The 144179-nt window shown below is 34.8% G+C and overlaps 8 protein-coding genes and 2 pseudogenes across 14 annotated transcripts; 6 read left to right on the top strand and 4 right to left on the bottom strand.

The window, feature by feature from the left end:
• Positions 1–28585: 28585 nt before the first annotated feature.
• Positions 28586–37004, bottom strand: LOC145568561 (uncharacterized). Its single transcript, XM_081627983.1, has 4 exons — positions 36691–37004; positions 36459–36580; positions 30837–31025; positions 28586–28950 (listed from the first exon to the last, which is right to left on the bottom strand). Exons 1-4 carry the CDS (start codon positions 36922–36924, stop codon positions 28842–28844), a joined length of 654 nt encoding a protein of 217 aa, XP_081484109.1. The 5' UTR covers positions 36925–37004; the 3' UTR covers positions 28586–28841.
• A 16396-nt stretch (positions 37005–53400) lies between these two features.
• LOC145568560 (single-stranded DNA-binding protein, mitochondrial-like) lies at positions 53401–57006 on the top strand. Its single transcript, XM_081627982.1, has 4 exons — positions 53401–53822; positions 54393–54619; positions 56199–56299; positions 56598–57006. The coding sequence occupies exons 1-4, from the start codon at positions 53508–53510 to the stop codon at positions 56675–56677; spliced, it is 723 nt and encodes a 240-aa protein (XP_081484108.1). The 5' UTR covers positions 53401–53507; the 3' UTR covers positions 56678–57006.
• A 3274-nt stretch (positions 57007–60280) lies between these two features.
• Positions 60281–62210, top strand: LOC145567385 (peptidyl-prolyl cis-trans isomerase CYP26-2, chloroplastic-like). Its single transcript, XM_081626649.1, has 2 exons — positions 60281–61472; positions 61999–62210. Exons 1-2 carry the CDS (start codon positions 60382–60384, stop codon positions 62099–62101), a joined length of 1194 nt encoding a protein of 397 aa, XP_081482775.1. The 5' UTR covers positions 60281–60381; the 3' UTR covers positions 62102–62210.
• Positions 61956–70919, bottom strand: LOC145567384 (uncharacterized). 3 transcript variants are annotated; one of them, XM_081626646.1, is made up of 9 exons: positions 70582–70919; positions 69861–70047; positions 69544–69667; positions 69060–69400; positions 67407–68156; positions 67231–67327; positions 62853–63058; positions 62294–62457; positions 61956–62089 (listed from the first exon to the last, which is right to left on the bottom strand). In XM_081626646.1, the coding sequence occupies exons 1-8, from the start codon at positions 70665–70667 to the stop codon at positions 62380–62382; spliced, it is 1869 nt and encodes a 622-aa protein (XP_081482772.1). In that variant the 5' UTR covers positions 70668–70919; the 3' UTR covers positions 61956–62089; positions 62294–62379. The 3 variants fall into 3 exon arrangements, with proteins under 3 accessions (XP_081482772.1, XP_081482773.1, XP_081482774.1); XM_081626647.1 differs by having other exon boundaries at positions 61967–62092; XM_081626648.1 differs by lacking the exons at positions 61956–62089; positions 62294–62457; positions 67231–67327 and having other exon boundaries at positions 62916–63058; positions 70582–70918.
• A 224-nt stretch (positions 70920–71143) lies between these two features.
• On the top strand, positions 71144–79919 carry LOC145567383 (pentatricopeptide repeat-containing protein At1g71490 pseudogene; annotated as a pseudogene). 4 transcript variants are annotated; one of them, XR_014095588.1, is made up of 5 exons: positions 71144–71648; positions 74968–77392; positions 77495–77559; positions 78925–79194; positions 79364–79919. The product of XR_014095588.1 is annotated as a pentatricopeptide repeat-containing protein At1g71490 pseudogene, transcript variant X3 (transcript). The 4 variants fall into 4 exon arrangements; XR_014095589.1 differs by having other exon boundaries at positions 78922–79194; XR_014095586.1 differs by having other exon boundaries at positions 74968–77559.
• A 1604-nt stretch (positions 79920–81523) lies between these two features.
• Positions 81524–91225, top strand: LOC145568559 (putative inactive dual specificity protein phosphatase-like At4g18593). The gene is made up of 4 exons (XM_081627981.1): positions 81524–81617; positions 87692–87707; positions 90484–90749; positions 90865–91225. The coding sequence occupies exons 3-4, from the start codon at positions 90515–90517 to the stop codon at positions 91017–91019; spliced, it is 390 nt and encodes a 129-aa protein (XP_081484107.1). The 5' UTR covers positions 81524–81617; positions 87692–87707; positions 90484–90514; the 3' UTR covers positions 91020–91225.
• Positions 91226–93873: 2648 nt separating this feature from the next.
• Positions 93874–94855, bottom strand: LOC145566285 (uncharacterized). Its single transcript, XM_081625749.1, has 2 exons — positions 94632–94855; positions 93874–94582 (listed from the first exon to the last, which is right to left on the bottom strand). The coding sequence occupies exons 1-2, from the start codon at positions 94853–94855 to the stop codon at positions 93874–93876; spliced, it is 933 nt and encodes a 310-aa protein (XP_081481875.1).
• Positions 94856–99366: 4511 nt separating this feature from the next.
• Positions 99367–100124, top strand: LOC145566283 (uncharacterized). Its single transcript, XM_081625748.1, has 2 exons — positions 99367–99764; positions 99860–100124. The coding sequence occupies exons 1-2, from the start codon at positions 99367–99369 to the stop codon at positions 100122–100124; spliced, it is 663 nt and encodes a 220-aa protein (XP_081481874.1).
• Positions 100125–102618: 2494 nt separating this feature from the next.
• LOC145568558 (pathogenesis-related protein PR-1-like) lies at positions 102619–103134 on the bottom strand (annotated as a pseudogene).
• Positions 103135–126110: 22976 nt separating this feature from the next.
• Positions 126111–126965, top strand: LOC145566282 (uncharacterized). Its single transcript, XM_081625747.1, has one exon. It carries the CDS (start codon positions 126111–126113, stop codon positions 126963–126965), a length of 855 nt encoding a protein of 284 aa, XP_081481873.1.
• The last annotated feature ends 17214 nt before the right edge of the window (positions 126966–144179 follow it).

The raw sequence follows: 144179 nt of genomic DNA, 5'->3' as shown, positions 1-144179 counted from the left end.
TCTGTTGTTAGTGGAGCTGGCGGTTCTGACAGATATTGGGTCAGCTCATCAGTTGCAACACTCATGCTAGCCCTCCGTCTTTTTCGGGCTATTTCCTCTGCAAAAGATACTATACCACCATCTTCGTTCTCTGAAGCACCATATATATTGTTCACAGATGAAAAATGACTGGTCGAATAATTTCCAAGGAAATGGGTTCTTGCCTCCTCCAAATTGTTTTCTAAGTTAAGTGTTTCTGGGATGAGTTCTACTTTGATCCGAGGATCAAGAATAGCTGTCATGTAAGTAAATATATTGGAAACCTGGTCATTGTAACTGCTGGATTTTAACGACATTTCCTCAGCAGCACTCTTTAGCCAATCTGGATAATGGCAAGAATCTTTGCATGCTGCAATCATTTCAGATATATGATCCATGAAAAACAGTACTAGGCCAATACTGGGAACCTTGTTTGCACATATGTCACCCGTGGTCTTGTAGAAGGGTTCCAAGTATCCATGCATAATGGTAACTGCATTCCTTTCAGCAGCATTTAGAAGCATTCTGCTACCTAATGAGTCTTCATGCTTCCTAATGACGCCATCCATGGACTTGCTGGCCTGCACTACAATGTAAACTTACATAAAATTCTATTTGTCATCTGTCAAAAAGGTACAAATACAAACACAGCGAAAGAAAAAGAATATATATATAAACAGAAGTCAATCACCAACCCTTTCCCCCTCAGCAAGGACAGTAACCACCCCTCCCAAGCGCTTGAAATACCTAAATAATAGATACGTAGTACACAACAACAACAACTACATTTATATAATACTGAACTCAACTCCATCAGAGAGAACTCAATGAACACAAAAGCAGGCCTATTCCTCATAATATCAGCTTTGGGTTTACAAATGTAATTCATTGCAGACAGGAAATTGAACAGTTATGGAGAAATACTTCCAAGTTTCATTCCCCTACATTTCGATAATGACAACTGAAAAGACAAACAACACATGATTGTATCCTAGAACATTTTTTAAAGAATGAAGACTCAAAGTGATACATTCCCGAAATTAAAAAACAAAAAAAAAACAAAAAAGCCACAAAAATTGGGTATCATCCCCAAGAGGAATAAACTCCGTGATGCTTCAAGAAGCCAAAATTATAATGACAAGACACTAAACAATTACACATTCTCCAGGCAATGTAGCAATTTTTGACATCCACACCACAACTTTAAAGATATAAAGAAAGATGGAAGGCAAATGAAAAGTTTCGTCTCTTCCTACTTTGAAAAAAAAAAAAACTTTTACTTTCAAAGTACAAGTTCTGAAGAAACAAGAACTGATCTAATTTGAGAACATCAGCCTCAGCTTGATCAATTAGCACAAGAAACATATAAGAAAAAAAAAGGAAGCCATGCATTTGACTAGACTCTAAACCTTATACCACAAGACTGCTGCTGTTAAACTGTGTTAACACCCCCCTCCCCCCAAATTGGTTAATAAAAAGCTTACTTAATACCTTCTCTGTGCTTTCAACATTGCAACATTGACACTTTTGACACTATTCAATGTTCATACACTCCTTTGTGATTTATATGCAAGGAAAAATAGTCATGTAGGGTCTTGTTAGATTTGTCTCGGTATATAATTTCACAATATCAATATTTTTTACAATTTCTTTTTACTATTATATAGTAAAAAAAATTAAGATTTAAATTTTGCTTTGGGAAGCATAAATCTCCCTATGTTGCAATATTAAAATATAATAGAGGAAGTATGAAGTAAGTTAAATTTAGTTTCAAATATTAGGATCTTTGTGAGCAATTCTTTTACAGCCACTAAAGCCATTAACCATTATGAGGGGATAATTGAACACAACAATCTTAGAGAGATACGGAAGCTGATCTCTGCTATAGACAGCCATTATACCTCCCTCAACCTCAAAATCTATCCATATGATCTTCTAAAGGACATTTCACATTCAACTCTGTCAATTAAATTTAGTATAGGAATTCTGTTCCAAGTATATAAGTTGGAAATTAGACAGATAAAGCATGACAGTGGGGAGACATATGCACTGAAAGGCAAGGTTATAGAAATCACAGTAACCCTATTGTCCAATTTGATAATTTAAAATTTTATACGTAGAGCACTTATGTTGTCTTAGCAGGTGCAAAGGAAAGCAAAATCAAAACTTAATGATTAGTATTGATTACCACATTCAAATAATAGATAATTTACTACCCGAGTTTTCAAATGTACATCACAGATTCACAGTTTAGCTAGGATGATTCATTGGATATCTTTCAGAAGAAAAAAATTATTACTACATAATCCCAATTTATCACCCCCCAGGTTCTCATAAATTCATTCTTGGTGCAGGCCATTCCCCAAACTCCTAAAATGAAGACAAATTACCCAATTACATCAGGCACTCTTTCTGTACTTTGTTTCATATGGCATTTGAATTTGACTGGCACTCATCTCTCTTACGGAGTATTTAGTGCTTACCTTGCGGACAATATCCATCATCTGGTAATGTCCATTCCAACGAATGGAATTGTCAAGGGGGAATCTCCAGATGCCTTCTTGATAAGCTGTGGTTAACTGAATAAAATCCTCCATGATCACAGGGGAAGCATTCATCTCTATAACAAAGTCTCTGACCTTAGAAATTATTTGTTTTGTGGTTCTTAAACCATCTTCTATCACCATATTTAATGTCTGGGCTGCACAGGGGATATAGCAGAAAGGGCCCACCTTTTTCCCATCCATATCTTCTTTTAGTTTGTGGCATGCATGCATTGCACTCTGACTATCATCATGTGTGCAAGCAAGGACTTTGTCGTCAATATTATAATTTTTTAAGACCTTAATTAAAGCATGATAGATCTCAGCACCACTACATGGATATGGTATGCGACAAACATTTAGAAGGAACTTTTGAAAAGTCCAGCTCTCATCGATCCAATAGCACGTAACACTCATGTAATAAATTTGTTCATAAGAAGTCCAGAATTCAATCGCAATTGCAACCTTAGAGGACACCTGTTGCAAAGTTGTCTGTACATCTTCCTGCATGCTCCTGAAAACTTCACATAAAACACCCTGGAGCTTCTCTTTAGACCATAACTGAATGGAAGGGTTAACAAATTTGAAAGAGTTTAGCAGCCAGGGCTCCTCCAAGGTTGAGGGAGGTAGAGAAGACGAAGTTAGCCATTTAATAAGCAGCCAATTCAAGAGATCATGATCAAATTTTGGTGATTTGGCTTCAGATTGATATTTTTTTATTACAGAGGGACTGGACAGTGGAGCAGTACTTGGGATCAGATCGCCAGATTTATCATATCCTGGATGGCGACTACCAAGATGTCTTCCCAAATTACCTTCAGAAAGATAAATTAGACAGGGTGTTATACAATGATCAAAGATCAATGCGCATAATTATCACTATTCATGACAAATCAGCACAAAATGAATAAAGAATATACAAGTATTATTTAAAAGAAATACATCAATGACAAGGTCATCATATCAAGTTGGAAGAGATATCAAATCACTAGAAAAACATTTACATTAGAAATAAGGGAGATAAAGGAAATTACCCTAGCATTTTCTTAATCTTACTTTTCAGCAGTTTGTTTGGATTTGAAGAATGAGGGATATATGAAAGGGAATACCAGAAAGATACTATGTTACTCAATTATGCTTCATATATATAAGTGAATAGGAACATATACTGCATCATAATCACAAGATCTCATACCAATTTAACCCTATTCGGTGTGAATTACTGAATTTGCTATCGGAAGGGAATAAAATGAATCAGTTAATATTTATATACAATTTTGATTCTCTAGACATAAAGAAGGGCAGGAGAGGAAAATTTACCAGTAGCAGTTGCAATGGAGTACATCTGTCCACAAAACTTACACCTACGACTCTTTCCATCAGGAGCAGTCTCAAAATATTTGAGATATACCGATGTCATAGTCTTCTTTCGTGGTTTTGATGATGGACTGTCATTTCCTTTCTCAGAAGGAATCAAGGCCACATTAACTGCATCAATATTTGAAATGATTCCCATATCCATCACAGATTTTGGCTCTATGTCTACATAAACAAACAAGAAAGACAAGTCTCTGATATATCAATATTCATATCACTTATTGAGAGAAGGATTCATTTACATTTACTGCCTTCTCATTTTTCTAAAACAGCATAAAAAAGAGTTAGAATTGAGACCTTAAGGTGAAGCTTTGGCAAACCAGCTACCATATAAGCTATGATCAGAGGAAATATGAAAGGAAGAAGATAAATAGATAATCATTATTGTACCTAGCTTCAGACCAAGGACAATAGGACATGTGCAACATCATTTAATTATGGTCCAGCATTGCAAAATGCAAAGCTTGGCAACATTTTCTATGAGAATGTTATAGTTTTCATCAACAATCATTAGATCTAAGAAAGAACATGCCTTTATATTTGAATTATGTTCCTCACTTTCATTTGTCGGATGCAAACGCTCACAAAATATACAAAGAGGGGAGGGGGGGGGGGGGGGGAGCACTTCAATGCAAAATGCCAAAATCCAGAGAAAAAAACAACCGACTTCAAGGATTTCTGGAAAAAAAAAGCAATAAAAGATGAAAAACTCTTTAAACAAAAATCATTAAGGTTGTTTGAAGCTTCGAAGCTCACTATGAATCCTCTCTGGCTCTTATGATCATTAAAAAGAGCTATGTATTTTTCAATATCACTAAGAAACTGAAGGTGCTGAATTTTTATCTCATCAAATTGTCTAGTGAATATAAGGGAACTCTCTAGAATCCTAGTATCAATAATAAAGATACACCACAACTATACCTAATCCATCTAGGAACGTATAGAGCTTATTCTAACCAACATTCCAAATCCAAAAACAATTTGATAATAAATTAGATAAAATCTAAATCATGCTAAGAATTCACATGTCGAACAGTCTAACAAGCAAATACTAAGCAAATCTTAGCTCATTGCAAATTTGAAAACTTAATGAACCCCATTAATTTCTGAAATTTAATAATTAATACATGTCAATTTTTATTTATTTATTTTTTTTTTTTTTCTTTTGACGGGAAAATCAAGCCATGATACTACTCAAAGCTAGGAGAGTCTAGCAAAACAGCATTACAAGCACAGAGTGGTACTTCTTCTAACCACACTCTCATCTCAACATAATCTCTACTAGCTCTAGCTAAGATATGAGCAGCACAATTGCCCTCTCTACCAACTTGTGAATAAGAAATACTAGAGCAAGAACTAGCCAAATAGAGAGTGTCACTAACAATAACACCAAAAGCTGAACATTCACACTTCCCTTGCTGTAAATATTGGAAGAGCTTGCTGCAATCAGTTTCTAGAACAAAATCACGAAGCCCAGCATCCAAGGCAATGGCCAAGCAGTGTCGAGCAGCTAGAGCTTCTGCTATATCAACATCAAAACACCCTTTCTGAACACAGCAAGTTGCAGCCATGATATCACCAAGGTGGTCACGCATAATTCCACCCAAGCCAATAGAATTGTCACTAAAAAGAGCAGCGTCAGTGTTAACCTTGTAGCAGCCAGCAGCAGGGGGAATCCACTTCTTGTTAATAGTCGGAACTTCGCACATCTCATAGGGAATTTGCTCATTTGCTTTTTCATACTCTCCCACCATACTCATTGCCTTCCTAATCACCTTCTCTACTGTCATAGTCTTTTTTTGAAAAAGATGAGCATTTCTTTTCAACCATATTCCCCATAATAAACACCAAAAGATATCCCACCAGGCATTATCTTTAAAGAGTTGCTCCAATTTGCTGCACCACACCAGAAAAGTGGAATCATCACACTTGCTGGTATCCAAACGAAGAGGAGAAAGGTACCAAATCACCTTTGCTTCAGAGCAATTGAAGCGGGTGTGCATTATGGTTTCGTCACCCTCACCACAGCTCGGACAAACAACATCCTCACAAATTTTTCTTCTATTCAGGACACTTCTGACAGGAATGCTATTCTGAAGAGTTCTCCAGCCAAAATGTTTTATTTTTGGTGGAATTTTCGCATTCCACAGCTTTCCCCATATTGTATTCAAGCTCGCTTTAGAAATAGAGGCATAATCAGTGTGATTGGCCTGCAATTGCACAAAATAAGCACTTCAGACAGAAAATTCTCCCTTTTTTGAGTGCACCCACATCCACCTATCCTTTTCGTAGTAGTGAGCGACAGGGATATTCAAAATGGCTTCAGCTTCTCAGGGAGGAAAAATATTGTTGATGAGATTTCTGTCCCACTGTCCACCATTGATCAAGTCATTCACCACTCTAGGAGGCTCATCCAGGTGAGTATCATTCTGAAAGATCCGAAAACCAGGAAGGGAGGGCACCCAGGGATCATGCCAAATATCAATACTAAGCCCCTTCCCAACAGACTTCACTGCCCCTTTTTTCAGGAGGTCCCTAGCAGAGAGGATAGACCTCCAAGTATAACTTACATTTGAGCCCACTTTAGCATCCATAAAATCTGAATTCGGGAAGTACTTGTTTTTCAGAGTTTTGACCATCAGAGAGGGAGTATTCTTAAGGATCCTCCACGCTTGCTTGGCAAGTAAGGCTTTATTAAAGGCCTTCATATCCCTCATCCCCATACCACCATCCTTCTTTGAAGCATACATTCGCTCCCAAGCCACCCAAGCCAATTTTTTCTCCTCCTTTTTTATCCCCCAAAAGAAATTGCGGCAAAGTCTTTCAATCTCATTCAAGATGCAAATTGGAATATTGAAACACTACATAGCGTACATCGGGATAGCATGGGCAACAGACTTAATTAAAATTTCTCAACCCGCTTGTGATAAGAAACCTTCTTTCCAACCTTCTAATTTCTTCCACGCTTTATCTTTAATGATAGAAAAAATCCGTTTTTTGGAGCTTCCAAGGTAAGTCGGAAGACCAAGGTATTTGTCATGTTCCTCAACTGCCTTAAACGATAACTTCAATTCAAGCGTAGTTTATTTCCCTGGCTTAACATTTCGGCTAAAGGAAACCTTGGATTTTTCCATATTCAATTTTTGACCTGAAGCAATTTCATAGGTAGAAAGAATGTCGAGAACATTGTCGACCTCCTCTTCATTTGCTCGAACAAAGAGGAGGCTGTCGTCTGCAAATAATAAGTGAGAAATCGGCTCCACCTTTTTTTCCAATTTTCACCCCATGAATCAATTTCTTACTCTCCGCGTCTCTTAGTAAAGCAAAGAGACCTTCTGCACATTGATCAGAATAGCAAAAGAGGTCGATCGAACACAACTCATGACAGAAGAAACAAATCTCTCAGGAAACCTCAACTTAGCCATCATCTGTTCTAAAAAGTTCTACTCAACGCTGTCGTACGCTTTACTCGTGTCCAACTTCAACCCCAAATAACCATTTTTCCCGGTTTTTTTTCTTTCTCAAAAAATGGAAACATTCATACGCAACAAGGATGTTATCAGTAATTAATCTACCCGAAACAAAACCGCTCTGGGGCTCATGAATAGCATCAGGGAGAACACACTTCATCCTATTTGCAATCACCTTGGCCACAAGCTTATAAATCACATTACATAAACTGATTGGTCTAAAATCGACAGGAGACTCACATTTCTTTATTTTTGGAATTAAAGCAATGTACGTCTGATTTAAAGAACCAATATCATCTTCATCATTCAAAATATTCAAGACTCGCATAGTCACATCCGGCCCAACAATATTCCAGAATTTTTGATAAAATAAAGCACACATACCATCGGGACCAAGGGCTTTGGTAGGATGCATTTGCTTCAACGCGATATAGGCCTCCTCTCCTCTAAATGGGGCCTCGAGCATGGCCTTCATAGCTTCAGTAATTCAAGGAGCCACCTTTTCAATCACACTGGCAGTCTCTACTAAATTAGTAGCCTCAAAGAGGTTATCAAAATGTTTAACAAATTCAGAAATTTGCTCTTCACTATTGTACAGAATACCCGCATCATCATAAATGTAGTCAATTTTATTACGTTGTACTCTTTTCTTTGCCTTAGTATGAAAGAACTTAGAGTTCTTATCACCACTTTTAAGCCAATCTTGTCTACTACGTTGTCTCCAAAAGAGCTCCTCCCTTTCCTCTAACTCGTCCATACGATCATCGATGGCTCACATTCTGTCAATTACTGCACTTATTTGAACTTCTTCCATCAGACTCGCCATTTCATGTTTATAATTTCTCATTTCCGCCGCAAAATTACCAAAGGTATCCCTGCTCCATGAACCTAACATTCCAGCAGTTCTCAAAATATTTGCACTGACATCATCACCCATCTCCCACGCATTTTTTATTACCTCCGGACAAGTCTCGTCCCTAAGCCACATCTCTTCAAATCTGTACAACTTCTTGTACTTTTTTTTCTTTGTAGTCTAAACCCGGTCCTTGGCACACAATAAAATTGGGAGATGATCAGATTTACGTTTCTCCAAGTGTGACACAAAAGACCCCAGAAATAAACTTTTCCATTCATTGTTAGCGAAAAAACGGTCAAGTCTTTCCTGTACATTCTCCTCATCAGCCCTATTATTAGTCCAAGTACACGGATGTCCAATAAAGCCCATATCAGAGAGCTCACAAAAGTCAGTAGCTTGTCTCAAGATAGTCGCTTCATGGTGCTTAAAATCTGCTCCACCTTGCTTCTCTGATGACCATAACATAAGATTAAAATCTCCCCCACAAAGCCAAGGAGTACTACTATCACCATTAAGACTCTAAAAGCTCACCCGTGAGATGTTTATTTTCGTCTTCCAGGTGGCCATATATACCAGTAAAACGCCGCTTATATTGTTCATCATCCATGATCATAGCATCAATGTGATTTAAGGAGAAGGTCTTGGTATCCACGACCCAATCATGTCGCCATAGCAAAGCAATGCCACCACTTCTTTTTCTTCCTGACCCTTCACACCCCACAACAAGTCAACAACCATACCATTAAATTTCAATTTTATACGAACTCTCTCCATCTCATGTTGACTGAGATTAGTCTCTTGCAGAAAGACTAACTTGGGATTTTCATTTATAACAATACGCCGGAGCGCGTTGATTGCACGAGAACTCCCCAACCCCCAGCAATTCCAAGAAAGGATGTACTTCATTGTTCACCGAGAGCCCAATTTGTGGGGCTCGCCACATTGTCATTCACCTTCAAACTCATCACAGCATTATCTATCACTTGCTTCTTTAGACTACAACTTGGTTCATTTGCAAAGGATCATCCTCACACACATCCTCTCTACTCTTTCTAGTGGTACCTATCAAGGGGGCAAACTGACCGGAGAATTACCCCTAAGATTTTTAGGCCAAACTCTTTTCGAAATTTGCTTTTGTTGCTGAGTAAAAGAGAGATTCTCAGAAGCCTTATTAGTCTCACCACCACTCACAAAATCTCTGTTATCCTCCTGCCCTATCGGACTCACAACACCCTCCCCTTCATTATACAAGACATTTTCACCCCTTATATCATCAGGTATCACCTCATTTCCCACACTCACTTTTTCTTTTGTTTTTTTTGAGATATCACATTCTGTCATCTTCTCAACTACTGCTTTCAACTGCTCACTCACCTCTTCTTGTTTTTTCTTCGGCTTAGTTATGAACAAAGCCTTAGCACACTTAGCCGTACTGGAATTTGGAAGAGTAGTTCCATCTTCCTGGATACGCTTCCATGGAGAAGCCTTTAGCCACCCCCCATACTCCATAGTAGGATCTTCTTCGTCTCGACATTCATCACAATCATCGACTCCATGCCCCAATTTCCCACAAAAGTAACAATAGATTGGGGGTTTTTCATATTTTACCTCAAAGAACTCTTCTATACCTCCACGCATCTTCACTTTAACCTTCTGAATTATGGGTTTCGTCACATTCACTAAGACACGGAGTCTTACAGATTTGTCAATGTCACAAAGCCCCGAATTATCTAACTTGACAAACTTGCCTATTTTATTCCCAATTGCTTCCACATTTGAAGTATTCAATCTTCCCTTAAAGGGAAGATTATAAATCCTCACCCACATGGGGAGATCGACAAGTTCCACATCTAAGGGTTTCACATTATTGTCAATTTCCCCAAGAACAATAGCATGCCTATCAAAATGCCAAGGTTGCTCTTCCATGACCCTATTTTTATCTTTCCAATGGTAGAATTGGAAAACATACATATTCTTACCAATGTTGCTAATGTCGAGACCATGTCTAGGCTGCCAAACATTCTTCATTGTAGCCATGAAAGCATTCACATTTATATTTCGATCCGTATATATTCTTCCAACTAGCCCTAATTCAACCCTTGCATCCTCGTCCTCCTCCGCTTCGTCATCCCAAACAATTGCTTCCTCTTCTACCTTATTTTTCATATTACTATTAATCTCTCTAACTTCTGCATTTGTGTTTAAAATTTGAAGACTGAGATCTAGATTGCCAATTGGTTTCTCCCCCTCACCCTGATCTTGCGAGTTAGACGCCATAGCCGCCGCCAAAACCAAACGAAAAAGACAAAAACCTTCCGAAAAAGGAAACCCTAGGCAAGCCCTAGACAAAACCCTCCCAAGGAAAACCTAGAGGGAACCTAATATGGATTATTAATTGGTGAAGAAATTAATATATGTCATTAATATGTTGATTAAAGCTACATCAAAAACTTACTCCGGAGTACGAGTACATCAAAAACTAATAAACAATAGTCCCGAGCCATTAATTAACGGTGAAGTGAAAAAAAAAATTATCTAAGTGAGTGATATGAGTTTCCCATAGCTTGGATTGTGCCGGTGTAAATGAGCCAAACATTAAAGAGGGAGAAAAGGTGAGAATTTCAATAGATTTTGGTTTCTCTACCAGTGGTAGCGCAGCAGAGGTAGAAATCGGATGCAAATACACTAAAGGATCACCACTAGTGAATTTTCCATTTAATAAATTGTAAACTCCTAAATTATTAACAAAAACGTCATTTTTGGAGCTTTGATGAGAGATGACAATGGAGGAGGGCTGGAAGGAGAAAAGACGATGCAGAGATGATCTAATAAAATTTAATCCGGGAGGAAGAAGCAGAAAGGAATGTAGAAAAGCCGATGATTTTAGGATTTAATCTCGACCGTGTGTTTGAAATCCAACGACCCTTATTGCTTTTCACTTTTCTCACCATAAGGGTCCTCTTATGAGCCTATATATATATATACTACCTCCGTTAACCATTATCTGCAACTTTTGCCATTTTAAGCCGCTAAACATTATGTGCAACCATTTCTCTTGTTTCCTTTTTTAGTAAAAAAAAAGTATGGAAAAGACCAAAATGCCCCTGATTAAAAATTTAAGACAGCAATCATGTTTACTAATCTGAATTGCTTTACTTAATCAGATTTTTAGATTGGCTTAACCATTCCCACCAATTTCACCATATAATCCCAACTACCATCATTAATTCATTTCCCCAACAACTAACATTAAATGGAGGAAATTTCTAGGGTTCTTGTTCTTCGTTTAACCCAGTTCATCTTCTCAACAACCTTCTCTGTTCTTCTACTTTCTGGGTTCATCTCTCTCTCCTCTTTTCTGGGTTTCGACACTCTCTCTCCTCTTTTCTGGGTTCATATCCCAGATCTAAATCTTGTGCTCTCTCTCTTTGAATCTGTCAAAGTTAGGGTTGATTCCTCTGAAAAACACGAGTCCCATAAAAAATGATTAACCTAGATCCCCTTCACGATGCCTTCTTTGCGACTGATGTCGAAGAGGAGGGTGAGATTATTCAGATGCTCATTCACTCCTTCAACACTGATTCTCCATGGCCTCGACGCTTGTACGAATCTGGGGATAGGAGTCCCTTTATTGGCGATTACACCTGGAAAGCTCTTGGTGAAGTCCTCCAGTCCATTGATGATACTGAGGAAGGTAGGAGGGAGGAAATCAAGCGTCGGGGCAAGAGGGCGCTTGATTTCACTCAGGAAGCTGCTTCTAGGAAGGGTGAGGGTTCCTCTGCTCCTAAAAAGCCCAGATCTGGGGTTGCTAGGGTACCCCCGACCAGAATCAGATCTAGGCGTCGTGCTGCCTTGTTTGCTCGTAGCAGAATTCGTGGGGCAGGAAGTTGCTGGTGTTGGTGGGGATGAATCTGCTGTAAATACAACTGTTGGAGGCGCTGATGTTGAGGATACAGCAGATTCTTTGGGAGTTGTTGTTCACCCCAACTAATTGAAGCTCTCAGTAACGCTCTCTAATCCTTACCTTTTTATACCAGTGAATTGCTTTGTGTTTTTGGCCTTAAATTGAAATTGACTGATGTTGGTTCTGGTTTGTTTTGATAATGAACTCATGTTCTGGTCATGATTTGTGAATTTAGACCCTGTTATGATGTTATGGGTTTTCTGTATGTTGTTGATTTGAGTCCCCCATTTGTGATTTTAGCCAATTGCTTGGTTGTACCCCTGTGTTGATGTTGGTGTTGTTGTGTTCCTTAGTTGATGATGTTCTTCTTGATGTTAGGGGAAATGTGATTGATGAGTGATGATACATGTTTGAGGCAGTTGTTTTGTGATCTATGCCTTGTTTGTTCTCAATGACCTATTTATGAATGAGAGAACTGAGGAGTCCCTTTGTGGCTGGTTTGGGGTTGGTGGTTTATGCTGGTTTCTGTTTGAGTCCCTTTGTTGATGTAGTTGTCCTGAATTGATGTTGAATTGATGTTGTTGTGTCTGAGTCATTTCCAAATGATGATGGGACTCATTTGATCCACTATTGTGTGTAGTGTATTTAGCTCCAATATTTCTTTAACAAGAAATGTTGTTGAGGAAAGCACTTGAACATATAGTGTTGATAAAAAAAAAAAAAAAACCATCTGATGGAAATATGGTTGCCTATCTTTACATTTGAGCAATGAAACACTTGGCTGATAAAAGACATGAGTCCCTTATGTTAAACAAAAGCCTGATGTTCATTCATTACATTCCATTACAAAAGCTGATTCTACACACAAATGTTGTTCTTACATGACTGCCCTACATAATCTTCTATTCCTACAAAGCAAAATACACATAACCACCAAAAAGTTAAGCAAGAACATTAATCTACAGCCTAAAGGGTACTTAGGTTTGCTTAGACAAAATATTGTGGTTAGGTGTGGCAGTCCATGTGTGCAACATTTGTTGTTCCAGTTTGTCCTTCTAATTAGCATCCACCTGCATTTGTGTGTCTTCAACATATTGTTGAGATGTTCCACAGCTTGTTGAATAATCTCCCTGTTGACCTCTATTTGTTCTGGAAGATTTCCTTGATTTTCCGACCTGTTTTTGCCCATATGTGGTGGGGGGTAGTTATTGCCTCCATTTTTTTTCATTATCTCAACCATACATTGTTGCAAAGTGATCCATGTGTTCCTGTTCACTTTAGGATCAAATTGATCATAAGCCTCATTCACCTTTTCAATCAATTCATCCAAGTTGGTTGGAAAAGATTGATATTGGATGGATTGTATGGAGGTAAACAACCCAAGATCAAGTACATTCAGATTAGGGGATTGGCTGGTTGAAAAACCATTTGAATATTGAACCCATCTGATGTGCATGCTTCTTGAAATTCTGGATCTGTTGGGATCTGGTGTGGCCTAGCATTATCCCACTGTATGTATACATTCTTTTCCAAGCTGTGATGCCACTTGCTTTTGATTGCTGGTAGTACATGTTCAAGCAACATTTTCCTTGTCACTTCTTTTGTTACACTCTCTACTGCCTTGGTCTCCATTGTCCCTGCAACTCTGTTTTTACTTGACTTAACTGCTCTTTTTTTAATGACAAAAGGGAAAATGCCAAATTTACCATCATGCAACAAGTTTTTGTTAGCATCATAAAGGGGTTTACCAACCACAGCCATGAACATGGCTTTGATTTTGAACCTCCTGGACTGCTGACACCTGTATGGGTTTTCCTCTTTTGGCAGCAAATAAAACTTTCTTGTTTCTAGATTTAACCAAAACCACTTCTCATCAATATGTATAGCCTCTTGCATGTTGACAAACTTTGGGTCCCCTTGAGCTGGATTAGGGTTAACATGAGACAAAGCCCATTTTAACCTTGCAACCTTATGGTTTGAAGTAAGTGCTGGTGTGTTGGTGCTTGTGTGAGTCCTAAGTCTGCCCCTTTTCTTCAAATTGTGTATAGTGACATGTGAAATCTTCTGATGCATAGCTTCTCTCTGTTGTTCATCTGTTAATTCCATTGGTTTGCGACCTACTTTCCCCAGCTTATTGTTTCTGACATCAATCACATTTCCCTGAGACATCTGCTTGCTTAGATCATCAAATACTCCGGTGATTGTTGACTTGTGCACTTGAAATCTTACTGCCATTTGAGCCTTGAGTCCCCTTGGCAACTTACCATCTTGCATCAGCAGTAACATTGCATCAATGATTTCTCTTTTTTTTTCCAAAGTTAGTTGTTTTCTTGATGTTGTACCTGATTGTTTAGCTGCATTTGATACATCATTGTTGTCTGCACTCTGTTGCTGGCTATGTTCTTCTTCATTTTCAGAGTCAAATTCTGAAAATGGAAATGCATTATCTTCTTCATCCAGAAGCATCTGATCAATTCCATAGAATTGGTCATCAATAACATATGCATCATCCATTTTTTCCTTGGAACACTGACTGCTTTTTTTTTTTATTTTCAGAGTGAAAGGGAGAAGAAAAGGTGGTAGTAGAAGTCTTTTTTTGGTGCTGGTGAAGCTGCCACGATTTTGTACAAAGGGTTTTTGACAACAGATGAAGATCAGTTAACGTAGATAGCACTAATTTAGATTAAGGGTAGTTTTGGATTAATGATGTGTAATTAGTGCTTACTTAATTTTTTGGGTAACATTTTGACTTTGAAAAATCTCGTCTGTATTTATGATGAAGTATGACAATGGTGGAGAACATTAAATATGGTGGCTTTTATTTATAAGCCTATGAAATTTGAAGGAAAAATTTGAAGTATCCCTTGGTGGGAAAAAGTTGGGAAAAGTTTGAAATTTTGGCCAAAAAGTTGGGAGGGAAAATTGTTCCCCACCAAAATTTGGCTACCCAGCCTAAAGACCCATGTGGGCATGTCTCACTTTCTCTCTCCTCCTACTTTTAATTACACAATCTAAAATTTGTTAAACAAGATTACCAAATTCTGCCTAGGAGTCCGTGAAGGCCTCCAAAGTTGCAGATAATGGTTAACGGAGGTAGTATATAATACACGCGAGTCAAGTAGTCATCACACAAACCAGCTTACATTGGTATCATAAAATAAAAATGCGGTATCGGTCGCGATCGCGGAAACAGTCGCGATGTCGCAGTATCGGAACGCGGTTGTCGCGACAAGATTTTTTTTTTATGGAGTTATAGAGCATTATTTATTTTTAAAATATATTTTTGTTTACTCAATAATTTTCTATGAATATATAAAATAAGAATTTAATATCTTTCATATGAGTACAACAGTGTAATAATAATTATTATATAAAGAAATCAAAATCACTTATATTAGCAAATGAAGATTTTAATGAGTAAGAAAACTAAAGTATGTTTATAACATACTCCTATCACGTGAGTTGTACAATTTATTTCCAAAGAAAAAGAGAGAATGTGTGGGGTCAACCAGTCAAAAGTAAAAGAACCACCAAATATTTGCCACCTGTCTTCCACTACCATCAATTTTAACCTACCCCCACTCACACATTTTCATCTGTCTTCCACTCTTCCCCTTTCTCAATTTCAATTTTGATTGTGTAGTTGCAGCAAGCTACAACAATGGTGTTTTAGATGAAAAATCTACAAACTCGCGAATTCAAGCTATTTCACGGGCGTTACAGACGTGTATAGTCCGATATGGCCGAGATGGCGGCGGAAACGGCCGAGAATGCGGCGATTTATAAAAGCCCGTTACAAAACGGGAAATCTCGTAACGGTGCCTTCAAAATCCGTTACAACTCGGCCGATTCGCGACGTAACGGCCGAGTTTTTATTCTATGATATTTGGTATTAGTTTATTAGCAACCTTGTGCTTCCAGCAGTCTACACTACTTTATAAGAAATTCTAATTTGAATAGCAAGAAATTGGGTGATGTTAGTAGTTTATTAGTCCAACAAGAGCTCAAATGAGAATCTCAGTCCAACTCTCTTTTGGGAGTTCTTACTTTGGATGAGTTCAATGAGCATGCTCCCAGTTTAGTGTTCCAGCAACCAACATCACATCAGCAAGCCCATCTAGTAACTTTAATCAATTCCCAGGAGCTAACACTTTCTACAAAGGATCACAAAATGTACCTCTCCAGTTCTCCTCTTCTCCTGTCAAGCAGCTTTGTGCCCCGCTAACCACACACACACAAAAAAAAAAAAAAAAAGGCATTGCTGTTCTTTTATTTCTGCTGGAGCAGACTCTTCTTCCACGAGTGCCACCAAACAGAATCATTTTCTTAGGTTCCATCAATGTATAAAAAAGCTCAATAGCCAAAAGCACAATTAATTGAAATATAGTTTAATAATAAGGACTATTTATAGGTTCAGTAAACAAGAACGATCAAATGCACATTTAGATAACTATACTAGCATGCAACAGATTACGGCTTCTCTTGTAATTCAAAAAGGCAGATAGCTTATTAAATACTCTTTTTATTTATGATCATTCTTCCACTAAGAGTTGCAAAGAATTATACTTCAATCTAACAAATAAGAGAACTTACACGTGATCTATAATCGTATTTTATCAAACACTAATATTAAAAGCAGGAATCACGTGTCAGTTGTCTAAAAAAAATCATGAAAGGAGAATTGCATTATGTGTTCAAATCCAACCCCTCCCATCTAAAACACTTCAAGAAGCCACAAATCTGAAGCAAATGCAGTTACATAATCTCAAGAATTACAGAGCTTGATTAACACAGCTTGTTATTGAACTTAAAATTGGATCATAAAGAGCAAGACTTCCACGGTTCTTAGAGACATATGGACCAGAAAAAGATTTTACCTTTCAAGTTCCGGAAAGTTGTACTACCATTCCACTCCATAATCTTCCTCAGTCCCAAGCAAATAATCCACTTCCGATGCTCGACAAATCGGCACAACTACAAACTTAATCTTCCATTAGAAAAGTGACATCTTTGATTTATTCTTTCTCATAGCAAGGAGGTTCTCAAAGACTAAAACCTCATGCTAATAGCTGCAACAGATAGCATATTGCATCATTCATTAAAGATTTTGAATTGCATTTCCATAAACTGCATCAATGGTTTTAAATATCATATTCACACTGCATAGAAACAAAGTGACACTTCTTTAAATTCTCAAACAGTAGAGTAAGCACATGTGGAAAACATTTCTAAAATGTGTAGGGTTAAGCAAATCATGTCTAATTCACAACAGGTCATGAAAAGCATTGATAAGCATCCAAAAATTGACTAGGCATCCACAAACCGACACTAAGCTCTACAGAAAAATTTTCCTTTTCCATCACATTAATGTGATATCCTTGCAACAACAACCAAAGCCGTAATCCCAATATGTCGAGATTGGCTACTTGGCTGCATAAACCAATATATTATTTATGATGGTTGTCAACAAAGATCCTCTCCTTCCAATCTCTTCTATCAAGTGCTATATCCTCATGTAAACCCAATTTTCTCATATCATTTTTAACTCCCTCCATCCACGAGCACCCTTAGCTTCATCTACAATACTCATGATCCAAATTCCCCACCTTTCTTACTAGTGCATCTTGTCATTGCCATTTTACATGTCCATACCAACCAAACCGATTTTCCCTGGTCTCTCACCTTTTTTTTTCCCCAAATATCTTCATTTCAACATTTTCTTTTAAGGTGTTCCACACATTCATTTCAATAAACGCATTTTTGCTAAACCTATCTTTTTAATATGACTCTTCCTGAATGCCCCCAAGGCCCCAACATTCTAATCCATGTATGAAAATTTTACCCTTTAACTTTAAAGGTACACTCCATCACACAATGCTCCAGTTCCTTACATGAATAAACAGCAATTAATTTCTAGGAGCATCACTTGGGTCCCTTTGCTCAGTATGTGCGTGCATTTAAGCGAGAGAGAAAATGACCACAAGTTAAGAAAGTAATTCCCTATTCCATTATGAATAGGTTTCAGATGGATTCATTTGATTTTGTTAGTGATTAAAAATCTATAAATTCTCATCCTCTTTCATGTGGAGCTTGGACCCATTTTCAATTTCTTTTCAAAATTTAGAATCGTTGACATATATATGATGGGAGACTGAGAACCTCATATTAATGGTATGCATTGCGTTGTCCCACATTGTAAATGAGGGAAGTAAATTATCAACTCATACGCTTGGACTTTTTGAAATTCTACACTACTCTTTCATCAGGAACATATAAAAATTATCACATTCTTGTTACTTCTCTACAAGAATGAAGATCATTTTAGCAATAATTTGATGTTGCTTACCTTGTCAAGATGCTCAAGCTAAATGAATTAAACTATACCCTTACACTTATGACTTACATGAAGCAAATAAAAATTGGAAAAAGATATTAAGAGCAAATGAAAACAACCATTCCAAATTTAGCATGCTACTTGGTTTAATGTGTATTCAATTGTTATCGCTTAACACCCCAAATTAAAAGTATAAAACTAAGAATGTCTTCAAAGTCAATAATCAATTTTTGGTTGGAATAAGACTAAATGAAAACATCCTACAACAATATTCTTTTTTTTTTTCTTTTTTTTTTTTTTTTTTTGACGGGTACAGCACTATTCTTGACCGAATGAAGAATGTTATAAAAACAACCTATTTGCATATCATAGGGGATATTGCCTAAAGAAACATTTGGTATTGAGGCATTTGGTATATGATTGAATTATTATACATATACATCAAAAATAGTTATCTAAAATAACTACACAACCCGTGGCGCTTCTCCCTATTAAACTCCACCTTCTCCAAGTAACTATAGTAATGCATTGTCTCATCTTCTATACGAAAGATAAAAAGTACAGATAGTAAGGTTTGAAAATCAAACCACATGTAATATTAAGCATTTAATCACCAATATGATATCATTAAACAAAAGTCTAAGGTAGATAACCAACAAATGTTCCGATTCAAATTTGACTTGCTTGTGATTTTCTAATTCTCTTGGTATAAAGTTCACTAGCTTAATTCAATCAAAGTTTTTTTATTTACCTTCATCTTAAATTTTACATTACAATTTACTCTCATTATCTCCTAGTTCTTGTTTTGACTTTATTTTTGAGACAATTACCGTCAAGTAGAATTTTAAGAGACGAAGGCGAGACACTAACTTCAATTATACAATTGATTCAAAGTTCATAATATAATTAGTAAATAATCAGTAGAAAACCACGGATATCTCCTCAATTAATGAAAAAACAAGAAATTAATCAGATGATTATTCAAAGATGACCCTATCCATAAAAGTTGATCAATTATGAAATTGAGAGAAAAAGTTAGCAGAAAATTCAATGAAATTGTACTACTAATAACAAGATACATTATCATGATCACAATTAAGCTCCAATTTCAGAACAGGAAATCAAAAGAGAGAGGAGAGAGAAAGTACCAAAGAGCGGCATTGGTGAGAGTAGTAGCAGCAGAAGAATTTTGTTCTTCAGAGAAGAGAGAGAAATTGAAAGAAAAGCGGGAAGCTGAGGCGCCGGATCGGATGAGCCAGCCGATGAGAGAGAAAGTTGAACAAATTACAGGAGCCGCGACGCTGCGTTGGTAGTTGAGGTGGTTCTGATTTATTTCCGCGGCTTTTATTTAGCTATTATAGTCAAGCCTATATTCTAAAGCACTTTGGCTTTGGTTTCTCTAGAAGGAAAAGATGGCTTTGGGTTGGGCTAGTCCGGGCCGTGGGTCGATTAAAGGGGCTGTAGCCTTTAGGATTGCCTAGGCCCGGCCCCTGTTCCAACCCATCACCAATGGGTTGGTCGGATTAAAGGTAAGGTTTAATAACTTGTTCTATTCAACTTATTTTTACTTATTTAAGAAATCAAATTATATAATAATAATAATAATTAATAATAATATGATGGTATTAAAATTAAAATTTGAAAATTTTTACAGTTATAACTAGTTTAAATCAAATTAGAAAAAAATAAGTTCAGATTAGAAAATATAAGATCAAATCATATCAGATCAGATAAATTCATATTAAATACAAATTAGATCAGATCAAATCAGTTAAATTAAGGTGAATTAAGCTAGGCCTAAGTACATCCCAAGCCCATGGGACTCAAGGGATGAGCTAGGCCAGACCATGGGCTAGTCCAAGGGATGATCTAAGGGTTAGTCCACAAGCTTCTTGGAAGAAAAAAAAATAAAAAATAAAATAAAAAGGAAATGCATTATTAATTTTGTGTTGTTTACTTTGCTAATTTATCAAACAAACATTCATATAATTTGTCACCAATCCTTACCTTTTAAATTCTGACATAAATTTTATGAATAGTTTTTGGACAATTATAACATTTAAAATGTTTATTTATTTTCCCTTATTAATGTTAGTTATCTACTACCTCCGTTAACAGTTATTTACAACAAAGGGGGGTAGCACGGAATCCTACGCAAAACTTTTAAGGATTGTTTAAGTGAGAATAATTGGGTGGAAGGGCATATGATTAAGTCATAAAAATGGAGGGAATGGGGGGACCCATTTTTTAAAAAAAGAGGAGAGAGAATCAAAAATTTTGTGGGGTTTTGATTTCCCTCCTTAAATTTCAGCCACTTTTACAATTTTACACTTTTTGTATCCAAATTTTTTCCCTCCAACTGAATTTTTCATTTAAGGGAAGGTATTTAAACCTGCCAAACAGAATTTGCAGTCCATAATTTTCATACAAACCAAAAGTTCTACCCTAACCAAATTACAGAATGTTTCCCTCATAAAAGTAAGCACTAATTTTTTTCCTAAACTTCATTATAAACTGAATTAATTACCCTCCTACTATTAATTAGTGCTAGGTTAGAAGCAGCAACAATATTCTTCAAATCTAACTCTGGTTCAGTTTGAGTACTTCAAACAAAAAATATAGTAGTCCCAACTTCATCACCATTACTGAAATCTGCAAGCAAGAGAAGTTAACACATTAAAATGTCAGATTATGTCAATGATGAATTTTTTTAGCATAGATCAGTTACTAAATGAAGAAGCAACAATGGAGGAAAGTGATTCAAGCTCCATGGGAGAAACTGACAACCAAAGTTAGACTATGGGTAATGATGAAGCAATGCCACAACCCAAAAGGTAGGAAACAACTTACTGTCATGTAAAAAAGAGAGATTGTTGATGCAGTTCTACACAACATGAATGGTCAGGATCTGCCAAGATGCTTTCAGTCACAACAAATAAGGAAATTCAATGTTCACGGGTCATCAATACAGAGATAATTCAAAGACATCAAGAGGCAAATGGCGGAGGGGAATGTGATAGATGTTATAAGCAAGAAGCTTGGTAAAACTGGACCCAAACCAACAGAGTATACAGATGAGTTTCTGCAGTCAGTTCCTTTGTACAAAAGGACAACAAAGAGAAGTTATGGGGCTGCTCTTAAAATATCACGTGTGACCATTCACAAGCTAAAGAAAAAGGGGAGGCTCAGGACACATATAAGCACAAATCACCCAGCCCTCACATCCAACCACAAAGGTGGCAAGACTAAAATGAGTGTTAAGTCATCTGCTGCTTGCTGAACAGAACAGCAAGCCAAAGTTTGAGGATTTGCAGCAATATGTACACATTGATGAAAAATGGTTCTACTTGAACCTAGAGACAAGGAAGTTCTACTTGCTTCCAAATGAACCTAATTCACATAGGTGCCAACAGTCCAGAAGATTCAAGGTAAAAGGCATGTTCATGGCAGTGATTGGCAAGCCAATTTTTGACAGACAAGGAAATGTGCTACATGATGGAAAGTATGGAATCTTTCCATTTTTTTATGAGACTACGGCAAAGAAAAAAGCAAGAACAGAGAAGTCGAAGCTGTGGAAATTAAGGCAACACAGAATGTAAACAAGGATGCAATCAGGGAAATGCTTCTCAAGAATGTGATTCCAGCAATCAAAAGTAAATGACCACCTTATCTGTCCAAGGACATATGGATTCAATAGGATAATGCCAGACCTCGTCAAATTCCTAAGGATGAGGAATTCATACATGCATGTCAGTCAAAAGGGTTCAACATTCAGTTCATTTACCAACCAGCATAGTCACCAGACTTGAATGTGCTAGATCTTGGATTGTTCAATGCAATATAGTCCATACAGTACCAATCATTCCCTAAGAACTTGGGGGAACTTAGAGCTGGGCATGGGCCGGGTCAGCACGCGGGCGGCCCGGGCACGGCACGAGGATGGCCCGGCACGGCACGGCCCGACGGCAGGCCCGGCCCGGCACGACGGCACGCCCCTCGTGCCTCGTGCGGGCTGCGTTTAAAAAAAACCCAAAAATGGCCCGGCACGGCACGAGCCCGTGAAATGGCCCGTGGCACGGCCCGCGGGCTATCGGCTATAAACGGCTGCACTTGTTTTTTCCCTCCAACGGCTATAAACGGCTCTATTTTCACCTATAAATACCACCCTCAACTTCCAATTCTTTCCACAACTCATCTTCTCATCTCATTCTCTTACTCTCTTATTCTCATATATTATAATTTATAAATTATAATCTCTTAATATTTCTTAATCTCTTATTCTCTTATAAATTTTACATTTTTAATATTATTAGTCTACTACCAAAAAAAAAATAAAAATTGTTATATTTACATTCGGGAAATTATAATTTCGGGAAATTATAAATTCGAGAAATTATAAATTTGGGAAAGCATTGAAGCGTCATTGTAAGATCTAACTCAACTTTATTTTAATTTGTTATTGTTATTGTTATTGTTATTATTATTGTTATTATTATTATTATTATTATTATTATTATTATTATTATTATTATTATTGTTGTTGTTGTTGTATACTTGGAACTACTTAATTACATAAAAACTACTTTCTATTTTAATTGTGGGTTATTTGGATTGTTGAAATCTGTCTAAGGCAGGATTTGGGCTCTGGACAACGTCGATCCTAACCATAACCTACCTGGGATCTCATTGATTTAGATAATCTACTATTATTATAATTATTTTTGAAAATTTATTAACTTACTAATTAAGTAATAATTAAGAAAAAAAATTGGGTTTCGGTTTAGTGGAAAGCTTTGAAGCACGGTTGTAAGATCTTTCTTATCTTTATCTTGTTATTATTAATATTATTTTAATTGTTGTTTACTTGTTAATTTGTTATTAATATTGTTATTAATTTGTTAGTATTACTAGTTATACTTATACTTGTTAATTGTTATAATTTGTTATAATTTGTTACTTTGTTAGTGTTATAAACTTATAATTGTTAATTTGTTATAATTGTTAATATTGTTGTTAATTATTATTTATTAGTTAATAATCTTAATTAATCATGACATCAAACCCGAACCAATCCTCCTCTAAAAAAGCCAAATCTAAATATGGAACCGTCACTCATTTTGCCCCTTCTCAAACATCCAAAAGCGTAAGTAAAACGGGCAAAAGTTTGGCGGCCCAAGCTGCTAACATGTTATCTAAGTTTTTAGGTAGTGGATCATCATCAAGGCGAACACAAAGCGATGTTTCGGAGTTGCAAATGTACTTAAACTACGACTTCATGAAAGGCTTGGACGAAGATTCGAGGTTGGGGATGGACATCCTAGATTGGTGGAAATCCCAAAGCACAAAGCATCCAATTTTGGCGGCAATGGCACGTGATATTTTCAGCATCCAAGCCTCCTCCGTTGCCTCGGAACGAGCTTTTAGTGCTTCGGGAAGGGTTCTAGACGATAGAAGAACAAGTTTGAAGCCCGAAACACTAGAAATGTGTGTTTGCTTGAAGGATTGGATGGATGCCCAAGAACGCATCCAAGATCGTACTTTTACGGCCAAGGACAACATCGATGGTTCCGATCGTTCTGGTTCAACTAGCTCCTCCGCATTAGCTAGTGAACATGAAGCCGAAGATGAAGACGAAGAAGATAATGAAGACCTTGATTGAAGATTACCAACAACTCGAGAATTAATATTAATTAGCGAAAATTCTAGTATTTCCTATGTACTCTATTAATTAGTGAAAATGTTAGTATTTCCTATGTTGGCTATGTACTCTATTGACATTAGCCGTATAATAAAATAACAAAATAAGTTATTCATCAATTATTGTTAGTTGTACACTTGTACTTCATATTATCTTTTACTTAATAAATTTTTATGAATGAATTTTTTCAACTTTTAATTTTATGGAATATGTTATATTGTTATTTAATTTTTGTCTAATACTTATATAGTTATATGAATAATATGATATATAGTAAATTATGAATGAACAATAAATATTAATATAATTTAAACAATATTTAATATAACTTAACTCCATAAAAAATTTAATAATTATTAAATTCAAATATTAAATTGTATAATTATTCAATTCAATTTTTTCTTTCATAAAAAAAATTCAAGTTTTTTTAAAGTTTTTTTTTTTTTTAAAAAAAAGAAAAAGAAAAAAGGGTAAGCCGTGGGCCGGCACGGTGGGCCGTGCCGTGCCATGGACACGGAAGCTTGAAGGCAGGCACGGCACGGCACGGCCCGCCTCCACCGTGGGCCGGCACGGCCCGGCACGACACTGTTCATGGCCCGCCTAGGCACGGCCCACGGCAGGCCCGGCACGGCCCATGCCCACCATTAGGGGAACTCATTGACAAAGTCAAAGAGGCTTATGACTTTTTTAATCCTGTACTAAACAAGTACAGTTGGATAACACTATAATGCTGCATGGAAGAAATACTGAAGCATCTAGGTGGCAACAATTTCACCCCACCACACAAAGGGAAGAAAAGGCTGAAAAGACTAGCCTTGCTACCAGAACAATTAGATGTGGAGAGGGTTGTGGTTCAACAAGCTGTTGAACACCTCAACACTTTATTCATACCAATTACAAGGGAAGGAAATGAAGAAGATGAAGGGATGCAAGTTGATGTAGATTGAACACATGTGAGACACAAAGTGAAGTTGACAGACTGCCACATATAACCAATGAAGACTATGGAAGCAAGTGGTGAAATACTAGGAAGTATTTATTGTTTTTGGTTTTACCACACTTTAAAAGTAATTGATTATGTGTATTTTGTTAAAATTCAGGGCATTTGTTATAAGGCAGTTTGAACAATCTTCTTTTGAATATGTAAAAACTTTTGAACAACTTAATGATATGAAGTTGGTTTGTTTTATGTGCAACTACTGCTTACATTATGTCTGTGAGACACATATACACACATTTAAATCCATTAGAGGGTGTTGGTTTATGATATGAATTGCATAAGTGGTTCCCTCAACAACAACTTGCATATGAAGTTGTTGAAGCAATTCCAACTTTACAATTTTAAGTGTCAACTGAGTCCCTTCATAATTTGGATTTATCACAGAATAGGAGACTCGCACATTAAGGGACTCACTCATGAAGGGACTCACTCATGAAGGGACTCAAAAATTTAGGCAGATGTGGTTTGTTCTCTCTTAAAATAGTCATTGAGAACAAAACATAAGGGACTCATACATTTAGGCAACACTAGTGTGTTCTCTCTTACTACAATCATTGAGAACGCACATTAAGGGACTCATACATAGAGGGACTGAACTGCATAAACATATAACACCAATCATAGTATGCTACTATGTCATCATCATCATTCATCATATCACAATTCCCAAAGCCATTGTATGCCAATAATGCACAGAATCAACTGAAAAAGTAAGAACAATAGGCTAAAGAAGAGTAACATCCCACAAAAGAACATATGCACAATATCAGGCCATGAATATCATAAATCAAACACCTCAAATACCTCAACCACGGTACACAATTTCACAACCACTATCTGCATATTTTCAACAGAAGCCACACATAGCAGGAAATCATATGCCCCAAGTATATCATAAATAGCCATAGGTTATCAAAAATAGCCAAAGAGAATCATAAATAGCCAATAGGTTACAAAGTTTATCAAAAATTTGGGATGGCAACCAAAGATGATGTTACATTAGCAACAGGGGACAGAGTTAATGATAAATAGCCAAACCTTATCATAAATTAGCAACAACAACCAAATCTTATCATAAATAACTAAAGCTTACCATTAATTAGCAACAATATCCAATTCAATCATAAATTTGAGGAATCAATATGCATAGCTTTTCATAAATACCTAACAAATTCACAGCAGCAGCCCAGTAATTCACAATAGTAGCCCAGAAATTCCCCACATTATGAATTTATCAATAATTAGCGGGAATTACCACACATATCCCACAAATTACCAACAATAGGCCACCAATTATCAAAAACATGGAGCATTTAATAAAAACAGGAAGAATATAAGCTAAAAAAGCTATGTATCACAATCAACAAACAGATCCAGAACTCAAGCCAATCTCAAGCAATAAATTTAAACAAGAAAGGATTAGAAATGTGTTACGCTGCGACATTAGTTCGACCCATATTTGGAAGGGTTGTACTCCCCCCAACATCAACATCGTCGTCCCCAAACACACCAGATCTACCCCTTTTCTTGCCGGAAACAGCACCGTCGGCCTTCTCAAGGACCAACTTCTTCCCTCCATCCTCCTTTTCAAGGGACTCAGATTTGTCAACCACAAAAGGGGGCTCAACATCATCGTTGTTGACAACTTGAACAACGGTACCTTTTTTAGTGGTACCCTGAGTGTTGTTGCCCAGATCTGCAAGATTGGAGCCCTCACCTTCCTTATCTGAAGCTAAAGGATCAAGCTTTGCACCACCACCGAACTTTCGTTTCCTTTCCATGTAGATTTTTGTTCGAACCAACTTCATTTTTCCAGTACGACGTTGACATTTGTAGGTCGCAATAACATCCTCATTTGGTTTCTTCTCGTTTGGGGGATTCATTTTTGATAAATTTTCAAAGGTAAAGCAGATCTGAAGTTAGAGAAGGTGCTGGAACAAGTGAAATTAGGGTTTGGAGAAAGAGGAGAAAGGGTGAGGTAAACCAGATTAGAAGAAGAGAAGAAAGAGAGTGTAGAAATCTAGAACGTTCCCCAGATTTAAAGGCTTCAACACCCATATTAATGGAAGTGGTTGAAGCTGTATTGATGAGGGTAGGTGAGGAGATGAGCAAATCTGATGAATTGATGAAAATAGGGTGTTAGATCTTTAATTTTGGTGGGGGAGTCATTAGTTTAGATGTGAATATAATAGAGATAATTAATTAGAATAAGAAAGTGAGTTAGGTGTTAATCAGTTTTTAATAAGGGTATAAAGGTCATTTTGACAGCCAAAAAGTTACCAAAAAAGGAAAAAAATAAAATTGTTGCAAATAATAGTTAGCACCCATTTTGGGTAAATGTTGCAAATAACCGTTAACGGAGGTAGTATTATTTTGAACTCTTGAGAATAGCCAAAAAGTTACCAAAAAAGGAAAAAAATAAAATTGTTGCAAATAATAGTTAGCACCCATTTTGGGTAAATGTTGCAAATAACCGTTAACGGAGGTAGTATTATTTTGAACTCTTGAGAATAGTGTGCAGACATGTATACCCCTAAAAATATTTGTTTACATAATTTCCCTAATTAATGTTGTCAACAACTAAATTTGTTACAAAAGGTCAAACCGAAAGAGATTCCCGGACATGACTAGCTATAACGTGCGCATTGCACTCGTTATCTGCCCTAGTAATTTTATAAGTAGAAAACAAAATATATGCTAAAATAAAAACTAGCATAACCTAGAAACTTTAGGAATGATCAAAGGAAAAAAAAAGCGTAAATTGTAGACTAAAGGAAAAAAATGTGTAATTAACAGTAATAGAATGTTTATAAAAAGGGATAATATAAGTACAAAAGACTAGGACAGTGTTGCGCTTTACTGGGCTTTGGACCCATGGGCCAAGTTTGACATGGTAGCCCGCAAGCTGAACATGGGCTCATGTGGCCCTAATACAGGCAGAGAGCCAGGATGGGCCCAATCACTAAAAACTAAGCCCAAACTTGACCAAACCCTAACGATAACAGGGCAGGCTGTGCTCGAGCCCAACCCAAAGCCATCTTTGGTATGGTAGCAAAAATTATAAAACTTTGATATTGTAAAAATTTACTAATAAAATTACTAAATTAACAATTGTAATTTACATAAATAGGTTAAAAAAAAGAAGGTGAAATAAAAACGCTAAATTATTATTGAATTATTTTAAAATCGACAAAGTACATGTAACAAATTAAAAAAGGTATTACGTACGAAATGAATCAAAGATAAAGAGAATAGACATGATGCATAGCAAGAGCCTTAGAGCCACATATGAGAAACAAAGGTGCTATGCAGCAATTCAATTTATTGACATACCCACATATACACTTACTCATCTCATCACACATAAAAAGTGTCATGAAATAAGTTAGACCACCAAATCTTGTTCCCACAAATCCACAATGTATGTTTTCTTTCTACATGTATAGTATCAACACTTTCTGTTTAATTTCAAAAGCAACCACTTGCATGATTTCAATTTTTCAACTACTTTTCTTTGGTAATATATTTTTTTTTTTTTCCATATCAAACCTAGCTAAAGGAAAATAACATAAAATGAGATATAAAAAGATAACAAAAAAAAAAAAAGGGTATGGATAAATAAAGATAAACTAGTTAAGTAGTTAGTCTTGTGTGGGTGATCTTCTCCTTGTCTTCTTGGATCTCCATATTATTGCAGAAGGGTCTGGACAAATTTGGTATGGAATCTTTTGCGGGATTATATCAGGGACTCTGCACCAAGAACAGGATAATATAGTCACATACTTTGTGGTTTTCAATAATTATTGTTTGTTTAGCTCAAGTGTGATAGGGTAGATGCTAAGTAGTTGATTAAAGCATTGGAGATTAGTAGAGACGCGATTCGATACTATACTTCTTATGTTTTGGAATGAATTTATGCTTGTATCTCACAATTCTAGTAATTTTTTTTTTTCTTACTATTATTATTTATAGAGTAAGGCTATGTTCTCTTCATCTTAAAAAAAAAAAAAAATATTAAGTAAAAATAATTTCAGTTTAGTAAAAATAAGTTCAGTTCAGTAAAATTAATTTCAGTTCAGTAAAAATAATTTCAATTCAGTAAAACTAAGTTCAGTTCAGTAAAATTCAGTTTTCTTAAAGAAGAATTATAATAGAAAATCAGTAAAAATAATTTCAGTTGAGCAAAAATAATTTCAGTTCAATAAAATTAATTTAAGTTCAGCAAATATAATTTTGTTTCAGTAAAAATAATTTCAGTTCAGCAAAAATAAGGTGAAGAGAACGGGGCCTAACTTTTAAGTTTCAACCACATGTCAAACATAAATGTAAATTTAAATCAGACGGATAAAATAAAATAAATGTATAGAACACTCCAAAAATTTATTGTAATGTATTACAGATGTTCATGTATGGTATAACTAATATGCATTTAACCTTAATTAGCTTATTTAATTAACATCTAGCGTTAATATCTTATAAGTTCTAAAAATAAGAACAAAATAAATAAAAATTGCCTGACACTAGCATAGCAGATTGCTTATTTTTGATCTTTGTCTATATCTATATGTACAATATTACCCATTAACATGATTGTTATCCTCTTTTGTTAAAGTTTGGTTATCCTACAAAAAGGAAAGAATCCTATGGTATTATGTAATTTATAATTTAAAAAGTATAGCCATACAAGGGGAACAAAGGCAGAAAAACAGATTAAAAACTACATACCTCTACACTAAAAAAATACAAAATGTTCTATATTATAATCTAATCAACCACGTAATCTTTAATTTTGTACCTAATGTATAAATAGATGGATTTATTTATATAGGACAAAAATAGGTTTAAACTAAGATCCCTTAGTAATGAGGTCAAAATGTCACATTCTAAAACTTGTAGCCACCTTTGTGCTTCCGTATACTAGAGAAAAATAAATAAATAAATAATTGTGATTTTCTCAAAATCACCCAAGAAATCATGGATTTCAACAAACCAAATAAAATGACAATTATGTCATCGGTAATGTATGAGAGATAAGTAATGGGTTTTACTCCCTCCGTCCCTAAAATTTCGACCCTTTTGGTCAATTAATTCGCAGTTATTAAGAAACTTAAATAAAAAGAAATAAAAATATATTGAAAAGATAAATTTACATGGAGTTTGTAAAAAAGTAGAGAGATAAAGTATTAAAAATGCATGAAAAAACAAAATTTTATATGGAAAATCTAATTTTGCACAAATATTGTTGTAAATTGGTGGGTATTTTAATGCAAATGAGTCGATCATTTTGGGACTAAAATTAGGCCAAAAGGGTCAAAATTTTGGGGACGAAAGGAGTATGATTTTTGTAATTTATGGTAGCTTAAAATATTAGTTTAATCTTATTCCAGATGAGATTTATTCAAATTCATTAGAAGTTATTTTCGAAGGTTTAACCATATAAAAAGAGGTACATTCTAAATGATATTTTTTTTTATTAAAGTTTAAATTAATACAATACTCTATATGATAAACACTCATAAGCCATCCCTGAAAATAAATACTCATATCTCATTTAGTTATTATAAGTCCGGATCATACGAAACTTTACCCATATCGACATCAGCGATAATAATTAGAGGGAATAGGGAGAATCTTACTGCAAAGGAGCAACTTCGATTTGAGAAAAATCCAAAGTGAGTGAAGCTTCGAGTTGTGTGATGCATGCATATGATTTTGCACTCGTAGTCAGTCTAGCCGATGACGATGAACATGACGGCCTTGGTTGTTTTATTGCAAGAACTTTGCAATTCAATGTCTTTGTTATATTATCATGTCTCATTGCCAACCTGCCATTATCAAATAATGTCATCACTCATCACCAGTAATATATATTTTTTTTAATTTGTCTAAACAGATTATGTAGCAGATAATATATATATATTTATATTCTAAAATACTCATGATTTCGTGTGATTTTTGTGAATTGTGACGATTTATAGCTCAACATCCAACCACTAACGTATGGTACCACACTATGATAAAATTGATCGAGGATATGATCTCACAACTATTGAGGATATGATCTCACAACTATAAAACATGTTTTATGTGTACAATCAAAACAAAACAATCAAGAATTCTCGTGGCTCAGTCTTCATCAAGGATTAATAGAGTAATTGTCACAATAATTCAACCCGAAACGAAATTAAAGAAACCCTTATCTAATTGTATCAAAATGTCGTAGTAGTATGACAACTTTTACTGAACATCTTAAAAGAGTTAAGACTAAATTAATTAACCAGCATTATTTATGCGATCATTATTTCCGATAATGGGACTAATTTGTTTCACCACTAGATTAACCCCGTGCGATGCGCGGTTTTAAAATAAGAATTGAATTATAGACTTTTAACACGTACTGAAAGAAAATAACTTCCTCATTTTTCCTAACTAATTTCTAATTAAATATGAATATACAATTCCCAAAAGTGCATAATTTTCATATTTAATTAAGAAATTTCATTTTAATTATATTATTAACTATTGTTAACAACTCGTAAACAACTAAATAGCATAATATGTATAGAAAACCCAAAATTTAAAATTTAGAAATTTAAACGGAATATATTTTCAAAGCTATGTTAAATAGGGTAGCTTAAAAAAGAAAAAAAAATATGACATCATCCTTGCATTTTGGAGGAAAAACATTAAATAAAAAAGTGACATGTATATATTGTTTAGGGTTCTTAGTAGTAAAAGTTGACGAGGCCAGATAAATAGGGAATAGAATAAAGTGGTCAACTTTATTTAAAGAGATGTCATGGCCAACTTACTGGTTGAGATAGAGACTTGGATGATGCTAATAACCATAGCAACCTCATCCAAGTTTTAAAGGTCAATTTTTCATTTTATCAGTATCTTTGTGGACCTTCCTGTTCGTTCCCATTACTGTAAAATATTCTATGTCGACCATGCATTTGTACATTTTTTTTAACTATGGACTAATTTTATTAAATTAATTAATATTTTTACATAAATGTGAGGAAGAAAAAGAACTTTGTTACTCCGTAAATTGATTAACATGATTCAATAAATTTTCTAGATGTCTGTCTTGATGATCAATAGACCATGGAGTTTAAAAATGACATTTATATATTATATTGAAATGTCCTAGTTGAACCCACGCAAGAGCACAAACCACGCGCTCTTGCATAGGTTTAAACCTAATTAAGGGTGGAGTACATACCAATCGAGCTAAGCTAGTAAGCTCTCTTGAGGATTATTGTGTTAAGGGTTTGAGGCTTCTTGGATACATAAATTTAACTATTGTATGAAGAATATTATTTGACACTTACTTCCTATAACATAGCCCGTTTAGAAAGAGACAAAATAATATATAGAGTATATGTATACCAAAAAATATAAAGCTAAAAATTCATGACAAAATCACTTACACTTCTAGAATATATTATTGTACTTGTCATGTTCTTTTCGACCATCTTTTATTTCTTTCCCAAAATATAATAACTAGAATCCAGACAAACAATTACATTCTAATTAATAATAGGTGTTATAAATACAATTGATGATCATATCACGTAGGACTCATAAATATGATAACATTGATATACTGGCATTGGCGAAAATAATTTGATTCCGACAAGAAAAGTTTGTATTAGAGTTAGAAGGCCACCACACACATGCTTGTCATTTTTCAAATTTATTATTTTTAGTACTATACTACTATGCTTATGCTAGTATGAGGGGTATCGTACAAGTTTAAAATAATAGTAGTAATCATCTTGAAAGCTATAGAGTTTTATTTCCTTGAAAGGTATAGTACACGTACTCATCTTTAGCTAATCACGGTGTTAATTTAACGTTTAATTCAAGTTTCTTATGCTTGAGGCTATTTTATTGGACATCTGTGCTATTTTATTGGAGAATCTTAATAGGTTGACACTGACTAAGACTGTTATGAGAGACGGTTTATTTTCTCTTATTATCCCAACTCAAGCCCACTTTTCCCATCTAAGTGCCCTTTAATTTAATTTGTTGGAGTTATGTTTCTTAAAGCCTAGAAAATATTGGGTTTAATTGTATGTTAAATTTAGATAGTTATCCCTATAAAGAAATTTTTTATGGGCAATTAATAATAATCTTTAGTTGGTGGTTGCCTATCATTGATTTGTATTGATTCTCCCATTTATGGATTTGCTTAGGTTACTTGTAGTTGTAAATTGGCTTATGTATGTTACTTGTAGGTTGTAAATTGGCTTATGTTACTTGTAAGTTGTAAATTGCCTAGCATCTGTTTCTGTTACAAGTGGGTTATAAAATTGGCTTTGTGTTGTTTTGACAAGATTATCAAGTATTAATTTCATCGATGTTATGCAAAAGCTTGAGTGACCAATGTGACTTCGTTCAGTCCCTCAACAACTATGCAAAAGCTTGAATGACCAATGTGACTTCGTTCAGTCCCTCAACAACAAGTACACATGTGTGAGAATCGGGATTAGTGCTAACTTTTTCATACTCCCTCCGTCCTGTATTATTGTGCTTGTTTCTCAAATTTCAGGTTCAGGAAATACTCTATGAGAAATTATTGAGAAGCGTAAAACGTAAAGAATTTTATGAGAATAATAAAAAATAAAATAAAATATTATATAGAAATGATAAAAAGTAATGATTTTTTTGATAAATGTATTTTATATGAGAAAAATAAAAAGTAAATAATGGTTATGTACAATTATTAGAAACTTACACATCATTTTGGGACGTCCAATTAGAAAAACAGGCATATAAATACAGGACGGAGGGAATAACATTTTTTTTTTCATTATTGTATTTCAAACAGGCAAATTTCTTCAATGTGTGTCACAAGTACAACAATATACCTTTTTTGAGTGTTTCCCTCTTTTTTGTTTTTTTTTTTTTCAAAACAATTTCCACTATAACAATTTTCCTTGTAATGTAGCCTTGATTAAAATATATAATTCTAATTAAACCCTTTTCCTTCACATATTGTATTATTTATCCATGCATGAGCCTAAGGTGCCAAAACAACAAATAACATGACCCCTAAATAAAGAAAACAATAAAAATGCATGTATGACTTGTATGCATAGATTACCATTAAAGAGGGGAAAAAAATTAAAACTACCCCATGATGAATTTATGATACATACGTAATATTTCTATTTTAATGACCGACCAAAGTTAATAATCTAACTTTAAAAATCCTTGATTCATGTTGTTTGTCACTCCTCATATATAATTTGCTTAATGACTAGCTCACTCCCTTTACTAAAAAAAGTCTGAATATTTTAAAATGGGGTTGGTAAGGTTTTGGAGTGGTTAAAAATTACAACTTCCTAATCAAATGCATACTTGCTAATTAATTTTTTAATCAAAAGGAAGCATCAGAGTATCTCCAATGGTAAGCTACAAAGGCTTGTAGCTTGCTTTGTCACGTCAACTTTTAAAGTTACAACATTTTTAAGCTACAAAATACTCCAATGGTAAGCTACAAGAAGTTGTACCTTGATATGTCACATCAATATTTCAGGCTACAAAGTACTCCAATAGTTGGCTATAAAATTTTGTAGCTTGCATGTAATACTTTATTTACTACATTATAAAGTAATAAAAAAATTTACATTTTAAAATTGTAATATATATATATATATATATATATATATATATATATATATATATATATATATATATATATATATATATATATATATATATATATGAAAAGTGAAACATACAACATACATTACGATTGAATGAATGTGTTATGTACTTATGTGTAAACCTATTATCTTGTAAACTACTATTCAAAAAATAATAATCTTGTAAACTATAGTCAATTTTTTTTTTTTTTTTTTTTTTAGAAAAAATAGTCTACCTAGCTATATGTTAGGATTAAGATTAATCAATATCACCTACTTATATGTCAGTTGAAAATGATGGAAATAATATTTTAATATTTATTTTTTTAGAAAAAGATAAAAAATGATATTTTTAATTTAATTTATAAATATTTAAAAATTTTAAGTAGTGTAGCTTAACTCAGCAGTATTGCTCAAAAGAGAATGGTTAAGCAACACTTTTATTATTTTTATATTTGCAAGGAATTCCTTAAAAAACAACATTGGAGATGCTCTCAGCAGCTTAAAACAAATCATCAACATTTAAGAAATTAACCTAGTATTAATAATAAAAATTACTCTTTTTCATTTGATATTATAATCTAACGATATGCTTTGTATCTAGTGTAGTGGTAATTGTTAAATACTCTTTTCATTTGACATTATATGTAACAATATTCTATATGATCCAGTGCTAAATACACTTGGTGTACTAGGATTTGGCTTTTATGGAGTGTTGTAGCACTAGTGTTGTTTTGCTTGGGACTTGGAAGAGTAATACTTTATTACCCAACACTAAATTAAAATATTTATTCACTTAATGTTGTTATATGCAAGGTTTAATTTAATGGTTGATTAAATTATTTAAATTAATAGATTATTGATATAAAATTTTAAATTGTAACACAAAAAGTGTAACACATGTATCAAAAGTGACACATTAGACTAAGACAACGACCTAATAAAATGCACGACTTAATTAATAATGCACGACTTATTATTTAGGTAAGAAGGAAGTAAAGTAATGAAGTGCAAAAGAAGACCAAACAATGAAACAAACTTTGGCATTATACTCATCCTTATAAGACCATAAAGGAAAGTAAATGAAATGCGCGTGAGACATAATACATTTCTAGGACATTTGAGTTGTTGATTGATCCATCTATCATGTGAATTTAATTGTCATCCTAATTCAACTACTCTACTCTATGTCTCTACTTTCTCCAGGGACCATTTCAAACCAACAATCCACAAATTTTTCTCTTTGCTCACCCGAAAACGGCATAAGATTAGTAATTTAGAAAGGATTATATCTCGGATTATGAGTATCACTTTAAGATTTTACCAACTAGCCTAGTGACAACAGCCAGGGAAAGACCTTTGTTAGGGTTGGCAAGGGCCCGACCCCCCTAAGTATTTTAGAGTTGTTCATTATAAGTAATTTAATATCTATTTATTGCATTAAAACGTTGTGGTAAAGTTGTAAAGTGTTGATATTTTTGAACAAAAGGTTAACTTTTTGACCCAAGATCCGCCACTGACAACAGCGCATACAAAACTTCGATTTTTTTAGGGGGACAATAATAAAAGTTGAAGGGTAGGAATTAGCTGGGAAAAACTGACCTGTAGAAAAAACTATGATCATGAAGACCAAGAACCAAAGCAAAGGCACCCATTTCTCTAACCAACCCCACCATTTTCTCTCCTTCTGCATCATCTTCTGTCACCACTATCTCTATTTTCGTCTGTATAATTCAAACCTATAATATATCAATATAATTACCAATTAATAATAATACTAATCATGTTGTTCTTCTCATAAACTATGTAATATAATTCAAATTCATAAACTTACATTAATAGATGAAGAGGTACAAATGTCATTGAAAGAAAGAGCTAATTGATAACCCTTTAAACGAAGAAGCCTAAGTTTCTTCTTGTTACGTGACCTAGGAGGGTAGTAAGGACATATATGGAGGAGGGTCACAACGTCGCCGTATCGAACGAGGTTTTGTAGCGCCCATTTTAGAGCTGTTCTTGCTGTTTCTGATTCTTCTACCACCACTACTATTTTTCTCTCATCCATCATATATCCTTTTTTTTTTTGGAGAAGAAGGGGGTGGAGAAGTTCTAGAAGAGTTGGCAAGAAATGGGGGGGTGTCTTGATCAAGGTGAGGAGGAAGGCATATATAGAGTTGTAGAGTAGTAGAGGAGAAAAGAGGGATGATGTGAACAAGAAGAGACTATATAATTTAATGTGTGTTGTTTTAAGGGAAAATAATAAAATGCACTTTTTAATTTGGAAAGAAAATAAAATGAAAGGTATTCTAGTGAATTAGATCCTTGTGGTTGAGCATGACTATTATTTTTTTTTTTCCCCCTTAACTTCTATTCTTAATTAAGGCATGAGAATTCCTCCAAAAAAAAAATAAATAAATAAAAATAAGTAAATAAATTAATTAAGGCATGCATGAGAATGGGTGGTGAGGAAATTATTTTTATGAGGTCTTTGTTTTAAGGTGGGATCAGAAAATTATTCTTTTAGAGTCTTAGGGGACTAAAATATTAAAAATCTCTATTATATAAGCCAATACAGGAAGTTATGACGTCCCCTGTAAATACTAAACTACCTCTCTTCCTTTAAATTTGAAGATAAATTAAAAAAAAAGTTAATCAATCAACAAAAAAGGAAAGGTCAATCAATCAACAAATAAGTAATCAAATATATAGAAATAATTAAGTATTTTAAAACTCTTGCCTCTCCTCCCCTCTTCTCTCCTCCTTTCTTCTAGGGTTTTTTCAAATTCTTAGTTGTTTAGGCCGAAAATAGTCTAATTTATTTGAAAATTAGACTATTTTGACCCTTTTCCCTTAATTTTCTTTAGTTTTTTTAATCTAATTTTCAATAAATATACACAAGTAGTGTAGATATTCATCCCTCTCCCTATGGTGGAGTCATTAATTTTTGTTAGTTTTATTGTTTGTTTTTGTTTAGGGGTTTTTTTTTGTGTTAGGGTTAATTAAAAAGGTAATAATCTTTTGTCCTATTATCAGTTCGTTGGTAAAGAGTTGTCCGGGATCACAGCGGTTGTCAAATCTTCAAAGGCGTTCGAGTGAATCAGGTGAAATCATCCTTACGGCTACAACAAATCGTTAGACCGTCTCTCCGAAAAGGTTGTATATTCCAACGATGTGTACGAGAGATGTACCACAATGCAAGAGCTATTCAGCGATCGTAGCTGATGAAGGAACCCTTATTTGCTTCAAATTTATGCATTTATTGATTTAGATTTCATTTGTAGATGTCGTATGACTTTTGATTAATGAATTGATTTGTTTAAAAAAAAAAATCAATCAGCAAATACGAAATTAATAATCAATTACTTAATTTGCGTCCAAAAATAAATAAGTTACATGTTTTTGTTTATGTCAATCAGTACACTAAATCAATTAATAAATAAATATAAAATTTCAATCAATCAATAACTCTTAATACTAAAACAGATACCGGAGGTGATATGTGTCATATCCTGGTGCTGTTTTTTCCCTCCAAAATTCCCTTCCTTTTTAGCAAAAAATATTTTTAGAATATTTGTATAATCAGTTACAATAATATTCTTTCAAATCTTTTATATTATCTTTGTAATAAATATTTTCCTTTTTACTTGATTTTTTGATTCTTCCATACACATTTACCTAAAATCTTAGTCCAACTCTTTTTAATTGATTCATATAATTGATATTAACGAAATTACTTTAACTGAATTATTAGATTTTGCCAAAAAAGTAATATATTTGATAATAAAATTGATTCATTTAATTGATATTAATGAAATTACTTTAAAATTAACATGAATTAAATCTTTAACTGTGTTTTGTGTGCGGCGTAACCTTTATAACACTGACCACCCTGTAGTTTTTTTAATCTAATTCATAATATTATATATTAATCTTTTGTTTTGCCGTTTTTTTAATCTAATTCATGATATTATATATTAATCTTTTGTTTTGCCTTTTAATATAGGGTATGACTATATAATTTCTACATATTTGATGTGTATGTTTTATCAAATTTTATTTGTTAAATTTAGTTACTTTTTTTTAAAAAAAAAAAAATGGACTTATCGTAGGTGTATGGCACGGGACTTATCGTGCATGGCACGGGGCCTAAGCTAATATATATAATTAAAAGCATCACAAATTGAATTCAATAGCTAATAAAGGAAAGAAAGTGAGATGTCAATTTTCCATAAATTATTAACTTAAATTATGACTTGCTCTATCTGCATGCGTTACGTGCTTCAATTCAAGAATTCATAGTAAATATGACTAATATATCATCGATACAAAATTTGAAATTTAACATAATAGATTACAAAAAATACACGTGAAAAATTGAAATAAATAATCATGCTAACTAATTAAACGAATAAAAGCAGAGGATGAAAATTCAAATAATTATTACCAAAATAAATTTTGTGTTATAAAATAGGGAGAAACATGAGAAAGAATTAATGGATGTATCTTTATTCCATATGATGGGGTATATGTACATACAATGTAATTAGGGTTTGCTTGGATAACAATAAACCCTAGATCTAGAATATTCAGGATGACACAAGAGGATAATGGACATCCACCTGATATTTCATAACACTCCCCATTGGATGTCCATCATTGAAAACTGTGCCTCGTTAAAACCTTAATAGGAAAAACCCTATGGGATAAAAACCTAAATAAGGAAAAACAGTACAACATTCTTCGTAATACGCTCGAGATTCTTGATGAGTCTATTTTATATATATTTTTGTTCCTCGTCCCACGGTCATATTTGTGCTTATATGAGCTCTGCGGAGCTATTTTTATTACTAATATATGTTTCCTAATATTTTTGTAGAGTTGGTATTATTTTGTAGGAATTTACAGATTATGACAATTCCAAAACTTATTTAACCACTACGAAGATATTAGAGTTTGATTGTATTTTATTACCGTATATTTAAAGCTCAAGACCGAGTTAAAATAATTTGGTTTGGTGATTAAAAGAGGTCCAACGTTCCCACAAAAAATATAAACCAAGTTAATTGAGAATTTGGGCACAAGTTAACAAGTTCCAACTCCAAAGCCCGATTCTCACAAGAGAAGTCCAATTCGGTGCCCAACTGGCCGGACCCGATCGGGCGGTGTAAGGCCTGATAGGGCGAGCTTGTTCACGCTGCTTAATACGCTGAGGTTTAATGTTTTGAGTGGCTGGGCTTCGTTGTTTAGGCCCACCTGATTGATGTCGGTTGATGCTTGATGGGGAATTATATTATAAATACCCAATTAGTGGGTTGTTAGAGGGTTACGTAAGTTTTCCTTTAGGTTTAGTTTTAGTTTAAGTGGGATTTCAAAGTTTTATTCTTCAGAGTTGACTTTAGTTTTTTTTTTCATGTTTTTACGCAACTTTTTGGTTAGCTTTCTTAATTGAGCTTTATTTAGTTTTCTTCCAATTCGTTAGTTTTCAATAGCTTTAAATTTTATTCTTTTAGTTTTAGTTAAACATTGCCTTTAGTTTCTAGTTCTATTTGCTGTTATTAGTTTTAATACTACTATTCTCTTTATTTTAATTCTTGTTTTTATATGTGTTGATTTAATTATTTTGATTAGTTTAGATTTAATTATACACGAGTAGTTTTATTCTAGGGTTCTTGGAGATCCATGATTAATATAAAGGGATGATTTGTTATTGTTGATTGTTAATGTTTTGGCTTAATTTCCTATTGTTTGTTATAGTGTTATGCAATTAGATTAGTGCTGGTTTAATTGTATGAGTTACGCAATATTGATTTGAGATTCGAGAGATGAGAATTAATATTAAGGTCTGGTTTCAATAGGTGGAATTAATTTATAAATGGTTAAATCAAGATTCGAGATATGCGATTTAATACCGATACATTAATTCTGTGATTATAATACGTAGCGAAAGCCCTTAATAACCTGGTTATTGTATGCATTGATAATTGATTATTATGTTTCATCTTGGAGTATTAATTATTAGTGAACCTATGACCCTAGATCTTTCTATTATTCCTTATTCCCTTAGTTTAATTATTGTTGTAGTATAATTCTCACAATTCTTCCTCGTTTCTTGATAATTTAGATTATAATAATTTATTAGGAATAAAAGAACATTGTTTCCTTGTGGATTTGACCCTACTTCCCTATCTATTTTAGTTAGTGGTTTTAGGAATTACTTTTGATTAGGTGATACGACTTTAGCCTGTCAATTCTGCCTCATTAAAAACCTTACCCGGAAAACCCAATGTGGGACAAAACCATGGTTAAGGGAAAAAGAGTGCAGCGCGTATTTTCTCCCCCCGATGAATACGTAACTTGAGATCATCTAGTGCTGCAATGAATCCAATATGGTTAGGTGTCTTCTCATATGTAGTAGAATATCATTTCTTTCTCTTTGACCCTCATAATTTGAATTTGCATTTTCAAGTGTTCACATGAACATATGAAGTGTCTTCATTTCACCATGTATGGATTTATCTTATATCATTCCAAACCTCTGTTTGAATAAAGTTACTTTAAAAGTTAAACTTATGCGGTTACGCCTTCTTCTGGAGGTTGTGAATAATAGAAATTGATGATTATTATTTGATCAAACATTCCTTAATGGCAACACATGATATTATTAATGTTGCTCTTCAATCTCATATGAATTAATATAACACATGTAATTATATACATTGATCATGGTTCTTCTAGACCATAATAAAACAGTCTCACGCATAAGTATCCCGTTGATATTCTTTAGAATTTTCATAATTGACATGATAGTTTTCTTGCAAATACAAATAGTAATTCACACTAAATCTCATATGCTCAAACTTCAGGTTGAGATGTCAATGATGTAGTCACATAGATTATAAGTTTTATAATAATTACAATATTTAATATATAACTTTGTAGGGCTAGATATATAAATACGTCATACATAAGTTTTTTAGGAAATCTTCTTACATGATTCATAACATGCTATAAAACCGACGTCATCAATAATTTCATCACAACTGTAAGTCCATTGGAATATAAATATGTCTTTTTAATTTTCCATCAAAGTTGTAAATATGCCTTACTATACATAGAATGAACATTTACATATACCACAAATATTATATAGAAACTAATGCATGCAATTTGAGATATAAAAAACATGATAACATATTAAACAAGAATTATAATGAGAAATGCATCTAAACAACTTCTCACATATGCAAATGAATAATCTGTTAACCTATGACTCACACATGCATATGAACATACTAGGACTCAAAATAATGCAAGACATTGTACAGTGTGGATTTAAAAATCCATATTTCATTGGACTTCTGGTCCGTGATAAATTTATGATGATTATCATTATGTCGACATTAAAATGGACATATATTCTAGATCCCTTATTCACTAGTCCATTCTATCATGCATATGCATTATTTATCGGTTCCATCATATACCGGTATCATCGTATAATTCCTCAAGGTACAATTTTAATTTGCATGCTATTTTGACAATGATATCTGAATACAATTTTCATTGGTACCATCATAATTTTTATTTCTTACATCATAAGTCATCTATTGTAATAATTCAGATATCTATACCACTTTTTGAAGTATTTATATACTATGATATTTATATACTATTACACTATTAGAGTCAACTGAACTATCTTGTCATATATCATATCTATTAGACATATCTTTATTTTGGAACCGATCATACAACCTACACTTCAGGTGTAGTGATTCAAGTATAATTGACAAGATTTTATCTCAATGTATACACATAATTAGTATGACCAAAATATATCTTCAACGCTATACAACATGAGTCATAACTGAATACAAATCAAATCATAAATGTGCAACATCTCTTGATAATATATATATACAAAAGTTGGCATATAACTTTTCAAACTACCATTATAGGGATCATTATTATTATTTATTTATTTATTTTTAATATTTTCAACTTTTGCTAATTTGTACTTTTTCCCCTAAGTTGGTAAAATATCTCATTTATAGGGGTGTCTAATTCTATACCAACTTAGTAGACAAATTTGCATTAATAAAATTCACTTCATTAGGAGGATCACAATCAAAACTTATTTCTCAGAAAATTTGTATTAAACAAGTTCTATATCTTCTGGAGAATAATTTTAATGAAGAATTATTTCTTCATTAACTTTATATAATTATATTGCATGTGTATCTATTATTACCCTTTTCATAATATATTCTGGAAAAACAATGTCAATGGGGAGACATGTATTGTGCAATTGTACGTTTTTCCTTCTTTTTCAATTTCTTATGTGCTAATATATAATAGCCACAATCAAAAGAATTGTTATACAGCATAAATCACTTGGTTGTAATTCTACTAGGTGGCGATCTTCTGGATCTTTAAAGATTTAAATAGTGTGTTTGGTGAGCTTCTGGTCACCTAATAGTTGACAATAATATATAAGTTATTTTGGTGAACTTCTAGTCACCCATTACTCTTTTATATAAGAAATTAAAACCTAATAACTCTTGAAATTTTCATCAATACAAATTATTATGAATCACAATTCAAATATAGATCAATCTCAATGTTATGTCTTGCCATTCAATTCATTTCATATATCTAACATTGAGAGAGTGTCAGCACATTATCAAATGAAACTTCATGTTTCTATAACGGGTAAATAATAAACCCGGATGGCCTAATTTAATTATCACATCCAATCACTTCTCTAAATTTAAACTCTGGTCAGTTTTCCAACACTAGTGATCACTTTATTAAACTTAATTTATGCATGAACATGAATTCGATGTGATATTTGAACACCAACATGTGTTTATTTATATAATTGGCAAGACAATCAACTAATATTTTATCCAATAATTTACTCATACTCTGTTGGAGTTTCGACTATGCTTTTGATACATATTAAACTTGTTGGATAGTTTACACTCTTTTGTAGTGTTTTATATAATCATGATACATATCTTAACTAAACATAATCTCTTCTAAAGATCTATCAGAATGTATCACTTCTTCAAATTTGTTATTGTCAATAGCGGCTCCTTTCCTTTTCGAAAATACTTAATTATCTTTAGAACCTATTGATCAATCACGCTTCAGGCGTGCTATAGGTTCATCAGAAATTGATGTTGTCCTTCTGGGACATCAATTTAAATTGGAGCATTTACAGCTAGTATTTGATAAATGACATTTACTTATATCCATCATCAAGATGGTATCATTTCAAAATATTTAATTAACATGTGGCCACTTCTATTAAATAAATCCTTATTATTTAAGTTAATGTTAATATGTACCAAACTGACCATCAATATAGTTATTATTTATGTGCAAGGATTACATAATATAATGGAATAAATACAATCTCCCCCTAATCCTTGCATATGGGGATATAAAAATAGTCCAACAATCTTTAAATCGCTTGTTCCTTTTAATCCATAAAGTTTTTTAGCAATGCATGTATTAAGCAAAGGAAAATTATGCTTATAAAACTCATACTTGTAACTTTTGCCCAATTATATTAATCTCTTATAAGTATGTACATAATAAATATACTTTTTAAAGTTAGTTGCTCACAATGTCATGTCTAATTTCTTAGACTCATCTACATTTTTTCTCGGCTAAATATATGGTATATAATCACGTTTGCAATCCTTATTTAATTAATTATAATTAAGAAAACATCATGCAAACATGCTCGTTATCCTTTCAATCATATACAAATTCTCATTTACATTAGTATTGTGAATGATGCATTATTTAAACAACATAATATAGAAACTATTAAAATTTTCTAAGTCTTATACATATGTTCATATTGAGGGCTTTTTACCCTTCATAAATTAAGGAACTTTCGGTCAATATGTATGAGTATTTAATGTTAAATTATTCATCATTCCTATAATCTAACTTAATGTAGCATATAATATATATCATGTATAATTGAACAATCACACATCACTTAATAATTTCAATGTTGAAAGTGGTAGTATGTTTCGTAATAGGTTCCACTTAGAAGGTTACTGACAATATGACCATATATGGTACATACCAAGTTAATGTCAATTATAATGCATGTACATGAGATAGTTCGAAGTACTAAAAGAACAAGGAAAAATTGGCCGCAACAACACCAACTATGACAAAGGTGCGTGTAGCAGCACAACCTTTTAAGGGTGCAGTTTACAGCACAAACTATGTAATTGGGTGCACATATTAGCATAAATGACACTAATGAACTAAGGTTGCATGGAAAAAAGTGGAATCTTTATTATTTTATATAATTGTTTAAACATTATTTAAACATATATGATTTTCCATCATGCGTAACTAAATTAGCCTTACCTTTTTTTTTTTTTTTTTTTTTCATTTAAGCATTTCTTGACCTCCACCATTATATTAAGCGGATTCCTTAAAAAAAAAATTGTGCTATTATTTTCCTTTGTTCGCTTCTCCAATTACTATTTCTAATATCGATCTCACATGATTGACTTAGTTTCCTATCCCTTTCCACCTAGTTAAATACTAAATTGATAAATAAAATAAAAAATAAAAAATAAAATCATTTAAATACCTTTATTCTACAAGATTTCAGGATACATAGGTAACTTTCTAAATACTAATATCAAAACCCACAAAGTGATTTCAAATACTTAATTCAAAAAATAATTTTAGAGTTGGATTTTAGGATATGTCAAATTGATTTTTTTGTTTTTGATGTACAACACTTAAATTGTGGAGGTTAAGAGAGAATTAATTTAAAGGGAAAAAATTAATTATAATGGAAGAGGAAACTAAGTCAATCATCACATGAGATGTAAAAAAAGTAATTGAAGAAACAAACGATAGAAAATAATGGCGAAAACTTTTTGAAATAATTCAATTTAATGGTTATTTAATTACATGTGATGGAAAATGGAAAATTAAGTAGAATGAAATTAATCAAAAATATTTTTAAACAAAAAGGCATTAAAAATATTTAAGATTTCACTTTTAGAAGAAATCTACATTTTGCCAATGTCATTTATGTTGTTATGTGCACCCAAGAGCATTTCAAAAAAGTAAATAAAATAATCATATACCGAGACGAATCTTACAAGATAGTCAAAAAAACTCACCCTGAAGGCAATATCCTCTTTATCAATAATCCTTTGAATGTCAGGCAAAAAGGTAGGCATATACTTTATTTGTAAGTTTTGCTTGCTTAGCATCCAAATGAGGTTAAAAGCTAAAACAGATGACTATCTCAGTCCTCTTTAGAAATAGCCGACTGGCTCATGACGAACCATCTAATTTGCAGACATGGTTATTAAATTAAAATCAGAAGCCTCTTTCACAGAGGGTAAATTAAAAAAGCCTCCTTTACAATCTCAACCTACCATCTAAATTGCAAATATGGTTATTAAAATGTGAATTGATCCTATGATGCTACGATCCTACGATCTAAAACTATAAGATCTTAAAGTTTGTATTAAGATCGTACGATCCTAATCAGAGAAAAATTGTGAGGGGTGGAATCTTAATATGATCCTATGATCCGATCCTATATGCTCAGATAATTTGAGAAGTTAATTTATTCTTTCCACATGAATTTTTATTTTTTAGAAAAAAAAATTACTCCATAATTCATATGCACATTTGTTTAATACAAATTCTTATATGTGATTGACCTACGGTGTGGCCACCCATCATAGGGGTTACTTCATTAGTGTAATAGGAGTTACTGTGTTAGTGTTAAAAGGGTTACTTTGTCAGTGTTATAGGGGTTACCTAGTCGGTATTACTAGGTTTACCCAGTTAGTATTTTATAGGTTACTTTGTTATTTTATAAGTGGATACACGGCATGACCAGCCACACACATACAAGACATGCTGTTTGTTTAAACTATTCAATCATAATAACTAAGTAAACTCAAATTTTCCCAAAAAAAAAAAAGTAAACACTACACAATTCAAAGAAATTCACATAGTTTTGTTAATCAATTACTGAACATTAACTATAGTTAAAACCTTATTTTTTTTACAACCTTAAACATAATGTATCAATTAATTTATGGATATAAATGAATTTCAAACTTATTAATGAAACAAAGAAATTGTTTTTTGGTATTAAAATTGGTTGAAATACCAAACTATCTCTTCAACTTCCATGTGCTTTTACAATAAGAAAAATTGACAAAAATAATTTCAACTTTGTCTCATCTGCCCAAAATAATTCCAACTTTGAATTATTTTTAATAATTCAAATTATTATGTGAATTTACTTTTAACGATCCCAAGTGATTTGTAACTTATTCAATAGGTAAATTTTTTTTTAAAAAAAAAAAAAATTAATTTACACGTGTCATCACGTGATTTGCCAAAAAATAAGTTTTAATAAAAAAATAAATTAACACTTGACTAATTATTTTAAAACTAACTATTGTATTTTAAATATATTCTAAAAAAAAATAATTATTAAAAAAAATCCCCACCACCACCAGCCCCAGCCCCGGCCACCCCTTTTCGCCCTCCACCATTTGCTTAGGCCCCAATCCCTCTGCCCCACAGTGTCGGCCGTACCATGTCTCCCTTCCTCCAGCAACGACGCCGACCCCTCTACGGTGGCTCTACCCCCTATAGCGCGTTGCCCCCCCTAAACCACTGACGCCCCACTTTCTCCCACGAATTTACCCTAAAAACCATCCCCCACCCTCAAAAACCCAAAAAGAAGACTTACAGACAAAGGGCATGAAAGTGAATTAGAGAAGAATAGGAGAATTCCTACGAAGAGTTTCACTGATAGGAGAATAAAGGACCGGTGAGATTCGTGAGAAGAGAATTGAGGGGGGGGGGGGGGGGGTGGGAATTATTGGTTCATTGGTTTTAGGAGGTTTCGTGGAGGAGGGAGGGGGTAGGTGTTTCGGGGTATGGGGGTGACGTGCTCACGTGCAAATAGGAGAGAGGGTCAGCACCAGCGCCGGCACCGGGGGAAAGGGCGTGGCAGGCTGGCGGGGAGGGTAGCTAGGGTGACTGGTGAAGACTTAAGGTGGTTTTATTTAGTTAATTAATTAATTTTTTTATCTTTTGATTTTTCTTAAAAGTAAAAAATAAAATAAATTTTTTTTTTACTAATCACATGCTGACACGTGTCAGGTGACCTGTTATAACAAGTTGAATGATCTGTTGGGACTATTAGAAGCAAATTCGCATGCATCAAAGTTTGGATTACCAAAAAATAATCCAAAGTTGTGATTATTATGAGCAAATGAGGCAAAATTGGAATTATTTTGGACAATTTTTCCTTTACAATACTTAAATGTTGTATGTTATGTATTTTTTCATGCATAATTAATCTTTATTTGTACTTTCTTATTAAAAACTAAATGTCAAAGCACATCAAAATACAACTTGCATGGACATATTATAAGTTGACCAGCATGTGAAGTACATATCAGAAGCATTTACATCACTCATCTCTGTAATGCATTTAAAAGGAGAAAATCACTATTCCTTCCACTGATGAAGTATGAAAAACAAAGTAGATTACAATATATAGAATTTTAATTTATGAAGGACGACTTGCCTAATTCAAAATTTTGGAAAAGAAACCTGAATTCACCTAGAATACTAAGGTCATTTAATTGTTATTACTCATAGATAAAATTATTCTGAACTTAAACACCATCCTCAAATAAAGACCATAGGTGAATCCATATAAAATTGACAAGTTTTTAAAAATAATCATATAAATATATATAATCAATAATTTAACAATGGTATTATCTGGATAAACTTTGAGTAATATAGACTAGTTGTCCATACCTAAAGGCGATAATATGTGATCGATTTATTATAACAACCTATGATATGCTTTCTTTAGATCCAAAAACCTTATTAATTATAAGTGTGGAATTACCTCTTGAATACTTTTAAGAATGATCTGATTCAATAAATTCATTGCGACTTTTTTTACAGTAGCTTATCTTTTCATAATATAAATTATTTAAACATCTTTATATTATAAAAACTAAATAATTTGTAAAGAAGCTTACCTAGTCATTGTTATATTCGAGACAAGATCTCTGAAACGATAAAAGTTAATGTCTCATCTAAGTGCTACTTGTGCTTTTTGTCCACTTTCATAAGTTCTGGTAATTAAACACGAAATTCAATGCTTATGGAAATTTAGGCAAATTATGATGCTAATTATCATTGTTTCAGTAGAAGCGCTGCTAAAACTCATACATGCATCCAATTTATTTTTACCATTTTACCGTAAACTAAAATAAGTGTAGCAGAATAATTGGTGTAAAGTTATTAACGCACGTTTTAATAATTGGTGTAAAGTTATTAACGCGACTATAATTTTGTAAAATTATCAAGTCACGTTTTATTACAGAAGATATGTGTTAAAGGTCGTGTTATTTTGAGAGAATCCAAAAGTTATTCCATTTTTAGAAGTCCGCTAAGATCGTGTTATTCATGGCAAATTTTCTTAATTCTTTTTATGTGGTTATTTACCATTTTTTTCTTCTAATGCAACATATAAACACTCATATTTTACTTGAAATATAAGTGATTATATTAGAGTTTAAATCTAAGGTGAAATCGCAAAATAAAGTTTAAATCATAAGTGAGGTGGATATACGGTTGCAAAGGGAATGCTGCGGAGTTCGAAACGACAAGATATGATATTCCAGTTTTTGAAAAAATTGTTCATTTTGATTGTTATTGCTCACTAATTATCAATTGAGTTAAAAAATAATCATAGTTGAGTCAATCAAACATTAGGACAAATTTGAGTTCAATTATCAATTGTGTAGTATTTTAGAGGAGGACATTAGAGATTTAAAGGTGTGGCTTTCCCACGTCTAGTCCCTCCGCAGATTTTTTTTTTTTTGGTTGTTATTTTCTTTACCTATTGGCTCAGTCTTATTGGAATTTATATAAAAAAAACCCTAAACTCCCCCAAGATTTTTTTTTAAACGTCCTAATTTGTCATTTTTGTGAAGCAAGCCCTGATTAATAGCTCGAGAGGTACGAAATATAGTGGTAATTTTATTTATTGGAGAGAGCCTCAATTTATCACTTTGATATAACCGTAAATAAATCAATAAATATATCCAATCAACGTAACGTTTTTGTAATTATATCAACATTTGTGAGGCTCATATAAAATAAAAAGTTGTTAATTTATTGATAATGTATAATCAATCATCAATCAATCAATAACTATATACTAAAAGACACACCAACAATGACACGTGTCATCTTCTGGTGTGTCCTTAGTATTTTTTATTTTTTTTGAAAAAAATCAATTATGATATAAAATAATCTTATACAAAAATAATCTTTTATATGTTAATAACAAAGATAATTACTTGAAATAAATAAGATTTGATATACCTTAATTTACACCCAAACATTTATGACTATAATAAAAAGTATTAACATAATTTGCGACTTATTTTGATTTACTTCAAGAAAGTATTCATATATTTTCCCTAATAAAAATAGTTATTTATTTATTGATTAGAATTCACATCAAATTAGTGTGCATATTTTTTATTTAAAGATTATTTTAACTTTTGTAAAATAACTAATTCCCTACCTTATAAAAAGTAGATGATAACTCTTAGGAATAGTGTGCTACCAACTATACCCTCAAAAAATGTACAAAAATGTGTATTTACTTTTTTACCCTCATTAATATGTCTCATTAATATATTTAATGTTTTTTTTTTTTCATTTAACATATCATCAATTAATTCAAAGTTTTTTTTTTTTTGTTTTTTTTTTACAAAAAAAACTTATAATGCCTTTTTTAATAATAAAAAAAATAAATTATATTTCATATGTTATTATTATTTAAAGAAAAAAAATTGTATGTACGAAGAGGATGTTTATTAAAGAGACTGCTTTTTTTTTTTTTTTTTTTTTTTTTTTTTTTTTTTTTTTTTACTCTGTCGTGGTTGCTCTTCTTATTTACAATCTTGTCGTCCTTTAATTGCAACTATTGTTAAGGCTTATTAGCTTCTGAGTTCTACATTATTTGATGGCACATAAACACCGCTATGGAAGTTGAATGGGATTCATATTAAATAGTGATATTTGAGCAGATGTTATCAAGAGGTATGAAGAACTTAAAAATCCTAAAATCAAGGGAAATCAATGATAGAAAAAAAATACTGTTATTAATTATGGAGAGAACTTAAGAGGAAAAATATAACTAAGTGGTTATTGCTTTAGTATTAGATAGATATAAATATAGAATTAGATGGTTGCAGAACATTAAAGAATTTACATTATTAAATTTTTAGCTACAACGAATATTTCACAAATTATTACTATGTATGACCAAATCTCACAAAAAATCAGTTGAAGATAAATACGCTAGCTAGGTATTATTGAATCGTGCAAATCAATTAACAGTTCTAAACTAACAATAATAACTTAAGATATGAAATGTTGCAAATCAATTAAATATTATTTGATAATAATTTTGAAATAACACTGTCAAACTTTTGAGGGTTTTAAAAAATAATTGTCAAGATTCTGGTAGTTTTTTTTATACTTCTACAAAGCCACTACATAGGCACATAAATCAAATAGTATGTATTAAAATTATCAAGTCTACCACCCAAACCAAAGGTGTAAATACACGACAATACAAATTCTCTGCAATAGCTAGCCCCTTCGTGCGCAACACGCACGTAGGCCACTCTAGTATAATAAAAAGTTGATATTAATTTTTAAAAATTACCGTGCATGACACGAGACCCTAAAAGACACACCAGCAATGACACGTGTCATCTCGTGATGTGTCCTTAGTTTTTTTTTTTTTTTATTTAAAGAAATTTTTTTTTACAAAAAAAATTGTATTTAATAAACATATCTTTTACTAAAATATAACAATCTTCTAGAAAATATAGAGTAAGTAATTATTGTTATATTTATGAAAAAGACTTGATATATCCTTCCAAAAAAAGGAAGCATGTAAATTCACTTAACTTAAAATTAAACCACCCTTATAATAATAATAGCAAAAAAAAAAAAAAAAAGATGTATCCGTCCTTGACAATAGCGCTTGATGTATCATAAAATATTAATAATATTACATTATAAGATGTATGTCTATAATAAAAATATATATTATAGTATATAATTTTTTTTGTCCGAAATTTAACAAATGAGATTTTTTTTTTTTTTTTTTTTTCTTCTATTGTATCAATCTTCAAAATATAATTTATGTAGTATAATCTTGATTGTATCAATTTGTTTTTATTACAATTATATATCATACTTAACTTTAACAAAGAAATCTTAGTTACTTCATCTTAAGTATATATACACATACAAATATAATGCATGTACTATTATAGTTGACTCACTTTTGTTAATTTGCAATTTAGATAACTATATTGTGTATTCATGTTAATCACGTACATTATTTAAACTTTATGCGATCTTAGATTTAACAAAGTTAAGGAAAAGTCAATTAATTTAAGAAAAGTCAGTTAATTTATGCAATATTTTTTTACCTTTTATTTTTATCTCAATTTTCCCATGACATCTATTAACCATTATAAAAAAGAATTTAATGTAAATTGTTAGATTAGATCATAACTGCTCAATAACTTTAAATGTTATTTTTTTTCTAATGGCACAAAATTAAACACTCCAGCGAATGAAAATATTATTATACATGCTAGAGTTGTCCCATCTTTTAATAATCCAAGTGATAATCATTCTCAAAGATAGTTGTTTGTAATTTAATATTTGTCAATATTTATATATGTGTACAAGTTATGATAGCATTTGATGTAGTTTAAATATTTTTTTTTTAACTTTTTTTATAAAATAGGGAAAAAAGATCCATACTTCCATAAATTAAGTCCTTCTTTATGAGATTTTAGAATAATTTAGTAGAGGAGCAAGTTTATAATATTTCGAATTTTGAATTTGGATTTAATGTTGAAGCGTGCAAACTCATGGGATATGCATATAAAATTCTTTTTAGACATTTAACTCCAGTCATTCAAGTGGAAGAAACACTATTCCCATTGTTTAAATTTGAAACCTTACGAAGCAATAGTTTCAAAGAAGTTGGACATCAATATTTTAGTTGGTTGGTTTTTTTTTTTTTTCTTTGTCTTTGTGTTTTAATTTATTTCTTTTATGGTCTAGTTTTAAAAAAAGATATTTATGATATATTTATTTTTAATGATAACAATAATAAGATGTTCATTGCAACATTACATCAACTTTAAGTTTCTCGCTATATATATATATATATATATATTAATACAACTAAATTTATATTGAATAATTTTAAAATAGACCGTGCATAACACGGGTTTTAAACTAATTTCCCTTATAAAGTCAGGGACAGCTGCATAATTGGATGTAAACCGTAAACTCCGACACATTTATTACAATAATGCCACCACATAAACGTACAATTGATAAACTTTTCTTTATTCATTTTTGTGCTTCCACACTTCCACCCCAACATTTCTTTCATTTCCCTAGGGTTTTACTCAGGTTTTAAACCCCCAAACTTTACAAATTCAATTCTCTCTTTTCTGATCAATAACCTCAAAATCATCATCAATGGCGACCTCAAAGTCATTGACATCAATTTCAAGAAAACTATGTCGAAATCTCTTCTCAAATCAAAAACCCTTTTACTACACTACCACTTCCTTCTTCTCCAATGGTCCTTCAACTCCAGAGTACAACTTTGATTCAACCCCAGATGATAATGAATTACCAACTCTTAACTCGGACTCTGAATCAGCCGAGTTTAGCCCAGATAACTCGGCCCCTTCTTCCTCTGAGTTCGCTGCTGCTTCCCCTGATTCTGCTGGGCAGCGCCCGTTTACTCAGACAGTTCTTGAGGGTGGCTTAGACATCGGCATTTACAAGGTTTGATTTTTATCCATTTTTGCATTCTTTTTGGTTATGATATATGCCGTCTAAGGGCTAACTTTACATTATGTTACTCGGACTCGGGTACCCTTGTTCTCATCGGTGTGTCCAAGTGTCCAACTCGTCTATTTTGTACAAAAATCATTATTTTGGTATAGAATAAGTGTTGAAGTGTTATACCATTGTCTTAGTGTCGAGGGTCCGTCATGGGTACTTAAAATGAAATAAAGAGACAAAGTAACATAGTCTATACCACAAAATCATGTGTTGATCGGTGTATAAAATGTTTAGCCGAGCCTAGGAAAAAGAATATCTGCCTGCATTGTATTAATTTTGAGAAAATTCTTTAATTTTGTGGTCGGGTTAAGGGTCTTGAGATTAGCCTAGTAGGATATATGCTAGATGAATGTAGTAATTTAATGGGAATGATTTGTTTGATCTATGCATTTTGTGATTGTTTGGTTTCGTTGAAAAGTGGGAAACCATATGAAAATGTTGTATTGAAGGTATACTGATTTGATTGGATGATAACTGAGTGATCCTAGTTTGCGTTTTATGATAAATTAGGCTATACTGGTGGGACAAGTAGGGCAGATTCCGTTACAGAAGAGGCTGAAGAATGGGAAGTTGGTGACACTTACTACTTTAGGAACTGGTGGAATTAGGAATGAGCGGATTCCGTTCCCAAATGAAGAGCCGAGGGAGTATGCTGATCGTTGTAATGTTCAATGGCATCGAGTTGCTATCTATCCGGAAAAATTGGGTGCAGTTGTGCTGAAGAATGCTCAACCTGGGTAAATTTCTTTTCTTGATCTATATACCATGCTGGTTTCACAGTTTCACTAGTCCGTTTTGACTGCATTGTTCTTTGTTTGGTATAGAATAAAGAAACTTTTTATTTCTTATTAGTTGTGTGATAGTTTTCAACATGGAGAACATTGATTTTAATTCGGCTGGCCTTTTGTGAGGAAGGGCAGAAGAATTGGGGATTCCAGAAGTTAAAATATTGTAATGTACTCGTAACGGTTTGTTGGTTTGTTTGTGTGCGTTTATGAGAGTGTTCTTGGTTTTCCTCCATTCCGCAATAGAGAATATGAATTTTGATTGTGATGGAACATATTGTTGTGGCACTATCAAGCTTAATAGTGCCTTCAATCCTTCATTATGATATCCAACATTTCATCTAAGAAGATAACCAATTAAGAATGTGTTGGTGTTGAGTACTTTCATGGACTTGAGAGCTTTGAGTTTCCACCTAGATCTATTAGCCACCTGTCAACAGGGGTTGGCAGGTGGAGAGAGCAAGGCTTTCCACACACACACACACACAACATGTCATCATAATCAAGCCTTAACTTAGAACAAAGTCTCCAAAGCTCCACTATGACTGAAGATAGAGAATAAAATGAGGAAAGCTCCACTATGACTGAGGGTTGTATTAATGTGTACAGTGTACAATACTGTATGTGTATGTATGTATATAGCATGAAAAACATTTTAAATCACTTATAATAAAGAATAACTTTTAAAGTTTAAAAAAACTGGAATTGGCGTCAATTACACAAAACAAAGCTTGGGAGCCCTATTTGCTTCAGTCAAAATTGCACGTATGATAGAAGTAAAGTGGTCAATTTGACACTTCCCTGATTTTTTTTTTTTTTTTTAAATCACGATGGCCTTTGTAGTTTTCTTCAGAAGACTTTTGCTAGTGTTGTATACCTATATGTTGTAATCTTTGTATGAACAGTGATATTTATGTTGCCAATTTACAATATTAAGTACCAGCTAAGTATAGGGTTAGTAGTAAGGAGAGACCTTCCAAACTTGAGGTTGGGGTTCAATCCCCAGTAAGGGCCCTCTCTTGGCACAACACTTTGTATGAACAGTGATATTTATGTTGCCAATTTACATTTCAAGTATCAACGAAGTATTGGGTTAGTAGTAAGGAGGGACCTTCCAAACTTGAAGTTGGGGTTCAATCTCCACTAAGGGCGCCTTGAGGGTTGGGATTGCCTTACCTCACACCCCACCACTCTCAAAGAGACTAGCCTACTAACCAGGCCTTGTTGATCCGTGAGAGGTTCCGAACCAGTAGGGCAGTCTTACCAACCCAATAATAAAAAAAAATGTATATATAGTGAAGTGGTTATAGCAATAACAAACACTACCTCCGTTAACTTTTAGTTGCAACTTTGGAATATTTTATATCTCACAAATAATACCCCAAAGTTGCAACTAAAAGTTAACGGAGGTAGTATTTATCTTTGTACTGATTTTTGGGGGAAAAAACAGCACTTGTTGCTTTGACCTGTTGGAATCGTTTCTCGTGCCTGCTTCATACAACTGATATCTGAAGCTTCATTCATGTTGCAGTTCACTACTTTATCTGGAGGGAAATCTGGAGACCAAAATCTATACTGATCAAGTTTCTGGTCTTGTTAAACGTGTAAGGGAAATTGCAGTTCGGCGAAATGGTATGTTTTACATTGATGTTTTGACATTTATCCAAAATTTGTGTCCCATGCTTTTTTCCTTCCTATTAGTTTATTAAAAAAACTGTTGTTCTAAACATATTTTGGGGTTGAACCCCTTGTCCTTGCACTTTGTTGTTGATACTGTAGCTTGTTTTTCCTTTGTGTTCTTGGAATGGGGTTGGTGGATTGGTGGTGATCAGAGATTCACATTACATAGATGGCAACCCGGAATGTATTCTACAAAGCAGGGATTTTTTTGGGGAGGCATCTTATGTATTCTATTCTTTCATTGTTGCAGGCCGTGTTGTATTTTTAGGATTTGGTAGTGATTTCCATCAGCCATCTATACAAGAGCTAAGAGGTGTCGGATATTTCTGACTTCTGAGGACTTCATTGTCCAGGTCTCTCGGGCACATTATTGGATTGTTTCCAAGTGGAGTTGGAAGGGCCAGTGCTCATATCTTCAAGATCTATTATGCTGGACATCACTGCCATCTTCTATATTCTGACAGAAACTGAGTTGTGCCTTGTCTAATGTCTGTAGGACTATTGATTCATTCTGCAATCATCTACACTGTCACTTATATTCTTTCATACGTTTACATGGAAGGTTGATATTAGGAGTTTACTAATCTAGCAGTTGCGGAATATGTATAGCCTGTTTTCTCATTCTGGCCACTATCGTTTGAATTTGATGGCAAGTTATCGATTATACTCCCTCTATTTTTCATTTTTAGCTATATCGCATGAAACATAAACACTGTTGAGAACCAGAGATTAGTGTTGAAAATGATGCAACTCTACTGGCACTCTGGCAGTCTCAGACCGAAAGGGAGGGAAACCAATCATTATGAAGTACTTGCCTAAACATTTGGGGAGTAGGGAGCAGCTGTGTTTCCTTTGCTGCGTGACTGCGTAGTTTGCCTTTGGAATATAATTCCATCATTTCACTCTGTTCTAGAGCAGCTTGGCTCAAAATACATTGAGATACGTCATGCTGTTCTCATTGGCTTGTTTATGTGCTCCGTTTGCTGCCGGTTGTCAATAGTTTGAGGTTCCTAAACAAAGGTTAGAGTTGCAGTGAGTGGTTACGGTAGTGTGAGAAGAAAGACTAGAGCAAGGGTGAAGGAAGTAGACATAGAGGAGAAGGATAGATTAGGGTAGGGCAAATTTAGTAATAAGAAAAAGAAAGATTTAGGAACGCATAGTAAGTCTAATAGGAAAGGTAAAGAAGAGGAAATTTATATTTGATTGTTTAATGAATTGAGAATTTTGTTTTAAGAAACATTAAACGATATTATTTTTAGGATTTAATTAAACTCTTTCTTTCATTAATGTATCTTTAGAAACGAAAAGGTTAATCATCATAATGTTACATTTTTATGCGTAGTACTAACTGACTTAAGAAGAAAAAAAGAGCAAACCAATCTTCAAACTAGCATATATTTATTAAATGGATATTTCACCAAATGTCCATGAGTTATTTTTTTATTTACCAAATACTCATAATAATTTTCAAATTCACCATATACCCCTACCTTTAACTAAAATGTTACCATATGCCAAAATGACTAACGGGTGTTAGTTCTGTTAGTCATTAGGGTTAAGTATGCCACGTGGTAACATCTTATTGGTTGTCTTTTTAGTTAATTAAATTTTAAAATAATTATTTATTTAATTAATTTATTTTTTTTTTAAAAAAACAACCCCATCACAACCCAGCCCCAACCACCTGCACCAGCCATAAGCCGCCACCAGATTGTTCCCGTTTCTTCCCTAAACCACCGCGTCAGCGACTTAGCCCAGTCACGCACCCTTTGTCGGCGACGCAGCCCAACCACCCCGCATCGGCAACGCATAGCAGCCTAACCATCCTTCACCGATCCGCAAAACTCCCTTTCTCCCTCGAAAATCCCTCCCCTCCAACCGCCGGCGGTGTCCAAACTCCCATCCCCACGCCGGCGAACTCAAACCGCCCCTTTCCCTTCCATCTCCATCCCCTAAACCACCTCGTCGGAACCCCAAAATAAAAAGCCCCAAAATCGAAACCCTTGATTTTGATTTTTAGGGTTTTGATTTGGGATGTTTAGGGTTTCGGGGTGGTTGTTTTTGGCTGGTGGGGGAGGGGGCCTGGCTGCCGGCGAATGACAAATGTGGAGGAAGGGACCAACTGGGCTGTCGGCGACGATGTTTCGGGGCGGTTTCTTGATCGAGGAAGGATTTTTACGGTTGAAGAGGAGGGAGGGGGTATGGTTGAGGGGATTGCCGGTGTCGGCGCGGCGGTCTGGGCGCCGACGATGGGGAAGCTGGGCTAGGTGGTGGTTGTGGGGAGGTGGCTCACTGGTAGGGGTTTATTAGAGGTAGTTTTTTTTTATTTTTTATTTTTTTTATTTTTTAAAGTTTCTTAAGTGTTTTTTTTATAAAATAAATAATTAATTAATTTAATATATAACCAATAACATCATTCCACGTGGTATAATTAACCTTAATGACAAACAGAAATAATTGTCTTTTGTTACTAAGGGCATTTGGTGACATTTTTGTGAAACTCTAGTGTATATGGTGAATTTGAAAATTGTTATGGGTATTTGGTGAATAAAAAAAATAGCTCAGAGGCATTTGGTGAAAAATCCGTTTATTAAATGCTTCAAAATTTTGTACAGGGCTTAGCCGTTTAGGCACTTTTGAGTTTTGACTGCTAGTAATCTGGTGATCATACTCCATATTACTCCCTCCCTCACTTTTTAATCTTAAAATTTGAAAATTTTTAGAGAGTGAAAAATGAGCGATCTTAATAATGCTAAAATACAAAATAATTCCTTATATAAGTCAGTTTAAATACTATTTCTCACAATACCGTTCATAGACACTCGGTTTCAAAGTTTGACATTCGCTAGTATAAAACTATTAACAATGTTGGCGGTTCTAGTTAAATATAGAATCTCTAATGGTATTAGCAGTTTTACACTACCACAATGTTACCAGTTGAATACCGACAAATATCGAACCTTAAAATCGAGCCTATGTTAACGCTATTGTGAAAAATAATTTTTAGACCAACCTGTATAAGAAATTAGTTTATGTTTTTATACTCCCTCCGTTCCAGAATGATGTTCCTGTTTCGTAAATCGATGTAAATTTTTACCCAACTTTGACCGCAAATATCTTTAATCTCACACTAGCAAAAATTATAAAAGTTAGATATTAATAATCTACTCGTCAAGACGAATCAAACTAGATCCCACATGACTATATTTATTCTTATAGATTAAGAGAAATTTAGAAGATTCTCTCTTCCTTAAAAAAGTCAAAGATTCAAAACAGGAACATCATTGTGGAACGGAGGGAGTATTATTTAGGAAAACCGCTCGAGAAAAATGGATAAGGTGTAATGATTAAAAAGTGAGGGAGGGAGTAGCTATTTAGCAAGTTTGACTTGTGGATTGTAATATTTATCAATGTAGAAGTATTTGACATGTAACAGTTGAATAATAGCTACTTTATAAAAATCACTACTAACAATAATAACCACAATAAAATAATTAAAGGGTTTATGTAGTTTTTTGAAGATCTATATGGTACAATAATCAATTCACAACTATATTTACAATTACTCGTTTCTCTTCTAAAAATTTCATTCAGCTTTTTTATTCCCTCTCGACTAAACACTCTCATTCTCGGTGCAGACTAGTCAAATCTCTCCCGGTAATTAGTACTGGTTTAGACTAGTCAAACCTCTCTCAGTAATTAGTACTGACTATTAACAAAATTCTCGGTTTAGACTAGTCAAACCACTCCCGTAATTAGTACCGACTATTAACAAACAAATCGTCTTATCACCTATGCATTAAAAAAATCAGCCATTCAGGAGAAAAAATGGGGGGGGATGGAGTTTTGGGGCTGAAGAGAATCAGAGGATGGCCTACCAACACTTGTAATTGTGGTCTCAACATTCATGAGCTTCTATCTTATCCACAATATCATCTCCTGTTTTCTTTGACAAAGTAAGAGTAATTCACTACTTAAGCCATTAGGAGAGAGAAAGACAGATACAGAGGCTATCTTCCATTAGAGCTACAAGGATGCTGCAACATCTAAAACTCGCACAATCGCCTGCGCAGATCCTACATACCCGAAAATTACCATATATTCCTGAAAACCATAGTGTACATGCTGGCCTTTCTCCTCCGATTCCTAAACAATGCAACAAGTTTTCACGCCGAGAGCTCACAATATTTACAAACTCTTCTCTGCTCCTCTTGACCTCTCAGACTCTGCATTCACATCCTTTTTTGGATGCGCGAGCAGAGGAAATCCCACAACAGCTGAAAGGTGAGGTTGAGCAACAAGAATCTGAAGCGACTCCCACAGCAGAGGAAGTCCCACAACAGAACAAAGCTGAGGTTGAGCAACAAGAACCTGAGGCAACTCCCACAACAGAGGAAATCCCACAACAGAACAAAGGCGAGGTTGAGCAACAAGAACCTGAAGCAACTCCCACAGCAGAGGAAATCCCACAACAGAACAAAGGTGAGGCTGAGCAACAAGAAGCTGAGTCAACTCCGAATATGACTTCTGAAAGCACCAAAGCAAATCCAACTAAACAGGTGTTTCTTGACGTGTCGATTGATGGGAAGCCGACAGGAAGGATCATTATAGGATTATATGAGCAAAATGCGCCTGTTGGAGCAGCTACATTTCGTGACATTGTTAGTGGAAAAGCGGGCATAAGTTATAGAAGGAAAGAGTTTGTAAAGATCATGCCAAACTATGTTCAACATGGAGGAATTAGATCATATGGGGTGGATGCTGAGCTTGCAAGCAAAACAGGAAGGAGCTTCAAGAACGATAAGTTGGTTGAAGAATTGGAGAGAGAGAAAGAAGAACGTCCTGGCACTAAGAACATGGCTGGAACTGTGAGCATCATAGTGAGGGATCCTTTAAAACCACCGCCTAAGGTAAAGTTGGTTGCCAGAGAAGGGAAGCTTAAAATTGATCAGGAGGAGGTAGGGGTGGAGCCAAACGGCACAGAGTTCACCATAGCAACAAAGGACTCACCAGAGCTTGATTCATCAGCATTGGTAATTGGCAAAGTGATTGAAGGAATGGATGTTGTGGAGAAGATTGGTCAGGTCAAGACAGTGCAAGAAAACACTAGTTCTCCATATTTTAGGTAAGGGAAAATACTAATTACTCCATACAAATTACACACAGAACTATACTATACTGCAATTTCTATAGGCATTTTTTTTTTGGCCAAAAGAGTGAAGCTAATACTAATTACTCCATACACAATAACACACAGAAAATTCCTCTTTTGGCTTCAATTTTTCAGCTTTACAAGAAAAAATTTCCAACTTCAAATTTTCAGAACGTTGCATTGAAGTTTTTCCACATTTTCCTTCTACATTCGAAGGTTATGTCTGTGGAAATAAATTATTCAGACTAAACCTTTTAACAGCCCAATTAATCATTCAAAAGGATTATAAAATGAAACAGTAGTTAGGAAAGAGAATAGATCCTAAAGCTTTTAACAATTATACCAACTAAAGGAACCCCCACACGCGGGGGGGGGGGGGGGGGGGGGGGGGGGGGGGGCTTGATTTCACTATAAATTTCAGCAATTCGTTTTCCGAACTGTTTGTCTTACATCATACTAGTCAGTACTAACAAAACTTGCCTGGTTCTACAAATTTCAGGGTGGCGAAGTTGATTGGTGACAAGAGAGCTGTAGTGGCTGAGAGGGGTTTCAACCGCCCTTACTCAAAAGTGATAATCACGAATTGTGGCCTGCTAGAATGACATCAGGAATTCACTCAGATCTCATTCTTGTTCATCATTTTTGTCATAAAGTAATCAAATGGAACATAATACAATTTTGTTTCAAAAGTTCCATTGCAATTTTATGTAACTGACCACTGACATGGTCCCATAAATGACAGAAAACCAGAGACCATATACCAACCTAAAATTGATGCAGGAAGATGCATTTACCTACTACATCATAGTAAAGGTCAGAAATAGATGTATGTCTTGGAGATCATCCAGCAGCATCAGCTATCTTGGTCAAACTGTAAATATTATTTTGAAGCATGTTTCGGTCTTTTAGCTGGTGGAGACTCAAAGAGTTTTCTAATAGACGTAATTGGATCATCAACCTACAAAAATACATGTAGAATGGTTGTCATCTTGAACAAAATAGCTCTTCTCAAAATCTGCCACAGACTAACAGAGATGCACAATCCTCCTCCCCTCCCCCCCACCCCAACCCCTCCGAGGCAACAGGGATATTTGAGGAAAAAGAGCAGAAAATGAAGTATGATTAAAGAAATGAGAATATGGGATCATCCAAAACCAGTTCATAGCTGCACTGGTCAAGCAAAGGGCTGATTCATACTTTTAATATAAAGACAGTTTCAGTAGTTTTTGCTCAATATGATAGTATTTGTAGAGAACTAGAATAGAGAAAATGGACAAAAAGAATTTGCATCACCACGTCAAATGTAATTTGGCTATTAAAACAGCAATCTTGAGAATGAAGGTTCTGTATTACCATGATAAGAGATGGAGATGGAGAAGAAGGAGAACCCTCCAATTCTGGAACAGTAAACACTTTTTCTTTCTGCAGAGCTGACAAAGTTTGTTGCCATCCTGGGGAAACAGTCCTTGTGGATGCAACCCAAGGGCAAAAGTGCCGGTGCTGCCTGATTGGATGAAACTCCATCTTCTTATTGGGTGATTGCCGGCTTATATCCTCATCTGGAGAGAACGAATTCATATGTTAGAAAGAAAGTGCCATCCTTAAAAATTAAAACACTGTTAAATATAGAAAGATAGTGTCATCCTTAAACCACTGTTAAATATTCTGGTTAAATTAAGCATGGTTAAAAAACAAAAATAAGTATACACTAGCAAGATTATTTCTCAAGGCAGACAAGTGCTAGCCTAAAAAACTAGGAATAACAGTGCTGCGTCTATATTGAAAAGGTCTGAATATTTAAAGTTTCACATCTGATACCTCTATTCCCAATTAATCTCAACACTGCATAATTGATCACACTTGTGCACTAGTTGCAGAGCAATCTCAGCAGATGAAAGTAATAACAGAAAACTAAAGAAGTAAAGAGTGTGAATAGAATAAAATGACACAATGACATAAATAAAATCCATAACTGCACATTTCTGACCTCAAGCATGACAGAGTGGGTCAAAAATATGAGTAAAAAACAAAGCCCTCAATCTTTATCATCATCTACCTCCTTGAATCCTTATATGAATATTTGAAAGATTAAAAGGCAACTTAAGCTGCTCACAGACTAGGAAAGATATGTCCTTGTCTATACTTGTTCCATTTATTTCCCAAGTTCCCAAATGGCATAAAGATACCAATATTTTATGGTTCCTAGAATTGGAAAAGGATGATAGGGAGTAGGGAGTAACACATGTCCCCTAGACTCGTAATCAAAATTGATCTTCAATTCAATAAATTGATAACTTTTGCAGCAGGTACTATGTGAGTTGAGTTCTCCTACTTTTGAAAATTTTGTTAAGGAAGGTTTAACCAATTTTCCATTTCAAACTTTCATCAAGTGAACTTCTAAAGAACTTTTGTGCAAAACCAGGATTAAGCAAGGTGATCCAATTACAGCATACTAGCTTGTTTATGCAATGTAAAAACATAGCAGGAAATCGAAAAGGCTAAAAGTTCCTAAGTAGAATCAATTCTTGGGAACCCGATCACTTTTACTCAGGCTTGCTACAGTATCAAAAAAAATTGTTTTGCTTGGAAACTTTAGGGCACTATTTTTCCTCCTGACTTAAAAAGGTCATCAGAGTTGTTAAGGCACCATTTGGAGATACTTAAGAACAAGCACTGCTCAATATTTTAGAACAGCACAGAGATCTTAGCAGCAAAACACACATTCAAATCAGAGGATTTGCAAAAGGTGAGACCTCAATAGCATTTAGATTAGGTTACAAAGAGTGGATGCAGTAGATTAAAAAGTTATATGCTGGCAGTCCTTAGATGGTGTTCTATATTGTTGCTGATTCTGTAGGGTCAACTCTTTATAGCACACAACTTAAAAGAATGCAATTTCACATGTAGCTTGTGGGGGTCAATCTGAATCGATTTCTCATCTGCTCTTTAGCTGGTTTTTTCCTAGAACAATTTCCTTGATGTTTGCATTTTGGACCAGAATAATTTGGTCTAATCTTTTACACACTTTACCATAAAAAGCTCATTGTTAATTGCTTGTCTTCCTTTTGCCATCCTATAAATAACTATATACCTCTCCTTTGAATCCAGGTAGAATATGCTACTTTATACTTGTCCATTTCTCACAATCACCCTTTTTCTTTTTCTCAGCAAACCTTACAAATCAAAATAAGCAAGAATACAATTAAGCATAGTGTACATGTCTCGGCTACGTTGATTGGCTGAGTAGCAAAGCTCTCCCTTGGAATAACCTTACGGTCTAGGCAACCTTGCCTTCTCTCCCAACCAATTAGGACTCAAGTTGCATTTGTTCCACTTCAAAAGTCCCCAATTCCATGCCCCTCTCACTAAAACATGTGTTTGCTAGGAACAAGACATGATTGTCTGAAAGAGTGAAATCCAAAATGGTCTCTCTTGCTATATTCCTCCTTACATACCTCAATACTCCATGGAGCTTCATATGCATTACAACTTGTCCCCAAATTCCCCTTATAGATCTCCATCAACAAATTACTTGTGTCACTGGAATTCCTTGTACCACATCATCAAAGTTCTCCCAAAATTGGCATTTCCATGCCACCTCTTACACGCTTACAGCATTTAAAATCTACTTCCCTGCCTTCCCATACATTAATTTTACAGTTTACCCTCATCAGCCAAACACTCTTTCTATAAACCACAATCTCCTCCTCCATTATTCTATCAACTACAATAATGCCAATTCCTAGTCCTATTTAATCCTACATATCATAACTTATAATCTGAGGGAAAAACTAATTTGGCTCATAATTTATTTTACCTTTTAACCTGGATACACAATATGTTAATTTCTCTTCTCCTCATCACTTCCACAAACTTCACTAACTTTCGGTAAGGGATCCAATGGTCCAAGATCTTATCCAGATTTAGGTTCAAAGTTCCTACTAGAACCCTAACAGAGGCAGTGGTCAGTGAAAAAATGGGCTAAAAAGTTAAAAGGGCCCATGCTTTCTGCAAAAAACGTTACTCACAAAGGTCACAATGGTAGAGATAGGGAGCTGAAAGATTAAGGGGGGTTTATTAATGAAGAAAAGATGAGAGTGGAAAAGGGTTCATAAACTTAGAATCACTACAAAAAGTCTAATTCTAAGATATTACATCACTTCACAAGGCATATGAAGTGGAAGTCAAACTAAATAAAGTCCAGGCAACAAATGAGAATTAGTCACTACCCATCAAGGAAATTCTTCAACTTTCAAATATACTTGTCCTGCAAGACCAAAATTTTATCCAATCCCTTCTACGGTTCTACCTCCTTCCCTTAATACGATAGAAAAAATTGCTAGTTGGCCTACCTATTAATGGCAGCTAACATACCTAGAACAGAAAGACTGGTACGCTTGTGCAACGTAATGAAGCAAGCTATATAGCATCTGCTTTTCCAACTGCCAAGGAACTTAGTTTTCTTTATCACAGGCCTACGAGTGACTAAAAATTGAGTTCAGTAGCCAGTGCAGATCTGTGTCAATTCCCCAGTCCACTGTGGACTAGCAATCTTCCAATGTACTGCAAGCCAGAGGTTTTCACCAGATGTGCAGTAGCCATGCACCACACATGAAGTGAGAACCGGGGGGGGGGGGGGATTTAAGGCATGCGTAGGGCTAGGGGACAGATCCTGGGTGACTCAAGACAAAGCATAGGATTACAATTTTATTCTGTCAAGAGAAAAAATGATAGAAATCATGATTATTTTCCTTATCTACGAAACTAATGTTTGATGAATTTGATCCAATAAGGCTTGTGGCAAACCTTTTGGTAAAATAATCACCATCTATAACAGAATATTTAGTTTAAACATGCTTCAAAGATTTCCACATGTTACACTCCTACATGAACAATTATGTTAACCTAATAGAGATTAGTGAAGTGTCTGGAAGGGAAACAGACAGTGTAAAAACCCACTTGTATCCCACATCAAATTCATTCTAGTGTGTTATGATAACTATCTAATTTTCAAGTGTACTACATCTAGAGCTTTTACCACTAGAACGGGTTTAGAAAATAGACCTAGGTCATGCCTTAACGTCTTATAGATGGTAATAGAGCTAGCACACTGTGTCAACAGAGAAATTATACTACATACTCATTTGCTAAGGCTTAATTTGATGTGAACAAGAATCCTAGGTGGAAGATGATCCTTCGCTGGCATTATAGAAAAAGCAAGGTTAAGTAGACAAACTGCTAGGCCTGGACTTGTCCTATGAAGACTAAAAAACAATCAGAGGATATTGTGCTCTTTCTTGGATTGTATAGTTGTTACAAGTGCTCTTCCTTCTGGAAATGAATTTGGACAAAGAATCCCAATGGCCAAAAACTTATGACGAAACAAATTACATTTGTGACCAATGTATGGATGTGAAAGCGTACATATAATACATGTTGCAGCTTAAGGATTTGATCCATTAGTATCTTGTATCAGATGAGCAAGAATGCTAGAGATTAACCAAGAAATATCATTATGATTGAGAGGCTTGAATCAGCCTGTAATTTCAGGTCTCTTCGCTACACAGGAGACCCAGAAATTTTTACGTTTGTCTAAGTTCACTTGGAATGAAGTGCAAGGAGGAAAAATCCGGTAGGAGAAAGTCTTCTAAAAGTAGCAATAAAATACAGAAGACAGTGATTAACCAAACACAAACTGAAGAGGGAAGCAGTGAGACCAAACATAACTCACCAACACTCAATGTTGCCATGTCCTTTCGTGAAGTAGTCGTTAAAATTTCTCTTACTCCATACTCATTCTGTTCACCACTAGTTAAGCTTAATGTTTCCTGCCCCGTTAAACAATGTTAAGACTTCTGCTAAAATTAAAATGCACTGTACCAGACAGAATAATCCTGAAACTTTTACCTTCCTCAATGCTGTACTATCTACAATCATCTCCTGTGATTTGGCAATATCGGCAGTTGAAGGTGCGTTATCTTGTGGCTCAGAACTACTTACACCAGAGTTTGTCTCTTCATTTTGCTTGTCCTTGGTTGAACCGTCCATAATGGCATTAAAAGCTATAGGTTCCTCTTCACCAGTACTTACATCTGATGACATGTAAGAAAGTCGAGTCCTTACATTACGACCAATAACAGGTAAGGAGATTGTTGCCCTGAAGTTCTGTCTAGTTGGAGGAGGTCCACCAGCAATTGTCAAATTCAACACTGTTTTCCTCGGTGATGCAGCTTCTCCATTTGCAGCAGAAAGATCACTTTTACCATTGTTGGCATGATTTTCAATTGCAGATGTCTTGCTGCCAAGATTGCTTCCACCACCAATATCAGCTTGACCAACTACTTTAATCAATTCTAGGGGCCGAGGAACTGTTGCAAAGGCCCATAACCCAATGCTTGCCCCACAAAGCTTGCAATCCAGTACAGTAGAATTAGGATCATAATAGAAACTGGAAGCCCCAGGATCGTCGTCTTCCCTAATGCTTTCATTGGAATCAGACATGGACACAGACAGCCTATTGCTCTGCTCATCAGCTGCTGCATGAGACAAGTTTGAGGTGTTGTCATTGCTACCAGACAGTTTAGGCTGGTCCTCACAATCAACCATGTAAGGAAGCAATCGAGGTTCCCATCCACATAAACTTAATAACCTATGAGCCTGCACATCAGCCACATGTCATTGTAAATAACTCAACCTAGTTTATTCAACATAAGAATACTGAAAACGAATTTCTTATAAAAAACAATGCATGTATATGACTCCAATTAAAATTACAGCACTACAAAGTAAGTATTGCACTTTCTTTATTGGGAATATTTGTAGGATAGAGGGGAGAGAAGGAAGGTTAGTAAGCAGATTAGTAGGATGACAAAATAGAGAAATGCTACAAATAACCTCTACTATTGTTCTTTTAACCTATTTTGCAGTATGGTAATAACTTGTGACAGGTTTAGGGCCTTAATTTATCCTCATAGTCCTCATTGCAACAAGAACCACGACAATCACCTAGGCTGACCTAGCATGTTTACACCCATTGCCAGGGTCTACATTACTCCTCCATTATCAATTAGAGCAGTAAGGCATAAGGGTAAAAAGTGTAGCATCCAAATTGAATCAGCATGCTAGCCACTTTACGGCCAACCTTGGATTCAGTCAAAAGAATTTGTAGCACCCAAATTGATTCAACATGCTAGCCACTTTATGAAAAATTATGGACACACTTACAGACTTATAGCATAACAATAGTTTTATTCACCACCTCCTTCACATGAATTTTAGTATTCCTCATATAGGTTGAGAAGACTTATAGATGTAAAATGAGACTTATAGATGTAATCTAAAGATATAATAACAATGTTTTAAAAAACTCATTAATGTCACTGGTTTATATATTTCTCCCTTTTTTTTTTTTTTTTTTTTTTTTTTTGACAAAGGTTTATATTATTTTCCTCTTGTTTGCTTTAATTGTCAAGGTGCCTTTACCAAATTATATCAAGCAGCACTTTTTATAAAATTGTTATAGAAGGGGAGGAAGTAAACCAGACACAGTGCTAGATATACCTGATAGTACAAGTCAGCAGAAACAACTTCAGCGTCATTCCCGAGATATTCTGTCCAACATGAATCATTAGGTGCTGAACCACATTCCACAGCTATTGACTGTTTGAGAAAGTGTTTCAACTGAGAGCTTCTCATGCTCTCAACAGCTGAAGCTGGTATTACAGGAAGAGCTGAAAGTTGCAACAATGCAGAAGAACGCTCTTTATAGTGATCAACCAACACAGGTGCAGGCATAGGTGGAAATAATGCCAACTTTGCATCACAAGCATTGTCAATCCATGGACAAAGCAGCTTGTGTCCAGATTCCAACTTCAAGCTAAAAACTAAAGCTGCCTTCTCAACTGCCCAAAAGCAAGCATGAAAGGTAAAATAAGTACATGTTTGTCTATAATATTGAAGATACATGCTTTCTTCCTAGACAAGAAGAAAACAAATAAGGACCTAAACAATAACTAAAGGAAGGTAGCAAAGACAAAGAACATGCCTTGTTGCTGGTTCCAAGCTGAAGGAGTAGAAAATTGTAGACGTGCTCCGCAAATTTCACAGGCTATGATGTCGAAATCTACATTAACCCAACCTCTCCTTGCACAATTCACAGCATCCACAGCCTAGTAATGAACAAAGGTCTTAGTTCTTAAAGAAATCCATATTGCAAATAAGTTCACGTGGCACATATATTGTTCCAAGAATACTTTTTAATATATTAGTATAGATTTGAATAAGAAAATGGAAATATCACAAAATATATCAATTTGCAGCAGTTCATAGAACAATCAATAAATGACTGATAGAGAATCGAACCTTGGGTTTAGCAAACCATCTCATGGATTTGAATGTAGCTAACCTCCTCATAAGATCTTCCCTATTCCAAGGTCTACATGGTGGTGCTTGAGCTGCATATTGACCTTCACCTTTATCCCCTTTGAAATTCGATTCCGTTGCTGAAAAGGGGCGCTTCTGCCCTCTCATTTTCTGTCCACTTGATGAACTATTCACCAAAACCCCCACAAAATGAAGGGGGAAAAACCATTTAATACCAAGAATAATCCACAAACTACATTCAATACCTAGTTCTAACTCTTCCAAATAAAAAGCTAGGTAATTATTCAAGTATTAGCTAAATACTATCAATAATTTAATCAACTCTAATGCTACTGCAAATTCTCGAAACAAATAACAAACAGTTCTTACAACACAGCAGCTCAGCTTAGTATAATAAGCTCAAACAAACCCCAATTCACAATAATTATTATCCCCAAGAACCCAGAAAACTGCAATTCATATTTCATAGAATTCCCAACAATTCTAAGTTCATATAACTACATAAAATTAATTACACAAAAACCCATTAATCCCACCAACCCTAATAAGCTCAAAATCATATTTAATACAGTTCCCAACCATTATAAGATTTTAAAATATTGAAAAAAAATCCCCACAAATTAGAGAAAAGGGACTAATAATTGAATTGAAAACATATAAAATTGGATTAAAATCAAGAATAATAAATAAAAAAAAGTACCTTGATGAAAGAGGGAGATTAGATTTAGGAGAGTAAAAGAGTTTGTCCATGATACTGTGAAATCTCTTTTCTGAATCTTCTGCCATTTTTGAACTCTGGGATTTTATTGCTTTTTTTTTTTCTCTGTCAAATAAAGTATCAGTAAACCGAGGTCTTCACTCTAAACCGAGTTTTAATTTGCTTCTAAATATTTTGGTATACTTAATTAAACACCTTCAGTCCTTCACCTATTAACACCTTCACCTTTATTAATTAAGCAATCATGAAAAAAATTGTCTCATACTCTAAATTACTCAATACCCACTTCTTAGAGTATGGCCATTGGTTGCCCATTCTGGGTAGTCATGAAGAGAGAGAAAAATAAAAAAAAACCTTAAAATAATAATATAAAATACTTTTTGGGGGAAATGACCCATGACTAGGTCATGACCATGCCCACTTGAGAATTATGGACATTGTATGTTATTGTGACACTTGTTCAATAGAGAGTGGTTGTTGAGAATTTTTTTTGTTAAATGTTAATGATTTCACGTGAGAATTGGAGGAGTGGAGAAAAGTTGATAAACTTGTTTGGGAAGTAACACTTGGCAATAATATCTTGTTCATTTTTGCAATCAATGACCACAAAATTGGAGGGTAATCAATGGACGGGCATGAATATAAGTGGGCATGAGAGTTGGTCATGAATGAGGTGGAAGAGAAAGAAATTAATAAAAAAAAATGTGATGACCACTATGTCAATGGTCATCCATTAACTATACTCTAAACCGGGGTCTTCACTCTAAACCGAGTTTAATTTGCTTCTAAATATTTTGGTATACTTAATTAAAAACCTTCAGTCCTTCACCTATTAACACCTTCACCTTTATTAATTAAGCAATCATGAAAAAAATTGTCTCATACTCTAAATTACTCGACACCCACTTCTTAGTTCTTACCACCAGTTAGCTTCAGTTGGGACTACGCCAGAATCGCCTTCATGACGGTTGTTCTTGGGGCGAATAGAGGGCCTCCACTCCAACTCCGGCGAGCAACCGTTTGATGGAGCATCGTCTACAAAACTCCAAGTCAGTAATTATTTTCTCCCTAATTTATATCTTTAATTTCTGTTTTTATTAGATGAATTTAATCTTTTGTCATTTACTATTAATCTTTGTATTTGTTCTAGTTTTTTGTGTGTGTTTGATTTTTGATGATTTGGGAATTGGAAAATAGAAATGGGGTTTTCATAAATGTTGAGGAACATATGATTGAGCAATTTTGAGATGGGGTTGCCAAATTATTGGGTAATTGTGTTTGTAATCTGTGGAATAGGAATCGAGAGCCGAGTAACTTTGCTTAGACTTCGATTTTTCTGGGGTTTAAGTTATCTTTAAATCCCTCTTAGCTAACTTAGTTTTAGAGTTGAACTTTCATAAACCTACTCTTGCTTACTGCTTAGTTGCCTTGCTTAATTGTTGTTGATTTCAACTTTCTTATAGATGTGAAGATCGAACTTTGGATTTAGTTACCCACAATTATTGGAACGGCCAATTTGGATTAGTTTAGTGTGCTTGAAAATTTTAATGCTGAAACTGCATTTTCTTGAATGGCTTGTATAAATATTTAGTTGTTTAGAGTGTATTGGCATGGAAAATCAATTGTTGAATGATGGTTTTGATACTTATATACAGATGTACTTGTTTTAAGGTGTTATATTCAAATAGTATTAAATAAGGTCAAATGCATTAGGAATCCTATAACCTTGGCGCAAAGTGTAGGGATGATGCACGCACAATGGCTGTGGAAAATACAAGCGTAATATTCTGGTGAAAAATAAGCTGCTGTCATGCTGTGAACCTTTTTGTATCTCCTCTATGATATTTTAAAAATGTCTTACCTTTATCGCATTAGCACATTTCTTATACACAGTATACACACAGCTGTAAATTGGTTCCATAATATGTAAAGTTGTGAACACAACAAGAATATTTCTTTAAATATGTATAGAGTGTGATGAAATAAGTGATATTTCAAATGAATTTTGTTTATTTTTATAATTCTATTACTAGGAAAGAAAACCATGACCTCAAGAAGTTCCATTCTGAATCACCCTTTTGGATGTATTTAACAACTTATAGATATAAGGAAGCAATAGAAACATGAACACCATGAAGGCATGAAATCCTAGCCCTAGTCCTACTGTGGCAACACAATAGCTTACCTCCGGCCTAGCCAAAGAAAACTCCCGATAGCCCTTAAAAGGGAGCAGACCAGTAGACCACCATGCTCTGTTGACTGATATGAGCACTCTCAGATTCTCAATTCTAGTTCATAAAGGCCAATCCCAAAAGTTAATGCTAGTATACTACCTATGTCACTAGATACAACTTAGGCCTAAACTAAGGTTAAAAAAGCTGAGCTAAAGAAACCAGACCTAACTATTTACTAAGATAAAAGGATTATAAATACGGAGGGAAAATAAAAATCAGACCTAACTAATTACACAAGGCCATTGGTTTTGTTCCGTGCGTCAAAGATAGAGAGAAGAGGACAAGAGGAAGGGATTCATTTGACTCCTATACCCATTGGCCCCTTAAGAGTATCAACACTCGTGGTATAATTTTATACCACGGCGTAAAAACTCATCAAAAACATGCAATTTTTTACTACATTGGTGGTATAAAACTATACCATTTGATGGTATATACCATCCCATGGTAAACAATTGCTTTGGTCCCCGTAAAACATGAACAAACCAGGTCACGCCATGTGGCCTGGTGATCATGTATTTTTTTTTTTTTTTTTTTTTTTTTTTTTTTTTTTTCAATTGCATTTTAAGAAAAAATTTTAAAGTAAAAAATTATGAAAAAATTACCATTGTTCATAATTTTTCAAGAGCTACACATAGACACCCATATTGATATAGTTTTATATATTTTTCGAATTCACTTTTTAATACATAAATTGCTTATTTTATTTAATTAACTTTACAAACATTAATTAGTTATTTCCAATAATAAAATGAAATATAATTATAATTAAATTAAGTGTATTATTAATACAAATAGGAGAGAGAAAGTGTGAAGGTAAACTATTTTTATACCATGGGTGGGATGATTTTTGGAGAAAATATATTGTATTGTGGTAGATGTGGAGGACTAAGAAAGTGGTAGAGAGAGAGGGATGGTATAAATTTTTATACCATGAGTGATGATGGTCTAAAGGAGATCCTGCTTGCAAGAAGCCGTGCTGCTTTGATATAGCTGCTGTGGTTTGCTGTCTAATTAATTTTCAGTATAAACCCTTATTTGATATGAAACGTTAGTTCGTTTTTAAGATTGCCATTGATTTTCATTTCTATCATCAATTTGTTAGTTGTATTTTAATTCTTGGTACATGCAATCTATACTTGTGGTAATCTGAATGAGTTACTTGCATTTCAATTCCAGTTTCTTACCAAGTATTAATTTTTTTATGATTTTGTAGTGTTCTTTGCATCTTGTTTTAGATTCAATCACATTGATAATTCACTGGCTTTGGTTTATTTTTTTGGTTGTCTGTTTTTGGTCTCATTTGAGCAATAGTACTCACTGAGTCATTGGTGATGCATGTAGTAATAACAGTTGCTTATGACTCATATGTGTAGCAATTTTAGGGGGCCTATTTTTTTTTGGTCTATTTGCTTGCTTGATGCTGCTCAGGTTATAGGCATTCTCTTTGTTAATTTTGCGACTTGTGTTGAGCTTTTTGCTTTGAGCTATTTAGAGTATGGTGGTGTATAAAGTTTGGATAGCTCTTCTTTTCCGTATTCTTTTATTGCCACAATATTGGAGAATAATACTCAAGGGTGTAAGATTTCTTGTTATGTGGATGAAGCTTTCTTGTTCTTGATGAGAGTTCCTTAATTGTTGTTTTTCCTCTTGTTGTGGTTAACATTTATTTTTTTTCCCCAATACTTTGGAGAACTGTTGAATGTATGATGTCAGGGTAGTGTTTTATCTACTCTTGTGTATAAACTTGGTAAGTTCCATGTTATAATTCATATCTTCATTAGACATTTGCTGAATTTACTTTCCAGAAGCAATGGTTTTGCTTCTTACAGAGAAGAACTACTATTTAAAAATGATTGCTAGCTGTTTGCAACTTTATTTTTTCTAGCAGCCTTATTTTTGCAAAGAATGTGATTTTTGGTAAGAGTCTTCTAATATAATGAGGAAGCCAAGTAAGAACTACATGTTTATATATTAAGGAAAGCGTAAATGTTAAGTTTCTTTTGTGACTAGCACTAACAGAGATACTTATTTGTTCATGACAGGAGTTAAATACTGTTATATCAATGTTTGCTCTTCCATCGTGCCATTTTTCTCATATATTGTCAGTCTAACTTCGCTAATATGTTTGCAGGTAAAAGTTAGTTTACTTTTGACGGGTCAACTACAAAGATTTTTAGTATGAGGAGTACGTTTCACCTACTGCTGGAAATAATGTTCTTCCTTGTGCATGCCACATTCTCCTTCATGGTTGTCTCCTAGAGAGTTGTTTATATTCTGGATTGAGCCCTTTTTACCTTGGAACGTTAAGTGGAAACAAAATATCAAACATACTGGGTGCAATAAATTAGTTGCTGATATTGAAAACTCTAGGAAGAGCATAAAAAACATTTGAAACTGTGGAAAGATTGATGTTTCATCCTTTTCTCACATCTCTAAAGGAATGCATTAGTCATGGTGATCTCGGTAAAGCATTTAGAGCCTTCTCTTTGATCCAACTTCATTTCACTGCTTCTGCTGCACACGATCAAATCTTAGAGCCAATATATTCCCTACTTATAGCTTGTTCAAAACACAAGTCACTTCAACAGGGTAGGCAGCTCCATTCCCAGATCATATGTTTGGGTCTTGATCAACATAGTCTATTACTGCCTAAGCTTGTCACTTTATACTCAACTTTTAATCTATTGCCTGAGGCACATTTGATAGCGGAAGAATCTAGTGTTTTGGATCCTTTGGTTTGGAATATCCTTATATCTGCATATGTAAGAAATGGACTCTCAAATAAAGCTCTGTGTACTTACAGGCAAATGTTCAATTTTGGGATCAGACCGGATGAATTTACTTATCCATCTGTGCTAAAGGCATGTGGTGAGCAATTAGATCTTGGTTTTGGTAAGGAAGTCCATAGCTCCATTTTGGTCAGCAATTATGGGGAGTCAATTTGTGTTCGAAATGCATTGATCTCCATGTATGGTAAATGTGGCGATGTTGGCGTTGCTCGTGTCTTGTTCGATAACTTGCCCAATAAGGATGGATATTCATGGAATTCTATGATATCTGGATATGCTTCCAAGGGTATGTGGGAAGAGGCATTTGTGCTGTTTGAGAAGATGCGGCTTGAGGATGTTGAATTAAACATTATAACATGGAACACCATTATTGGTGGGTGTTTGCGAACTGGAAACTATGATAGAGCACTTGATTTGGTTTATCAAATGAGAAGTTGTGCTGTTAAGTTGGATGCTGTTTCAATGGCCAGTGGCTTGAGCGCTTGCTCTCACATAGGATCTATAAAAACAGGGAAAGAGATGCATGCTTTTATTATCCGTGGTGGCTGTGCTAATTTTCTAAATGTTCAGAATGCACTAATTACCATGTATGCCTGGTGTCAAGATCACAGACATGCACATATTATATTCCAACAGATGGAAGAAAAGGATATAATTTCTTGGAATTCGATACTCTCAGGTTATGCACATTATGGAAAATATGAAGAAGCCTCCTTTCTCTTTAGGGAAATGTTGCTTTGTGGCTTTAGACCAAATTATGTTACTGTAGCCAGCATTCTTCCCTTGTGTGCTCGAGAAGCTAATCTGCAACATGGAAAAGAACTCCACTGCTTCATCATCAAGCGTCAAGATTTCAGTGAGTATTTGTTATTATGGAATGCCCTGGTAGAGATGTATGCAAGAACATCAAGGATTTCAGAGGCTCAAACAGTGTTTAATTTTTTGACTAGGAAGGATATTGTTACATATACTTCTTTAATAACTGGCTATGGTATTCTAGGAGAGGGAGAAGTTGCATTGAAACTATTTGAAGAGATGAATAGTTCTGGAATCAAACCTGATCTTATTAGTTTGGTTGCAGTTTTGTCAGCATGTAGCCACTCTGGTCTCGTGATTCAGGGTCAGTTGCTGTTTGAAAAAATGTGGAGTGTGTATGGCATAAGACCCTGTTTGGAACACTATGCATGCATGGTGGATCTTTTTGGTAGGGCTGGGTTGCTTAAGAAAGCAGAAGAGATCATTAGAACAATGCCTTTTGAACCAAGTGCTGATATGTGGGCTACTCTAATCGGGGCATGTCAAATCCATCGGAATATAGATTTAGGAGAGTGGGCAGCTGAGAAACTGTTGGCATTGAGGCCCAGAAATCCAGGGTACTATGTGTTAATTGCTAATATGTACGCTGCTGCTAGTTGTTGGGACAAACTGGCAAGAGTTCGAACATATATGAGGGACTTAGGGTTGCTTAAGTCCCCAGGTTGTGCTTGGGTTGATTTAGGAAATGGTTTCGAACCTTTCTTGGTAGGGGATTCATCCATGGAACTATCACATGAGATATATCCCATACTGGAAGGATTAACTGAGAATATGAAAGATGCTGGATATTTTGATGTGTTTGTTATAGATTATGAGGGTTTTGAGGAGTAAGGTGGAAGTATTACTAGTGCCAAAATTTACCAATCAGTTGCGATATTGATGGAGCTATCTGGCGCACAAGCTGGGGAAACAAATCATCTTTGTGATAACTGCTTTTGATCATTACTCTCCGTATGAGACAATTTTAACTCAATGTATCCTATAATCTCATCTGAGACAATTTATACGGGCTTCAGTATGTTTTATAACCTGGTTCACAATGATATTTTGCAGTCGCACAGAAGAAATTCAATAGAAGTTGCATCAGGGATGGATTGCAATACTTCATTCTTTGACAGGTTGGTGAATTGCCTAGCTTTTCCCAGTTGATGTTTTGTCATTCTACCCTTGAAAGATTTGTTCTAGGAATAATTAATAGCTATCTCAACTATAGTCAGACTACAAAAATTAATCCTTATTTGTGTTATTCCACAGTAGTCAGGGTCTGCAATGAAGTGATATTAGGGGAAAGGGGCATTTTAAACAAAATCCTTATATTTATTTATTTTTTTATTTTGAATTGAGACAAAATCCTTGTAATTATGTAACTAGTAATGGGAAGCTTAGGAAGTAAGTTAGAGAAGAAATGCTATAAATAAGAGAATATTAGGGAAGAGATCAGTATGTTGAATATTTTTGGATGTTTGGGTTAGCTTTAGAGAGCTAAATTGGGAGAGAATCCACCTTTAGGAAGTGGAATTATCGTACAATAGTGCTCTAATTCAGTTTATTAATCAAAAAATCATCATCATCCTATTTTCTGCCATGTATTGATGCTTAAGCTATGTTAATTTATAGCAGTGTCTTCTCAAAATGATCTGGTGACTTGAACTGGTTTAGCAAGTTAGTTGGCCACATGGCACAATATTATTGGCTCCCTATATTATGTTCCTAAAAATAGTCTTCCCTCATGGAATTCACATCTCTCTTCCCCACTTCCCCAGTCCCCTTCTCATTTCCTGGCAACCATCCTTCCCTGGAAAAATTATTGTCCAATTATTACTGTGTCCTTACCTGACCTTTCATTTATGCGCCACTGCCTACCACCTCCTCCCCCTGTAATTATCCATTCTTAGCATCGTGTGAACAAATTAGTCGTCATTCCTTTCTACTAAGATTTGAGTGCCACCCCTAGCTAATTATTTGGTCTTTTTTATCCTCAATTTTTAATTTTATTTTCTTTGTTTCCTCATCGAACATCATTGAAGACTATTATGCCCCAACCGTATTTCCAAATTATCTTAAACTTGGCTTCAAATTCCATTGGTTGTGCTCAAAAACTCAATTATATTATAAAACTAAAAACAGCTGTATTGGATAGGGAATATGGGTTTAGTATTGAAAAAATAACAATTTTTTTAAAAAATAAAATATTATTTGCGATGATACATTTCCATAAAAACTTAAAAAATCTTGAACCAGTGCTGCATCTCTTCATGACATGCATGTATACTTTTGATAGAAATATGTAGCTCTTTGTTGACCTCAGAGTTAGCTGCAAAACAAAGGTTTGTTAATCTTTTTGTTAACAGTACCTGTTATCTGTCCTGTGATTCCCATTATGTTCTTAAAGGCTTGCTGGTGTCCAATGAATGATACAGAGTTGGATGGTGCTGATTTTTTCTGTTTTACTGGTTAATTTAATCTTTCTCAAATATCAGCAGAGATGGTAGGCAAATTGCTGTCAGCAAATATCCTGGAGCAGCACCAATGCCAAAGTTCTTTGTGCTAGTAATGCTGCATGGTTAGCTCCCTGGACCGTTGAAGAAGTTGTGGTGCCAGTCCTATTTCATAAAATCAATGGCCTATGCTCACGATGTGTCTGCCTATGCTTCCAAGGGGTTTTTCTACCATTACCTCACCCAGGCTGAAGAACATGTCTAAAGTCCCAATACCCAAGTTTGCTTTCTGGATATGGCATGGGTGGTATACTGGTATGTCTGACAACTGACTAGTGTTATAACATGCACTTGAAGTTTTTTACAAATATTCTCCCAACAAGTATTTATCTGAGATTTTTATGGTGGAAATTTGTTTAAGTTGGATTGAAAATTGCCAAGGGACTCTACTTTTACACTTCAAAAACTGCTTGATAACTACCAGGTCATAATCCAAACAGATGGACCCTTTAAGGCTGAAAAATGGTACAGCAGCAGTGGCTTGGGTAGCTCTATCCTCAGTTACGGGGTTCTTTGCTGCAGAAGGGACACAGAGAAGCAGGAAGTCAAGGACAGCACTGCAAACTGAAGCAACAGCACTACAAACTGATGCAACATGCTTTAAAGCAATATGGAGTAAGGAATGAACTTGAAAGGCTACAAGTAATCGAGGACTCCACAAATATTGTAGCAGGCTTCCATAACATGATAAAGACATCAATTGACATCACAAATACAATTAACCAAGATCAGAGAAGAGGCAAAAAAATAGGGAAAGTTGTGCCCTGATCAAAGTAGCCTTGCCCCTTGCCATTCAAGATGCTCTTATAAACTCAAAAGAGTATATTTCTATTACACCTTCTGAGTTGGAAGCCTTTTGACAACTCCAACACCAGGCTGCTTGGAGGCATGAACACTTAACCTGCTTAACATATTCATGTCGGACACACCATCTACATTCATGACACTTGGAAGATATTAAGTTGATACAAAAATTGATTGATGGCTTTTTTTTTTTTTTTTTTTTTTTTTTGAAACTAAATTGATCAAATTTGATTGATCACTTAATTAAAATATCATGTTAATAATATCGTTATGCGTACAATGAAGTTTATTCAAATCCTTTTTTTTTAATAGAGTAACATTATTTCATTAATACAAAGTAATGTGACATGAATTTTATTCCATTGTGTTTTAGTAAAGTTAATTCGTTGATGAAAAAAAGTCATGTAACATCTACAAAAGGAATTTGTAGTCTTTTTAGTTTCTATTTATTAAAAATATTAAAAATAAAAAATACAATTAATAAAGAAAGTAACTCACCTTTTTTTATTTAAATACTCGTATAAATTTTACATTGGTTGTAAAATTACCAAAAATATGATCAAGGAAAAATTGCCCCTATTAATCTCAACTTTGCCTCATCCGCCAATAATAATCCCTACTTTCGATTATTCACCATCACTTCCAACTTTAGGGGGGATTAATTTCTATTGCACCCAAATGACTTGCAACCGGTCAATCAGGTAAACATTTGTGAATTAGATTTTTTTGCACACTAGTCAATATGTAATTGGTTGAAAAAAATAGAGAAAATAAAAAATATATATATAAAAAAAAAATTTAAATTTCCTAAAACTAACCCAGCACCTGCCCCACCTCCACCACCACACCATCACCACCGACGCACACCCTCCCCACCACAAGCATTCCCTTCCTAGCCATTACTACCGGAAAACCATCACAGGCCTAAACGACCGTTTTCCCACCAAAATTGGCCCCAAAGCAACCCCCTCCCCAAAATCGACCACGAAAATTGGCCACAAATGGGCGAAATCGGCCGATGTTGGAGGAGCTGAATAGTTGATTTCAACCTTAAACCAGCCGATTTCGGCCGTTTGTGGCCGATTATTGCCGGTGGTTAGGAGAAGGGGTGAAATTCGAGGGAGGGGAAGGGGATTTTTGGGGGTGGGGGAAGGGAAGGGGTGGATTTCGAGGGAGGGGGAAGACTGGGCGCCGTTTTCTGGCTATGGGGGAGGGGTTTTCGGGGATGGGGCCGATTTTCCGGCAGGGTGGGGGTGGGGGTGTGGTGTTTTCCGAGATAGGGGTGGGGGCTGGGTGTGGTGGCAGCTGCTGGGCATGGGTGGTTTTTAGGGTTTTTTTTTTTTTTTTTTTAAAGTTTTAAGCCAATTATAGGCTGACACGTGTCTTGTAACCTGTAATATTAGGTTGGATGACCGGTTGGGTGCAATAGAAGTTAATAGGGTATAAAGTTGGGAGTGATGGTAAATAATCGAAAGTAAGGATTATTATTGGCAGACGAGGCAAAATTGGAATTAATGGTGGCAATTTTTCCTATGATTAAAATTATCTTGACATAACTAAGTGTTACCTATGTATTTTTTTTAACAGAATAAAGATGCTAATTTAAAAATAGTAAAAATCAAATCTAGTGTGTTTGCAAAGGTAATCATACTATCCTTATTAAAATTATCGTACTTTAAACTTAAATTTTCCCACTCTAAATTGGCTAAAATTACCCCAAGATAAATAAGAGTTACCTTTGATTATTTCCGTTGATTTTTTTGTTTATTCAATTACTCCTAATTGCCCAAAGGAAGGAACCCTCTCCGGCACTTGGGCAATTTGAGCACCATCAAATAACTTAACCATCTTGTCGCACCCACACTGACAGGAGTGTTATACTAATAAGCAATAAAACAGAAATAACTTATCTCTTGATGCGTGAACCAAACTGACAATAGCCGCGTCGTGGAGAACCACTGACCTAAAAGACGATTCCGCGCTACCTCCCGGTGCAGTAGACAATTGCGGTCGCCCTCCAGGGTAAGCACGGCGCCGGAGTTTATGTGCACTCACAAACCCGACTGGAACTCAGAATACTTGCCCAGAAAACAGAACAGAAAGAACATGTATTTAGATAAGTTTAGAGAAGAGAGAAGACTGATTGTGTCGTGTGTTTTGGCTAAGAAAACCACCGAATATTTATAGGGTGAAGAGAAAAAACGGAAAGCATGAAAGGTGGGAAGAATCTGGCCAAGAAAACGACCAGATTAATCTGGTCAGTCAACAACTGAGGCAAGAAACAAGGAATTAATCAGTCAGCTACAATCAAGGAATTAATGGCTGATTAATTCTCACAACAGTCAGAAAAGAATAAACCCAACAGACAAAAAGGAATATTCTGTTTAACAAAGAAAAGGGAAATAAAATTTCTCCAAAAAGATAACAAGGACCCACGCCCGCGCATCGCATTCCCCAAGACCCCACCCCAAGTCCCAAGTCCCGAGGCCCGAGCCCGACCCGACCCGGCTCGGCTCGGCGCGCGCGCGCGCGCGTGTGTGTGTGGAGTAACACACACCTCCAACTCACTCAACTAAGTAGTGCTAAAGCACTACATTATAAAAACAAGGAAAAACCTTCCTCCCCAATCAATGTGGGACTTTTTCCCCATCCATTTATTTCTCTCTCTCTTTCTCTCTTATTTTTCCCAACACTCTTGTTTTATATCAAGAACTTCCAACAATCCCCCACAGGTTCGAAGATATGAAAAAGAAAGAAAGGAAAAATGAATTCTGGGCAAAACAAAACAATTGCATAAGTGTCAATGTCTCGCGACTTGAATTAACACATAGTGGACATCAAGCTATGATCCCTCACCTAACAAGTGACCTTCGTCTTGAACTCAATAGGGAGTTAGGGACCCGTCACTTTGAGCCACACAATTGAACATGTATAATATTCTGAAATTCCGCGAATAAAGATGACGCATTATACTGGCCATACGTCCAGCCTGGATGCTCATAGGTGCTCTAGAGTATAAGCCCACGAAATACTCATAGGAAGCGGCCACACTTCCACACCTAAGTAGGTGAACTCCATCAAGTGTGAGCTACAACACACCTCCAAAAATATGGATATGGGTTCATTAAGAGCCGTATGCTCAACCTCCTTCTCATATGTAGCTAAGCACAAAACAAACATCTAGAGATGGACAAATAAAATGAAAATGTGCTTCCGAATTATTACATAACGTTCCCCTTTGAACTCATAGTGAGTAGGAGTTCATTATTTCACAATTCATACAACGGGCTTTAGCCCCATCTCTTCCGATGTTTCCAAAACTAGTTTTTTACATAGGCCTTTAGTTAACGGATCCGCAATGTTCTTTTCGGACTTAACATAGTCTAGTGATATCACCCCTTCAGACAACAAATTTCTGACGGCTTTATGCCTCAGACGGATGTGTCTCTTCTTCCCATTATAGGCATGGTTGTGTGCAACAGCAATAGCAGCTTGCGAATCACAATGAAGTGCAACTGAAGGAGCTGGCTTCCCCCACAGTGGAATATCTGCAAGCATGTTCCTCAACCATTCTGCCTCATGACCTGCCAATTCAAGAGCAATAAACTCAGATTCCATAGTAGACATAGCAGTACAAGATTGCTTACAAGATTTCCAGGATACGGCTCCACCCCCAAGGGTGAAGACATAGCCACTAGTGGAGTTAACTTCATCATTATCGGATACCCAGTTGGCATCACAAAAACCCTCCAAAACTCCAGGAAATTTGGAGTAGTGCAAACCCCAATCCATAGTACCCTTAAGGTACCTAAGCAACCTCCTTAGAGCAATCCAATGATCACTGCTTGGATTATGAGTGTACCTGCTCAACCTACTAACAGAATAAGCAATGTCAGGTCTAGTGTAGTTCATAAGAAACATAACACTACCAATAATTCTAGCATATTCAGACTGATTAACTGGATTACCATTATTTTTCTTTAAGTGGAAACTTAGGTCATAGGGAGTCTTAACTGGATCGACATTAAATGAGTCAAACTTTTTAAGAAGTTTTTCAACATAGTGTGACTGATTCAGACAGATGCCATTTGGAGTCCTCTTGATTTTTACTCCCAAAATCACATCTGCCTCACCCATGTCTTTCATTTCAAAATTCGAACTCAAAAACTGTTTTGTCTCATTTACACGATCCAAGTTAGTCCCAAAAATCAACATATCATCCACATAAAGACAAATAATTACACACCCATGACTATCATGCTTAAAATAAACACAAGAGTCACCTTCATTAACATGAAAACCATTACCAGTCATAGTCTTATCGAATTTGTCATGCCATTGCTTTGGAGCTTGTTTAAGCCCATACAATGACTTGACTAACTTACAAACCTTCTCCTCTTGTCCTGGAACAACGAACCCTTCAGGTTGGACCATGTAAATCTCCTCATCCAAGTCACCATTCAAAAATGCAGTTTTGACATCCATTTGATGAACAACAAGACCAAAAATGCAAGCAAGAGCAATTAAAGTCCTAATGGTTGCAATTTTAGTAACAGGAGAGTAAGTATCAAAATAATCAATGCCAAACTTTTGAGTAAAACCCCTTACCACTATCCTTGCCTTATACTTGTCTATGGATCCATCGGCCTTTAATTTTTTCCGAAAGATCCATTTACAAGTAATGGGCTTACAACCTCTAGGAAGTTCAACCAATTCCCAAGTGTTATTATTGAGAATTGATTGTAATTCACTATCAATTGCTTCTTTCCAAAATACAACATCAACTGACCTCATTGCCTCATCATAGGTTCTTGGATCATCTTCCAAAACAAAAATATGCACAAAATCATCATCAATTAAGGAAGATTCAGATAAATAAGAAGTAATAAAATCAGGACCAAAACTATTTTCCTTTCTTGCCCTTTTGCTTCTCCTTGGCTCCAAAACAGAATCATCGTTAGTAATAGGAGCATTAGAAATAGGTAAACTAACAGAACTACTAGCATGCAATTCACTATCATTAGAAGGAGACATTTTCAAAGGAAAAATGTTCTCAAAGAACTCAGCATCTCTTGCTTCAATGATATGACCACCTGCATAAGAATTGTTAGCACCTTTAACAAAGAAACGATAAGCTGCACTTTGATAAGTATAGCCAATAAAAATAGCATCAACAGTTTTGGGACCAATCTTATCCCTCTTGAAGCTAGGTATGCCTACTTTTGCTAGGCACCCCCACACTTTCAAGTATTTCAGGTTTGGCGCTCGACCTTTCCATATTTCGTATGGAGTCTTGTCAAGCTTCTTGTGAGGAACCCTGTTCAAAACATGACAAGCAGAAAGAATAGCCTCCCCCCACATGTTATTAGGAAGCCCAGAACTAATAAGCATAGAATTCATCATATTCTTTAAAGTTCTATTTTTCCTTTCAGCTATACCGTTTTGTTCGGGTGAATAGGGAGCCGTCGTCTCATGAACAATGCCAAGTTGCTCACAAAATGCCTTAAGAGTGTCAGGGCTGTACTCCCCACCCCTGTCACTCCTAACCCTCTTGATCTTTTTGTCCAACTGGTTTTCTACCTCAGCTTTATATTTGAGGAACATTTCCTCAGCTTCGTCCTTAGACCTGAGAAGATAAACCATACAAAAACGTGAACAATCATCAACAAAAGTAATATAATACTTTTTACCCCCTCTACTTTCGTGATTATTAAAATCACCTAAGTCACTATGAACAAGTTCTAGTACTTCAGTCTGTCTATCTACTGATTTAAATGGCTTCTTAGTAAATTTGGCTTCAACACAAACTTGACATTTCGAAAAATCAGTTTTAGAAAAACTTGGAATCAAATTTAAGTGTTTAAGCCTTTTAACAGAATCAAAATTAACGTGACCTAATCTAGCATGCCATAAATCAATAGACTCAGCAATATAAGCAGAAGAAGTACTAGCATTCTTATTCATAGTGTCAATTTTAACATCAAGAGTAAAAAGCCCCCCATTACAAAAGCCCTTCCCCACAAATTCCCCATTGTGAGTAAGAACTAATCTATCAGAATCAAAGGAGAGCTTCAGTCCAGCTTTCATGAGCAAACTGCCAGAAATTAAATTCCTGCGCATTTCTGGAACATGCAAAACATTAGTGAGAGTAAGCAATTTTCCAGAAGTGAGAGCGAGAACGATCTTCCCTTTGCCTTGGATAGAAGCAGAAGCTGAGTTGCCCATGAAGACATTTTCACCTTCAACCTTGTCATAGGTAGTGAACATGTCCTTGTTGGCGCAGATGTGCCTGGTAGCTCCAGTGTCAACAATCCACTCAGCAGCATTACCTGTAAAGTTAGCTTCTAAAACAACAGCAACAATAACGTCAGAATCCTCAATAAGATTTGCTTGACTTTGCCCATTCTTCTTCTTGACCCTGCAATCTCTAGCCCTGTGACCAGTCAAACCACACTCATAACAGATTCCCTTAAACTTGTACTTCTGAATTTTCCCATTAGGCTTAAGGTTACTGTTTTTGGCTTTGGACTGGTTGTTTGATTTGGGTTCAACAAGGTTGGCTTTGGCAGAAGAAGAGGAAGGAAAAACAGAAGGGGTTTTGTCTTTGATACGGTTTTCCTCCTCAATTTTGAGGTGGGCAGCAAGTTCCTCTAAGGTTAGGTCTTTCTTTTTGTGCATGAGTTGGTTACGAAAATCCTTCAAAGAGGGAGGGAGAACAATAGCAAGGGTAGTATCACAAATAGACAGACCTTCAGCAGCCATATTAATACAAATACTCTCATAAGCATGAATCTGATCAATAATAGGCTTATCATCAACAACTTGAAAACTTAACCACTTACTAACACAATAACGTTTAGTACCAGCATCATCAGTTCCATATTTTTTCTCTAAAGCATCCCAAATATCCTTAGCATGATAGAAACCCATATAAATATCCAACAGACTATTCGACATATAATGCAACAACATGCCCTTACAAGTTCTATCATCCTTAGAAAACTTAATCTCAGATTCAGACAAATCATCTTTATCAACAGGTTCAACAATATCATCAAGAACATATGCAACATCAATCTGCTCCAAATAAAAATGCATCCTAACAGCCCAACGTTTATAATTCTTTCCATCAAGAGGTTCTAGTTTAGACATATCAGGAACAAGGAATTTGGAAGCCATAATCGTCTTTTAGATTGTTATACTAATAAGCAATAAAACAGAAATAACTTATCTCTTGATGCGTGAACCAAACTGACAATAGCCGCGTCGTGGAGAACCACTGACCTAAAAGACGATTCCGCGCTACCTCCCGGTGCAGTAGACAATTGCGGTCGCCCTCCAGGGTAAGCACGGCGCCGGAGTTTATGTGCACTCACAAACCCGACTGGAACTCAGAATACTTGCCCAGAAAACAGAACAGAAAGAACATGTATTTAGATAAGTTTAGAGAAGAGAGAAGACTGATTGTGTCGTGTGTTTTGGCTAAGAAAACCACCGAATATTTATAGGGTGAAGAGAAAAAACGGAAAGCATGAAAGGTGGGAAGAATCTGGCCAAGAAAACGACCAGATTAATCTGGTCAGTCAACAACTGAGGCAAGAAACAAGGAATTAATCAGTCAGCTACAATCAAGGAATTAATGGCTGATTAATTCTTTAACAAAGAAAAGGGAAATAAAATTTCTCCAAAAAGATAACAAGGACCCACGCCCGCGCATTCCCCAAGACCCCAAGGCCCGAGCCCGACCCGGCTCGGCGCGCGCGCGTGTGTGTGTACACCTCCAACTCACTCAACTAAGTAGTGCTAAAGCACTACATTATAAAAACAAGGAAAAACCTTCCTCCCCAATCAATGTGGGACTTTTTCCCCATCCATTTATTTCTCTCTCTCTTTCTCTCTTATTTTTCCCAACACTCTTGTTTTATATCAAGAACTTCCAACAAGGAGTAACATCATCTTCCAAGGTACTCTTCTCTCTTCTGCTTTCATCAATTTTTTTGTGTGCCAATGTTTTACAACTCATGTGTTTATACTTATACATTAATTCCTATTTTCCGACATGCGTTTTGTTATTTGATCATGAATTCATTAGATTTTTGTTCTAAATTCTTAATATTTTCGACCTTTTTAATCGTCAAGTTATAATTTTTGTTCAAAATCCTACTTGGGTTTTCCTTAACATGTAATTTGATTGTCATATTTGTATTTTCTGGGTATTATATAATGTTTTTGGGTATTTTGTGGCATAGTGCTGATTATTGCAGAGTGTAGCAAGATTTGGACTTTATTTTGGGTATTTGATTTGAGTTGGTGTTTATCCTAGTCTTGTCTTCAATGGATTAAGCTTTGTGCTCATAACCGGTAATCGAAATCTTAGACTTTCTTATACTTGTATTTCACTAGTTGAACACTTGAACAACCTCTTGCCTTCAAAATTTTAAAGGTAAGCCAAGGAAATATAGAAAATTGGGGTACTTAAGTACTGTATGGGTGGTGCATTGTGGAGATAGTATATGATAGTTGAATGATCTTTTAATTCCACGAAGTAGCCTTTCTATTGAATTATGGTCAAGCCGAAGCATTAACACTGTGTTTGGATAAAGAAAGAGGAAGGAAAAGAGGGGGAGGGAGGAGAAGAGGCGGGGAGGGAAAGGGAGGGGAGGGAAGAAGGGTGAGTTTTCCTTCCAAATCTCTCCATTGTTAGAGGGATCATTTTCCTACAATTTAATCCCTCCATTTCTCTTCCCTCCAATTCCCTGCCTTCCTCATTTGTTATCCAAATAAAAGATATCACATCTCTCCATTTCTTTTCTCTTCCGTTCCTTTCCCTCCATTTCCTTCAATCCAAACACACCGTAAGGCAAATTGGGGACCTAATTACTTATGGTCAAGCCGAAGTAGTCTTTCTATTGAATTTCAGTTTAAATGTCTAGCTGAAACATTAAGGCGAATTGGGGACCTGAGTGCTGCTGCCCATGTGGAGAGGGTACATGATAGTGCTTTGTCAAACCGATATGTTCCTTTGAATACTACGGAGTACTGGAGTAGAATTTTGGGGAGATATTAATTAGCGGAGTTCTAAGTCTGCCCAAACTTTCTTACCTTCCATGGTGACTTTTAAGAATCATTTTGTTTGTATACGACTAGATTATTCTTTTTCACTTTTCTATGTGAGGGTTTTTTAGGAGCATAAGTACTTTGTTGGTTTTGTATTATTCTTCATTTCTACTGTGAGGATTGATGATTACACAAAATAATCAAATTTGGTTCATGTAGCCGACCCCACTTATGGGATTAAGGCTTGGATTGATTGATACTGCGAGGATTGTTTTTTTTGTATACAATAATATGGAGTATATCCTCATTTCACTTTCTCTTGCATTAAAGAGTTTCCTTTTCATTCCAATGGGCCAGCAAGGGAAGGTGTGACCAATATGAGAAGATTTACATATCATATTCTTGAGGTCCTTCCCTACGAATGTCTTCAGGAACAAAGTAAACCCATGTGTTGGACCTTGGTGGTTTTGTAATTGATTGCTTTTCTGCTAGATGCTAATATGCCATAGTACTGTATTCCTTACCTCATCCATTCGCTCTTTCTTTCCTTTTATAAAGATTCTGGTGGTTGGTGTTTTACTGTTTTTGTTCCAGTATGGTGACATAGATCAGTAGGTTTCAGTGGAATATTGTGGTCAATTATAAAGAATATTAAGATTGTAAGCTTGTCTCTTAGTGTGTGATATGTACTTGGTTTGATATCCTTCTTTTCTAGACAAAGGACGGCATAATTGAGATATAGAATCGCTGTTTCAATATGTTTGCATGTATGCTAGATGGATGAATTGAGCATTGAGTACAAGCTACAAATGGAGGAGAAGCTTGTGCTTGAATGAGATCAGTGTTATTGCTCTGAAACTAATTTGGACATACTAAAACATATTAATATGTTTTAATATGTGTAAAACGAGAGTTTGTTGCAGAAGCTTTGCTTGGCTGGAATGAGATCAGTGTTGTTGCTCTGAAACTAATTTAGAGGCAGTATTAGGCATATTTTTCCATTTGATATGGTTTTAATAATTTGGGGGAAATAATCTTGGAAGGATTTTGACTATAGCATCTTCAGATTCTGAAATTTACATTAGGCCAAATAATATATTTTCCTCAGTATATACTACGTATTAAGCTTTTGGATTTATCTTGTATAGTTCTTTGTATTTGATTGTATATAATGGATATTGTTGAAGAGATCAAAATGGCCTATTGACTAAGAAGATTCTGCAGTCTTTAGTTTGCATATTATGTTTCAGAACTTTGCGTGAGAACTTTTATAGTCTTTGTTCTTTTCTAGATTTTTTACCCCTGATAATTATCTTCTGCATATATTTTGATTGATTGCAATATTCCTTGCTACTTCCTTCCTACCCCTCTTCCCATTTGTATAATTCAGTTCTCTCTTTGGGACCAATCATCTTTAAGACCACTAAAGCAAGATGACATGAATGCTATGATGAGTAACAAGTGAAGCTGCTGAAATTTTCTTACTTATCTTAAACACTATTTAAGCGAATAACAGATGCACATATTTCTGTATTGATTGAGTGTTTATTGTTTGTTAGCTGATGTTGCATCTTACATGTTCCTGAAAATGGCTTGAATTTTGCTAATGTTGTGGAACAGCTGCTGTTTTGACTTCTTCGTAAATCTTTCTCAACAAATCTGTCTTCTTTCCTAACTTGTTAGGTTGTTAAAAAGCATCACCTGCTTTCATATAATGACAGAAGCCGTAAGCTCTGACATTAGCTCCGAAGTACATCTTGATGAGGAAACTAAGCTAATTTATCGCTGTAAGAAATGCCGTCAAATTGTTGCTTCACAAGAGAGTATAGTTTCACATGAGCAAGGTAAGGGAGAGGAAAGCTTTGGATGGAGAAAGAAGAAGGGTGAGTCCAATTTGTTGCCTGAATGCTCTGCTATATTTGTCGAGCCTTTGAAGTGGATGCAAACAGGTAAGACCGTAAGAGTATTGGCTTAAGTTTTGTCTTTATTATTATTATTTTCAATACAGTAATCATGAATCCAACTTTTGAAGATGCTAAATTTGGTAATTTACTTTTACACCAGTTCAAGAAGGATATGTTTGGGAGAAGCTCTATTGCATGGGGTGCAAGTCTCGATTAGGTTCTTTCAACTGGGCTGGCATGCAATGTAGCTGTGGTGCTTGGGTTAATCCTGCTTTTCAGATTCTGAAAAGCCGAATTGATGAATGCCGAATATGAGTTGTGTTCATAAGCTATGTAGTTGATACTTTGATTTAGTTGAACATAATTGCTTTGAAGCATGTTTGATGTGCCTATTAGATATGCTTCGTATATATGTGTAGGCTTTCAGTGATGCGCTCTGCTGATATGATGTTAATGCTACCACTAATGTTTCTTGTATATTTATTAATCTTATTGTACTTACAACTTCATAAGATTCAAATTCTGCGACTCTACTTTTTATTAGTCTTGCTCATTTTCTACATGATGACTACGACAACGTATTGAGACGGTGCCTATGGTAACTCCAAATGGAAAAAAGTTGCAACAAACCATTTGTGTTGACTTTTAGGAGTCTTTTGTCAAAAAAAAAAAAAGAAAAAAAAGAAGAAAAGTGAGTAGAGTATATTGACTTCAATGCGCTAGGTTGAAACTTAATTTGAAATTTCTTTTACGGGTTTTAGACCAAATGCTCCTAAGTTATTTTTTTTATTAACCATATACCCATGAAATTTTTCAAATTCACCATACACACTTGAGTTTCACAAATTTGTCACCAATTGCCTTTAATGACTAATGACAATTTACTCCGTTGGTCAATAATGCTAATTATTCCATGTGGCAGCTTATGATTGGTGTTTATTAAATTAGTAAATTAATTATATTTTAAAAAAAATTAAAAAAAAAAAAACCATCAACCTGCCTCCCCCTTTTCTATGGCCAGCGGCCAGCTCCTTGCCGGCGACCGGTGAGCGCCCTTGTGCTGCCGGCGTCAGACCTTCCCCCACCAACGACCCCAACCTAACGTCCCTACACATCCCCGAAATTACCAAAACCCGTACATACTTTCTCCCTCCTTTAGCACGAGCACCTCCGCTTCCTCTAATTCGGTGCCGACGCCGAACGTTTTTCATGCCAGCTCCCTCCCCCATAGTTGGCGTCGAATGTCGTCCCCCCGGACCGTTGCCCCCTCCCCCTTAAACCGCCATCCCGAAACCCTAAAACCCCAAAATCGAAAATTCGAAAGGGTTTCGGGATGGTGTTTTAAGGGGGGAAATTGGGTGGAGATTATAGGGGGACGGACGAAATAGCTTCGCCGACGCAGGGGATGGGGTTTTGGAGTCGGCTGGGCGGCGACGGGATAGGAGAGAGGTTTTTTCGAGTTGAAGGAGGGCTTTTAGGGTGGGGGGAAGATGGTTCTAGGAAGGAGAGGGGCGGCGACGGCATGGGATAAGGGGAGAGGGAGGGTGGCGGCTGGCGCCGAAGAGGAAGTTAGTCGTCGGTGGGAGCGAAAGGCTGGTTAGCATGGGGGTGGTGGTGCGGTGGGGATATTGGCTGGGGGTTTGGTTTTTTTTTTTTTAAAATTTTTTTTTGTTAAATACTCCCTCCGTCCCAAATTACTTGCAACATTTCTATAAAAGGCATGGTCCCACTATTTTTTTTTAATATTTATCTCAAATATCAATGGCCCACTATTATTACACTTTTGTAAAAAAAAATGATAAAAAATTTACACCCCCCACCCCCACCCCCCTACCCCATGATCTAATTTCACACGCATCTTTCTTACTTTCACTTTTTTTCCTTTAGACTTTTTTATTTTACTTTTGCAATTCACTTTCTCACTCCAAATTATTTTACCCATTTTTCAAGGTTTTTTTCATTCATCTTCTTCCCCAAATCATGAAATAAATTAGTGTATATTTGAGAAAAAACCTCATGGATGATACGGGAAAACATCAAATTCCTCCTGATTTAGCTAAAAACAAAGATCAAGACTCATTCATCTACCTCGTTTCTGATTTGATTGGGGTTTGGGTCAATGATTCTATAGAACCATTCTCTGTAGTTCCTGAAGCTCCGCCAGGTGTTCTCGACACTCGAGAGCATGAAGTGACTACTCCACCGGACGTTCTTTCAAGTGCGTTTTTTTCGGTAGAGTATGGAGAGTGGGTTGTTCCCGACACTCCAGAACGTGAAGTGGCTACCACTCCTGTGTGTGTAGCTCCAAAACTAATCCGATGTAGTAGCGGACGACAATTTAAAAATTCTGGGAAAGGTAAGTTGAAATCTAGAAAAAGAAAAGGTAATGTATCAAAAGAAGACATTTTTCAGATGTTGAAGGGTTATGTCCCAATTATTGAACGAAATATGATGGGTGATAGTTCCGGAAGTGAATAGTGGTGGTTTATTGTGTTAGTTAATCTTACTTGATGTTGAACTAATCTAGTGCTAGTGATGTTGTTAGCTATGCATGTTGTGGTAATTGTTAGGCAAAAAATGAGTACTCTTAGTAGATGTACTCTGTAGTGTTATTGTGTTGTAAACTGGGTGGTGTAGTAGTAAATGAATTTAGTACTCTGTAAATTGGATGACAAGCTAATTTATGTTAGTACTTGATCTTCCCATAAATAATTGATGCTTACAAAAAATTTACAAAAGTATTAGGGAGGTTCATATAATATCTCTCCACTAATCTACTGCTAGTTTTGATTGTTTACAATTATGCTTTCAAAAACTTTACAAAATTAATCATTTGACTTTTTTTAGCTTCCAAAAGTTGCAAGCTCATCACTTCAAATTGTCTACTGCATTGCTTCAACGTATGCCAAACATTCTTCAACAAGACTTGGAGATGGAGAGAAAACAATAGGAAGTAGTCCTTGTCTCTCTAAAGCTTCTTTTCCAACATGTTTTTGCAAGTAATTATTGCTCCTCTTTACTCTCGTCACTTGAATTAACACCAATTGGAGACTAAGGAACACTCTATTCCCTTTAGTTGGAGAATACTCTCTAAATGCATTTTTAACATTCTTGACCAGCTCCTTGGTGTTTTTTTGGGGCTGTTTGATCCTTGAGGGATTGTATCGCACTAAAAAAATCCAAGGCCCAACACATTCATATATGGGCTGTTAGGAGGTTGGAATACTAACCTTAAGTCTTTGTTGGAATTTTGCACCGCTTCCATGAAGTCTCTGTCTTCTATGTGAGGTCTTGCATTGTCTTGTTGCAAATAGATTGGACCTTGATCATTATTTGGCCACTTTTCCATGATTGCTGGGATCACTTGTCTGATTAACATGTTCCTATACGCTTCTTTTGTGACTGAGGTCATTGGTTTGAGCTCTAATGTACCTGCTGGCCTATTTCTGCTTCTTCTTTTTGCTGGAACCCACCTGACAAATGGAAACATTCCTATTTTCCCATCAAAAATGCATTCTCCATCTGCATTAAATCGTGGTCTAGCAACGGCACATAGGAACATGACTTTTGTGACAAATCTTTTGTTCTTACATGTTCTATAAGGCTGTGTTTCACCTGGGAGTAGGTAATAACGTTGTGTCGCTTTTGTCATGTAGAACCATTTTTCATCTAAATGGATTGTGTTGTACATGTTGTTGAACATACCATTGTCTTGATCAATGGCTTTGAGGCACCATTGTAGTCTTTCCTTGATATTCTTTTCTGTAAGTGCTGGTTTCAATGCATTTGTGTGTGGCTTGATTTGACCACTTTTGATCAACCTATGAACGGTGCTCTTAGAAACACCTAATGCTATTGCAAGTGCCCTAATGTTGCCCCTTTTGTGAAAAGGAATTTCAGAAATTTTACTTAAGTCAATATGTTTACCTTTCTTGCCAACCCTTCATGTTGATTGCATCACCATTTTGCCATTGAGCTTTTGCTTGCTTCAAAATTCTGAAGATTGTGGTTCGATGTACTCCAAAAAGATCTGATGCTTCTTTCACGGTACCCCTTTTCAACTTCCCAGTGGCATTTCTTACTAGTAACCAGTTAGCAATTCTAGTTCTTGCATCATTTTTAAGCTCTTTTTTCTCTCTAAAAATGCACATGATTACTCTACACTAATTGCAACAAAGTGAAAACTTAAGAAGAAAACTTAAGACATTTTTTCACTTAGAAGACAATAACATTAAATTTTCTAATTCTACCCTAAACCCCCCCACCCCCATATTTTTTCTCTGTTTGTTCTTTACTCTCTCTATGCTTTTTTTTTTTTTTTTTTTTTTTTTTTTTTTTTTTTTTTGTTGGTAATCTACAAGTGAAGCTGAAATAAAGAAGAAGCATTTATTATGATTCAATATATAAAGGCCATAGTTTGGAAGCTCCAAATTCAAAAAGGGGATGTGTACAAAAATTATTTGAATTTTCACCAAAAAAATCAAGAGGGAAAATTATAAAGTGAATTCTGATGATCTTTTATTTTTGTTCAAAATTTGGGTACACTATATTGATTTACCCCCAAAATTTTGATGGGATCAAATGTTGGCGGTATAAATAAAGTGAATTTTGTTGAAATTTTTAGTTTTAAAATTTTAGTTGAAATTTGTAGTTTTAAATGTTGGCGGTGGAATGAAAGGAACATTGGAATTTGCCGGCAAAAATAAAAAAAGGAACTAAATTTTGTTTGGATTCACATGTCCTTTTATTATGGCCATAGTATTTAGATTCACGTGAATCCAACAGCACCCCCCCCTACTCCCCACCCCCTCATATAAATTGATATGACCCATTTCCACTAGCTATAATAAAAAAAAAATACCCACTACCAATTTACAAACATTATAATAAACAAGTCTATTACTTTGCATAAAATATAGCGCCAGTCAAACCGTTGCAACTAAATCGGGACGGAGGGAGTAAAATAATAATAATAATAATAATAATAATAATAATAATAATAATAATAATAATAATAATAATAATAATAATAATAATAATAATAATAATAATAATAATGAACCAATTAGAATATGCCATGTGGCATAATTAGCCTTAATAACAAACGGAGTTGACGTCCGTCGGTCATTTGGGTGTTTGATGACATTTTTAGGAAAGTCAGGAGTATATGATGAATTTGAAAATTTTCATGGGTACATAGTGAATAAAAAAATAACTCATGGGTATTTGGTGAAAAATCCATTTCTTTTATACTACTTTTTTTTTTATAATGGAAATTTCTTTTATACTTGATACTTCTAGCACCATCTTCATTAATTTTAACCAAAAAAGACAAAATCGTGGAATTGTGGGCATCATTTTCAAAGCCAATGCAATAGTGAGGTTTTTTTTTTTTATTTTTAATTTTTTTTACACACAAGTTATGTGTATTAATAATTAATAACCCTAATAAGGCCCCTTTCACTTCACCTTATTTTTGCTAAACTGAAATTATTTTTACCGAATTGAAATTATTTTTGCTGAACTGAAATTATTTTTCTTCTTTATTACTGAACTGAACTTATTTTTACTAAAGTGAAATTACTTTTAGCGAAATAAAATTAATTTTATTGAACTGAAATTATTTTTACTTAATATTATTATTTTAAGGCGAAGTGAACAGGGCCCAAGTTTACTTATTAATACATAATTAAACCAAAATTTTTAAAAATAATTTATTAAATCGTAAATAAAACCTAACTAACACATTTAACTAATCTTACAATTTTAAAATAAATACTACCATATCTATTAACTATTACTAAAACAGAAAATTGCTGACATCATCCTCTCCTTAAACTGTAAACGTGTCGCTCTCTCATAAAAAATTTTCCCGCCTAATGCACTTATGATGTCATTTTTTTAAGGTATTGGTTATTTTTAATCATTTTTATTTCAATCTTCGACTGTGTCAATAAATAAATAAATATTTTTTTTGGTTGGAATAAATAAAATTGATATTGAGCTAAAATATTTTAGGTAACTACGACATTTTTTAAAATTTTGTTTCTAAGGTTTTCCTGTTATTTATGTGTGTGTAAACTAAGGATTGTGCAAGCAACCTAGCTATGAAATCATGTCATAATAATATGTATGTTTTTTATACAAAAATGAACTAATGTTGTCGTTAAATGTTATCATTATTTCGCGTATTTTCAAGGTGCTTCAATTTATTTATTACTACATCGCTTCAACTTATTTAAGTTACATGTATTTTTAATTTGTACTTCGAACTCTTAGATATATAAATTCGTAAGCTTATGGTTTGATTAGATTAGATTGGCTTTCATTTTTATATTTTGTTACTAAGTAATTTATGATGAAAGATACTTCGTATGTTTTTATAATCTAATTCATAAGTATGTAGGGGGAAATAATAAATAGAAACAATTCATTTCATTCTAATAATCTTTTCAATCCGTGCATCGCACGGGTCTAATATAGTAAACTACTCCATCCGTTTTTTTTTATTTGCATCACTTTGGATTGCACAAAGTTTTAGGAGAGTAATATAATATTGTGAGTGGGTGAATAAATTATTATACTTCCTCTGTTTGACCATCTCCAATGGTGAGACTCAAGTGAGTATTTTTAGGAGAGAGAGAGTATTTTTTTGCAATGTATACCAATAAATTGGTATCTAAACTTAGCAACTCCAAAAGAAAGTTGCTAAGTTTAGATACTCAATTTTGAGTCTCATTTGACAAAAAGTGTGGGCCCTTGTCAATATTCTAATATATTTTGTAATTTATTTAAGTTTTACCTTTTTTATTATTATTTTTTAAACTTATAATAATTGATGGGTCATAAATTGAAAGTGACATTTGTATATTTTAGAGAGTCTCACCATTGAGAAATTAGACTTCACATGAGTTGTTAAATTGAGAATTGGGTATGGTATCACCATTAGAGTAAAAAACAACTCATTTTGTATTTCAATACTCAAACTTGAGTCTCACCATTGGAGATGGTCTTACACATTATGTGCAACAAAGAGGTGTGCACATTTCCCAAGAAAAAAAAATAGAAAAGCCTAATTAACAAAGTAGGGGCATCTGATTAGGGTAAAGTGGATGATTAATTAATTCAACCCACACCACCATCCACTAGGCCACTTTCCCGCCACACCACCACCCACCAGGCCACTAGATGGCCCACACCACCATTGCCAGATCATCCCATCGAGCCACCCACGCACCCCCAGCGCACCAGGCCGCTCAGAGCCCACCCCACCGAAGAAAACCACCTTAGCCACAGACCCACCACACCACCACTAAGATCTCGACTTCCGCCCCACCTCGTAAACCACCAAGAAACCACCCATAACCAAATAAACCCTTCCAAAAAACCTCACCCACCATCTCAAAATCGCCGTACCCACCTCGAAATACCCACCTTACCCTCCCTAAACAATCGTACCCACCCCCAAAACCACCACCTCCAACCGGAAAAATCAAACACCATGAATCCCGACCCTACAAAAAAACCAACCCTAATACTACAAATGAAAAACCATTACCTTCACATCATCAATTGAACACCATGAAACCCAACTTTATCATCAATTGAAGCTTTATTTGGTCAAATTTAACCACTAAAATTCTAGATCTAGAATTTTTATGGTTAAATTTGACCGTAAAACCTTCACATTTGAGTTTTAGTGACAAGAATGAAACAAAAGGAGAAGGAAGAGAGAGAAAGCGGAGACGACAATAAGCATGACAACGGCAGCGACTTCCGACGAAGGTGGTTGTTGAATTTAACGGCCTGAGGGGAGATGAACAAAGAGAGGGGGAATTTATGGGTAGATGAAGATAGAGTGGATCGGAGATCGGCACGGTGGTAATGGTGGTGGTGGTTTGGTGGTGGTACAATGTTTGCCATTGAAGGTGATGGTTGAATGAAGAAGATGGTTGAAGGAGATGGTGAGAAATGAAAGTAAAGGGGTTGATTGGGGTTAGAAGAATGAATCTGATTAGTTTGGGGTTGAATTAGGTGTAAATTATTAGATCAATTAGAGTTATCAATAACTTAATAATATATGTTTTAATGTGTTAATTGAATTTTAGTAAGGGTATGTTGGTAATTTTATTCAAAATTTTTTACTAAAATAGGAAAGTTTCAGTTTGTTGCACATAATGTGTAACTTCCGTTTTTGAAAAATGTTGCACATAATGTGTAACGGAGGAAGTAGTAAAAGTAAGATGGGGACCATGAAAGAGAAAGTATGTGAGAGAGGATAGATATTTTTATTATTTTAGTGGGGACCATGTAAGAAAGAGAAATGATAAAATAAGTTGAGTGGGGTTTAAAGTAAGAGAGAGAAATGATAAAATATAATATAAAGTTACCAAATATAAAAGTGATGCATTTTAAAAAAAAAAACACCCCAAAAAGGAAAGTGATGCAAATAAAAAAAATGAGGGAGTAATAAAATAGAGTATTACTTGTGTTGGTTTTTATTGACACGATATTACTAGTATTACACTATTACCAGTTTACTATGTATTATTAAGAAAATAAAAATCAACCCCCCCCCCCCCCCCCCCCCACAAACAAATCAAACACTCAAAAAGTGAGCAATAATGAGAAAGAGGGTGGTCGGACAAGAAGGGAAAGTCTAATGGATGCCTTTAGGGGTGCAATTGACGATTGTGAGCTTCGTGATTTGGGATTTCGAGGAAGCATATTCACTTGGAAGAGAGGGACAGATCCTACTACTTTTGTGAGGGAAAGACTTGACTGTTTTTTAGGGGATAATAATTGGTGCTCTTTGTTCCCATACTATGAAGTTCGTCACTTTCCTATATATCATTCGGATCATGCTCCTATTTTACTCGCTGCTAGTAATCACCGTGAAGATGGCAGAAGGTCTAAGCAATTCAAGTTTGAAGCTTTGTGGTTGTCTAGTGATGAGTGTGGGAAGGTGGTGGAAAAATCATGGAAGAACAATGCTGCTGAACGTACTCCTTGCAAACTGAAGTTGTGTGCAAATGATCTTACTTCGTGGGCTTCCAAAACGTTTGGAAATTTAAAGAAAAAATTAAAACAACCGAAGAACGTTTAAAGGAAGCCCAAAACAGATTCCCTGATGCGGCTATGTTGCAATCATGTAGCTTAATATCGCAAGAACTTGATGAGTTACATCGTCTCGAAGAATCCTATTGGCATGCTCGTGCTCGAGTGAACGAAATGCGAGACGGAGACAAGAACACGGCCTATTTCCACCAGAAAGCTAGCATTCGAAAGCACTACAATAGTATATGGGGTTTGCATGACAAGGAGGGTAATTGGCGTATGGGGCAGAAGGACCTTGAGAAGATTGTTACAAGCTATTTTTCGGAGCTCTTTTCGACAGCAAATCCAAGTAACTTTGAGTAAGCAATGACTGGAATTGAGCAGATCGTGACCGACCGTATGAATGAGAGTCTTAATGCCGAACCCACGAATCTTGAAATCAAGAATGCCCTCTTTCAAATGCATCCGAATAAGGCGTTGGGACTCAATGGTATGCATGCTTTATTTTTTCAAAAATTTTGGTATATTGTTGGAGATGATATTGTATGCTTTGTGAAAAATTGGTGGGAGGGGAAGGTGGATTTGGATGAGGTTAACAGAATTTGTGTGGTATTAATTCCGAAATGTGAAAAATCAAAATTTATGACTGAATTTAGACCAATAAGTTGCTGTAATGTGCTCTATAAAATAATTTCGAAAGTAATGGCCAATATACTCAAACCCTTCTTGGATAAAATTATCTCCATTCAACAGAGTGCTTTTATCCCGAAGAGGTTAATTACGGATAATGCCTTAATTGCTTTCGAAATTTTCCATGCTATGAAGAGGAAAGGGGAAGGTAAGGATGGATCAATTGCAATGAAGTTAGATATGAGCAAGGCTTATGATAGGGTGGAATGGGTGTTTCTTGAAAGGGTTATGTATAAGATGGGATTCAATGACAGTTGGGTTCGGAGGATCATGGACTGCTTATCTAGTGTGTCATTCTCCTTCAAGGTTAATGGTTGCATTTCAGGGTCGGTCACTCCAACTCGGGGCCTTCGGCAAGGTGATCCAATTTCCCCTTATCTTTTCTTAATTGTTTCTTATGCTTTTTCCACCTTACTATCGAAAGCTGCAATTGAGAACCGTATTCATGGTGCAAAAATCTGCAATGGAGCTCCTAGAATTTCTCACCTATTTTTTGCAGATGATAGCATTTTATTTGCTAAGGCGACGGTTAGTGAATGCTCGGTGATAGCTGATATTATCAGCACTTATGAAAGAGCATCTGGTCAAAGTTTCAATCTCAACAAAACCGATGTCGTTTTTAGCAAATGTGTAAGTGCAGCCCGGAGAGGTGAAATTGTGGAGATTTTAGGGGTAAAGGAGGTGGAGAAGCACGAAAAATATCTTGGTTTACCTACAATAATTGGTAAATCGAAGAAGGCGATTTTTGCATGCTTGAAAGAAAGGGTATGGAATGTTATTCAAGGTTGGTAGGAGAAATTTCTTTCGAGACCCGGGAAAGAAGTCCTCATAAAAGCCGTAGCTCAAGCCATTCCGACTTACATGATGAGCATATTCAAGATACCGGAAGGGTTGATTGATGAAATACATGCACTTTTTGCTCGCTTTTGGTGGGGCTCAAATGGTACAACAAGAAAGATGTATTGGCATTCTTGGGAGTCTCTTTGCAAACCTAAAGCTACGGGTGGACTAGGATTCTGAGACTTTAAGGTTTTTAATCAAGCTTACTTGCCAAGCAGATGTGGAGATTACATACTATGCCTAATTCTCTTGTCCACTCCATCCTTAAGGCCCACTTCAAAAATTGCTCGGTTCTTAAGGCTTACAGAGGGTATGATCCAAGCTACTCATGGAGAAGCATATGGGGGTCAAAGTCTTTGATCCTTGATGGGGTCAAATGGAGGGTTGGTAATGGTCAGAACATTCGAGTTTGGCTCGACTATTGGCTTCCTGGAAAACCTTGTACTACTGTTCCTTCTCATGGCCCCAATTATGACCCTTAACTAGGTGGCTGATCTTCTGAGTAGTGAGTGTGGGGAATGGGATGTACCTCTGACTAATTCCATTTTCTCAGCTTCTGATAGGAAAAAAATTCTGTAGATACCTACTGCAATCCATAATCAACCCGATGAACTGTTTTGGTGCCCCTCAAAGACTGGAGAGTACTCAGTCAAGTCAGGTTACTGGCTGGGTCGATTAGGCCACCTGATGAAGCTTCTAGTCAACTTACTGATGAAGATAGAGAGTTTTGGCGTGTGGTTTGGCGCTCCAACAGACCCCCCCCCCCCCCAAGCTGAACCATTTTCTATGGCGTGCAGGACGTGGCAACTTGGCTGTAAAAGAAATGTTTTTTCATAGACTATTGCCCCTAATACGTCATGTTTCTTGGTATATCTTTTGACTCTTTGCAACTGCTTACTGCTGTTATACCTGAATACATCATATCCGTTCGTCAACTTCCAATGTCCTGAAAAAAAAATTCTGGTTTATTTTTTTCCCAATCGGCATCTAACTGCTAGTTTTGCTATTCCTGGATCATTTTAATTGAAAATAGCAATTATGAAATTTTATTACTGTTGATTGTTTATTTAGGGCTTAGGTGTAAGGTAATACAACTCTTGTTAGTTGTTACTCCTATTTCTGACTGCACATTTAAGGAACTTCAGAAAATAAGAACGACTTCCATAAAGAGCCTGATATGTATCTACCTCTTTCTCACGGATTGCACAACATGTAATACACAAAATAGGGAAAATATAATCAAAGGTATTACTGGAAATATAATAGTTTTCACTCTGAGTAATCAATGCAGGCGACCATAGAGAAATTAAGCATGTAAATCATGATTCTAGTATGGCTTTTCCCCTACATAATTTCCTGTAGGATAGTACTCGCAGGTAATGAATGAATTCCCGCTGTCACATATAATCTTGGAGCATCCAACCATTTTGGTTTGCTTCCATACAACTTGGTTGTAGTGCCCACAGGCATATCCACTACTACAACTGTTGTTATCGTAGTTATACCATTGCTTCTCTGCCACCCATGCTGCGACTGCATCCTTTGCCATCCACCGTTTCCCTGAACCCCAGAATAGATTTTCCCCGAATGGACCTAAAGAATGAATCAGTTTACAGTCATGTCGCCTCTGCCTTGAGTATATCTTGGCATATTTAGCAAGCAAATTTTTCCACTTCAGAGGCGACACCCCCACTGCTTATCTGGCAGCATTATGCCCTTCTAGGACCTCGTTTATGAATTCTGTCTGGTTATACTTTACTTTAGCAGGTTTAACTTGGATTAAGATGATTTGTATTGAGATGGATAGAAAAACTGGAGTTAGGATCTGCAAAGTTTTTGCCATTTTAAGGCTTTGACTACTAAATTATATGGATTATTTAGGTTTGATGTCTGTTGTAGATGAGTCTTATTTATATAGATTACAGAAATTTTAATATGATATTTCTTTTAAAGATAGTTTGAATTATAGTAATTTGATTGTAGATTGAAGTTGTTTGCTGAGCATTGTGCACGAGAATTCCCGTTTATATAATAGCTTAGCATTGAATATTCGAATCATAGCACATGGATTTTTCCATTAGTTGATTGTAGCTTAAGCTGCTACTAGCCTTAGATAATGTAATCAATGATGAACAAGTCCCTTGCCTAGGGTTTTCTCTCGTCCCTCGACTAGGGCTGTTTGGTGTAGTACTGTTTTTGAGTGAGTTTTTTCATTGATTTTCCCTTTAATTTCCCCTGTTCTTTCCTCTCTCTTCTCTGATTTTGCCATGGAACTAAATTTGCTTGAGGAGAAATTGCGCTTGACAGAAGAGGAGGATAAGGTTATTGGAGATGATTCTGATACTTGTGTTAATAAGGATACAAAGGCCCAAATTTCATTGACGCTGGTAGGCAAGCTTCTAACAACGAGACCCTTCAATGTCGAGGCGATGGGAAAAACGCTATTGAATGTGTGGAAGATAAAGGACAATGTCGCCATTAGAATGGTGGAAACTAATCTGTTCGTTTTCCAATTCTTTAGCGAGGATGACAAACAAAGGGTCTTGGAGGGATGCCCTTGGTTTTTTGATAAGGAATTGCTATTATTGACTGAGATTCTTGGCAGCAAACAACCATCAGAGGTGCGGTTTGCTACCTCTTCCTTTTGGCTAAGAATCAGAGATATTCCGTTTAATAAAAGAACACCAGACTTTGCATACGAGATTGGTGAACACCTTGATTGCTTCCTAGAATTTGATGATGCTGATCCTCTTGGTTGGGATGAATACTTGAGAGTTAAAATCCTTATTAACATTCACAAACCCTTGCGCAGGGGAATTAAAATTGCTAATGGTACCCAATCCTCGAAATGGTGTAGCATACAATATGAAAGGCTGGCAGACTTCTGCTATTACTGTGGCAGGATGGACCACACTAACGTTGAATGTCAATTTATTGAAGAGGAAGAGGTGAAAAATGGAGTAGTGTATGAATATGGGCCATGGCTCAGTGCGTCCCCTAAGAAGCCTTCCCATTTCTCAATTTTTGATCGTGAAAGGGAGAAATCTTGGCTTTCAAAATTTAAAGCAAACTCTGTCACAAAATTACCAGGCTACAACGATCCTCTTGTGGTGCGGAAGAAAGCCCCTAGTGCTGCCCGCAAATTATCCTTCTCTGCCAATGGGAGTACGGAGTATGTTGGCATAGAAAGGGAGATCCAACCACAGGCATTATCCCCGCAAGTTGCTGTGATTAAGGAGAAAGAAGCGTGTGTGGTTCACAAGGATCAGACCCTCACCACTCTAGACTCTGCTTCCCAAAATGCTACACCTTTACCTATGATTTTTGATCTTCCACCCCCAATTCAGAATGTGTGTCCCGAGACTAAGAAAGGAGAAGGTGGCTACTCTGGGAGAACATGGAAACGGCGTGACAGGGATTTTGATATATCTATGGAAGAGCAGAAGATTCTCTCTGGTAAAAGGAAGCAAGATGATAATTCTGAAGAAGTGGACGTTCGTGAGGCCTTGGTTGGAAAGAAGTTCAGAACTACCCCTGCATTGTCTCATCATTCTACCAGTTTGGTGGAGGTTGACATGGCTCAACCCCGCCCTCAACAATGAGCACCTTATGTTGGAATTGCCGAGGGCTAGCAAGTCCTTGTGCAGTTCGAGCACTACATAAGTGGTGCAACTCCCTTGTTCCTGATTTACTTTTTTTGTCTGAAACATAAGTCAATAAACAAATTGCAGCAAATAATAAAAGTAGTTTTAGTTTTCCGTATGCTTTTGGTGTTAGTAGTATTGGTAGGTCCGGTGGCTTGTGTTTGTACTGGAATAATAATGTAGATTTTTCATTTTCTCTTTTTCGCAAAATCATATTTGTGGTGATGTCAAGACTAGCTCTGGGGTCTCCTGGCGCTTTATTGGATTGCATGGCTGGCCCGAAACAGGGAACAAAAACAAAACTTGGTATCTCATTAAAAACTTGTGTGCTGATTTTGATGGACCAATTTTGTTCGGGGGTGATTTTAATGAGATTTTATCATACGATGAGAAAGAAGGTGGGGTGGATAATGAGAGAGAGCTATGCCTGATTTCTGAGATACTCTTCGTGACTGTGATCTGTGGGACCTAAACTATGTGGGTCAGTGGTTTACATGGGAAAAAGGTTTGACTCTGCAGACCCTGATTAGATAGAGATTAGACCATTTTGTTGCCAATAGCTCATGGTTGAATCTTGCTCTTAATCCTGTGGTTGAAAATTTGGCCAGAATTAAATCTGATCATTCACCTATTTTTCTTAAGCTTGGTGCTCACAGAAAGAAGAAAAAAAAAAGAAAAAGAAGAGGTTTCGTTTTGAAACGTGCTAGCTCCTTGAGAATGATTGTGTTGAAGTTGTCCAGAGTGCATGGCGGGGTGTAGGGGGAAAAGTGGAGGAGCAGATTAAAAGTGTCACAAGGGAACTCCAAGTCTGGAGTAGAAGAAAATTTTAGGGCCTAGAAACTCATGTGGAAAAATTAGAGAAAGATCTTAAAGAAGCTCAAGGATATGAGGTGTCAGATCACTCTCTTGCTAGGTGCGCAGATATTGAGAAGAAGCTTGATGATCTACACGACAAACAGGAAGCTTACTAGTACCTGCACTCGAGGGCCTCAAAAATTAAGGATGGGGATCGAAACACCAAATATTTCCACCACAAAGAATCTCAGAGAAGGAGAAGGAACGAGATAATGGGTCTTTTTGATTCAGAGGGATCCTGGTGCGAGGAAGAAGCAGGGTTGGAGAAGATAGTACAGAATTTCTACCAACAATTATTCACAGCCGGTACTCCGTCGGAAGATGCATGTGATAAAGTTCTAGAGTCTACCGAGCAGCTTATCACTCTTGAGATTAATGCCGAGCTCCTTAGGCTTTTCTCGAAAGATGAAATTTTGGCCGCCCTCAATCAGATGCACCCTTGTAAGGCCCCGGGACCCGACGGTATGCATGCAATATTTTTTCAAAAATTTTGGCATATTGTGGGTGATGATGTTTCTAGATTTGTTAGTAACGTTTTACAGGGTACTGAGTTTATTAGTCCTGTTAACTTCACTAACATTGTTCTTATCCCGAAGGTCAAATCCCCTACTGTGATGTCTGAGTTTAGGCCAATAGCTTTATGTAATGTATTGTATAAAATAGCTTCGAAAGCTCTTGTTATGAGACTTAAAGCTTTTCTCCCGGATATTGTTTCGGAGAATCAGAGTGCTTTCATTCCAGGGCGGCTTATCACTAACAATGCCCTTATTTCTCTTGAGTTGTTCCATGATAGGCGTGTCGCGTACCTAATAAAAATAACCGAACTAACTCTATTATGTAGTTGAGCAAGTAGGGGTTGAATCCCAAGAGACTAAGGACTAACTAATTAAACAGACTCAAATTAATACTAAGCAAGTAACCAATCAATATCGAGAAATCTATACTAGAACAACTACGAACTATCGAGTAGCAAAAATTATAATAATGAATTAATCAAGAACAAAATACATCTAAGATTAAGTATTCCCACTAATATGAATCAATGCAATTGAACAATCCCTTTCCCTCAATTAAATCAATAAATATTCCACAAGACAAATGCTCCCTAAAACAATACTAAGAGTTTCTTTCGATCAACTAATAGCTTCCCTAACATGCAATCATACCTATTTTCATGGAATCATACATATTAAAGACATTAAGAACGACATCCTATAAGTCCTAGCAAGAACAATTAGCTATTTTCATGCATAAAAGCTCTTACTTTTAATTAGGGTTCTAAAATCAATTAAGAATCAACTTTCGTTGTAAACCTAATTACATTCAATAATACTATTTCTAGTTAATCATTGATAATAAAACCAACCCTAACAAAGAGGAATTATAAATTAATTAAATTGGGAATCGGGAATTAATTGACACATCAATCCATATTAGGGTTCAACTTAACCCTAGATTATGAAACTACTCACACATGATAATAGAAATAGCAAGACAATTAATTAAAGAAAACATAAAAACAATAGAAATTAAAGAGAATAAGGAAAAGAAATCAATACTTGAAATTTAATATGAAATCTTCAATCTTCAAAGCAAAACCCTAGAAAGTATTGTAGAAGAACGTAGTACCAAAAAGCTCTAAAATAATGTATAAAAGTGATTAATAAAATACTATCTAAAACCTATTTATATGCTAGGAAAATAGTAGTAGTCTTTACTTAGGATTAGGACTCCTAAAATCCCAAAAATAGGGCTAATTTCGCCACTTAATCAAGAGGCCGCAACTAGGCTGCGGTACAAGGCCGCAAGCCGCAGTGAGGCTGCGGAGTAGGCTGCCAAACATGAGTTTGTTGCTCCTTTGTGAAGTTCGCCGCAGGCAAGCTGCGGGTAAGCCATGAAAACCGCAATCAAGCTGTGGCCTAGGCTACGTTGAAGCTTCTTGGATGCTAGAAACACTCCATATGAAGAATATCCCGCGTCCAAGTTGAATTCCACGCAAATCGAGCCCTATTCCTATAAAAACAAAAATAAACAAACCGAGAAGAGCAATATTGAAATAGGAAGAATAATAACTCTAAAAGATTAGGAAAATGAAGAAAACACAATAAAATATGACCAAATATCACATATAAATCATGTATAATATCGTGTTATCAAATTCCCCCAAGCTAAACCCTTGCCCGTCCTCGAGTAAAGCAATGATTAAATAAATCAATACTTCACCCCAAAAACAATCAAAATCAAGAACAACCAATTCAAGGTAAATCCAACAAATATGCTTCAAAATCAACTAGTCTCATCCATCCAATCACTTATCCTCCTTAACAATTGTCAAATAGAGCAAACCACAAGAGCATATAGAATTCAAGACTAGTGCTCACACACTCGACTCTCATTTATGTGGCGAGTAAAAGATGTACTCGATCGCTCTCCATCCCAACCCCATCATGTGAACAATGCCCTCCCAACTCACGCACTCGTGTGTTTAAAAAAGACATACACTGAACCTAATAGTCGACTTGAAATATGTCAAGTCATTCCTTGCATTGATTAGTAACTACTTTCACATTCGCACAACTCTATGCACAAAGGTTGGAAGGTCTTTAAAGCTTGTAATGTAAGGTTAGGGTAAAAGGTAGAATAAATTTGGGAAAATGTGAAAGAAAAGCAATGCTTAAGGGAGCTAAAATCCTAACAAAACCAAGGTCAAAAATAAATAATGACCAATCATCTCTAACATAACTCAACTCCACCAAAAATTCACCAAACATAAATCCATTCATATCAAAAATTTCCAACACTTACAATTTCACTCATAAAAATATAACAACATAGAACTTGAGTGAATAAACAAACTTTGAACTCTTCAACTTGATTTTTCTTATTGAAACTCTTTTTTTTTTTTTTTTTTTTTTTTTCTTTTGATCAACCTTCACTTAGAACATTTGAACATTAAACAATTCCCCCCCCCCTTTTTTTAAAACTTCTTTTTTTTTTTCTATCATGCCTTATTTTTTCTCAAGAAATTCAACTTTCAAAATCATCAAAAATAAACCACAATCAAGAACAAATATCTTCTCAATACCACCCCAAATTGTGCAAATAAATAGCACACCACAAACTCCCTTACCTCACTCACTAATAGCTCCCCCAAGCCAAGCTTGGGACTAGTAACCAATGGAGCAAAATCGGCTTGTAATGTGGCTAATAAACAACAAAAAGGTCATGGCAACAACATGGGTAGCAAGAAGGGAACAAATGTATCTAATTTCATATGAAGGCCACCTAAGAGAACAACGCCTTCGTCCTCCTCAATGTGCATAATAATGAGTCATAAAACACTACTTATAGTCGCAAACTAATACTCAAATTCATTAACATACCAGGAACTAAAACACATTCCTCACCAAATCAACTAGTCAAGCACTATATTCACAGGCAGTTGGAAAAAATTGACGCATGTTAAGGCATTCAAGCAATCAAATATCAAATCATGGCTAACCTATCCACAATACTCATCATCTTATACCAAGAATCAAAAAAAATTTCAAGTATGGGGCACAGGGAAGCATGATTTATCATTCACTGAAACGTATTTTTGGTTTTTTTTTTGTTTTTTTTTCCAAAAGAAATAAAAGCTAAACTACTAAACAAAGGTGTATCGTGCGTACACAAGAATCTCCCCCCCCCCCACACTTGAATCTTGCAATGTCCACATAGCAAAGGTAAAGTATAAAGACAAGTAAGGAGAGCAGATACTCACAAACCCTCATTGAGGGGGAAGAGGAGGGTTTAGAAACCCTTGAGACCGCAACCAAACACCAAAATCAGTGAAAGCCTTCGATAAAGAAGCCAATTGATCCTTGATTTCCTTCTGCTTGACTTTGATTTCATCAACAGTCTTTGCACTTTTGTAAGTGCTTGTTCAATCGACATAGGAGAAACTCTAGCACTTTCAAGAGGAGATAATGAAACGGGTGGCTCGGGAGGCAATGGAGCTTGGTCTCTCAATGAAGAATGAGTAAAGGACCAATTATTCATATCCTTCAAAGACATTTGCTCAGGAGAGAGGAGTGCATCTTCGTCCTTATGAGTGCACCAAAGGGTGGTGCCATCTTTCTTTTTCAACCAACTGGAGGGAATTTCTACAGCATCGATCCCATCTACAAAACCATCTCTTTTGAGTTCTTCATTATATCCTAGATAAGTTGCAATGCGAGTGATAAACCCTACTTTCACAATTTTTCCTCCAGTAGTGTTATTATTGGCTACGTGTTGCAGTTGTTGAATGAAGAAGGCACCAATGTCTATAGGTTCAACATGAAGCATGTGATGGAGCACATATAACTCATCCTTACGAACCCTAATCCCTTCTTGTCGACCAAAACTTGTATTGGAAAACAACTTGACAGTATAACGTAGTGCAGGGTGGCGGACGGACGTAATAGAACTCCTATTTGAATCATATGTACCTTCACCAGTGAGGATCCGCCAAAGGCCATCTACATTCCATCTTATTAGGGTCATTCTCGAGCCACCACCCTGTAATCCAAGAGCCAAATAAAGATTATCCAAATTCCAAGTATGATCATTGTTGAATAGCCGAAAAATGATCTTAGTCTCGCCACTTGATGGGTTTGGGAATAATTGGACTTTTAGGGAGCTTAGGAATTCCAAAGTTGCTCTCTGTGATGTTGGGAACTTAGTCATGAGAAGGTTGCCCATCCCGACATTATCAAAAAGCAAACGAATATCATCCTCAATGTGTAAGGTTAAGGTCACCATAGCGTGTAGCAACGACTCCTCGCTTAAATAGCTGCTCATATTTCTCCTTATACTCTGCATCCCCATTAAAATCAATGTCAAAGTAATTGACGGCTTCATTGTTCTTGGCTCTAGTGATTGACGAGGTTGCTTTCTTGCCATTAGAGACGGATGAATTTCGCTTGGATGATGAACCTTTCTTTATAAGAGGTTGCCTTGCCTTAAGAGTGAAGTTATTAGTGTCGTTCTTTTGTCGAACACTTGAAGTGCGTGCCATGAGAGAGTTTTTAAAAATAGAAGCAAATCACTACCAAGCACCACAATTACAGTTTATACCACAATCTGCACCCACAATTACTCGACTATCCAATTATTTAGCCAAAAATCACAATACTCCCCACTTGAGCTTCAAAAATCAATTCAATCGGCAGAGTTTTCCAATGCAATAGTACCCACACATAATTTGAGCCAAATTCACAAACTAATTCGTCAATAATGTCATTGGTATCCAAAGATTGTGAAGCAAAACATACCATCCAAGAATTCGAACCCAAAACCCTTCAAGATAGCAATTAGATCTCGACCGTAATGAAGGAATTATGTCTTCGATAAGTGCAATTACTAGATATATCAAGGATCACTATTATGGAGATAATAAGTTCATTCTATTGGGGCGTCATCCTCTGTTGCTAGACTATGAGAGATGATCTTTGGGCTAGTCAAATAGCCCAAAGCCCTTTAGAATGGATCCTATATTGGTCACACAACAAGGGTATTGGGTTAAGCAAGTAAGAGGCCCATTGATGGGCCTCATGAGCAATTAACTAATCATGAATTGGATTAGGCTAGCATAGTTAGATTGGAATTAGGTTTTGGGCTTTTGACATGGGCTCTTATTTAGAGATGAGATCTATAAATAAGATTCATGCCTAGGGTTTGTGAGATGTAGTCATAATTCACACACTGTGAATTTTGACATCAAGGCAACCAATCCCAAAACCCTAATCCTCTCTCTAACTCACGGCTATCTCTCTCCTCCCCTCACGTTTGTACGGCCGCCCCTAAGGTGGTGGTTCGTGGTGGTTATCGTGGTGGTTCTTGGTTAGCATGTCGCTCTTCTCCGTAGAAGGTTGATAGAAGTGTTCTTTCGCGACTAACTAGCATTAGTGGAGGTCTTAACTTGTGCCCGTGGACCAAGTAGAGGAATCACGCTTGGGGTTCTTTATCTCCCTTTTTGTTCTTGCTCGATCGCACGTGGAATCACGCTTCAAAGGTACAATTATTTGTGCTTTATGTGTTATGCATTAGATCCTTGGATTAGGTACTATATGAATATGATTCATGTTATTTCCGCTGCGTAGTACCTATAAACTCCTACAGTGGTATCAGTTAGCCTATTGCATTTACGCATATTGCCAATAATTCTTTGATAATCCACAATTTTAATTCAATTAGGAGGGAGAATATTTAATTATGGTTCAATTGTTACTTTTAATGTGATTAAACTTTTGGAATAGATTAAATGCGATTTAATTATGCTCAAATAGCCATGAAGAGGACCGAACTAAGCCCTAATATGTTCGAAAATTTCGAGCCCTAGAACCCTAATTTCGAATATTTTCGAAAATCCTAGCCCTAAAATATGATTTTTGTGCTTGATTTTGATTTAATTCGATTTGTTTTATGTTTCATAATTTTAATTGGGTTGATTTATGCATAAAAATGTTTTATGTATGATCATAGATTTAATTTTAAATGTTAGAATTAAATTGGGATTAATTTTATGATGAACCCTAATTTTAAAGTTGAATGTGATTTAATTTTAATCTTATGGACTGATTTAATTTAATTAGGATAAATGTTATTTTAATTAAATTAAAACACAAAAAAAAAAAAAATTTATTTAAGGCCGGCAACCGCGGCTGGGTGGCGCAGCCACGGCGGCTGCCGACCAGGTGGCGGTCCAAGAGGGAGGGGAGGGAGGGCGGTGGTCCATGGTGGCTGTGGGCAGCAGCGTGCAACCGTTGCACGGCTGCTGCCGCGGCTGCCAGAGCTGGCGCTGCTGCTGCCTTGCGCGGCAGTGGCTGCTGCAAAGCAGCCAGCCACCGTGGCTAGCCTTGGCTGGCCACGCACGGTGGCCTGCAGCCCAGCAGAAGCAGCTCCACGCTGCTGCCCTTGTGGCAGTGGCTGCTGTCACGGCAGCCAGCCACCGTGGCTAGCTTCGGCTAGCCAACCACGGTGGCCGGCGTTGGTGGTTGCGGTTTTTCAAAAAAAAAAAAAAATATTCTGTTTTAAAAAAATTTATTTCAAGATAATTATGAATTATTTGGGATAAAATCAGTTTTATTTTGGATAAGTTCAAATATTTTGAAAATATGATCTTTTATTTTTAAAAAGATAAAATTGGTTTTATTTGGATAAAATCTTTTATTTTAGGATAAAATCAAATATTCAAAAGTTGTTATACTTGATATTATCCATATTTAAGTTGTTAATTTGGTAATTATCCTAAATTAAAGTGGTTAATTATGGATAAGATTTGTTAGGATATTCTGAGCATATTCCAAAAGGATAATAATTGATTTAAATAATGTGATTATCCCATAATTATTTTTGGATATAATTGATTTAAAATATTGTGATTGGCTAGTAATTAGGATAGAATTTCCTAACTTTGTTAGGATAATCTTTGAGGATAAATATGATTTATCTTTTAAGATTAAAATAAGATTTGATTCTATCTCATGACTAATTTAGAATATATGATATTTCATTGATGATCATGAATAATATATGATATTATCTAATTACATTAATTAAAATATGAGATATTTAGATGCCATGTTTCCTTTATTATGATCATCAGATGTTATAGTTTAGGAAAGCATGATGAGTGATTTATTATGTGGCAATTTTATAATATATGATATTGTTTATTGCTATATAATGACTAGTATGGCCCAGTAGATTGCTAAATACGATCTGCGCATCGTGATGTATTTCTGTAATCTTAGTACGGTCTACGTACCGATAAAGTATTTTGTAATTTTATTTTATTTTATTTAAGTAGTAGATAGAATAGAGTAGAATTACAGGTTGCAGTTAATCCAAGAAGCCCATGAAGTGAAGGCCCAAAGGAGCAAGGTGGATGCGATCCATGATGATTCAAGTGGGAGCATTCACTTTATTAGTTTTCTTAGGATTAGGGCCATGCTATGTCTTATTTATGCATTCAGTATTTTATGCATGTTAGATTTTATTGATGTTTTGTGATGATGCGCTAGAGTTCACTATTTAATCACAACATAATAAATCTAGATCCCAGTAATATTGATGCAGCTTTTCCAATTAAAAACCCGACGAAAACCTTGATCGTTTGTGATGGGTCAGCCCTCAGCAGAGCATCATAATATATCTTGGGGAAGTGGGGGTAGGACCGCATATCTACACTTTTAATTGGTTATATTCAACAAGGTTACCTAAACCGTTTAGAACCTTGAAGCTAAGAGTAATAATTAAACATGCGATGGTTAATTATTCAACCAAGAATTACAAGAGTTGTAATCAGTAAAGAGTTTACTCACCTTGAAAATGTAATGGTTGATGCGGGGCTTCACTCTGGTTAATTATTACACAAATAAAGGATCTTGGAATCATTTTATTCAATAGGGGTCAATTTAAAATTGAATAAAATGCTTTGAAGTTACCAATAAATTCTAAAATTACTTTTGGTACTTTAAATTTAATAAACATAATTGAATTTTGCGTTTACTTATTAGTAACATGTCGTTCTATTTTTTTTTATTATATATAATTTCCTCGATTGAAAATAAAGTTGAGAAACGTTCTCAAAAAGTTTAAAAGATAATCCATAAACCTATATTCCAATTTTGCTAAGATTGTTCTAAAAGGCAAGTTTTAGAAATTCATGTCACGTGTCTAAAGTTGGTTTTATTCAAAATGTTTGAGTAAAATGCCAACACATCTTCATTTTGAAAAATGTTTCAAGGGACATAATGAGATGAGAGGTACAATCCCTCAAAAGACAAGTGTACAAGTACAATAAAATCTCTTATCTTCAATATGATTGGATATAATTGGAAATAATTGGAAATCTCTATGATCAAAAGTTGATCAAATAACAGTATTCTTCATCTATTTTATATAGAGTTTAATACTTGATTAAACTCAAATATAAATAATGATAGAATAGACTTAGCAAAATCATGAAAAATGCTTAAAGTAGTTGAGCAAAGTATCATTTTGAACCTAAGAGAAATGTTCTAAGTGGCTCAAAGGGAAAGGTTTAGGAATATATGAGGATTGCATTAAGAAGTTATAGGCCAAGAATTGCAAACAAGTTGCTACTTCTCAAACCTAGAACTACTTACATGCTAAAAGTTGTTATGAACAACAAATGTTTCTAATTAAATGGATCTATTCCAATTGATTAGATACTACCTCATATAGTTGGAAGGTAAAAGAATGGAAATGTTCAAATTTAAGAAGTATACTATAGAAATTGATTTAGCATATTGCTACTTCTTGGACATATGATGTCTTGTTTAGATCACTCATTGCACAATGTGATTGAACTAAAGGAAGAAGTTATTGCTAAAGGAGAGACAAATCTACAAGTTTAGAAGCAAATGTTGCTACTTCACAAGTAGAATCTACAAGTTTGGAAGCAAAAGGTTGCAACTTTACAAGTAGAACCAGTATCTCACCACTAATAATTGGCTAGAATTAAATAAATGTTAGTCATTCTTGCCATTATCAAAACACCATTCAATGTTAGTAATGACTAAACGTCGAAGATTCAAAAAACGTGGAATAAATGTTAGTCATTCTTGCCATTATCAAAACACCATTCAATGTTAGTAATGACTAAACGTCGAAGATTCAAAAAACGTGGAATAAATGTTATTCTATGCTTCTTTGAGTCATAATGTGTTTTGAATTGCTAAATAGGTTTAAAGTTCTATATGATAGAAATAGTTAAACCATTTCTATATATATAAGTTGTCTCTAATATGTCAATTAATTCGAATGAAAATGAAAATTGCATGCGGAAGATCCAAAGGGATGGACTTTCAATATCATTGGATTATGAATCCATTGATATATGTAATTATCATTCTAATTTGAAATTTTGACTAAGTCACCATTTAGAGAAATGATGATGAGAACTCAAGGTCGAATACATATCGATGTAAGAAACCAAAGGTTCTAAGGCTAGAGACGGACAATGAAACTTCATTAGTGATACGATCACTGTTTATGCTTAGTTGAAGCATGGAAGTGAAAATTTTGAAAAGTTCAAAATTTTCAGTATGAAGTTCAGTATCAACTTGACAAGATAATGATTACACTACAATATGATTGTAATTGTGAAAATTTTAAGTCGAGACATGTATTGGCAACACATTCAAAGTATTGTGATATGATCGTAATAATGAGAATTTAAGCCAAGACCTTGATAAACATCCAAGAGTTGTGAAATCGTTTTACAACAAACTCCGAAAGAAAACCTTGTGAAGTGTTTATGAAGGAAGCTATCAATCTATATGAGATATATTTTGATAATGGATGTAAATTACCTATCTTCCAACCATTGTTCAAGGGATATACTTTTAAGATAAGCTACAAAACTAAACAACAAATTACATAGGTCAAATCAGAATGTAGCAAACGCTTCATATGTGATATGGTTAAGAAAAGTTCTTATAATGTTTTTCTACAAAGCAAGGAATAAAACATGTATTAAACCGTTTGATGCACGTTCGATTCCTATATAGAGCATGGGGTACTACTACACAACCATACTTAGCACAAAATGTTTGTTGCTCAAGTAGGTGCCCTTATGGAAATTGTTCCAAAAGGTCAAGTGGGAGTAGTGCAAATCTCAAAAGAGTTCGAGAAAAGCAACAAACAAACATGGTTCAAAACCATGGTTGGTTCACCCTATGCTAAATATGCCTCCTCAAAAGGTAAGTAGGAGTATAAGAACCTCGAAAAGTTCGAGAGCCTTGAAAGAGTTCAAGAAAAGTGATTTCGAAAATCTCGAAGAAATTTGAGAAGTTATCGAATAACAGCAACAATATGAGCATGATTCACCTCATGATACAAATGACAACGCGTGGTCTCATTAAGTGTAATGGGATTAATAACCATGTGTCGAAGGTAGTACATTCCAAGTGCACATCCTCTATTGTCGTTTCTCATTGAAAACTAAACAAAGTTGTTGTATGAGTTTCAATTGTTGCATCAAACCCACAATGATGACTAGCATATGTAGAACTTAGCCAAAGAAATATGATTTCATAATGACTAAGAGTTTTAAAATATTTATTTTGGAACATTATGATTATGCAAGTAATAAAGATGATTTGAAAAGTTATAACTCCAAGTGGTTTAAAAACCATGAAATCTAAAATAGATTCTAAGTCTGTAAGCAAGTGTATGACACTTGAATAATTTGCCTAAATTGGGTGAAACCCATTGTAAGCAAAGCAGACAAGAAAGGAAAATGTTTTCTAACTAAAGCAAAGACTTGTTGAAGGATTCAACTAATTCATAGTATGACTATGACTACGATGAAACCTTTACATTAGTCATGTTGCAAAGATCTATTAAAGATATTTAGTGATTTCTACCTTATAAGATTTGGTAGATGGATTTCAAAACACTTTCTTGAAATTGTTCATGAAATAAGATTTGTATATGATACAATCAAAAGTTTAGAGATCCAATAATCCTAGGGATGCATAGAAGATCCATAATGGATTGTAGTTAGCATCAGGGAGTTAATGTTCTTAATTTTGCGAGTTAGTCAAATCGTTTGATGTTCTCGTAAAATGAAGGAAAAGGTCTTGAGTGTACAAGACGTTTAGTGGGAGCTATGAAGTCTTCTTGGTCTAGTACAAAGAGTGATTATTTGTTGCTTGAATAGTCAAGTAATGGTTAATGCATTTTGTATGAAAATCTTGAAGAAGAAGATGAGTACATTTGGGATTCAAGATCTATATAGATAGGTCTCGAAGGATGTTTGAGTTTTGGTTAAGAAGCTTGTATTGATAAGATTCTTATAGGGTTCAACATTATATTGAAAGGAGTTTCAATCCCATGTAACATGGCACGTTGCTTAATGATTCAATACCTTGAGAAAGGTTGATGAAATTAAGACTTTGAGTGGTGATCCTTATGTAATTCGCAAAGGATGCATCATGCATGCCATGGACTATACTCGTCTATTTTGATTCACGTGTTTTAAAGAACAAATAATGATAGATTTCAATCGAAATCCAATAATGTGACGTTGGAATACAAATTAGAAATTCCTAAGTTCTTTGCGAAAGGGCGAAGGAAAATTCTTAGTGTATGGAGATGAAAATGATTATAAGATTTAGAAATTGCAAAGTTCATGTTTATGAGAATGTCTCATGAACTCTACTTACTAAACCCCTTCCACGACCAAGGTATGAGAGTCATACTAAGGTTTTTGGATTGAAGCAAGTTATGTAATTTTAGTTGTGTATGTTTTGAGAAAGCATATTACAAAAGTAAATACATTAGCTTGCAGAATTATGTTTATCAATTGAAACAAAGTTTCAATCTTATTTAATCGTGGTTTCAAGATTAAATAAAATGTCCAAAATAATTATGAATTGATGGGCTCACTAGGTTAATGACCTTTTGAATGAAACCCCACAGATGAACTAAATTCATATATTATTTAAGTTCCTAGTTCGGAATCATTAAAGTGGACATAAATGATTTCTTATACTGAACTAGCATGTTAAGATTGATTGGATAGCGCAGTTTCATGGGCTATAGGAGTGTAGTGATACTCGGTCAATCACATGGATATGCATGAATGATGCATGATCGAACTATTGACCTACTTTGAAGTTCAAGTATAGAGCTTCCGGATATATTAGTGGATTCCTTTGACATGAGTGGAACATTGATTTCATTCAATGGATGATATAACTGTGGTACATTCAAACGTCTTCCCGTAACTGGAGATTATAAAGGGTGTTTCCTGGTTATTTCAGAAGTTGAGTGGGAGCTTTGGTTGCCACAAGATTGGATAGAGTCTACCTATTAAATTAGGAATGTGTCATGTTTTGGCCTCTTGAAGAGGGAGAATTCAGAAAATGCATGGCCGTGCTCAAATGTGTTACATAGTAACCATTTGTTTTGTAATTCTAACTCAGATTTCAAGAAATGATTTGTAGATTAATATTGATTACATAAGATGCAATCATATTATCAAATCGACACAAAATGACTTAAGGAATTTGAATATTGCGCACTTGTCTCAGACAAGTGGGAGATTGAAGGAATTATGTCTTCGATAAGTGCAATTACTAGATATATCAAGGATCACTATTATGGAGATAATAAGTTCATTCTATTGGGGCGTCATCCTCTGTTGCTAGACTATGAGAGATGATCTTTGGGCTAGTCAAATAGCCCAAAGCCCTTTAGAATGGATCCTATATTGGTCACACAACAAGGGTATTGGGTTAAGCAAGTAAGAGGCCCATTGATGGGCCTCATGAGCAATTAACTAATCATGAATTGGATTAGGCTAGCATAGTTAGATTGGAATTAGGTTTTGGGCTTTTGACATGGGCTCTTATTTAGAGATGAGATCTATAAATAAGATTCATGCCTAGGGTTTGTGAGATGTAGTCATAATTCACACACTGTGAATTTTGACATCAAGGCAACCAATCCCAAAACCCTAATCCTCTCTCTAACTCACGGCTATCTCTCTCCTCCCCTCACGTTTGTACGGCCGCCCCTAAGGTGGTGGTTCGTGGTGGTTATCGTGGTGGTTCTTGGTTAGCATGTCGCTCTTCTCCGTAGAAGGTCGATAGAAGTGTTCTTTCGCGACTAACTAGCATTAGTGGAGGTCTTAACTTGTGCCCGTGGACCAAGTAGAGGAATCACGCTTGGGGTTCTTTATCTCCCTTTTTGTTCTTGCTCGATCGCACGTGGAATCACGCTTCAAAGGTACAATTATTTGTGCTTTATGTGTTATGCATTAGATCCTTGGATTAGGTACTATATGAATATGATTCATGTTATTTCCGCTGCGTAGTACCTATAAACTCCTACACGTAATCGATCCCAACGAACGCAATCACCCCAAAACAGAGTAGCAATTGAAGAACAGAGGAAGATGGTGGGTGTCGTGGGTTGCTTGCGGTGTCGAATGACGGTGATGGAGTTACAAGATTTTACGAGTGATAGTCTACCTCGTCAAAACGCCTCACTATAAGTCTTGAATTCCCCTTCTCTTTTTTTTTTTTTTTTGTTTAAATTTATTATTATTATTATTATTATTGTTATTATTATCTTTATTTTTTTTTAATAAAAAGAGAAGAGAAATTAAAGCTAATGTGAATAACAGTGCACTCCGCAGCCTAATTGCGGTATTTCGGTATTAGCCGCGGCTTGGTTGCGGAGTAAACTGTTATTGTTGCTTCTTAACATATGGGAGTGAGATGAACCACGGCCTAACTGTGGCAAAGGTGGGTATACCGCGACCCGGTTGCGGAGTAGTCTAACTTTGACTCTTCGTTGTGATTCTTGCCACACCATCTTAGCTTGTTCCCACATAAAATACCCACTGCTCCAATATACACAAGTATGGAATCGGCATATTCAACTTTTGTCTCATTATTTGATGAATGTTGACAGTAATGTCTCCACTCAAGAAATAACGTTGTACCTGCACAATACAAAGAACAAGGATAAGCTTAGTAGTAGTAAAAAATCGAATTGCCGCAACTAGCTTGTGAACTGCTCTGTTAAACTTCTGTAATGCGAGGACTCCAATATTTGTGTAAGTTGCTTTCACCTGCATTCACATAATTGCATAAGAAGACAAAGAGGGAAGGTACAGAGTAAATTAAGGGAGATAAATAATTAACTTGAAATATTGGAGCTAAATAATTCAGAGCTAAATAATTAAACTACCTAACCTACTAAAAACAAAATAAGGTAAAAACAAAAGCTAAAATAATACTCCAAAGTAGAAAAACACTAACTAGACTACTACTACCTAAGATCTAACGCACTAAGGAAAATAAAAAAAATAAAATAAAAATAAAAATAAAAACGAAACTAAGTACTAAAATAAGCTACTCCATAATAATATGAAAAACAGGCGCATAATCCTTTTTTTTTTTATTATTTATATATGCAAATATAAATATAAGAAGGTCCAAAGAAAAATTATATTTAAAAAAAAAAAAATTAAGTAAGAGTAGGAAAAATTGGGTTGCCTTCCAAAAGAGCTTGTTTATAAGGTCTTAAGCTTGACCTCCTTTTTATTCAATTTGAGTAGGGATCGGAAAGGGTAAAAACCGCTTTCCCTTCAATGGGTTCACCTTCTCAATAGTGCTTAAGATGTTTTCCATTAACCTTAAAAGAACCAGTAGCTTCATTCCAAATTTCAGCTGAACCATAGGGGAAAACCTTTCGTACTTGAAACGGACCGGACCATCTTGATCGGAGTTTCCCAGGGAACAATTTCAAACGAGAATTATACAACAAGACCAACTCTCCTTCGCGAAACTCTCGCCTTAAAATATTCTTATCATGCCATTTCTTTGTTCTCTCCTTGTACAACTTCGAGTTTTCATAAGCTTCCATCCGAAGTTCATCCAACTCGTTAAGTTGTAGCAATCTTTTCTTGCCTGCTGCTCTAGCATCAAAATTTAGGCTCTTGATATCCCAATACGCTCGGTGCTCTAGCTCAACGGGAAGATGGCAAGCCTTACCATACACCAATCGATATGGGGTTGTACCAATTAATAGCTTAGTAAAAACGAATCACGAATAACGCAACTAAAACCATTAGTCCCCGGCAACAGCGCCAAAATTTGATAGGCGTGTCGCGTACCTAACAAAAATAACCGAACTAAATCTACTATGTAATTGAGCAAGTAGGGGTCGAATCCCAAGAGACTAAGGACTAACTAATTAAACAGACTCAAATCAATACTAAGCAAGTAACCAATCAATATCGAGAAATCTATACTAGAACAACTACGAACTATCGAGTAGCAAAAATTATACTAAAGAATTAATCAAGAACTAAAGACATCTAAGATTAAGTATTCCCACTAATATGAATCAATGCAATTGAACAATCCCTTTCCCTCAATTAAATCAATAAATATTCCACAAGACAAATGCTCCCTAAAACAATACTAAGAGTTTCTTTCGATCAACTAATAACTTCCCTAACATGCAATCATAACTATTTTCATGGAATCATGCATATTAAAGACATTAAGAACGACATCCTATAAGTCCTAGCAAGAACAATTAGCTATTTTCATGCATAAAAGCTCTTACTTTTAATTAAGGTTCTAAAATCAATTAAGAATCAACTTTCGTTGTAAACCTAATTACATTCAATAATACTATTTCTAGTTAATCATTGATAATAAAACCAACCCTAACAAAGAGGAATTATAAATTAATTAAATTGGGAATTGGGAATTAATTGACACATCAATCCATATTAGGGTTCAACTTAACCCTAGATTATGAAACTACTCACACATGATAATAGAAATAGCAAGACAATTAATTAAAGAAAACATAAAAACAATAGAAATTAAAGAGAATAAGGAAAAGAAATCAATACTTGAAATTTAATATGAAATCTTCAATCTTCAAAGCAAAACCCTAGAAAGTATTGTAGAAGAACGTAGTACCAAAAAGCTCTAAAATAATGTATAAAAGTGATTAATAAAATACTATCTAAAACCTATTTATATGCTAGGAAAATAGTAGTAGTCTTTACTTAGGATTAGGACTCCTAAAATCCCAAAAATAGGGCTAATTTCGCCACTTAATCAAGAGGCCGCAGCTAGGCTGCGGTACAAGGCCGCAAGCCGCAGTGAGCCTGTGGAGTAGGCTGCCAAACATGAGTTTGTTGCTCCTTTGTGAAATTCGCCGCAAGTAAGCTGCGGAAAGCCATGAAAACCGCAATCAAGCTGTGGCCTAGGCTGCCTTGAAGCTTCTTGGATGCTAGAAACACTCCATATGAAGAATATCCCGCGTCCAAGTTGAATTCCATGCAAATCGAGCCCTATTCCTATAAAAACAAAAACAAACAAACCGAGAAGAGCAATATCGAAATAGGAAGAATAATAACTCTAAAAGATTAGGAAAATGAAGAAAACACAATAAAATATGACCAAATATCACATATAAATCATATATAATATCGTGTTATCATTCCACACGATGAAATCCAGAAACAAGAGTAAGAAGGGTACTATTTCGATGAAGCTTGATATGAGTAAGGCCTATGACAGGGTAGAATGGAATTTTCTTGAAAAATTGCTCCTTAATTTGGGGTTTGCAGAAAGATGGGTGAAAATAGTCATGGACTGTGTAACATCGGTGAAATACTCCTTTATTGTCAATGGCAATGTAAGTGGTTCGTTAAGGCCCTCTAGAGGTCTTCGACAAGGGGATCCCCTCTCCCCATACTTATTTATTCTTGTCGCAGATGCATTTTCTGGTCTCTTACGGAAAGCCTTACTTGATGGTTCTATTCATGGAGCTAGGGCAAGCCGGGGAGGTCCTGTTATTTCTCATCTTCTCTTTGCGGACGATAATCTTCCTTTTGCTAGAGCTAACCAAAGAGAGTGTCTCAAAATTGTCGAAATTCTTGACATATATGAACAAGCTTCCGGACAGAAAATTAACTATGAAAAATCAGAGGTCTCTTCCAGCAAAGGAGTCAATACATGTGTCCAAGAAGAGTTATTGAGCGTTCTTGCTATGCGTCGAGTGGACAATCATGAGAAGTATCTGGGGTTACCAACCATCATTGGTAAATCGAAGAAAATGGTTTTTTCAGCTCTTAAGGATAGAATATGGAAAAAGTTATCGGGGTGGAAGGAAAAATTCTTATCAAGAGCAGGGAAAGAACTCCTTCTTAAATTGGTGATACAGGCCATTCCGACATATATCATGGGAGTATATAAAATTCCTGCTGCGGTGATTGATGATATTTCATGCCATGATGGCTAGATTTTGGTGGGGACATGATGAGGCGAAGCGGAAAGTTCATTGGAAGAGTTGGAAGGATCTTTGCTCTCCTAAGGGGGAATGGATTTTAGAGATTTGAAGGTCTTTAATGACGCTCTTCTTGGTCGGCAATCTTGGAGACTCGTTAGCAACCCAAATTCTCTTTTGAATAGGGTCTTGAGTGCTAAATATTATAAGGGAAAGAGCTTTCTTGACTCAAATCTTAGTGTAGGGGGCAGTTTCTCTTGGCGAAGTATATGGTCATCTAAAAGCTTACTTAAAGTGGGGATTATATGGAGAATTGGGAATGGTTCTTCTGTCAACATCTGGACCGACCCTTGGGTTGATAATGGTACTAGTCGGTTCATCACTTCTTCACTCTCGGATGAAGTATCTCTTGTAAGTGAATTGATTGCCCATAATACGAGAGAATGGGATGTTCAACGAATTGAAAACCTTTTCAATGAGGTCGATGTTCGCAGCATTCTTGCCTTACCTCTAAGCTCTACTTGTGCTCCGGACTCTATTTCTTGGGCTTTTTCTATAGATGGCAAGTACTCGGTAAAGACGGCATATATGCTTGGTAAGTCTTGCAATCTTGACAACTTTCATAAGGCTTGGGTAGAAATATGGAATCTGGACATTACTCCGAAGGTTCGCCACTTCCTCTGGCGTGTTTGCACTGGTTGTAATTCTCGGATATTTTATGATTTTATATAATATATTTTATGGAAAAATAAATAAAATAATTTTTAATTCCTATTTTATGTCCAGTAGAACTCTTGTTTACGAACTATAAATTATCTTAAACCCTAATAAAGTTATTGTATTTTAGGAAAAAAAATTAAAAAATAAAGAAAGGGAGCAGTGGTTTTCGTTTCTTGTGCGTGGTATTTGTTAACCAATACCAAAACTTTGATTCTTCTTTAAATTTTCTTTTTCATTCAACAATTTCCATTATCATATCAATTGTTTTGTTTGATGGTTACATCATGATGAGATCAATGGAGAAGCCACATGATATTTTTTTTTTTTGTAAAATCAAAGCCTACGATAGCCTATTTCTTGCCGTAGTCCGAAGTGAATTCATCCGTATGGTAATCACATAAACTTCATGTTTGATTATTATTCATTACATGTAATCACACTTTATCAATTTGGAGATGTTTGATTGTATTATTTATTATGTGTAATCACACGGATTTACTTTGGAATTGTTTGTATAATTATTGCTTTATATTATTGTATGATTTGATATTTATATGTTTGAGTTTATAGCTATGATTGATGTATATAATTTTATGATATGATCTAATTTAATTGTCTTGTTATTATTGTTGTATTGATTGATTGTTCTATTTTTTCTGGGATTTTTTTTAATGTTGTTGTTATAGGGAGTATTGTTTTATTGAGGTTTTAGGGTTACTAATGCAGAGTATTATTTTTTGGGTTAAGATTTAATTAATTTTGGGAACTAGTTTTATTGCCCTAAGAGTCGAGATATTTATGAATCAAATTGTTATGTTATTTGGGAACATGTGCCAATATTGAGATATTATAAATTAATTTGTGAATGGTTATTTGATCGATGTATGAGATCAAAAGGTTGAGAATTATTGTTTTGTTATTGGTTTGAGGCTCGGCGTTATAGACCTTAGTCCTTGGCATATTGGTAATGAGATAATGATCATGAGTTAAGAATGAGGTACAATCTTTATTTATATTTTTATATGGTCCCCTACAGTGGGAATTGACCCGTATGTGGTCTGGTTTAAGGTGTTTTTTCTGGTTATTGAGAGTATTCAAGTTTTTATACTTGTTGATTTGTTATTCGAATTACTCATGTCCAAGGCTAGGTTTAGAACAAAGAGTATGGCACACTTATGGGATAGAGATTTATAAAAAGAATTGTATTTTTATTCGGGGTTGGGTTTGACAAAGGTTACTTACAGAGTACAATGTGTAATGTAGTTTTAAACTACATTATTTAATTGAGCTAGTAATGTTGATTATCCTATTATACTCTGTATTCTGATATGTGATGATTACTCAGCTTTTTGCTGACGTGTGTGTTGTTTTGTTGTGATACTTGTGTTTGCGGCCATGTCTTTTTCTTATGGTGGCCCTGCGACGATCTATTATGGAATTTGTCCTTAATGGTGACCAGTCAAGTTGTTTAAGAAGGTTGATCAAGTGATTGTAGCTAAAGGAGCTCAAATGTTTCGATTAGTATGCTATAACGAGTTTATAAAGTTGTATAAATAGATCACCTAGTTTATTGGGTTGTAATTATTGGGATTTTGTAAGCTTTAACACTTGACAGGTTGTCGAGTGTGGCAGTAATACCTCCAATTTAGGTATATGCTTCCGCAATTTTATTCAAAGGTTGTTTATTTTTCCTTTAATTCATATTTATTATTGGTTAGTAAATCGGGGGTTTTACACTGGTACTCTCCCCACTCGAGCTTACCTCCATTATAGACACATGACAGATTGTGTAGACTGCCCCTGGTGTGAAAGTTGCCCTGAAACCGTGTGCCATGCTCTGTTCGACTGCCCAATTGTGCGCAATTTTTGGGTTGAATGTGACTGTGTGGAAATGTCCCTATGGCCATCAGGTATGTCTTTCTTGGATCTTGTTGTCTCCTGGGCAAAGCTAAACGAAAAAAAGAAGTGTAGGGGTGCTATTTTGTTGTGGTATATTTGGTGTAGAAGAAATGATTTGATCTTCAATGGCAAAGAAACTTACCACCCCATAATTGTTGATCGTGTCTCCCGTCTTGCTTCTGATTGTATGAATTATTCAAGGAAGATTTATGGGGCTGCTAAGAGGCATCCTTGTAGAAGCCTGAAGTTGTGGAGAGCTCCGCCAGATGGGATGATCAAGATCAACTGTGACGCATCCCTCGCTAATGATGGGTGGGTTGGGCTTGGTCTAATTGCCAGGAACCACGAAGGAGAGGTGGTGTTTGCTGCCACTCGTCGATGCAGAGCCTATTGGTCCCTGATAGTTGCTAAGGGGAAGGCTGTAGCGTGGGCTATTAGGCTTGCCAATAGCTTCAACCTGTCAAATATCATCCTTGAATCGGACAGCGAGATCCTCATCAAGCGCTTGTGCAATGGAGTTAATTTCTTCTCTGATTTTGATTCTGTTTTAGATGATATTTTATTTTTATGTTCAAAGTTTTCTTCTGTTATTTGGAGTCATGTCAAACAGAGCGGGAATGTTGTTGCCCACAATCTAGCCCGTTTGACGTTTTTTGATAGTGTGCAAATGTGGGAGAACCAATGTCCTTGTGAGGTTTCTCCGTATGTTTTGATGGACAAATTATCAATATAAGGCTCCTTTAACTTTTCCTCAAAAAAAAAAAAAAAAAAAACTGCTACTAGCAAGACTTAGACAAGTTTAAACAAAAATTAAACAAGATTTAGAGTTTATGTTAATGAAAATACCAAGATTTTCTTCAACCTTTGGGGTTATCAAACAATAAATAGTCTTTGTGTGATGCATCACACCCTCAAATGGTGGTGTGAAATAATTGTCCAATTATTACTAATTTACCGGTAATTTTGTTTCATAGATACTTAGAAATGGGCATGAGTTAGATTGGTACGAGGGCATATTGTATAGTCATAATAATCCTTATTCATCTTTCTCAATATGGGTATTGGATAACCTTAATTTTCCCTAGTATTTTGTTACACGATATGTCATATATTTTACTACGTCCGCCCACAATTATATGCACCAAAGAGGGTTTTTACGGACTCCTAGGAAAAACTTTTAGTGTATATTAATGATGTTTGGGTAGGTTTAATTAAGTTGTAAAAAGGAGGGAAGTAGGAGAGAGAAAGTGGTCTCTTTTGGTTTATTTTGCATGTGGGCTGATTTAGATGGGAAAGTGGAGAGAGAAAGTGGGTTTTTTTTTTGTTTTGGCAGGAAACCTTCCAAAAGAAGAGGGAAAGTACTTTCCCTCTCAAAATTTGGTGTGAAATTTTAAAAATTTCACCTTTCCATCAAAATTTTCAATTCAATTCATTTTCACATCCAAATTCAAATTTCAATTCAAATTTGGCATACCATTTAAACATAAATAAACTTGCCTTCTTATAAAAAGGCAAACAACATTCATTGTGCATTTAATACAAACCAAAGCCACAATGGGCACCAAATCAACAATTTAGTTTCATCAAAAGAAAACCCATTAATTACAACCATAATTAGTCCAAAATATGTACTGCCTAATCTGATGTTAGTCCTAAACTAAGGGTAGCATTTGGGTTCCGTTCATCACCACTTCTTCAAAAAACGACAGTAGCCAAAAAACTTCATCACCTTGCTTGAAATCTGCACACACATCAAAACAGCAAACAAGAAACATGGAAGAGTACTTTGATAAGGAATTTTTTTATGTTGACCAACTGTTAAATGAGGGACCATATGAATACAACAGTGGGGATGAAAGTGATGATGACAGTATGGAAGACTATGAGGAGGACCCACAGCACAGTGAGGTGGAAGAAGAAGTTCATCAACAACCAACAAGCAGAAAGCAGCTCACAGTACAAAAAAAAAAGACAGATTGTAAATGATTTTCTTTAAAACATGCAAGGTGGGGAACTCACAAGAGGTTTTCTGTCACAAACAACAAGGAAATATGGAATTCACAGAAGCACATCATTAAGAGTATGGCAGTTTTTAAAACAAAGCATAGTAGAGGGCAATGTGATTGATGTCAGAAGCAAGAAACTTGGCAGGACTGGTCCCAAACCAAGAGACATTAGTGATGAGTTCTTACACTCAGTGCCTTTGTATAAAAGGACCATAGAGAGGAGATATGCAGCAGCTCTGAAAGTAAGTCATGGGTTTCTGCATAACTTAAAGAAAAAAGGCAGATTGAGAACACATACAACAGCCAACCATCCATCACTAACATCAAACCATAAAGTGGCAAGAATGAAGTGGGCATTAGAGCATATTCACCCTATACCAGTAGTGGGGACCCTACTTTCATGGATATGCAACAGTCTATACACATAGATGAGAAATGGTTCTGCATGAACCCAGAAACAAGCAGGTTCTACCTTTTACCTAAGGAAGAAAACCCCTACAGATGCCAACAATCCAAGAGATACAAAATCAAAGCTATGTTCATGGCTATGGTTGGTAAGCCATTATATGATAATAATGGGCAGATGTTGCATGATAGGAAGTATGACATCTTCCCATTTACCTACCAACAAAGGGCTAAGAAGAAAAGCAAAAACAGAGATCCAGGAGTCATGGAAACAAAGGCTGTGCAGAGTGTAACCAAACAAGAAATCAGGAAAATTCTACTCAACAACATTCCAGCAATTAAAAGGCAATGGCATCCAAGTCTTCCTAAGGACATTGTCATTCAATGGCACAATGCAAGGCCACATCAGATTCTTATGGATGAGGAGTTCATTGCAGCCTGCACAAGTGATGGGTTTAACATACAAATGGTCTATCAACCAGCACAATCTCCAGATTTAAATGTGCTAGACCTTGGTCTATTCAAGGTCATTCAATCACTGCAGTACGAGTCTTTTCCCACTACAATAGATGAATTAATAGAGAAATTATATGAGGCTTTTGAGTGGTTTGACCATATACTCAACAAGTACACATGGATCCCTTTGCAAGGTGTAATGAAGAAGATCCTTGAAAAACAAGGGGGGAATAACTTCACTCCACCAAATATGGGCAAGAGAAGGTTGGACAACCAAAGACTGCTACTAGAGTTGCTGGAATATGAAAGGAGACTCATTCAACAAGCTGTTGAGTACCTCAACACACTTTTTATTCCAATCAATCAAGACAATCAAGAGAATGCAGACAACAATGAGTCAGAAGTGGATGCAGATTAGGTAAGACATGTCATACTTATTTAGCAACAACATGACTTTCACACATAACCAAAGATGGACTCACTTCTGTTTTTTGAATCCCATAAGCTAATGATTTTGGTCAAAGCTATTTATGCTTTGGTTATGTGTATTTTGGTACAATTTCATTTAACAATCTGTTGGCGGTCATGTAATGCATTAGTAGATTAGGGACTCTAAGATGTAACCTTTTGATAAGTCATGAATGAAACAGTTAATTAGGCTTGACTTTGAATTCCATCAGAGGGTTTACTTTGTTTTCATTTAGATGTTGTATGTTTACAAGCATGTTAAGCACTTGTTGGAGCAACACAAGCATACATATCCAACTCAAAGTGAGTCCCATCATCATTTGGAATTAGGGGACACAAGTATGCATTTAATGGGGACTCATACCATTTAGTAAAAGGCACTGACAGGCAAGAACTAGAAGGCAACAAAGGTAGGGGACTTTATAGACAATTGCCATTGCAATCATTACTCATCAATCATGCATTCCCTTGGCCAACATCAAACAGACATTACAAAGAACCAAGACATACAGTCCAAGCAACACCCACAATCAAACCAGCACCCATCATCCAACCTACAAACATACTCCAACCAGCACACATAATCTAGCCAAGTAACATTATCCAACCAGCACACATAATCCAGCCAACATACATTATCCAACCATAATCCACCGAACAGACAGAATCAAACCAGCACACAACAACAAACCAACAAAACATGATCCATTAACCATATCCAGCCAACATAACAATATCCAGCACACATAAACTAGAAAGCCCATAAAATATGATCAATTTACAATCTCAGAAACAAACACCATCACCCATCAAAATCAAATGTTCTTAACAAGGCACAAAATCAGTAACAAGAACTCACAACACATCAGACCACAAGCATAACAATGTACATATACATTCAACTGTGTAATGAAACAAGACAAGAGTAAATCCAACAAGCTCAATTCAAAAAATAGGGTTTAGAAATAGTTACGCTGCAAGATCAGTTAGAGGGAAGGAAGTCATTAGGGTATTTGTCCCTTAGGTAGGCCATGTAACAAGGATCCCAGTCCTTGTACTCGTCTGTGAACACAGACCTCACCCTCTTCCTCCCAGGTGAGCAACTGGAGTTGGCTGGAGCCTTCAAGGCCTCAGGTAAGACAGCAGGAGACTCGGGAGAGTCAGGTATGACCACCACCTCCACCGGCGGGGGAGGAACTATGATCTCAACAACATCAGAGTCATCAGAAGACTCAGCCACCTTAGCCAGCGCAGTAAATGGGCCACCTTCACCCTCATCAATCAGATCGAGACCCACAGCAGCCTTACCAACCTCGTTGTTGTGTAGATCTGGGCAGTAAATAGTCAGATCTTGAATAACTTCGCCTTCCCCACCCTCCGTCTTCCCCTTCTTCTCTGTGGTAGAACCCCTGTCCTGTTCATCATCACTTGAAGAGAGTGAAGCAAGTTTAGCCCTAATTTTCCCACCAGAGTATCATGAAAAATAACTCGAGTAACGGCGTACTGGTTTTGGTTTTCCAGATGCTCGTTCACCCCTCCAACTACTAGATGTGGCCTCAGTCTTCTTCCCGGTGTTCGCTTTTGGAAGGGACTCATTGCGATCTGGGGTTTTTGACAATTTTGGAGTGAGAAAACAGTGCAATAGGAACTAGGGTTTCACAGAGAAAAGGGAGACGAGGAGAGAGGAGATGAGAGAGTAAGGGGAAATTGAAAGGGGGGTAAGGGTTTTTTTAGGAAGAACTGGAGAGTTCTCTAGGTTTTTGAATTTCTAGGCAGCATATTCAAGAAGCATTCAATGAAATTCATTGAATGAATCGGTTGGGAGATGAATGAGAGGAAATGAGGGGTTTTAATTTTGGTGGGAATCATTTGGGGGGGATGATTTAGTTAGGTTTTAATTAAGTGCAATCAAAACATACTAAACAAGTTTAAGGAAAAAAAGTAAGGGTAAAATTGTCCTTTTATTACTTTTTTTTTTTTACTAAAATAGGGAAAAAAAAAAAATTTGTTACACATAATACAAGGACCCTTAAATGGCAAATGTTGCAGATAATTGTGGACGGAGGTAGTACAAAGCCATCAACATAAAGATCTTAATTGTCAAATGTGTTCTTCACTTTAGATTTAATTTGGAGTAGAAATGATGAGGCCACATGCGTAACAATAATAAAAATACACTAATAATTACTAGGACTAACTTAAATTTGGATTAATAAGTTAACTTACTTGAATTGACATTCATTATAAGAGTTGCGCATTGCTTACACATTAGCATATGAACCATAAACTTTCTTCACGCATTCATTCAACAAACACTTACGCGCGTTGTCAAAAAAAACAAACACTTACGCATTGCTTACATAGAATGACACAAGCATTGCATCTTTTCTACTCTCTCGATCGATCTATTTCTTTATTGTTTGATTCCATAATTGTTTAATTGCTACTAGCCTAACTAAGATATTATCTTTTATAAAAACCCTTGCTTGATTGATTATTACCGACTTCTCTTAACATATTCACATATGTAAATTTGGCCATTTATTTTTATTTTTTATTCGATTATTAACAACAATCGTTGCATTACCGCATTCTCTTAACATATTAACATATGTAAATTTGAGTATTTGATCATTTATTTATTTATTTATTTATTTTTAATGTAAAATAACACTGAATTTGTGTTAAAATATATCTTCACAATATCAATTTTTTTATAATTTATAACAAAGATATCGAAAGTTAATAATGATCATACTTACGTGTCAATTCTAAGAAGAAGAAGAATAAATAAAAAAAAATGTCAAGAGTACATGACTAATTTAAACTTTGGCAAGATTTGACTTTCTAGCTTAATTGCTTGACTAAACTTGTTCAAAGTCTATAGCACTTTTTCCATGTAATTTCCAATAAGGCTACTATAACTTCAACTTGTTATTTGAAAACAAATAAAAAGTTAAATAAATCATGATATTGATACTACTTGCTTCCAAATAAATAAATAAATAAATAAATAAATGATAGGGATCATAATACTGATACTACTTTATACTTATCTAAATGAAATAAGCTTACTTTAAACTACTAATATTTGATCTTATATATTTTGGTTAGTATAGCCATCCATTGCCCTCTTTGGGTGGTCATGAAGAGAGAGAAAATCTAAAAAATATTAAAATAATAAAAGGGAGTGGTTTTTGATGGAAATGGTGCATAACCAGGTCATGGCCATGCCCATTTGTGAAAAGTGGGCAATGCATGTGTATGTGACACTTGTCCAAGAGCTATTGGTTGCTGGTAATTTTTTTTTATTCAATGTGCAAAGCTTCACGTGGGAAATTGAAGGAGGGAAGAAAGTTGGGTTAATTTGTTGGGAAATGACACTTGGCATCATCTTGTTTGTTTTGCCATTTTCAATCCAATGGTCTGCAATTAAAGTAAAATATAAACGTTGTAAAATTTACAACGGTCATAACTTTTAAAATAAAAACTTTTTAAAAAAATAATTATACCAACGACTCTAATTTTTTCCCCTCTATAAAATGAGTATAATTTTGAGGTATTTTAACCCAACTTTTTTTTCACCAATTATTACTCCCATATTTAAGTAAGCAAAATTTTGTGGTAATCCAAGGTTAGTGAAATTAAAATTTTTGGAGATGAATAACCCAAAATCCCAAAGGAAAAAAAATCCCACAAAATCCAAAAAATCATCACAGCTTCAAAATAATTCAAATATTCATCCCTCTTTTTCTAATCATCCTATTGATCTGAATTCTGATTTAGAACCTAATTTAACACAATTTTCTACTTACGTTTCTGGTAATGTGAATTTCTCAAATCTAAATACTTTTACTCAATTCCCTTAACGACCACCGCAATATCCAAACATCTCATTTAGTCAAGATGATTTTCCAGCTACTAATTGTTCATCTTTTCAAAATTTTCAATTATCTCAAGATGAATCCACATTTCCTATCTCACAACATTTTACTATGTCACAAGGTGAAGCTGCATTTACGGGTTTTGATTGTTCATATAGATCGAACGCACCATCAGATGACGGTGATGATGAGGAAGAAGTTGAAGAAACTGATAGAGCTAACGAAGGAGGTAATCAACTAGGGAATTGGTTTTGGTCAAAAGTTGAAGAAGTAACTCTTGTGAAAGCTTGGCTTGAGGTTAGTCAAAATAAAAATAACTAATACCAACCAGAAAGGGGATGTTTTTTGGAAGAAAATTGAATAAATGTATGATAATGTTAGAGTATATAAACAAAAGTGTTTTGAGGAAGGTATTGAAGGGGTTACACAAGAAGATTTGTTAAAGGTTAGAGGTTTAGAGCAACTTAGATGCCGGTGGAGAAGGATAAACGCTTCATGCTCTAAGTTTTGTGGTTCATTTGCTAGTGCTCAATCTAGAAGGGGAAGTGGTGAGAATGATGAGGATGTTATGAAGACAGCATATAAGATCTATGCTGCCGACAACACAAAGACAAAGTTGATGTCTAAAACCTTTCACGATCAGCATGCTTGGGATATTCTAACTCAACATGCTGCTTGGATGCCGGCTGAAAATATTGTTGGCACTTGCAAGAAAAAGACATCCACTCAAGGTAGCAACTCAAAAAGAATGAGGATCAATGAAGATGGTAATTACTCATCATCAACAAACCCAGATACACCAACCAGTGGTGATATTGGGTGTTCTGGCTTCCCTTCAAGCAATGAATCCAGCAAAAACAAAGGTAAGAGTAAGATGGTGAATATGCCATCAAAAGCATGGCAAAATTGGTTGGACACGGTCCAAAACCTGAACATAACACGACAAACAGAAGCAGAAATTGAACTTACAAGATTGAAGTACCGGAGAGAAAAGGAAGTAGAGTTGTTTCAAGTGGAAAGGGAAAAGACTCAGTTAGAAAGGTAAAAAGAAGCAAGAAAGCAAAGGAAAATTAATATGGAGTTCAAGCATCTAGATTCAAAGCCATACTTATCTGAAGCAGATCAGGAGCTAAGGAATAGTTTGGTGAAGAAATTATTTCCATCAGATTAGTTAATTATTGTTCGCTTTCAGTTATTGTGTTTGGTTCTAATTAGTTTATGTTTACCATTGTTGTATTTCTTTTTTTTCCTCAATTAAGTTTAAGTGTGTTTTAGATATTAATAGTTATGTTTTATTGTATTGTCGTTTTTAATTAATAATATATGTTTACTACTGGTTTTTTTTTAAAATAAATTATTTTATGAATTATTTACTAAAATACTGGTGCATTGATGTACATATCACTGCAAAAAAAGGTATCAATTATTTTCTGAAGAGTATAGTGCATTGACGTATGTATCACTACAACAAGTAACAATTATTTACTGAAAAAACTGGTGCATTGATAATACACTATCTAAAGTATCAATATACAAGCATCTTTACAAACATGAATTATCACAAAAATACAATTGATATGACTACTCAATGGAAGACATTTATTGTTTTGAGTAATGCAATTATTGTGAATACGTATGTCTTTTGATAGCATACATACACTATTGTGCTATAAAATGGTTTATATCAATTTGCTTTTCATTCAACCTTCTATTCTCAAATTAAACTATCTTTCATAAAATATGTCTTTAGAAGAAAATTCTAACTCTTCTAATTCCTCTTCCAATTCTTCAAATTCTGAAAATGTTTCTAACCTACTAACCCAATTATCAAATGACAGTGATGATGAACGTTATGAAAGGCGTAAGACAAACATATCGAGTTGTTGATCGAATGATGGATCAAGTAATGATGTCCAATCCAATTGAAATATATCAAACTTTAAATCACATTCCGACGGAACCAAGGAAACCTGTTTAAAGACATCGTGAAGATGGACAAACTCGTTTATGGAACGACTACTTTGCAGATCCTCCGGTGTTCCCTGCACATTTATTCCATCGAAGATTTCGAATGAGGCAACATGTCTTTCTCCGTATAAAAAACACTTTGGAAGAACGTCATTTGTTCTTTCAACAGAGGCAGGATGCTACTGGTAGATTTGGTGCTTCAGCATTGCAAAAATGCACAGCGACTATGAGGTTAATAGCATATGGCACCTTTGCTGATTCCGTGGAAGACTACATTCGGATTAGTGGATCTCTTGCAAGAGATTGCTTACAACATTTTGTAGAAGGTATTATCTCTTACTTTAGCAATGAATACCTTAGGAAACCCAATGAAGAAGATTTGGTAAGATTACTGAGAATTGGAGAACGAAGAGGTTTCCAGGAATGCTCGGATCCATCGATTGCATGCATTGGCGGTGGAAGAATTGCCCTCTTAGATTGAAAGGAATATTTTCTGGAAAACCCGGAAAGCCCACATTAATTTTGGAAGCTGTGGCGTCATATGATCTTTGGATTTGGCATGTTTTTTTTGGGACACTGGGTAGTCGTAATGATATCAATGTTCTTGATAGATCTCCATTATTTAACGAGGTGTTTGAAGGTCGTGCACCACCTATTAACTATGTCGTAAACAACCACCATTACAATATGGGATATTACCTTACTGATGGTATATATCCTAGATGGGCAGCATTTATTCCCACCATATCCCTCCCACAAAACGAAAAAGAGGGTCTTTTTGCTAAGAAACAAGAAAGGATGCGAAAGGATGTTGAGCGTGCTTTTGGGGTATTACAGGCTCGCTTTGCAATAATAAGAAATCCTGCTTTTGCTCGTGATGCACCAATGTTGGGAAAAATTATGATAGCTTACATTATTATGCACAACATGATCGTTGAGGATGAACGAGATACATATACAACATATTATGATCCGACTGAATATGATCAAGCATCACCTCCATCTTCAAGCAGCAGAAATAATAATGAACCCTTTCAATATCAAAATAATGAAAATAAATTGCAAGTTTGGATAATTACATGTCAAATAGAGCGCGTGTTCGTGATGAAGATATGCATAGAGCCCTAAAATTGGATTTAGTGGAACATTTGTGGCTCAAGTTTGGGGGTAATAATAGGCATAATAATCGACAGTAATGTATTATTCCAATTTTAGCTATCTTTATTTAAATATCATGCTAATTTTTTTTTTAAAGAAATGTTCTGTGTATTGGTGTATCTTTAAGATTTATTATCGTATTGTTAAATAATATGTTATCGTATCATCTTATCATTTTTTTACTTAATTAACGATTATTAGATCACAATTTACATTAATAATGAATAATTATTAATTATGTTTAATTAATGTTGATTAAATAATGTAATCATTTATTATTAATTATTTAATTCATATAGTTATGGTGGGGTAGAGTAAAAGTAAGAAAGAGGAAATCAATAACCACAAAATTAGAGGGCAACCAATGGGAGGGCATGGGCATAAGTGGGTATGGGAGTTGGGCATGAATGATGTGGAAGAGAGAGAAATTAATTAAAAATGTGATGACCACCATTGCCTTGGGAAATGGATGGCTATGCTGAGGGTAATCAACTCTGCTCTATATTTGTTAGCTTATTCAATGATAGATGATTTTCTGACCGCCATTGTTATGAATAAGATTGGATTCTTTAGTACTCAGCGCTTTCGGCTCAACTGCAGCTTCAAATTTGATGGGTATAAACTGGAATAGTGCAATTTTTCAATCTTAATGTAATCTTCTTTTATTTTTTCATTTTCTTTGGTAAGTTACTAAAAAATTGTACTCCTAATTGTAAGTGTAATATGGGCCTTTATTTCTTGAGATTAGGGTGTACAGAGTGCGGTTTAGACCGCACTAAACCGCAAACCAAACCGCAATTTTGCGGTTTGGTGCGGTTTGAAAATTGCGGTGCGGTTTTTTAAAATGACCAAATCGCGGTTTGCGGTTTGGTGCGGTTTTCAAAATTATTAAGACCAAACCGCACCGCAAACCGCACTTTAATGCGGTTTGCGATTTTTATACTATATTTTCATTAAAATTATATAAAAGAACTAAAATATATGAGCTAATTTTTTACTATTAGTTAATTAAAGGTTAATAAAAAAGAGTTTAATATTTAAATTATCAATTAATAATTATAATATAAAATAAAAGTTTTTTCTTAAAAAGAATAATTACAATTTTAATAAAATACGGTAAACCGCAAACCGCACCGCACCAAACCGCATCTTGCGGTGCGGTTTGAAAAAATTACAAATCGCACTTTTGCGGTTTGGTGCGGTTTATGATCCAAACCGCACCGCGAACACCCCTACTTGAGATTCATAAAGTTGAGGAGTTGGGTTTTATTTGGGTCAAGTTAGGCTAATTGGCTATAGGGTTTAACTTGTGGGCTTTGTGTTGTTCTGTTTAAAAAAAAATTTTAAGGTTAATTAGGCCTCTTTCACTTCACCTTATTTTTGTTGAATTGAAATTATTTTTAATGAAACAAAATTATATTTGTTGAACTTAAATTATTTTTACTAAACTTAAATTAATTTTACCGAATTTAAATTAATTTTACTGAACTGAAATTAATTTTGCTGAATTGAAATTATTTTTTACTGATTTTCTATTATACTTCTTCTTTAATATAACTGAATTTTATTGAACTGAAAATATTTTTACTAAAATGAACTTATTTTTATTGAACTGAACTGAACTTATTTTTACTGATCTAAATTTTTTTTTACTTAATATTATTTTTTTTAGGGTGAAGTGAATAGGGTCTTAGGTTTAATCAAGGTTAATTGGGTCTAATTAAGGAGCTATTCACTTCAGCTTAATTTCAGTTCAATTCAACTCCTAATTTCCTTCTCTCATAAAATATTCATTTCACCTCTATTCAATTCAGTTTCAATCAGTTCAGTACATGTAAAAAGGCCCTAAGTTTACATCGGAGAGGTCTAATGAAGGTTAATAAGTTAAGTTTAGAAAAGTTTAGGAGAATATAACACATGATTAATTGGACATTTATTTGTATAATTATGTTATTAACCCTTCCAAATATTAAAGGATTATGATAATAAATATAAGGAAAATTTGAAAAATATCACCAATTATTGTTCACATTTTAGTAATTGTCACCTCATGTTTTTTAATTTTTATATTACCACCCACTTAAAAACATAAAAACTCCAACCTCTTTTCCCAAATCCCACTAAATGACATTACTGTGGACCCCATTATCAAGTGTACCTCTCTTTTCCCTCGATTCTCGCCTTTGTCTACACAAATTTCTCCTGGAAATATATTGTATCCTTTGAAATTGAAAAAGTAATATAAAGATAAAAAAAAACTAAAAAATAAAGTAGTACTCGTATAATATTAATCATAGTAACAAGCTAAGAATAGCAATAATACTAATCATCCCCCTTTTATGTAACCATTAAAAAGGAAATATATTTATTCTAACATTCTAGATTAACGTAACATGTCTAACTTAACTAGGGGGTGGTATAGGGGGTAACGTTTGTAGCGAAGTACATATGCCGGTAGCTTCAGTAATTGGTTTGCAAAAATAACTTTGACAACAATAATTTCTCATATCTCCGCATATTTGGCCAGCACCTATGCACTGAAGGCCAACATCACCATTCGGAGTTAGCGCTTGGAAGAGGTTGTTTGAGGGTAAGGGGCTAACGGGATATTGTCGGACAGCCGAGGCGAGTTGAGTTTTAGTTACAACCACCAAAATCACCATCAACATTAGAAAACTAACAACCTTCTTCATCTCCATATTTCACTTGTACTCTTATTATATAGCTTGCTAATATTTTCTTGATTTCTTATTAATCTTTTTGATTAGAAATGTTTGTGTTGGATTGTTAAAGGGGACACCCTTTTATACTAAAAGATATGAAAATCACTTTTTATTTTCTACTATAAAAGGCATATTAAATTAACTTTACTCCGTATTTGTTTGAATTAAAGAAGGAAATATATCAAAATTATGATTCTTTCTTTTCTAGTATTGATTCTTTATTAATTGAGATATGGGTCAATGATTTATGTGCATGTATGTCATGCCTTCAAAAAAAAAAAAAAAAAGCCTTCAAGAAAAAAAAAAGTTTATGTGTATGTCATATAGATTAACGAAAATATGGAAAACTTAATATGTCTGTGCATTATATGATATATATTTGTTATGTTGTAGGCACCAACCAAAAATGTCTTATAATTGTATATGGTGTTGTTGCTTTAATATTGGCTTGATTGTAAAAACGAGCTGAAGAATTGTTTAGGGCCCATTCACATTTACTGAAATGAGCTGAACTAAACTGAACTTAACTGATTGGAGCTGAACTGAACTGAACTGATTGGAGCTGAACTGAACTGAAATGAATATTTTATGAGAGAGGGAAATTAAAAGCTGAACTGAATTGAACTGATTGGAGGTGAACTAAACTGAATTGATTGGAGTTGAACTGAACTGATTGGAGCTGAACTGAACTAAACTAAACTAAACTGAAATTAAGTAAATGTGAACAGGCCCTGAGTCCCAAGCCATTTTATTAGACTCCTTTGTGTTGGCTTTTGAAAGTTTGACCTACTTTGTTTTTTATAAATAAAGCTGATAATTCAAAAAAAATCAAAAAATTGAACAAAGTTAGGATTTATTAGAAAATTAGCTTAAGTGAAACGAAATTTTAAAACATATATACTTCCTCCGTTTATTTAATTTTACTATTTTTCTTTTAGGAAAGTAGTATATTAATTGCACAATTTCCCTATATGGTATGTTTTTTCACTTTTTGGTTGTGTTCACACACAAAATTCTCTATTACCCTTGTTCATTCACATATGAAAACAATCATTATTACCCACGACCTTTTCTCTCTCATTTTTTTTTCACATGAGCATTGTAACACCCCCGATTTACTATTAATAATAAACAATAAATAAAAGAAAAATAGACAACCTTTGAATAAAATTGCGGAAGCATACACCTAAATCGGAGGTATCACCGTCACACTTAACAACTTGTCAAGTGTTAAGGCTTACAAAATCCCAATAATTACAACCCAATAATCTAAGTGAGCTATTTATACAACTCTATAAATTAATCTGGTTATAACAAATTAATCGAAACACTTGAGCTCCTTTAGCTACGATCATCTCTTGATCAACCTGTTACAATCTTGACTGCTTACCATTAAGGACAAATTCCAAAATAGATCATCGCAGGGCCACCATAAGAAAAAGACATGGCCGCAAACACAACTAGCACAACAAAACAATACACACACGTCAGCAAAAAGCTAAGTAATCACCATACATCAGAATACAAAGAATAATATAATAATTAACATTACTAGATCAATTAAACAATGTAGTTTGAAACTATATTACACATTGTACTCTGAAAAAAAAATAACCTTTATCAACTCAACCTCGAATAATAATACAATCCTTCACTCAATTAACTCATAACCAATAAGTGTGACATGCTCTTTGTTCTATACCTACTCTTGGACATGGGTAATTCGAATAAATAAACCAACAAGTATAAAAACTTGAATACTCTCAATAACCAGAAAATACCTTGAACCAGACCACATACGGGCCAATTCCCACTGTAGGGGACCATAGAAAAATAAATAATAAAGATTGTACCTCATTCTTAACTCATGATCATTATCTCGTTACCAACATGCCAAGAACCAAGGTATATAACGCTGAGCCTCAAAACAAGAATAAAATAATAATCTCAACCTTTTTGATCTCATACATCGATCAAATAATTATTCACAAACTAATACATAGTATCTCAATAATGGCACGAGTTCCCAAATTACATGACAATACGATTCATAATCTCTCAACTCTTAAAAAAAACACTAATAACCCAAATATAATCAAATCTCAACCCAAAAATAATAATCTGCATTAACAACCCAAAAACCTCAATAAAACAATACTCTCTATAGCAACAACATTAAAACCCTAGAAATACTCAATCAATGCGACAATTAAATCATATAATACCACACACTAATCATATACATATAAATCATGATCATAAATAATTCACAAATTATAATATTTACACATAACAATACGGAGTACAATTAATACTAGCAATTTATAATCAAACAAATCAAAAAAAAAAATAATTAAGGTCGTGTGATTACCATTCTAGAATTGACACCCAAATATGGGCGCCCAAATTAATGGAAATTAATAGATGGAATAAGGATAAAAATAGTGTATTCCATTGTTTGGTATGAGTTGAGATTAGAATGGAATAACTAACAAAAATACAAAAATACCCTTACTATCCTTTCTTCACCCTCTTTTTCTTTCTCTTTCATTAAGGGTAATAATGTCTTTTATCCATTAATTTGGGCGCCTAATGTTTTAAGTGTTGTGATTTTGGATTTAATTTTTTGGTTTAAAATTAAACTTTAATTTTGAAAAATTATTTTATTAAAAATAAATCTGGCATTTTAAAAATAAAATATATGAATTTTTTTTTTATGATTGTGTTATTCATTATTATTATTATTATTTTTTTTTAAATGAAATGAATTTTGGTATTTATTTTATTCTTTGAAATGGAGTAATTATTTTATTTTATTGGTGAGTTTTGGGTAGTCTTAAGAAGGGCATATAGGTTAGATGATTTCTTTCTATGTGCTTTGTAATTTAATTCTTTGGTGCTATTTATTTTTGAATGTAGTGATTATGCAAGTTATATTTAATTGTATATGTTTTATATAATCGTGCAAATTTGGGTGTTGTGATCACCTAGAATCATGTGTAAGGATTAAAGAATACGATATAGATTAATTTGTGATGATTTGTGCAATGTAATATGTATATATGAATGATCATTATATGAAGCATGTAATTATGTGGCTATTTGTTTATGCTTATTTAATGATATTATTTATTTGGTGCTTTGGGTTATTAGTAAGATCTATAGTTCTGTTATTTAATATCTCTTTCAATTTTTGCAACCAATGAGTATTTATTTGAGAAACCTTATAAATCTATTTTGGATTATACTTGGAGAGTGATGAAACATTTGATTATGATGGACTATGGAGGTTGACAATCAAGAAGAGCTAGAGAGATTATTAAGTATCTTGTTAATTGAACCGTCAATATTTAAGAAAATTGGAGAACAGCAAGTTGAGGATAAATTATTGAAGAAATATGAGATGGTAAGGAAGTGCCTAATGAGTTGTTTATTAATTGAGGTGAGTTACGGGGGTGTAACTCTTTTCTTTAAGAGGGGTAAAATGCAATATAATTTTGCGCTTTTTACCTAATTTATGCTATTTATTGCTTGAGTTTGTGTGATTTTTCTTATTATTGAACATTATTATTGTATTTACATGCAATTAAAGTATGTAAACTTTGGCCAAGTACGATTTTATTGCGTATTAGTTCGGTTAGTTGAGTATACATGTTGAGGATCAAGCAATTTACAGCAATACAAAAATTTGAATAGTTTTGGAGAAATTATGGTTTTTGTTGGGTTAAGTTTCGAGGACGAAACTTCTTTTAAGAGGGGTAGATTGTAATCCCCCGTATTTTTAAATATTTTATAGATGAAATTTTATTTTACTTATAATATTTATTTGTATTTTTTTTCCAAAATTTAATTTCAAAAGTTTCAAATTATTAATTTTGGTCGAAAATTATTTTAGTATAAATTATTATATGTACCTTCATTTTTTAATTTATACCTATACAAAGATAGTTCATTTTATTCCTTAATTAGCCCATTATATTTTTAAGGCCCAGTCTTCCTACTTACCCTACAATATTCTCTCCTATAAATACCCCATTAATCCCCAAAATTTTCCCCTCACAAAAAGGTTAGTAAATTCTCTTCTCTTTATTTTTCTTTATTTTTTTTTTCCTTCATTTTTTTCCTTTATTTTTTTTTTCTTCTTTCTTTTTCATTTTCCTTTTTTTTTCCTTTCTTCTTTTTTTTCCTCCTCTTACGTGAGAAACTCATGCTGCTACTGCTATGCTTTCCGTGAGCTGTTGCCGGCTGGCCGCCGTTTCTTGGTCGCCGACGACCCACGCAGCCCAGCCACATGACCCAGCCACCACCCTATCTCTTCTCTCTCTCTTGTTTTACTTATTTATTTGTTTGATGTTTATGAAATTATTATGGGTTTGATTTAATTATTTGAAATTAATTTAATTAGTATGAAAAACTATATTGTGATGATTTTAAGTTATAATTTCATATTATAATTGTGTTATAATTTTTCAGATTTTGTGATTATAAAACCTAGGGTTTTAATTTATTGAAATGAGATTCTAGGGTTCTTATGATCAAAGAAATTTGGGGCTTTTGTGTACTTAGTGTTTTAATTGATGATTGAGTATAAAAGTGATGTATTGATGACGTTTTGAAGGGTTTTTAATTAATCTAAAGTGCTGGAAATAGTTTCTTAGTACTACTTTTGATGTTTTATAAAAAGGGTTTAATCACCCATTAAAAAGGGAGATTATTTAGGGGTTTTTAAATAATTTTCAGATTTTTATAAAACTTTAAACTTGCTGTAATTTCATGTATAAGAGTGTATTTTAAGGTTTTTGTGAAGAAAATTTAAGAACTATATAAATGCCTTTAATTTTAACTAAAGGGAAGGTTTTAAAGTGTGGTTTGATTGGAT

The sequence above is a fragment of the Chenopodium album genome, chromosome 11 (genome assembly GCF_948465745.1).
Source record: "Chenopodium album chromosome 11, dcCheAlbu1.1, whole genome shotgun sequence".
Classification (NCBI taxonomy): Eukaryota; Viridiplantae; Streptophyta; class Magnoliopsida; order Caryophyllales; family Amaranthaceae; genus Chenopodium; species Chenopodium album.
This window is presented reverse-complemented; position numbering and strand designations above follow the sequence as displayed.

Coding starts and splice junctions, on each gene's coding strand:
- LOC145566285 (XM_081625749.1), bottom strand. CDS start 94,855: ATGTGCATTTTTAGAGAGAAAAAAGAGCTTAAAAATGATGCAAGAACT. Junction 94,583..94,631: donor ATGAAGGGTTGGCAAGAAAG/GTAAACATATTG, acceptor TTTTCACAAAAG/GGGCAACATTAGGGCACTTG.
- LOC145567385 (XM_081626649.1), top strand. CDS start 60,382: ATGCTGCAACATCTAAAACTCGCACAATCGCCTGCGCAGATCCTACAT. Junction 61,473..61,998: donor ACTAGTTCTCCATATTTTAG/GTAAGGGAAAAT, acceptor TACAAATTTCAG/GGTGGCGAAGTTGATTGGTG.
- LOC145566282 (XM_081625747.1), top strand. CDS start 126,111: ATGACAGATTGTGTAGACTGCCCCTGGTGTGAAAGTTGCCCTGAAACC.
- LOC145566283 (XM_081625748.1), top strand. CDS start 99,367: ATGGATGCCTTTAGGGGTGCAATTGACGATTGTGAGCTTCGTGATTTG. Junction 99,765..99,859: donor ACTTCGTGGGCTTCCAAAAC/GTTTGGAAATTT, acceptor GCAATCATGTAG/CTTAATATCGCAAGAACTTG.
- LOC145568561 (XM_081627983.1), bottom strand. CDS start 36,924: ATGATGGATGAGAGAAAAATAGTAGTGGTGGTAGAAGAATCAGAAACA. Junction 36,581..36,690: donor GTACCTCTTCATCTATTAAT/GTAAGTTTATGA, acceptor TGAATTATACAG/ACGAAAATAGAGATAGTGGT. Junction 28,951..30,836: donor ATCGAAGTTGCTCCTTTGCA/GTAAGATTCTCC, acceptor TTCTTGGTGCAG/AGTCCCTGATATAATCCCGC.
- LOC145567384 (XM_081626646.1), bottom strand. CDS start 70,667: ATGGCAGAAGATTCAGAAAAGAGATTTCACAGTATCATGGACAAACTC. Junction 70,048..70,581: donor AATCTCCCTCTTTCATCAAG/GTACTTTTTTTT, acceptor TTTGGTGAATAG/TTCATCAAGTGGACAGAAAA. Junction 69,401..69,543: donor AGCTTGGAACCAGCAACAAG/GCATGTTCTTTG, acceptor GCTTTTGGGCAG/TTGAGAAGGCAGCTTTAGTT.
- LOC145568559 (XM_081627981.1), top strand. CDS start 90,515: ATGACAGAAGCCGTAAGCTCTGACATTAGCTCCGAAGTACATCTTGAT. Junction 90,750..90,864: donor TTTGAAGTGGATGCAAACAG/GTAAGACCGTAA, acceptor CTTTTACACCAG/TTCAAGAAGGATATGTTTGG.
- LOC145568560 (XM_081627982.1), top strand. CDS start 53,508: ATGGCGACCTCAAAGTCATTGACATCAATTTCAAGAAAACTATGTCGA. Junction 53,823..54,392: donor TAGACATCGGCATTTACAAG/GTTTGATTTTTA, acceptor ATGATAAATTAG/GCTATACTGGTGGGACAAGT. Junction 56,300..56,597: donor AATTGCAGTTCGGCGAAATG/GTATGTTTTACA, acceptor TCATTGTTGCAG/GCCGTGTTGTATTTTTAGGA.